At 43.2% G+C, this 119,926-nt stretch overlaps 1 protein-coding gene and 1 non-coding gene across 2 annotated transcripts; both read left to right on the top strand.

Moving 5' to 3' along the window:
- Window positions 1–22,152: 22,152 nt before the first annotated feature.
- Window positions 22,153–27,699, top strand: LOC106576027 (uncharacterized). The gene is made up of 3 exons (XR_014381044.1): window positions 22,153–22,241; window positions 22,593–22,703; window positions 27,533–27,699. It is a non-coding gene; the product is annotated as an uncharacterized LOC106576027 (transcript).
- A 13,548-nt stretch (window positions 27,700–41,247) lies between these two features.
- Window positions 41,248–85,197, top strand: mov10 (helicase MOV-10). Its single transcript, NM_001173703.1, has 23 exons — window positions 41,248–41,391; window positions 46,238–46,337; window positions 46,768–47,015; window positions 47,309–47,405; window positions 48,922–49,066; window positions 59,668–59,914; window positions 61,066–61,191; window positions 61,296–61,458; window positions 61,958–62,112; window positions 62,763–62,936; window positions 63,094–63,206; window positions 67,908–68,104; window positions 68,225–68,322; window positions 69,603–69,700; window positions 70,144–70,242; window positions 70,410–70,518; window positions 71,822–71,939; window positions 72,180–72,371; window positions 73,783–73,854; window positions 78,390–78,515; window positions 80,021–80,109; window positions 84,717–84,835; window positions 84,940–85,197. Exons 1-23 carry the CDS (start codon window positions 41,267–41,269, stop codon window positions 84,999–85,001), a joined length of 3,072 nt encoding a protein of 1,023 aa, NP_001167174.1. The 5' UTR covers window positions 41,248–41,266; the 3' UTR covers window positions 85,002–85,197.
- The last annotated feature ends 34,729 nt before the right edge of the window (window positions 85,198–119,926 follow it).

Raw genomic sequence — 119,926 nt, 5'->3', positions numbered from 1 at the left:
CCATACCACCCCCATCAACCTACGAGTGTCAGGGAACCACAGCGAGACGATCCAATTCCTGCTAGTTGAGTCTCCGCAGGTTCCCGTGGTATTGGGATTCTCTTGGCTCCAGTGACACAATCCCTCCATTGAATGGGCTACTGGTGCCATCGTGGGCTAGAGCCTGTCCTGCCACACTCATTTCCTGAAATCAGCTCTGCCTGCCCCGGGACGTCTTCCTGGGGGCTTAGAAATTGCCCCGGACCTCTCGGGCAGCCCCGTGGAGTACCAGGACCTCCGGGAGGAGTTCAGTGAGGCCCGGGCCACTTCGCTTCCGCAGCACCGACCGGTATCCAAGAAGGTCAAGCCTGAGGTGCTGGCACGCCTCTATAGTGCCACGGCTACACCACCGAAAGCCGAGACCTTTCTCGCCCGCTCCAAGCTCATTAGGCCCTCTGCTGTTTGTCCTCTGTTGCCCCGTATCCTCCATATTTTAAAACCACGTCTTACAGCCCCTTGTCTCCCTTTTCCTGTTTCACCTGTCCTTGTGCTTGTCTCCACCCCCCTCCAGGTGTCACCCAACTTCCCCATTATATCCTGGGTACTTATACCTGTGTTCTGTTGCCAGTTCGTTTTGTTTTATCAAACCTACCAGCGTTTTCCCCTCTGTTCCTGTCTCGCTATTGTTCCTGTTTCTTGTTTTTCTCAGTTGTGACCTTTTCTGCCCACCCTGAGCCTGCCTGCCGTCCTGTACCTTTGTCCCACTACTCTGGATTACCGACCTCTGCCTGACCTGACCCTGAGCCTGCCTGCCTGCCGTCCTGTACCTTTGCCCCACTGCTCTGGATTATCAACCCCAGCCTGCCTTGACCTGTCGTTTGCCTGCCCCTGTTGCTATAATAAACATTGTTACTTCAACACAGTCTGCATTTGGGTCTTACCTGAAATGTGATAGTAATGCTTTACGTTCAGGTTTCATAGCAGGGCATTTAATAGCCATTATCTCTGTGCATGTCCTGGCTGGACTGTGGCCAAGGCTAAAGGACAGGACACTATGTTCTCACTACAGGGTCTGTTAACACAGTGAGGCTTTGTGCCTACTGCTTTCTCTCCTGTTTTCACACTGTTAAACTAAGAACTGCTGAGTGGGTTAAAGAGGGAGCGATAGGCAGCTGTTCTCCCATTGATTCATGCTCCTCCTCATCCCTGGCTTTGTTAGAAAGACAATCCAATGTATTTCTTGCTCTTTCATTCGCACTCTACTCCTCCTGAAATACATTTGTGAGGATGGTGGAGCATTGCCTAAGCCCTCTTAGAGTCTGTGAGGAGCAAAGGGGGCGAGTCATATGCTCTGTCAAGCACCCCTCTATCTTAACTCCCTCCCTACTCCTGTTTTTCTCAATCTTCGGTTTAACAAAACACACCTATTTCATAGTTAAATCATGTTGTACATGATTAATTCATTATTTTTCCCCTACTCAAGTTATACATGTACAAACTATGGAAGTCGATCACCACTGTCGAAGGCACAGCATCAACAACAACATCAACATCCCAACTCTTGTTGGCGCCATGGTGTTGGTCCACTGAGAGCTACAGTCAGTCAGTGATTACATCGGCATTATTTAACAATCTCCCTATAGACTGAATGGACAAACAGCGGCTTAGTGACGTATCGAGCAGAACACAACCCCACTGCAGGGGGCTTGTTATGCAACTGATTATAGTCTACTGTACTGTAACTCACCGACAATCACTCAGTGTCCCTAGGAACTCGTCATTAATAAACATAGGCCTAGCATCATCTCACACGCCTTTTTCTCACCAATCAACATGTCGTATCTATGAATACTTGAGATTAAATGTCATATGCTTTATTGTCCATCAAAATGTCATAAAACAGAAAATTGCAAGGACAGGATCATGTAAGGACACAGTTTTTACGTATCAGACAGGGCCCTTGAGTGTCGAGCCTGGGGCCTTCAAGAAGAAGCTCTGAAAATATGTGGAGTACTATAACTTAGGGAAGAGAAAGGCGCCCTGGAGTTGTTATCAGCTTGGTTTTTGAAGCCACAACTGCAGGCAGACACTGGCAAGTTGGGGGAAACTTTAGTTTGTTGCTAGGTTAATGTATATATGTCAGACACTGCAATCCTCTATGGAAAAGAGGTGCTGTGATAAAAAGTTATAGTAATACAATATTATGTCAAATAGGTTGAGAGACAACTGAACCCTCTCAACAATTGCCGTGTAAGATGACAAAAATCTTATCAACCTCTTTGAACTTACACATCATCGACTGAAAATAACTGGTAGGGAATTATCCAGACACAGGTAGCTGTGGTGTGGAAATATCGGTTGCATTTGAGGAACCGCTGAATCATTAATGCCTTGAGCCTTATGGGCCTTCCTTCAACACATTGTGTTGCGGACAGAGAGGTTAACAAAACTTGAAGCACACAGTAGACCACACATCACTCTCAGATTCATTACCATAAAAAAGAACAACAGCAACAACCACCAAAAACCAGATGAACAGGGTTATAGAGGAAACCCCTAACACGGGAGATTCTTGACCATACCTGTTCTGTCAGAGAGTAAAATATATATTACGGGTCTACCCCAGATCTAGGAGAGCAAATTATCATGCAGAGACACTGATGTGACCTTTTGTTTGGCCACAGCTCCTCTCATCCCTGCAGCGCTATAATTAATGCAAGACTGACTGTATTTTCCTCTCACTGAGATATCGTGTTAATCCCTTGTGTCTCCCTTTTCCTGCCCAAGCGCACACTTTGTTAAAAGGTAGTTCTGAAAGTTTTGAAAAAGATTATAATGAAACTTTTTACTCTCAACTCTCACTAGAGTCACGTGCCTGATGTAATCACGTGTACAATTAATATGGGACCAAATACTACACTTTTGACAACTTCAAATGCACTATTATATGAGTGAATTTGTCCAAATACTTATGACTTCTTCCAATGGGAGGAGTAAATGCATAAAGTGCTTTCATTTCTAAAAGGTAAAACAGATATGTATGAAAATACCCTTAAATAAAAGGTGACATTCTGTACTGTCACCTCATATTATATTTTTTATTTCAAATCCAAAATGCTGAAGTATAGAGCCAAATTTAAACATTTTAGCTTCATTGTCCAAATAAACACTGAGGGGAGTGTAGTAGCAATGACACATACTCATGAAAAAAGTGTCGAACTTGAAAAGTATACTGCAGAAAACAACTTATATTCTTCTGACTCTGCGATAACAACCCAACGGACCCCATAAGAGTGCATTTTTCCCTGAAAGTAAGAACATTGCTATCAAACCCTTCCGAAGTTTACTGAAGAAGATGAAGGTCGGGTAAACAGAATGCATGCATGAAACAGTAGAGGCTTATAGGCATGATATTTGATCGCTAGACAGAGAAAACATACACCCCAAACAACCTTGAACAAAGTGGCACTTTTAGTGATACACTGAATGTCTGTATACAACCTCAAAAAACCAGACACACACTTATGTGTGAGTCTAACGTTGAACAAGCAGAGCAGAAGCTGTGAGGAATATTTTACTCTACTAAGGGATTCTGTCCACATTCAAACAAAATTATTCAATAGTCTTCGTTAAAGTTAAACACAAAACAGGCAGAGAAACATACGCTTCTTGAATTCATTTATTTACATTTTAAACCTTTTATTTAACTAGGCAAGTCAGTTAAGAACAAATTCTTATTTACAATGACGGCCTACCGCGTTCAAACCCTTACCCGGACGATGATGGGCCAATTGTGCGCCGTCCTAATGGGACTCCCAATCACAGCTGGTTGTGATACAGCCTGGGATCAAACCAGGGTCTGTAGTGACATCTCTAGCACTGAGATGCAGTGCCTTAGACCTCTGCGCTACTCGGGAGCCCAAAGGTTAAAAGTGGTTTCAAGGCCAAATTATAACTTCTGAACAGCATGTGTAACTCTAATATTCCCACTAATCCTACACTGATATCAATACATGATTAATTGGAAAGTTTGAGTCATAAGCGCATAATATCTCAAGTTATTATGTCCTCCTCACTTCTAAAACCAAAGTTGCGCCCCTGGTTTGAATCAAGACTATTTGTAAAATAAGAGTCTGATCTGAGGAGCGCTGTAAAAAATGCAGCCTCCACTCGGATTCCAAATTACAGTGTATGAAGACTGATTTCCCGTCAGACCGTTGCACTGCGTTTCATCAAGTGGAGCCGTGACGGCAGCTTTCATTCCGACGATTGATTGTACAAAAACATCACCCTATGAGTGCTATACAACAATATATCATTCACCAATCACTACTCTTGAGAGAAAGTAAAATGAATGGTTTGAAAACAAAAACAGGCCATTAATTATGATTTAAAAAGGATCCCAATGCAGAGATGAGCCTAGTTTACAGACTCATTTCTCTCCCTCTGTCTCTCTCGCAAACTCTCTGAGAGAAATGTTCCGCCTGGGCCTCGTGTAGCAGTGTATGACGTAGCTATCGCATGACTCCAATGTATGACGTTGTGTTTTTTAAAGTGACACCTCTCTCCCACTGAGGAGCGTGCCGAGACTATTTGTGGAGCGCTAATGATGTTCCCCACCTGTCTGCTGAGAAACTAAAAGTGCTAATCCGACAGACACAAAGTGTCAGAGGATAAAACAGGGGAGAAAAGAGAGAGAGAGGAGGGAAATAAAGGGAAAGAGGGGGAGTGAGAGCGAGAAGAGTAAGCTGCAAAACTTTTTGAACATTTTGAAAACAGGAAAGGAGCACACTAGGTAAGGACACACACATCACATGTCTCTCTCTCTCTCTCTCTCTCTCTCTCTCTCTCTCTCTCTCTCTCTCTCTCTCTCTCTCTCTCTCCACACACACACATTCCACAAACACACCACTAAAGATATATTCTGTGTGAAACAGATCTGTGTGTTTCATTAGCATCTAAAATAGACGCTCTCAGAATGTACATGACATCAATCGCATGTTCTTCAACACCTCTCCTGTTCTATTCACAAAATCACTCCCCTTCATTCCCAACAGAAGGTGTTAATGCATAATAACATGAGGTAATTTACACCTCCACACTAGTGGCCAACTCAGCAGGAGGGAACACAAAATCAGACCACAATAAATGCAGCCTTAGCGCAACTTGGACAATAACTTGGGGTTTTATGTCAGGCTCTTGTGATAATTTCAGGGAGGCTACATCAGGAGACTAGAGATTCATTAACATATTCCAGACTATTCCAGACTCTGTTTAATTGTCGTGACATCTAGCCCTGAGCCTGAGAAAGGTCAATGGATGAGAACAATGGCAGAACGGTCACCAGGCATAGAATCAGGTGAAGTGGAGAAATTGGCCTTTAAACAGGAGGAGGGAAAACGAGACAGAGAACGAGTAAGTAAAGAGTGCAAAGGTGGGATATAGATCATTTTCTAGAGAGAGAGTGAGACGGACGTACAGACTGACAGATTGATAAAGAAATGGGCACACAGAGGGAGGGAGGGAGATATGAGAGAGACAAAAATAAGAGACAAACAGGATGTGCGTCCACATCACAGAGGACTTGACATGGACCAACAACACCACCACTCTTGTCAAGAGGGAGAAACAGCGTCTCTACTTCCTAAGGCGGCTGAAGAAATTCGGCATGCCATCCCAGGTCCTCTCCAAATACTACCGCTGCACCATCGAGAGCGTCCCGACCTGTTGCATCACGGCCTGGTACGAGAATTGCTCTGTCAATGAGCGGGTGGTGGAGATGGCCGTGCCCCCACCCATCCAGGACATCTACTCAAAACGGTGCCTGGGGAATGCCCACAGCATCACCATTGACCCCAAACACCCTAGCCACGAGCTGCTCACTCCCTTACCGTCGGGCAGATGGTATCGGAGCATGAGGTCTGATACCAACAGGCTCAGAGACCGTTTCTATCTACAAACCATTAGTCTGCCAAACACTTGAATTGGACTGACCACCTGCACTGACTCCCCAAAAGCATTCCACAGGGATGCTGGCCCATGTTGACTCCAATGCTTCCCACAGTTGTGTCAAGTTGGCTGGATGTCCTTTGGGTGGTGGACCATTTTTGATACACACGGGAAACTGTTGAGCGTGAAAAACCCTGCAGCATTGCAGTTCTTGACACAAATCGGCACCTACTACCATACCAGTTTTAAAGTCACTTAAATATTTTGTTTTGCACATTCACCCTCTGAATAGCACACATACACAATACATGTCTCAACTGGAAAGTGCAGGTGTTCTTAATGTTTTGTATAGTCAGTATATAGACATTCATGTGTCACACACATCATAACTGCTGCTATCAGATTTTTATTATGATTGCTAAAAACTGCACAATTGAAACATTTGCTCCCCAATCCCTCTTTCCCAAAACACATGTAAATATTGAACTATAAATTCTGCCTTCCTGTATTATACTTATGCTAAAATATATGATTCTATTCTACTGAGCCATTTACTTTATGTTTGTATTCTTATCTTGTATTATTTCTTATTGTTTGTCGAGAAGGAACCTGCAAGTAAGCATTTCGTTGGATGGTTGTATACCATGTGAATCCCGTTTATACAACTAATGAACTTTTTTTACCCCTTTTTTCTCCCCAATTTGTAGTAGTTACAGTCTTGTCTCATCGCTGCAACTCCCGTACGGACTCGGGAGAGGCGAAGGTCGAGAGCCATGAAGCACAACCCAACCAAGCCGCACATCCAACCCGGAAGCCAGCCGCACCAATGTGTAGCGACCTAGCGACCTGGTCAGCGTGCACTGTGCCCAGCCCACCACAGGAGTCACTAGTGCGCAGTGAGACAAGATTATCCCTGACGGCCAAACCCTCCCTAACCCGGTCGACGCTGGGCCAATTGTGCACCGCCCCATGGGCCTCCCGGTCTCAGCCGGCTGCGACAGAGCCTGGGCTCGAACCCAGAATCTCTTGTGGCACAGCTAGCACTGCAATGCAGTGTCTTAGACCACTGCGCCACCCGGGAGGCCCGATACTATTCTTTCGATACAAAATATGCAGTTTCAACTTGTGTTGAGGTCTTTCAACTAGATTCTTCCATGCTTCAGGAGTGAAAATAAAAGGAGACTCCCTCTTCTGTATTATTCAAAGTGCATGAGTTTAAAATAAACCGTGGAGTCCGTGGGAGCTCAGATATATAAGGCTTTAAACGACATGATCAGGACACAAACATGTGCGTGTCATCGTCATTACATGTTACACAATGTATATTCTGTATTCACACATCAATCAATCAAAAACATACACCACAACAAAGCATCATACATTTTTTCAATTCCCTATTTCTACATGGATACCCCTCAAGGCTTTCCTTTAATTTCATGCACATGAACGGGAGCAAAGGCAAAAGGCAGGCCTTGCTCTTGCCCTTATCCCAGTAAGACCATGCCTTGGCTACAGGGAGAGAGACAATGTTCTGTTTAATCTGAGCGCATCCAGCCTTGCGGCTAGCCAGTCTGCTGCCTCTCGATTAGCAAGGTCGCAGAGCAACATCACCAGGACTCCACTGCAGGGGGGTTTATCGTTGCCACGCAGCCAGAGTCACAAGGCCTTTTGTTTGGGGTTGAGAGAGGTGTGGTTTTAGCCTACAGACTGAAGGAACTAAATGAGAGCCTGCGAGAAGAACAAAACTGCCTGCCTAAGGCGATACATCATGGGTTGTCGTTGGTCTTTTGGCGTGGGCAGATGGTGGTTGGTCTTGTGAATATTTGGAGCTTTACTGTATGTGGGATGATGGAGGTTGATACTGGAGTACACTAGAGCAACGGTGGTGTCACCACAGCCAAGCATCACCCTTCTCTTCCTTTTATGTTGTTTGCATAGTGGGGCATGCAGAGGCTACAGACTGCCACTTGCTTCAGACAGCTGTTAAAGATGCTGATAACAAAAACAATTTGCAGAGCCTTCCACACAATGCTTCTGACAAAGTTGACATTGACAGCTCCCACAGAGGGAGAATACATTCACAACCTCCCCAACACTGCCACCCTCAGGTCAAAAACAGGAACTGCACTTTTTAAAGAGTGCAATTGGGATTACTGAGATGTCCCAACAAAAGTATAAACTCATCATGCAACAATTTCAACGATTTTACTGAGTTACAGTTCTTGTAAGGAAATCAGTCAATTAAAATAAATACAGTGGCAAGAAAAAGTATGTGAACCCTTTGGAAATACCTGGATTTCTGCATTAATTGGTCATCAAATTTGACCTGATCTTCATCTAGGTCACAACAAATAGACAAACACAGTCTGCTTAAAACTTCAAACACACAAACAATTATACGTTTTCATGTCTTTACTGAACACACCGTGTAAACATTCACAGTGCAGGGTGGGGAAAGTATGTGAACCCTTGGATTTAATAACTGGTTGACCCTCCTTTGGCAGCAATAACCTCAACCAAACATTTTCTGTAGTTGCGGATCAGACCTGCACAACGGTCAGGAGGAATTTTGGACCATTCCTCTTTACAAAACTGTTTCAGTTCAGCAATATTCTTGGGATGTCTGGTGTGAACTGCTCTCGAGGTCATGCCACAGCATCTCAATCGGGTTGAGGTCAGGACTCTGACTGGTCCACGCCAGAAGGGGTATTTTCTTCTGTTGAAGCCATTCTGTTGTTGATTTACTTCTGAGTTTTGCGGTCATTGTCCTGTTGCATCACCCAACTTCTGTTGAGCTTCAATTGGCGGACAGATAGCCTAACATTCTCCTGCAAAATGTCTTGATAAATTTGAGAATTCACTTTTCTGTCAATGATAGCAAGCTATCCAGGCCCTGAGGCAGCCCCAAACCATGATGCTCCCTCCACCATACTTTACAGTTGGGATGAGGTTTTGATGTTGGTTTCGTGTGCTGTGCCTTTTTTTCTCCACACATAGTGTTGTGTGTTCCTTCCAAACAACTCAACTGTAGTTTCATCTGTCCACAGAATATTTTGCCAGTAGCGCTGTGGAACATACAAGTGCACTTTTGCAAACTTCAGACGTGCAGCAATGTTTTCTTTGGAAGCAGTGGCTTCTTCCGTAGTGTCCTCCCATGAACACCATTCTTGTTTCGTGTTTAACGTATCGTAGACTCGTCAACAGAGATGTTAGCATGTTCCAGAGATTTCTGTAAATCTTAAGCTGACACTAGAATTCTTCATAACCTCATTGAGCATTCTGCGCTGTGCTCTTGCAGTCATCTTTGCAGGACGGCCACTCCTAGGGAGAGTAGCAACAGTGCTGAACTTTCTCCATTTATAGACAATTTGTCTTACCTTGGACTGATAAACATAATGGCTTTTAGAGATACTTTTGTAACCCTTTCCAGCTTTATGCAAGTCAACAATTCTTAATCTTAGGTCTACTGAGATCTATTTTCTTTGAGGCATGGTTCACATCAGGCAATGCTTCTTGTGAATAGCAAACTCAAATTTTGTGAGTGTTTTTTATAGGGCAAGGCAGCTCTAACCAACATCTCCAATCTCGTCTCACTGATTGGACTCCAGGTTAGCTGACTCCTGACTTCAATTAGCTTTTGGAGAAGTCATTAGCCTATGGGTTCACATACTTTTTCCAACCTACTAATGTTTAAATGATGTATTCAATACAGACAAGAGAAATACAATAATTTGTGTGTTATTAGTTTAAGCACACTATATTTGTCTATTGTTGTGACTTAGATGAAGATCAGATCAAATTTATGCAGAAATCCAGGTAATTCCAAAGGGTTCCCATACTTTTTCTTGCCACCGTAAATTAGGCCCTAATCTATGGATTTCACATGACTGGGCAGGAGCGCAGCCATGGGTGGGCCTGGGAGTGCATAGGCTCACCCACTGGGGTGAGGCCCAGCCAATCAGAATGAGTTTTTCCCCACAAAAGGGCTTTATTACAGATCAAAATACTCCTTAGTTTCCTCAGCTGTCCGGGTGGCTGGTCTCAGACGATCACGCAGGTGAAATCGCTGGATGTAGCCAAATTCTCTAAAACGATGTTGGAGGCGGCTTATGGTAGAGAAATGAACATTAAATTCTCTGGCAACAGCTCTGGTGGACATTCCTTAAGTCAGCATGACAGTTGCAAGCCCCCTCAAAACTTGAGACATCTGTGGAATTGTGTTGTGTGACAAAACTGCCTTTTAGAGTGGCCTTTTATTGTCCCCAGCACCAGGTGCACCTGTGTAATGATAATGCTGTTTAATCAGCTTCTTGATATGCCAAAGCTGTTAAGTGGTTGGGTTATCTTGGCAAAGGAGAAATGTTCACGAACAGGGATGTAAACAAATTTGTGCACAACATTTGAGAGAAATATGCTTTAATCCGTATGGAAGAATTCTGGGATCTTTTATTTCAGCCAACACTTTACATTTGCGTTTATATTTTTGTTCAGTGTATATATATATTCAAATGGACAAATAAACAAAAGCAGCTTATTTAGGACAAACTTGTAAAATCAACCCTTTAAAAGTGTTTAACATCAGGGAGCACCAAGATCAGAATCTGCAAAGCCAATTTCCTTATTGCATGGTAACAAGTGGCCTATGCTGTTTTGCAAAGAATGAAGCTGTTAACTTTGTAAAACAATAATACCATCTTTGTTGTGTTGTTTTATAAATACTTCAAAGGGCGTAAATATTATTTGAAAGTGATAATAACATTGCTCAACACGCACATGCTGAATTTCCCAAAAGTAGCCCGAAATGGGTATTATGGAATATATTGCAATCGAGTCACAAGATGCCCTCAGTGGCTGAGAAAGACAAACCACTGAACACATTGATCCTGTGTAAAAGCCAGTGGGTAATCATGCTAATTTAACCTTGTAAGTGTGGAGGCCCATAAGGTCCACTACCCACTGGGCACACCAAGTCATTTCAACGTGGATAATTGGTTAATATTTGATTGAGACGTTGCTCAATGAGATTACAAGCTACATTCACCCACTCAAAAAGACAGCCAAAAGTGAAGTTGAATTTCCAATGTGTTATCACTAAGCTTTCAACCACCTAAAAGCACAACCACATTCTAATGGAAAAAAAATGTCAGATTTTTGGTTTAGTTGTCACCCAAATGTCTATCACTGCGCTTTCAACCATTTAAAAGCGCAGAACGGTTCAAATGGTAATAAAATGTCAGATATTTTGTTTATTTACACAACAGATTAATGCTATTAGTGTGCTTCATCTAATAGCAGAACCAAAAAACCTGGATAGCAGTTGAGATTACATTAAAAGTTAGTGCGACGACCTATGCATGCACACTTTATATAATTACATAAGAAGACATTTATAGTTACAGTAACCTCAAAATGTGGCCATGTATGTGTTACTCATTTTAAGGTTGAACTTTACATTAATTTGTAATAGCCTTACCTTTAGGCAATTTACTGTATTACAAAATACATTTTGAATTGTATTTTTATTTAACCTTTATTTAACTAGGAACAAATTCTTATTTACAATGACGGCCTAGGAACAGTGGTTTAACTGCCTTGTTCAGGGGCAGAACGACAGATTTTTACCTTGACAATGCAACCAAATATCAACATTTAAAGGAGATTTATCTTCTGCTTTAGATAATTCCATCTCTGCCACTGACTTAGTCTGGTTTTAATTCCAATTTGTCTACAAATTAATAATTGACATGTTGGATTCACATTTCCATCTCAACAAAAAATACAAGTTAAAGAATAGGTCTAAATGAAATTAAACTTTATTTAAAGTGCATTTAAAGCTTGATTTGATTTCATCCTATTCTTCAACCTCTATGGGATTGGAATAATGCATCATGGCCTTTTTCTTGCATTTCAAAGATGGTAAAAAAAAAGCATGTTTTTTTTCCTTTGTATTATTTTTTACCATATCTAATGTGTGATATTCTCCTACATTAATTTCACATTTCCACAAACTTCAAAGTGTTTCCTTTCAAATGGTATCAAGAATATGCATATCCTTGCTTCAGGTCCTGAGCTACAGGCAGTTAGATTTGGGTATGTAATTTTAGGTGACGGATCACTTAGATTGGTGGTTGAGTTGGAGACGTGAATCGAATATAGCAATTATTAATTAGTAAATTGGAATTAAAGACAGTTCCATCTGTGCCACTGACATAGTCTATCTAAAGCAGAAGATTAATCTCCTTAAAATGTTGATATTCGGTTGCGTTGACAACCAAACACAATTCAATATCATTACATTTTAAGGTTGAAACCCTAGGCCTATTGTATTGTCTATTTTAGTTTAATTCTGAATTGATACAATAGCTGTTGATGACTTTGCAAATGCTATATAGTCCTAAATGGCATCATTGATGATGAGTGATAACGTATGGTCACATTTCATTTGCTCTGCTAAACCTACCCTTCGGAATGACTTCGATATCAACAGTGAATCTATTTTGTTTTTAAGTGGAGATCTCTGAACAATCATTCTCACGATAACACATTGGTAATAGTCAGTGACAAATATCATAGCTGGGCTTGGTTAAAAACCCTGGATGGGAGACCAAAGAGTAGCTGTAGATAGATCAATTCTCCAGTAGGAGGTGCTGCCCAGACTTAAAAAAATAAATAAATCTAACGTTGTTTTAAAGGTACAAATTCAACATATTATATACAAGGTTTGTCTATGTTTAAATTTGGTTACCATGATGATATAATCCCGTTGACTTTTCACACATTTTGTTACGTTACAGCCCGAGGGTCCCTCTGACAGTGCTCCAGAGTTCCTCTGTGGAGATGGGAGAACCTTCCCTGCAGAACTCCACCAATCAGGCCTTTACGGTAGAGTGTCCAGGCGGAAGCCACTCCTCAGTAAAAGGCACATGACAGCCATCTTGGAGTTTGCCAAAAGGCACTTAAAGGACTCTCAGACCATGAGAAACAAGATTCTCTGGTGTGATGAAACAAGATTGAACTCTTTGGCTTGAAAGCCAAGCGTCACGCCTGGAGGAAACCTGTCACTATCCCTACGGTGAAGCATGGTGGTGGCAGCATCATACTGTGGGGCTGTTTTACAGCGGCAGGGACTGGGAGACTAGTCAGGATCGAGGGAAAGATGAACGAAGCAAAGTACAGAGAGATCATTGACGATAACCTGCTCCAGAGCACTCAGGATCTCAGACTGGGGTGAAGGTTCGCTTTCCATCAGGACAACGACCCTATGCACACAGCCAAGACAACGCAGGAGTGGCTTCGGGACAAGTCTCTGAATGTCCTTGAGTGGCCCAGCCAGAGCCCGGACTTGAACCCGATTGAACATCTCTGGAGAGACCTGAAAATAGCTGTGCAGTGACGCTCCTCATACAACCTGACAGAGCTTGAGAGGATCTGTAGAGAAGAATGAGAGAAACTCCCCAAATACAGGTGTGCCAAGCTTGTAGCGTCATACCCAAGAAGACTCGAGGGTGTAATCGCTGCCAAAGGTGCTTCAACAAAGTACTGAGTAAAGGGTCTGAATACTTATGTAAATGTGATATTTCAGTTGTTTGTTTTTTAATAAATGTGCAAACATTTCAAAAATCCAGTTTTTGCTTTGTCATTATGGTGTATTGCATGTAAATTGATGAGGAAAAATAACAATTTAATCAATTTTTGAATAAGGCTGTAACGTAACAAAATATGGAAACAGTCAAGGGGTCTGAATACTATCCGAATACACTGCAGGTGATTATATGATGTTGGAATGTTGAAGTTGAAATGTTGCTGGAACAGTGGAGGCAGCTTCTGTTTTCTTTGCCACTTGTGGTAAATCAATAGTTGTAAATCAATAGTTGTAAATCAATAGTTGTTTAGCAGTCCGAAAATGTCGGAAACATTACCTTACGTGACTATTCTATGGGTCACAAGCTGTTTGTTACAGAGCTTCACCAGATAGATGTTGTTCTCCGGTTTTGTAATGAAACAAATGTGTGGTTGAATTTATTCTGCCACTTTGTCTTCTTATTGTCTCGGCCTTAGACCTATATATCACGGTGTCAAGGTATATGAACTAACAGGTTATAAAGCAAACAATGCAATTATCACCACACATAGGTTGTAATATGGCTTTCTTTTCTGGATTGCCTTCCCTTGTGATTTTACCCATGCACTGCTACTGATAGAAACGTGTCTAATCCACAATAGCTGTTAATCAGCACTGCAGTAAGAGACCCTAAGCCTATTAACTTGCTGCAACAAGGCAGGAGCCCTGCTGATATACCAGTAAAGTAGATTTAAATGTTAGTGCAGGAGAAAATGTGCAGCACTACACAGGCAACTGCTGCCATTGCCTATAGGTTCTTATAGAGATGGGGAAAGCACATTTGTGAAGAGGAGAGAGGGAGGAAGCAAGAGAGGGACTGAGGGAGAGAGAGAGGAGAGAGAGAGAGGAGAGTGGAGAGAGTGTGCCAAGAGGTTTAAAAACTTGTCAAAAGTAATTAAGGAGTTGCACGGTACGAGTTACTCTAAGGCCTCTAAAAGAAAATGGAGACAAAGAGGGAGGCATCAGGCTTTAGAAAAGGGCTGCTGTACTGTAAACTGATGAGAGGTGATTGTAACTGTACTGTCATTTAAATCAACAGCAGAATAGATATCAATAATAAGGTAAACACTACCAAGGTAAGCTATACAATACTGTATGGGGTTGATTGAAAACATGCTGCGATAACCGCTTTACTGGATAATCCTTATTTTCCTCATCTGATTAATAATTTTATTCCGACACCAAAATGTATACTGGTTTGTCGGTTTAATCCTAACTGGGGGTGTTGCATTGTGTTGCCATTAACAGAGCCTCTGTAGTTGGAAGGGAAACCAAGGCCTCTCTTCCTGCATGGATTCACAACACTAATGGGGTGTCCTGATGATCCTTCAGCACACCAAGTGATCTGTCAGACAGTACCCAGCAGGGGGCTCATAGTGACTAGTGAGAGTGATATGGGGGCTTGGTGGGAGATCTCTACTGGCACCCCTAGGCTGGTTTAGTGTCATTAGCAGCACAGCCAGCATTGTTCTCGGTTTAACCTCCCTCTCTCTCAGCTGCTGTGCTGGAAGGCTATCCTGTCCTGGATTGTTAAAAAACTATATATATAATTTAACTAGTCAATTTTTCAATGACAGCCTACACCAGCCAAACCCGGACGACGCTAGGTCTATTGTGCACCGCCCTCTGGGACTCCAAATCACGGACGGTTGTGATACAGCCTCGATTCAAACCAGGGTGTCTGTAGTGACGCCTCTAGCACTGAGATGCAGTGCCTTAGAACGCTGCACCACTCGGGAGCCCCAAATGCCAGCTAAGCCCCCGGTCTGTGCTCTACGCAGGAGCTCTTAATGCTGTCTCCCAACACACACACCTCCCTCTTTCTCTCCCTCTCTCTTTCTGCCACGCTCCCATTCTTGGGGAACAGGGCTCAACCGGTGGTGGTAGGAGAAGCGGGACTGGAGTGTTTAGTGCTGTTGTCACTGCTCTTGATCGTTTGACCCTGGGGGAAAGTTCTGCCACAGGGGGAAATATGTTGTGGAAACTGAGGGGCTGGAACAGAGAGAATAGGCGAGGGATACCGCGAGCGTGAGAGCTGAGGCTCAGGCTTTGACCATTCAGCTACTGGACGACAGTGAGTATGATGTGAGCCCATATGTAAGTTAGTGTAAGTTAGTATGTGGAGAAAAAAAATGTGTGTGTGTGTATGAGTGTATGTATCTAAGAATGTGGGTGAAGTGCTAAGCCTTCTGACAAATTTCCATATCGTTGTGACATCACCTTGAGTGACATGTGCATTAAAGGGGTCCGACCTCCATTTCCTCCTTACTAAGTGGTGAAACTTACAAACAGTACTTAGACTAGGGAACATAATATGAACTGAATTAATATCTGGTGTGTGTGACCAAAAATATCATCATGGATTAACATTTTGTTATGCTATGACTCAGCCTGGGTATTCATTTGAGATTATCCATCATCGATATGTCACGAATTACAATTCGTATGATATGTTACGGATATGCAACGTTACCAATTCCAATTTGTTGTGGCTAACGCTAACGTTAGGTACAGTAGGAGGCTAACGTTAGCGAGGCTAGGGCTTAGGGGTTAAGGATAGGGTTAGGGATAGCGTTAAATTTAGGGAATGCTCGAAGCGTGGCCTAATGGCTCAGTAATTGCTTTGTTCAGTTATTATCAAAAGCACTTTGGTGAGTTTAGTTAATTGTGATATGCGCAGGGCATGGGAGGAGTTCAGATAGCTTTTCAGAAAGAAACAAACTGGGCAACGCAGGCCTATTCAACTAGAGCCTCAATTCCCAGCAACAGACAAAGGCAGGCTGGGTGAGGCTCATTATAGTGCTCTACAACATTCGCAGAGTATGACCCTGCCTCACACAGGAAGCGGCGCAGGTCCTAATCCAGGCACTTGTCATCTCCCATCTGGATTACTGCAACTCGCTGTTGGCTGGGCTCCCTGCCTGTGCCATTAAACCCCTACAACTCATCCAGAACGCCGCAGCCCGTCTGGTGTTCAACCTTCCCAAGTTCTCTCACGTCACCCCGCTCCACCGCTCTCTCCACTGGCTTCCAGTTGAAGCTCGCATCCGCTACAAGACCATGGTGCTTGCCTACGGAGCCGTGAGGGGAACGGCACCTCCGTACCTTCAGGCTCTGATCAGTCCCTACACCCAAACGAGGGCACTGCGCTCATCCACCTCTGGCCTGCTGGCCCCCCTACCTCTGAGGAAGCACAGTTCCCGCTCAGCCCAGTCAAAACTGTTCGCTGCTCTGGCACCCCTATGGTGGAACAAGCTCCCTCACGACGCCAGGACAGCGGAGTCAATCACCACCTTCCGGAGACACCTGAAACCCCACCTCTTTAAGGAATACCTAGGATAGGACAAAGTAATCCTTCTAACCCCCCCCCCCCCTAAAAGATTTAGATGTACTATTGTAAAGTGGTTGTTCCACTGGATATCATAAGGTGAATGCACCAATTTGTAAGTCGCTCTGGATAAGAGCGTCTGCTAAATGACTTAAATGTAAATGTAATAGTGAATCAGACTGACCCAGACAGACACGCACACACACGGGAGACATATGGGTGACACAAACACAAACACACACTTACATCTGCATCTGCCTGGGGCAGGTGTGTCAAGTCGGGCTGGATAGGATATGGAACAATATTCAATATTTAATCCCCTGTTATCTGCCCGTGTGACAGAGACCTACTTCCTGTCGCGAAGGTATTTCAATCAGATTAAAGATGGTATTAATCCAGAGACAGACTGACTACTCCACTCCTAATAACCAGTAGACACACACTGCATTATCCACCGCCTTACCAGCTGCTGAGTCAGTCTCTACTCTTTTTAATAGATGTTCTAATGGGCAAGACTAAAAATAACTGTTCTAAGAACATTAAAATGTTGTTTTCCTTGTAGCTGAAAAAAATGTATTAATAAATTAGTGGTTTTGATTTGTTTTTTTGGGGGAGGGCCATGAACCCAATTAATATTATACATGGAGTGTACAAAACATTAACAGCTGTTCTTTCCATGACCTAGACTTACCAGGTGAATCAAATCAAATTGTATTTGTCACATGCGCCGAATACAACAGGTGTAGACCTTACAGTGAAATGCTTACTTACAAGCCCTTAACCAACAATGCAGTTTTAAGAAAATACCTTCAAAAAAAGTAAGAGATAAGAATAACAAATAATAAAAGAGCAGTAAATAATACTAGTGGGGCTATATACAGGGGGTACCAGTACAGAGTCAATGTGCGGGGGCACCGGTGTCGAGGTAATTGAGGTAATATGTACATAATATGTACATGACTATGCATAGATAATAACAAAGAGTAGCAGCAGTGGTGTGGAGAGGGGGGGCAATGCAAATAGTCTGGGAAGCCATTCAATTAGCTCTTCAGGGGTCTTATGGCTTGGGAGTAGAAGCTGTTTTGAAGCCTCTTGGACCTAGACTTGGCGCTCCGGTACCGCTTGCCGTGTGGTAGCAGAGAGAACAGTCTATGACTAGGGTGGCTGGAGTCTGACAATTTTTAGGGCCTTCCTCTGACACCGCCTGGTATAGAGGTCCTGGATGGCAGGAAGCTTGGCCCCTGTGATGTACTGGGCCGTTGGCATTACCCTCTGTAGTGCCTTGCAGTCGGAGGCCGGGCAGTTGCCATACCAGGCAGTGGTGCAACCCGTCAGGATGCTCTCGATGGTGCAGCTGTAAAACCTTTTGAGGATCTGAGGACCCATGACAAATCTTTTCAGTCTCCTAAGGGGAAATAGGTTTTGTCGTGCCCTCTTCACGACTGTCTTGGTGTGCTTGGACCATGTTAGTTTGTTGGTGATGTGGACACCAAGGAACTTGAAGCTCTCAACCTGCTCCACTGCAGCCCCGTCGATGAGAATGGGGGCATGCTCGGTCCTCCTCTTCCTGTAGTCCACAATCATCTCCTTTGTCTTGATCACGTTGAGGGAGAGGTTGTTGTCCTTGCACCACATGGTCAGGTCTCTGATCTCCTCCCTATAGGCTATCTCATCGTTGTCAGTGATCAGGCCTACCACTGTTGTGTCATCAGCAAACTTAATGATGGTTTTGGAGTCGTGCCTGGCCGTGCAGTCATGAATGAACAGGGAGTACAGGAGGGGACTGAGCACGCACCCCTGAGGGGCCCCCGTGTTGAGGATCAGCGTGGCGAATGTGTTGTTACCTACCCTTACCACCTGGGGGCAGCCCGTCAGGAAGTCCAGGATCCAGTTACAGAGGGAGGTGTTTAGTCCCAGGGTCCTTAGTTTAGTGATGAGATTTGAGGGCACTATGGTGTTGAACGCTGAGCTGTAGTCAATGAATAGCATTCTCACATTGGTGTTCCTTTTGTCCAGGTGTGAAAGGGCAGTGTGGAGTGCAACAGAGATTGCATCATCTGTGGATCTTTTGGTGCGGTATGCAAATTAGAGTGGGTCTAGGGTTTCTGGGATAATGGTGTTGATGTGAGCCATGACCAGCTTTTCAAAGCATTTCATGGCTACAGATGTGAGTGCTACGGGTCGGTAGTCATTTAGGCAGGTTACCTTAGTGTTCTTGGGCAAAGGGACTATGGTGGTCTGCTTGAAACATTTGGTATTACAGACTCAGACAGGGAGAGGTTGAAATCTATGATCCCTTATTGATGTCACTTGCTAAATCCACTTCAAAACAGTGTAGATGAAGGGGAGGAGACAGGTTAAAGAATCATTTTTATGCCTTGAGACAATTGAGTCATGGATTGTGTATGTGTGCCATTCGGAGGGTGAATGGGCAAGACAAAAGATTTAAGTGCCTTTGAACAGGTTATGGTAGTAGGTGCCAGGCACACCGGTTTGTGTCAAGAACTGCAACGCTGCTGGGTTTTTCATGCTCAACAATTTCCTGTGTGTATCACGAACAGTCCACAACCCAAAGGACATCCAGCCAACTTAACAACTCTGGGAAGCAACTCAATATTAGGAAGGCGTTCTTAATGTTTTTTCCGACATATCCATGTTGCCGTCGTTATTCCAATTTGGCACAATGAGACAATTATATTATAAGCGCATCAAATCAGCAGTTATAATCTTAATTCTGTCTGGAAAAGTAATCACATTCATCATAAGGTACTATTTGTACTGAACCAAACTATTTGTACTGAACACCAAGTAACCATGGTCTTCCATGAAATTTCAACTGAAAAAGTGAGAGAAAACTATACATTCTGTATCTCTGTTACTAAGCAAGCATAGTATCATTGAGCATGCATGATCTCAAGTAAAGGAAACTTTGGGCGTCCATCGTGAGGTACCTGTACTTCACCTCATGATCCTCTTGCGCTGTTAGGTCAGGGAGGTCAGATGAGACCTTCCAAACACACAAGTCAGACACAGACAAATTCTCACACTGAACCTTATAACTACACTGAGCAGCGTGTGCATGTGTACACTTAAGCCACAGGTGGCATCTAAACACACTGTCCTTTGAACAGTAAATAGTAAACAGTAAAATATATTAAAGTAAGATTCTATGACAGTAAAGTTGAGAGCAGCAAAGGTGTGTGACCAATCCAGGTCCTGACTGCTGAGAGCATGAAGGAGCGTGACTGACACTCAGCGGACAGTCCTGGGCAGAGCAATCTGATAAATGGACCTAGCAACAAATGATTAGCCTGGGTGCCAGTCTGTTTCTGCTCTCTTGTCAACTCCATATCGAAATGTCATGCCAAACATGTTTAGCGTGGCAAGGAGTGGAATAGCTAAACAGACTGGTACCTAGGCTAACAATTGTCTAGCACTGGCCCTGGGCTAATCAAACCACAGTCGTTTAATGTGATCAACAACATAAAACAAAACAAACATGAGTCATAATGAATTACGGTAAATTACACAAATTGCCTTGTTTTGGTATAATACATAGCCCTAATAAACGTCAGAGAAAGGAAACTATATAGGATTTAAAAGTGGATTATATGAGGAGCCAAAAAAAGCTTTCAGGCACTGAGGGCACTTAGTGGACACTGAGGTGGGGTTTAACGAGAGAGGCTGCAGTGAAAGTCATGTTACTGGGCAGGTTACCTTAACTGCCTTGGCAGAATGCTGTTAGGAGTGACCAACGAGGGACCAAATAGTTTGTAGCAGTGGTTCCCAACAAGGGGGAATCGGACCCCTGGGGGTACTTGGCCTATCCACAGGGGGTACTTGAGAAGACTCATGAGACCCTAAGTCTACTGATAAAATGCACTACGGGGTACTTCAGGGGTACTCAGGGCAGACAAATTCAGTTGGTAGTACAGTAACTGAAAAAGGTTGGGAACCACTGGTTTATAGTATTAGAAGGTGGACCAGAGGTGAAAGCCAGGATGTAAACAAAGGGGAAACAGTTGTTAACTAGTGCTGGACTGACTGTATTGGAAAACAAACCATTTTAATCACTAAAGCTTTTTTGGATCCTGCTTAGCTAAATGCTGCCAATAATGATTTGCACATAATACAGAATTTAACATCCTGTCTGCTAGATTAAGTTATACAAATTTAACACTGCCATTTTGTGTTGCTGCTGGTTTCTGTGGGTTGCAGTTGTGGCTGAGAGACTGGAGGCTCAGGAGGCCAGAGGAAGATGCTGAACCCATGGGGACTGTTCCTCTGCCAGCTGGCAATAAACACATCTTACCATGTCATAAAAGGTAGGCCAGAGTTCAATCAAACTCTCACTGTGGGGAATAGCGGTCTCTCTTCTTCAGTCGCCTCAACATGGTTTTAGTAATTAACCACTTAAACCAAAACTGCAATGCTACCTGGCCTAAGAGAGAGAACAATGCTACTTATGGCTGAAACGCTAATGTACGTAAGTCATTGAAATGTCATTGAAGTCATTGAACTGAAAGCCATTAACCCCAAATCTGTGTCTTTTGATTGACAGCCAGCCTCTGCCTGGGTGGGTCAGACATCTTTGCGACGGTGAGCGAGAACCGCCCCGTAGGAGAGTTCATTGCGAACCTCAGCATCGTCGGGGACCCTACAGGAGTCAATAGCATCCGCTTGTGCCTCACCGGAGAGAACGCCAATTGGTTCTACCTAGAAGGGAGAACCATCAGGCTAAACTCATCCATTTTCAGAGTCCTGGATCGAGAGGTAATAAGACATCCCGCTGTTGCTGTCCTTCTGTTTTAAGTCTTATGCCAGAAAACCAGGTTTGATTGAATAGGACACATTAATATCTTTGACAGTTCATACTTAACCATAATTAATAGTGTTTTCTCTCCAAGCGCCAGGGATCTGTTTTGATGGCAGCATTAACATGTTATGAAGACGACATAATACAGGTAAGCCATCTCAACTAGGCCTACAGCATGTTATTGTTATTCACAACCTGTAAATTAGAATGTGAACTGACTCAAAACTAAGGTGAGGAAATGCCTAAACTGAATTTCTGAAACTACTGTTTTCTTCCTCTAGAGTGAATACAGGGTCATGGTTGAGATCCTGAACGAAAACGATAACAAACCAATGTTCCTTGAGAAGACTATACAACCGCGTTACATAAGTGAGGTAAAAATACATCACACTTTGTTAATATAGATAATCTTGTCTTTCAGATGCATAATGACAGGTCTTCTGTATTTCATCAATCCTCAGCTCACTGCAGTCAACTCTGTAGTCTTCACTGTCAAGGCCATCGATGCTGATGGAGACACCATCACCTACATCATCGACAGAGCCTCGGTATGGTACCATGAGTTTGAACTTAGAGAGAATCATGATGGGACAGTGTGTGATAGGATTTAGAGAGTAGGAAGAGTTCATTGACAGCAGTTAAAGTGAATTTTTACCAATAAAAACACCTAGCTCTCTAGTAGGCACTTCACAACAGTGCTGAATCCTGTTGTCATGTTCCTGTTGATTTCAAACAATGACCCAATATATCCACTTATAGCGACAACCCAACATCTACTCAAATTAATTATATTTTAAATGCTCCTAACCTTGCTGATTACACCTCTGTGTCAATCGCTCCGTAGACCATCTGTGCACTAATTTAATGAACATTAATTTGCATGTTCTCTCTCATCCCAGCCTGATGCCAGCTACTTCAGGATAGACCTGCCCAACAGTGGTAAAGTAATCCTGGACAAGCCATTGGACTATGAGACCAAAACCAAGCTGCAGCTAGTCATCTACGCTGTGGTAAGACCTGCTACTTATCAGACCTGGATTCAAATAGTATTTGTTCTTTCAAATACTTTGAGCGTTTTGATTGAGCCTGTCTTAGGTCCCAGACAGACGGGGTTGCACTTCTTGGACTATTTCAATGGGCTCGTTGAGTCAGACATGCTCAATCAAGCACAGCTGAAGTATTTGAAAGAAAACAAATACCATTTGAACCCATGTCTGCTACTAATCCCCTTTTTCATTAATCAACGAGAACACATTGAGGCCTGAGGCCAATAATTATGAAAGCCAGAGGCTATTACTGTGCCACTTCCTGCCTAGTCATATAATTATAATCTGAAGATATGTAATCTATTGCTATGCCACTGCCTGACTAGCCGTGTAATAGCATTATAATCTACTCAACTATTTATGAGTAAAGCCATCCTCAAACACTTTGTGCCGAGAAACCGATCATAAATAGTTACAATGCATCTTGCAGGCAGCATCATTCTCTAACCTAAAATCTCAAATGCTGAGGAAGGACGTGGCTGGGCTGAATACCTGTCTCCTGACCATGTCTATGGCTTCCCTTACGGAAAAACCACATGAATTTCACGTGAACTCGTGTGATCAAATGTGATTTCATGTGAAGTTAATATGACAACATGTGAAGCAACATGACATAAAACTACGTGGCAACACGTGAGTACGTGGAAGAACATGATCGCATGTGATGTTAATGTAAAATAAATGTGACAACATGGGGATGAAACATTTCTACATGCAATACCATGACACTAGACATGTGACAACATTTCAGCACATATGAAAACCCAGGTGTGAAATGTAATTTAGAACATTTTACTTTGAAAGACATAATTTACATGAATTACATTTAAGCAGTCATGGTCCCCTGCATGTTTTGTGTAATTCCCGGTTTGTTGCAGGGACATCCCCAATGACTTTTCTTAAGATGTTCTTAGAACGTTGTGTCTAGTTGCGGTGAAAATACAGTAAATCTACAACCAGTTACTGTATTTTATTAGCTAAATCCATGTGTTAATGGACAGTATGCTTATTAAGGACAGTATGCTTATTACTTAGGACTCAACCTCACTTGACCTAACTAAGATTTTAACTCACAACCTCTTGGTTGCTAGCTACCTGAAGTTCCCGCTGTGCCACCAGGTCTGTGGCTATAATGGAGACTGGCAAGAACACATTTCTGCAATTTGCCGAAAGTTGCGGTAAAAATAAATAAATATTCACAACAACTTGAAGATGTTATTTCTATAAAATGACAGTATGCTGCTGTATTCTCATTTCACTTACTGTAACATTTTGTACTGTGACCACAAATAAAAGTATTAAATGGGATTTGAACTCATAACCTCTTGGTCACTAGCAACCTGAAATGTCCTGCTACAGTGCAGCTACACCACCAGATCTGTGACTGTGAAAGAGATATGGCCACAGACTTATTGGCAAGAATGTATCTCTGTGCTTTGCTAAAAGCTGCCCAGAATCAAGTAAATAATTGTCTGATTATCACCATTAAGGTAACATCAACATCATCTACACTTGACGTAGAGTATACAATAATTATTTGAACTTGCAACCTCTTGTTTGGGAGTACATCAATGTTTCTGTAGTACCACGAGGTTCATACTTAATAAGACTACTAAGGATATGGTTAGGGTACAGTGTTGTTACCTGGAGTACAAAAAAGTCAAAAGGTACACGTCCTGACCATATACTTAGGTATTTTTGTATTATATTTGGTCAGGACGTGGCAGAGTTATGTTTGGTTATGGTATAGTGGGGTTGTGAGTGTTGGTTTAGGTTCTAGATTAGGTTTTCTATGTGTAGGTTGGGTGCTGGACTCTCAATTGAAGGCAGGTGTGTTGAGTTGCCTTTGATTGGGAGTCCTATATTAGTAGGGTGTGTTTGTCTGTGTGTTTGTGGGTAATTGTATTTTGCACTGTGTTTCGTTTCACTGCACCTGTGAAACTGTCACCGTTCTCCTTTGCGTGTTTATTTTGTTTTGTCGTTTCCATCTATAATAAATATAATGTGGAACAGTCAACCCGCTGCGTATTGGTCATCGAGTGATTTCGACATATCTTCCGATGAGGGAGAATACGAGGAACGTGACACATATAAACTCACATGGTACATTTAAGTACCTTGTAGGTATAATTGGAAATGTTTCTACCCAATATTTTGAATGTAAGGTACGATCACCACTACACTTTGATGGCTGGGGGCAATGTACTGGTGGGATTCATTAGCATATTTGGGGGCTTGGTCAAATATAATGGTTAATTGTGCCAACCATCAGTGGAATTGTTGTAGCAGTTTAAGTGTTTGATGGTTATGCAGGTACAAGTAAAGCAACTGCTTTAATACTTTCTGTTCCGCAAATGTTGGAAAAGAATGTCAGTAATCAGATGCACTGTGAGGAGGTTACTGTGCATTTTCCAGTGACTTAATGGCAACTTGTTGCTGTGAATTTGTTATTTCTTAACTGTAAACTACTTGTCAGTAAGTTATTAGAAAAGTCACAGTAACTTACTGGCAACATGTTGCCTATAACCTACAGGACACTTGCTGCCACCAGCATCCTTGCCAGTTACCTACTGTGCCATTACTGACTCTTCTATTGACAACATGTACATCACTTGCTGATTGGCAGCATACTTTAACAGCGACAGCCTATCAGAAGATTGCAGGCGCGGCTTATCGGAGGCGTGGCTTTTTTTGGGGGGGGGGCCCTCCATAAAAGGCTGGTCATCCCAGTTAATGTGCTCTGTTCATAAACATTAAGCTTGTACACGGTCAGTTCTGCAGCCTTGTTAAATGCTGACATAAGTGCATGTGATTCCAAAGCGCCATAAGATATTTCATTCACAATTGTAATTGTAATACTCACTTTCCTATCAGACTATCAGGTCAGTGAGTGTGATGGATTAGCTACAGTAAATTACTGGGAATCTTACAATAACCCACTTGTAACTAGTTAACAGTAAGTTATTGAAAATTAAACGTTAACTTAATGTTTACCAGCTGCCATTAAGCTTGTGGATATGCATAGTAACCTCAACCTCTGCCGGATATGTGTTTCCCCTGGTTGAGCTAACGTAGGCTACTGTGATTAGCATGAGGTTGTAACCAAAAAATATCCCAGGCCTGCCCATGTGTGGGTAGAAAGCTTAAATACTTGTTAATCTAACTGCACTGTCCAATTTACATTTTAGTCATTTAGCAGACACTCTTATCCAGAGTGACTTACAGTATTTGTATTTGGGCAATCTTGATATAACATTTTGAACAGATATGCAATGGTTCATTGGATCAGTCTAAAACTGTGCACATAAACTGCTGCCATCTAGTGGCCAAAATAAAAGTTGCGCCTGGGCTGTAATAATACATTACGGCTGTTCTCTTGCATTTCAAAGATGGTAAAAAAAATACAAAAATAAACTTTTTTTCCTTTGTATTATCTTTTACCAGATCTCATGTGTTATATTCTCCTACATTAAGTTTGCATTTCCACAAACTTCAAAGTGTTTCCTTTCAAATGGTATCAAGAATATGCATATCCTTACTTCAGGTCCTGAGCTACAGGCAGTTAGATTTGGGTGTCATTTTTTGTGAAAATTTAAAAAAAGGGTCAGATCCTGAAGAGGTTTTAGCAGCGCAGCTCTTGATTGTCACAAGTTCTTACAAAGATTGGAGTTCTTACAAAGATTGACATTTCACATGTGAAAACGTGTTTTAGAAGCACTTCAGTTATTCTGACTATTCTCACATCTTTGACTTCATTTACTTATTCCAGCAATTTGAGGGTTTTCTGTATAGTTGTCTGTTGGTGGGGTATATTATTGTGTATTAATGTTACTCCCGAATCACTAAGATAAATATAAATCGCTTTTCTTGACTGTATTTATAACAAGGTTGGGATTTAATTTGAAGTCCAATGTGTAGCAATACAGTCGAAATCAATTACTGACACAGACATTGTGACGTAGCAGGAAGAATGCTGTGAACCAAGGGGTTGTGAGTCAAAATCCCAGGTAAGGACATGTTGAATGATAATTACTGTATAAATAAACATCCAGAATGTAATGTTTGTCAAAGTGTGTAAAATATGTAAGTTGAAAACACCATGTTAAAAGTGCTGTGTGTAACATGACTCAGATTGTTATAATAAATATTCTGAGAATCAAACTAAGGGGTAGGCAAAGGACAGGTCGAGGGCAGGCAGAGGTTCATAATCCAAGGCAGATTCAAATCGGGGACAGAACGGCAGGCAGGCTCAGGGTCAGGAGGCAGAACCGGGAAGACTAGAAAATAAAAACTTGAGGACAGGAGAAACACTGATAAGACCTGACAAAACAAGACAAACTGGCAACAGAAAACAGGTGTAAATACACAGGGGATAATGGGGAAAAAATAGAAGACACCTGGTGGGGGGTGGAGACAAGCACAAGACAGGTGAACAGATCAGGCTGTGACAGTGTGTGTATCATAATGACTCATGATTGTTTACAGGGCCTCATCACCTGTGAAATCTCATGTGAACATTTTTTATCCACATGTAAAAGGTTATGTGATCGCGTGAAAATCCACATGAGAAACTTCATGTGAAATATCAACCCCTGTGAAGTATTCCAAAAACACATGGTTTCACATCTGCAAAACATGTAAAAATTTTAAATTTAAAATTGTGATTTTCCACATGTGAAATCATGTTTTTCTGTAAGCGTTTGCTCTCAGTCTTGCTAGGTTGAAGAGTTTTCCATTATATTGGGTATCATTACTGAAGCTTAGATAAAATAATAATACATTTCTTTCTCCAGGAAACCAACACCAAGGAGTGGTACAACACTTCCGCCTCTCTGACTGTGAATGTGGAGGACAGGGACGACCATTACCCTCAGTTCCTACCGTGCACACCCATCTCCCAGGACCACAACCACACGGTTGTCTGCACCAACCCCATCTACGTGGTCAACATCACAGAAAAGGACCAGGTGATGACTACTGCTTAGTACTTTCATTGTAGAATTCTAATTATATAGATGTGCATACTGCATGCAATATTGATTATTTTTGTATTAAACCTTACTATATTAACCAGGAAAGAAACTTGAAGTTATAAATCTCTTTTGCGAGGGCAAACTGTCAGGAGTCAAGATTTAACAATTGATTGATTAAACAATCCATGTGGATTCTAAGATGCAGTAATTCTCTGGTTTCAGGACATATTACTGAATTTCTCTCCTGGTCCAATTCATGCCGAAGATGGAGACAGAAGCCTTGATACACCTTTGCTCTACTCCATTCTCTCAGGTGTGGGCCTACCTAATAGTGTCTGCTTAATCAATAGGTCACCAGTAGGCAATTTCAAGGCCTATTGAGAGGCCAGTAGACTGCTCTAATATTTCTATTTTGAAAGGATTGCATTGCAGCCTTACACTTGAAGTCGGAAGTTTACATACACCTTAGCCAAATACATTTAAACTCAGTTTCACAATTCCTGACATTTAATCCTAGTAAAATGTCTTGGGTTAGTTAAGATCACCATTTTATTTTAAGAATGTCAAATGTCAAAATAATAGGAGAGAGAATGATTTTTCAGCTTTTATTTCTTTCATCACATTCCCAGTGGGTCAGAAGTTTACATACACTCAATTAGTATTTGGTAGCATTGTCTTTTAAATTGTTTAACTTGGGTCAAATGTTTCAGGTAGCCCTCCACAAGCTTCCCACAATAAGTTGGGTGAATTTTGGCACATTCCTCCTGACAGAGCTGGTGTAACTGAGTCAGGTTTGTAGGCCTCCTTGCTCACACACGCCTTTTTCAATTCTGCCCACAAATTTTCTATGGGATTGAGGTCAGGGCTTTGCGATGGCCACTCCAATACCTTGACTTTGTTGTCCTTAAGCCATTTTGCCACAACTTTGGAAGTATGATTGGGGTCATTGTCCATTTGGAAGACCCATTTGCGACCAAGCTTTAACTTCCTGACTGATGTCTTGAGATGTTGCTTCAATATATCCATATAATTTTCTTACCTCATGATGACATCTATTTTGTGAAGTGCACCAGTCCCTCCTGCAGCAAATCACCCCCACAACATGATGCTGCCACCCCCGTGCTTCACGGTTGGGATGGTGTTATTCGGCTTGCAAGCCTCACCCTTTTTCCTCCAAACACAACAATGGTCATTATGGCCAAACAGTTCTATTTTCGTTTCATCAGACCAGAGGACATTTCTCCAAAAAGTACGGTCTTTGTCCCCATGTGCAGTTGCAAACCCTAGTCTGACTTTTTTATGGCGGTTTTGGCGCAGTGGCTTCTTCCTCGCTGAGAGGCCTTTCAGGTTATGTTGATATAGGACTCGTTTTACTGTGGATTTAGATACTTTTGTACGTGTTTCCTCCAGCATCTTCACAAGGTCCTTGGCTGTGGTTCTGGGATTGATTTGCACTTTTCGCACCAAAGTATGTTCATCTCTAAACAGAACGCGTCTCCTTCCTGAGAGGTATGCTGACTGCATGGTCTTGGCTGATTTCTTTTGATTTTCCCATGATGTCATGCAAAGAGGCAATGAGTTTGAAGGTAGGCCTTGAAATACATCCACAGGTACACCTCCAATTGACTCAAATGATGTCAATTCGCCTATCAGAAGCTTCTAAAGCCATGATATCATTTTCTGGAATTCTCCAAGTTGTTAAAATGCACAGTCAACTTAGTGTATGTAATCTTCTGACCCACTGGAAATGTGATTAAGTGAAATAATCTGTCTGTAAACAATTGTTGGAAAAATTACTTGTGTTATGCACAAAGGAGATGTCCTAACCGACTTGCCAAAACTGTAGTTTGTTAACAAGAAATTTGTGGAGTGGTTAAAAAACAAGTTTTAATGACTCTTACCTAAGTGTATGTAAACTTCCGACTTCAACTGTATATGGCCATTCTGTGTGGCATCCCGTGTATTTACCTGTAACACATGTGCCTCAGGTGCTGACAAAAACAGGTTTCAGATTGACAACCAAACAGCAGAGATCACATTGACAAGACGGGTGGAAAACAGACATCTGACACCTATACTCCGACTACGCATCATGGTAAGAAAATCTTGATTGAAACAATGATAAAAGCACTAGTATCAGTAGCATGCCTTATCAAAAAGCCACAAAAGACAATGTTAAGTCCAATACTAAGAGCCTTTTAAAATCTAATTTGGTAACCGATTAGATCTGAAAAAGGATCTTCCTGGACTGTTTGACACTGAAAACACCATCAATTATCTACAGGCATCTCAGCTGAATGACCCAAAGAAGTATAGTGTGGCGACAGCGCTGGTCCGGGTGCTAGCAGAGAACCGGTTCCCTCCCCTCTTTAACAGAACCACGTACAAGGGCTTCATCATTGAGAGCTCCAGCCCTGCCACGCTAGTCTCCACCTATGGGAACGAGGTGCTTCTCATCCAAGCCATAGACCAGGACTTTGTAGATGTAAGCGGTGGGACAATATGTGTGTCTGACTAAATTTAGTTCGTTTAAAGGGATAATAAACAAATGTTTTTTCATCCCATCTTGGTTCTTGGTACATCCTGTCTTGCTTCACCTTCCCTCTATTTGCAGGGGGTGAATCCAAAAATGCATTATTCTCTCCAGCCCACACTAGCCACCACTGGACTGTACCACATCACCGAGGAAGGGGTTATCATCGCTAAGACTGACCGCCTACGACCCTTTGACAGGCACATCCTAGAGGTAAGGTCATAATCGGACAAATATATACTGAACAAAAATATATAACGCAACATGCAACAATTTCAAAGTTTATTAAGTTACAATTCATATAAAGAAATCAGTCAATTTAAATAAATATATTAGGGCCTAATCTATTGATTTCACATGACTGGGAATACAGCTATGCATCTGTTGGTCACAGATGCCTTTTAAAAATAGGTAGGGGCGTGGATCAGTAAACCAATCAGTATCTAGTGTTACCACCATTTGCCTCATGCAGTGCGACACATCTCCTTCGCATAAAGTTGATCAGGCTGTTGATTGGGGCCTGTGGAATGTTTCTGGATATTGGCGGGAATTGGAACACTGTCGTACACGTTGATCCAGAGCATTCCAAACATGCTCAATGGGTGACATGTCTGGTGAGTTTGCAGGCCACGGATGAACTGGGAAATGTTCAGCTTCCAGGAATCGTGTACAGATCCTTGCAACAAGGGGCCGTGTATTAACATACAAAAACATGAGGTGATGGCGGCGGATGAATGGCACGACAATGGGCCTCAGGATTTCGTCACGATATCTCTTTGCATTCAAATTGCCATATATAAAATTAAATCGTGTTCGTTGTCCATAGTTTATGACTGCCCATACCATAACCCAACCTCCACCATAGGGCACTCTGTTCACAACGTTGACATCAGCAAACCACTCACCCACACAACGCCATTGACAAATTCTCTAAAAATGGCGTTGGAGAGGGCTTATAGTCGAGAAATGAACATTCAATTCTCTGGCAACAGCTCTGGTGGACATTCCTGCAGTCAGCATGCCAATTGCACGCTCCCTCAAAACATCTGTGCCATTGTGTTACAAAACTGCACATTTTACAGTGGCCTTTTATTGCCCTGCACAAAGTGCACCTGTGTATTGATCGTGCTGTTTAATCAACTTCTTGATATGCCAGACCTGTCATGTGGATGGCAAAGGAGAAATGCTCACTAAGAGGAATATAAACAAATTTGTGCACAACATTTGAGAGAAATAAACTTTGTGGGTATGGAACATTTCTGGGATATTTTATTTCAGCTCATGAAACATGGGACCAACACTTTAAATGTTGCATTTATATATTTTTTTCAGTGTAAAAACCCAGATGAGTTTGTTAAACAGGGACAGTTGGTTTTACTAGTCGTCCCTGGCTAACTGTATAGCTAGGTTAGGCCAATAAGTGGTCCAGTAGTAATACAACTGTAGGTAACACACACACACACACACACACACACACACACACACATTAAAATTAGCTTCACTTAAGATTAGGGTTAGAAATACACAGAATCCTTTTTGGGCTCCGAATCTACACTGCCCTATCAAGCTAAAAGGCAGTAACTGCTCATAGCATGGAACTGAGAAATATTGCTTTTATTTACCTAGGTTCCACAGTAACTTAAAGTCATTTTTGCTATATTAAATACATGCTTAATCACGTGGACAAGTATCCTGCCTCTATGGTGTTGTGTTTTGTAGAAAATGGGGGTCATGTTAGCAGTAACTCATTTTAGACCAAATGAGCAGTTACTGCCTTTTTGCTTGGTAGGGCAGTACAGTTCTCTGTATTATCATTATTTATCCTATAGGTGGTCGCTATGGATGAGGAATCAGGTGAGGTTGCTAAAGCCTCAGTCGACATAGAGCTGCTACAAAGAAGCCAGCCAAGTAAGTACTGAGCATTACTGATGCATCAGGGGGGGAAGAGGCTGATGAGGATACAGGAAACCCACGTACAAAGACAGATCACACACCTCATTGCCCCCCCCCTTCAAAATTAGCCTACATTTAGGCTATGGTATTTCACCCTATTTTGGGGTAAAAACCAGAGTGTAATGCTTGTATGGATGTCAACCTCAATACATGTTCATGTCATTGTCACCAACCAACTGCATTACACTTAAACACAGCTTCAAGTATCACCACCAATTTCTATATGGCTAGCTATGTTACGATCGGCAGTTAATAGAACTCTTCTCTAACCCCTAAATGGACTATTACTAAATATTATGCAGTGAAAACAGCCAAACATACTGTATCTAAATCGGATTTTAGTAACCACATTGTGGGCCTATTAGAAAACAAAAATCATGATGGATTTGACATGCATCCACTTTGTAAAACCAGATTCTTGGAATGCGCGCAAATGACGGCGTACTTGTTCTTTCCCCACGGTCTGATTTCTTTACAGCGGAGTCCGAAATCATTGACACCCTTGATGTGTGAAAGATGAGCAAAAATGACTGTATAACATATAGAATTGAAAAACGGAGCTACAGTATATTGCATGCTCCCAAATTTTGGTAAAAATTATTTGATACTAATAAAATATATTTTGTTTAATTAACAAGTAATACAATATATATTTTTAAGGTAGGGGTCAAAATGATTGACACCCTGTTTTCAATACCTTACCTACGGATAACGGAACTGAGCCTTTTACTAAAATGTTTTATGAGTTGGAGAACACATTGGGAGGGATCGTAGACCATCCCTCCATACAGAATCATTCCAGATCCTTTATATTCTTGGTATGTGCTTATAGACTGCCCTCTTCAATTCATACCACAGGTTTCCAATGTGCTTTAAGTCCGGAGACTAAGATGGCCATTGCAAAATGTGAATTTTGTGGCTGATAAACCATTTCTTTGTGGATTTTAATGTGTGGTTGAAGTTATTGTCTTGCTGGAAGATCCACTTAGATTCTCCCAGTTCACCCCTCCTCTCCCCTTCCATACACTGTCAATCATGCTACTCCTGACAACATGGACACGCCCCTCTCTCCCCTTCTATGCACTGTCAATCACGCTACTCCTGACAACATGGACACAATATGATGAGTTAAACCAGGCAACTGGCTGCTCGAACTTCCCAGACTGTATTTTTCTCCCCATTCAAAAAACTGTAGACAGAGACTGCTTACAAAACAGACAAACTTTCTCTTCAACTGGGCTTCAGGCACAAAGTCTGGATGAATGACTAAGACTCTGCAGGGCTATGAGCATGAGCCGTTGCAAAGTGAAAATGGACCAGTTGTGTGAGCTGCTGGACTTCATCCGCTAACTCGCCTCTCCTATCCCTCCATAGTTCCATGGACACCTTTCAGAGACATGGATGTGAGGATGGCTGGCGGTATCATGGGTGGGATGCTGCTGCTGTTAGTGACCACCCTGTTCCTGCTGATCCGATGGGCCAAGAGGAGGAGGAGACAGAGACAAAACCCGGCCGGACGAGGGGCTGTCGCCCTGGGCAAACACCTCAAAGTGGTAAGGGCTGCTCCATGCACACATAACACACACACTACTGTATACACACACAGGGGCAACTAAAGCACGCACACACCATTTGCTGGCCAGTGGCGACTGAATGAATGATAAGGAATGGCAAGGATACATAGAGTATAAGCATGCAAAAACATGTAAACACACTGACTATTACAATCAAGCAACTAAGGATAGTATGCTTATACAAGCCTAATTTAAGCTAAATGTGTCATTAACCAGGTTTCCATCCAACCTTTTTATGCAAGTAAAGTACATGTCAGATAAGAAATGTCACGACAGGCCTGATGGAAGCGTTCCAATTTTCGACAAAACAAAATACGCTAGTTAAAGTGGGATTTTTTGTGTCGGTAAAATTAATTATGCGAGAAATGGCGTCGGAAACGCCTTTAAGCGCAAATATTGCTATAATAACCATCACATTCAAGTAAACTTGGAGTCACGAGATCCTCCCACTCCGACTCGGGAAATCATGCGGTTTATTAGGCTACAGGTGAAATAAATGATGATCAACTTCACAGGGGCTAGAGCGCATGTGCCAATACCATAGTAAGCACATTTGCGATTTAACGCAACCGTTTTTGTGACAAAAATTATATCCGATTTTTATCCGCAAAAAAAGTCAATTTGGTGGAAACACTGGTGGGAAAATGCACATCTTTTCTTTATAAAGGTTTTAAAATCTGTCGCCAATTGGATGGAAACCTACCTACTGTCTAATCTAAACTAATCGACCACTTATCTAAACTACAGAGTAATCAAATTGTTTTTTTTTAAACATGTCTGTAAAGCCATATCAATCACAACCTTCGAGCTCTGACTCCTAAACCAGCACAACAAGTTAAAACTCAGCATATCAGACTCTCTTTCCTTTCTCCCCTCCTCACTCTACGCTCCTGACGTCTCTTTTCACTAATGCTGTTTATGTCGAGTTTAAGGTGGTTCCAGATGGTGAGTTTTCATGAACGCATTGCTTTGACGTACGCACTAGAGTGATGTTGTGGTTGTGACAGTGAGATGGTGTAATGTGTGTTAGATGCGTACATGTGATGCACTTCCATTGCATAATTATGCAAATGAAAGTATGGCACCTGTGGTTGTACTGTGATGTTGCGGTTCTGCTTTGTTTTTTTGTTTGTAAATGTTACACATTGGTGATATGTAACAACAGTAACACATATAACATAATAGTTGTACAGCTCCAAAAGTATTGGGACAGTGGCGTTTGTTGTTTTGGCTCTGTATTCCAGCACGTTGGATTTCAAATGATACAACGACTAGAAGGTTAAATTGTAACTGTCAGCTTTCATTTTGCACCATTTTAGGGGACCAAACTATTGGGACAAATTGACTTATGAGTATTAAAGTAGTAAAGTGGTCCCATATTCATAGCACACAATGATTACAGAACTAGCACATACGCAGAAGGTACAGTTGGTCATAGTGACTCTGTTTTGGTTGCGTTTTAGATTTTTTTGTGCCCAATAGTCACTTTTATTGTAAATGCGAAATTAATGTTTGAAAACATTAAATGTGGATGCTACCATGATTATGGATTATCCTGAATGAATCGTGAATAATGATGGGTGAGAAAGTTAGACGCACAAATATCATACCCCCAAGACATGTTAATACAATAACAGTGGAGGTTAGCATTTTCTGGTGGGTATGATATGATATTTATGCCTCTGTACCTTTCTCACTCATCATGATTCATTCAGGATTATCCGTAATCATGATAGCACAGAGCCAAAACAAAAACTGTCACTGTCAATACTTTTTGGAGCTCACTGTATGTAATAGTATTGCATATGTAATTATTTTGAGTTTGATGAGGTGAAATACTGACCTGCTTATGTTTTGCATCGTAGACCGAAGACGATTTATGGTCAGTACCCAACCCCATGTGTAAGGGGAATATTATAGATTCAGTCATAGAATAGATCTAGTATCTATCTCTATGGATTTAGTATGCTAATGTTTTGTGCTTTGAATATTTCGAAACGGAGTGGCTGCGTGACCAGATTCTCTGACCAACCGTACCTTCTGCGTATGTGCTAGTTCGGCTGGCCAGAGGTGAAACAGGCTTCTCTGGCGAATTTCAATGATGTGCGGTCTATCATATCGTTTGGTGTTGCATGATCATTGAAAGACGAAATAACGGCTGTATGTTATTTATAGTTCAAATTCAGTTTTGCCCCAATGCAATGTGTAGACAGCGATATGTTATTTTGTCATGTAGCCTAAATGCATTTGGTTTCACACCACATTTAGGATAAGGATATAGCAAAAAAAACATTGTTTGCGCACTGCTCATGTTCGTGCTACTGCGTTATCCTTAGTTACAACAGACATGTCAATCATGTCTTAAATTAGCCTACAAAATATATATGCTGCTGGATTTTTATTTCAGCTGTTCAGAAATGTGTGCGTAAAGTAACACATGGACAGAATGTTGTTTAGCTGTGGGGAAGAGTCATCCTGGGGGATGGCGTATGGGTGTGGAGGGGCGGTTTGATCTGGTCGCGCAGCCTCTGCTTTTCAGAAAACACTGTCAAATGTGCTGAATTTGAAACACTGCGTGTCCATAATTGTCCAGTGTACTTCTGAAATTCTGAACAACACCAATGAGACTTTTGAACGGACAAGGACAACACTGCATCAGTTGGAACGTAACAAGTCACAAAACAACCATTTCACCTCAAAGCAACCCTCTAAATGCCCCTTCTTTCCGTGATTGACAGGTGAACTCGGGCCGGCCCATGATCCCCCTGGTCGAGGAGGTCTCCTACCAGAACGAAGGGTTCAGCATAGACTATGAGGCCTCGGGAGGTTCCGGAAGCCTCCTTGGGAGACATGGGGTCTACACCAGGAAACAGTCGCTGATCCCGCCACCGCCACGCTGCCACAGCAGCCATCCAGACTGCGGTTCCAGTACCGTAACAGGCGACATGCTACCTATACTGGTGATGCCAGAGCCCCTGGTTAAAGACCTCACTCCCTCCCTCATCTCTAATGGCAGGAAAGGTGACAGCACCATCAGCACAGGGGCTGTGACAAAAGACGAGACGGAGAGGAATAAACAGAGGGATATGGAGAAAGAGGAGGAGAGGGAATGGGAGAAGCAGTGGGAACACGCTGTTGGCACAAAAGAGAAGAGAAATTCTGAGGGGGAAAGGACGGATATGTCGAGAGATGTTTTGGGTGCTTCTAGTGAGACCGCAGATGTAAGCGAGGCCCCTGAGGACCAAACAAACCCAGAAAAGCCTCAGAGCCAGAGGATGAAAACACACCAAGTCAGAGAACCCAAAGACGGGCACAAAAGCACTTCTGAAGAGTCGTCTGAGGCAGAAAAATCAATATTAGACTATGCACTCTGATCGGTCTTTCAGACGATTATGACACAGCCTCGGAGGACGACCAGGTCCCGTTACTCCAGTATCAGGACGTCAAGGGGGGAAATGCAGCGCAAGGGCTCAGCGAAACAAACCAGCGATCAAGCAAACAGATGACCAAGTAACCCACATATGCACCATTCAGACTCACACTCTGGGCTTCAGACTCACATTGAAGATACAAAATAACTAACGATTTATTTAAAAATAAAACTGACATTATGGAGCCAAACGAACTCTGTACACAGACAAATGTATATAAATAGTTTTTTCTCTCTCCAATTCCATATGATTATGTTGGGCCTAAATGAGCTCAATGACTTTTCAGGTCTTGATTAAGTAAATGGACGTATGTAAATCTGAGAACAAAAACATGTGTTTTCTGAAAAGCTGTGTGGGACCAGCCGTGATGCGAATGAAGCCATTCTGTATTGCTTTCATTTGCAGTGTTAAAGGACTAGTATTTCAGGAATTAAAGTCAAAATCTAAGCGCATGCAATGTAACTACAGTGTTGGGGAAGCTACTCTGAAAATATAGTTTACCCAAGCCATCAATTACTTCACACTGGAAGAAGTTAAGCTACACTAAAGTTACCCTTATGAAAAATGTTGTTACTTAGCTAAAGTTAATTTGAAAAAGTAGTTCACTACATCCAAACTACTTAGGTAAAAATGATCATATCTAAATCTGAAATGTCATAGACTACATGTTTGACGGTGGCGATGGTGTTCTTGGGGTCATAGGCAGCATTTTTCCTCCTCCAAACACGGCGAGTTGAGTTGATGCCAAAGACCTCCATTTTGGTCTTATCTGACCACAACACTTTCACCCAGTTGTCCTCTGAATCATTCAGATGTTCATTGGAAAACTTCAGATGGGCATGTATATGTGCTTTCTTGAGCAGGGAGACCTTGCGGGTGCTGCAGGATTTCAGTCCTTCACGGCAGTGTGTTACCAATTGTTTTCTTGGTGACTATGGTCCCAGCTGCCTTGAGATCATTGACAAGATCCTCCCGTGTAGTTCTGGGCTGATTCCTCACCGTTCTCATGATCATTGCAACTCCACGAGGTGAGATCTTGCATGGAGCCCCAGGCCGAGGGAAATTGACAGTTCTTTTGTGTTTCTTCCATTTGCGAATAACCGCACCAACTGTTGTCACCTTCTCACCAAGCTGCTTGGCGATGGTCTTGTAGCCCATTCCAGCCTTGTGTAGGTCTACAATCTTGTCCCTGACATCCTTGGAGAGCTCTTTGGTCTTGGCCATGGTGGAGAGTTTGGAATCTGATTGATTGCTTCTGTGGACAGGTGTCTTTTATACAGGTAACAAACTGAGATTAGGAGCACTCCCTTTAAGATTGTGCTTCTAATCTCAGCTCGTTACCTGTATAAAAGACACCTGGGAGCCAGAAATCTTTCTGATTGAGGGGGTGAAATACTTATTTCCCTCATTAAAATGCAATCAATTTATAACATTTTTGACATGCGTTTTTCTGGATTTTTTTGTTATTCTGTCTCTCACTGTTCAAATAAACCTACCATTAAAATTATAGACTGATCATTTCTTTGTCAGTGGGCAAACGTACAAAATCAGCAGGGGATCAAATACTTTTTTCCTTCACTGTATTTCTGATCAATTTGATGTTTATTTAATGTCCAAAAAACATAGCGTTTCTTTCAAAACAAGGACCCCAAACTTTTGAACGGTAGTGAAAATCTTGGTTTCTTGGGATGCTTGCAGTGAAAGGAATTATTTGATGAAATATGACTTGGTTAAACTTTGTTTTTTACAATGGCTAACATGGCTATCTTGCACGGACTGCAATTTTGAGAGTGTAAATGTGGAGGAGATCATTGGCTAAGAAATTTGCAGGTAGCATTTCCTTCACAAAATATTATATAATTTAACACAGATCGATGATTGAATCCTCTATTGAAGCAATGGTTGTGTAGTGATATATCCACATCAACTTAATTTGATATCAGTTTGACAACATAGCTGGAAATGTCTACTTTGTCCTTGTCTTCCGGTAAGGACAATATTCTCATGTTTCGTCTAATTCATCTGTCCAATTTTTGGGGTCTTGTTCGTTCATGTGCACGCCTTGTATGTGCATGTCTGACATGATAGACTCTATTTTCTTTTCGAGCTAATTAACTTTTTTAACAGATTGTAGCAGTTTGTTTGTCTTGGTGTGCATTAAGAGCATTTTAGCCATCTGGATATCCTTTAGCTGTTCATTACTCTCATTTGCAAGCCATGGCTTGTTGGATTGGTGTAGCTGCGCCGCGTTACCAACTGATTGGTTCACGGTTGTACATAACTGATCCCTCACTCTCTCCCAGCTGCTTGGGGATATATTCAATCAATCACATTTACTTATATAGCCCTTTTTACATCAGCAGATGTGGCCTTGGGTTGATTTAAATGTGTAAAGGTGCGCTATTATGATCACCGGGGTGGCAGGTAGCCTAGTGTTTAGAGTGCTGGGCCAGTAACCGAAAGGTTGCTGGATCGAATCCCTGAGCTGACAAGATAAAAATATGTTGTGCTGCCCCTGAGCAAGGCAGTTAACCCACTGTTCCCCAGGTGCAAAAGATGTGGATGTTGATTAAGGCAGCCCCCCGCACCTCTCTGATTCAAAGGGGTTGGGTTAAATGAGGAAGACACATTTCAGTTGAAGGCATTCAATTGTACAACTTACTAGGTAGCTTCGTGGTTCCTTTCCCTTTAATCTAGGTCATTAACAGGTATGTCAGTTCTACATGGTTGGTCCCTGGATGGGAGAGCAGATGCTGCTGGAAGTGGTGTTGGAAGGCCAGTAGGAGGCACTCTTTCCTCTGGTCTAAAATATATCAATGCCCCAGGGCAGTGATTGGGGACATTGCCCTGTGTAGGGTGCCGTCTTTCCGATGGGACATTAAACAGGTGACATGACTCTCTGTGGTCACTAAAGATCACATGGCACTTATAAGAGTAGGGGTATTAACCCTGGTGTTCTGGTTAAATTCCCAATCTGGCCCTCATACCATCATGACCACCTAATCATACCTAGTTTCCGATTGGCTCATTCATCTCCCCTCCCCTATTCCCCAGGTCATTGCTGTAAATTGTGTTCTAAGTCAATTTACCCGGTTAAAAAAAGGGGTAACTACTATAGAACCAGGACTACTTCAACGTAACGCAACAACTTTGTCAAATAAACAAAATAGCCTAACTAGGGCTTTACAATGATGTTGGAGGTTAAAATCTTCATAGAAGTCACGGAGGGACTTGTCAACAAGTCTTTCCTCTATTGATTAAGGAAAAAGGAAGCCGCACACTGCTCTTGATAGTACCACTGATCTTTAATAAACTTACATATCGGCCCCACGGTCTTCGTCTAAGCTTTTGTGCGTTTTTTTTTAATTAGCACCGTTATGTAGACCACATCCGTTCCACGCATCAACAGAGGCAAAGGAAAAATCGACATCTAATGTGACCAAAATACAGTCTTCTGTTAAACCGTTATTGGTGAGATCTTGTTTATGAAGTCTATATGTAACAGTGTAGGTTCCGTCCCTCTCTTCGCCCCAACCCGGGCTCGAACCAGGGACCCTTGCACACATCAACTGACACCCACCGAAGCATCGTTACCCATCGCGCCACAAAAGCCGCGGCACTTACAACGCAAGGGGAAACCCTACTTCAAGTCTCAGAGCGAGTGACGTCACTGATTAAAATGTTAATAGCGCGCACCACCGCTAACTAACTAGCCATTTCACATCGGTTACATATAGTCTTTTTCTCCTCTATTGATTAAAATGCAATGTCTTTTGAATGAGTTATCCACATTGAAAATTGTTTAAATGCGGGATTTTATTTTGAAGGTTTCATCTTTACCATACGATCATTATCAACACTGGCATAGACTTTAACCTTATACAGTTATACATATCTTTGATAGGAAACTCCACGCCCACCGAGTAGTGATGTGTCCGGTTTCGTTTCTTCAGTCTGACAGGATTTCCGCAGATCCTCCATGATCACTAATGTTTTCTACACAATGAAACTCAAATAGCTATATTTTCTCAAAGTAGCCAGCTGCTCCCAATCGCATATCGCCATGAATTTAAGAACGCGTTGCCAAATTGGACTGGATTTTTATGAATTCTTGAATGAAACAAATCGAACATCAACCAAACAAAAAAGTGATCTCCGAGACATCTACAACTCAGAGTTTCGAAACAGGTAAATTTATCTTCATCGATGATTTGTTCAAACTTGGAGGAGAGACTTGTTGACAACTCCCTTCGTGCACCTTCTGTGACTTCTAGTAAGATTTTAACCCCCCAACATTTCTCGAAATGTTCACCATCATTGTAAAGCCGTAGTTTGGCTATTGTTTCTAGAATACCTTTTTTGGAACGTAAACCATAAATGAACTTAGAACGCACGGCCCCACTACATCCTGCTAGCAGCACCCTATAACTCAACATGTCAAGTCCATGTTACAGGAAGAAGTCTACTTATAAAGACGGAAAAACAGGGTTACATGTAGCCTATAGTCGGTGTATGGCGAAGTCAGAGGCGGAACTAGCAGACCAGATACTCCAGAGGACGTGGCTACTTAGCCTGGATAGTGGCGAGAAGTAACCGGCCTTGTGCATCGGACACTAGCCTCATTGTATGACAGGAAGAGACGGTGGGACAACTTTTTTCACAGGGGTGTTGGGGGGGGAACACTTAAGCCACATTAATTTCCGAAATGTAACAGGCTATTTAAATCAACTTGTCTAGTCAGATAAACTGCAGGCCTAGCCCACGCCTCTCTTCTGTCAACTTGCACTAGAAGTCAAATACTGACAATGCATACATCGGTACTCGCAAGAATAAATGTCTTAAATTATAGAAATAATGCAATTAGCTAGCTGACACCTGTAAAGCTTTCTCTTTCATAGTTGATCATCTCGACCGCACCGGGGAGAACGCAATAGCGCGTAACAGTGTAGCCTAAATATTCTTCCCTTGAAAACATGTTGAGGTTAAAAGCAGTGAAAACAAAAATTAATGTTTCTGATAAGAATGAACGTCGTCATTGATGCAAATTCTACGTGGTTAAAATAGTGAGCTGTTATGTAAATGGCCTACCACTGAATAACACACCCATATTTGCATTTGTTTGAGGTACTGAAATAAATAAACTTAGTGTATTGCTCCACTCCTTTTCCCCAGACAAAATAAATAACATTTGGTGCATCATTGTACTGCAAGAAATACTTAATTCTGCAGGAGTTAATTTCATATTAGGCTACAAGCGAGATGTTATAGGCCTGTCAGTTTCCAGATTTCAGTTAGTATTTCATTTAACCCATCTCAAGTTCAAAGTGATCATTCTAGTTCTCGTTTCTGCTCTCTCATTGGTTGGCAAAGTAAACATGTTATGTGAATTCTTCATCTTTCACAATAAACAAGTCATTCACAATACTCAAAGTAGGCATTGTAATAACGACATTAGTCTCTCATATTTAAGTAGGCATAGTAAAAACCTAACGTTTTGTTCTGAACATACAGGATACTTTAGCACAATTAAATAGTAGCCATACATTCAGTAATGGCAGTGTAGTACAATACAAGGAATACTTGTACAGTGGTGCAATAGAAACAGTGGTGTGGGTGTAGACATGTGCAAAGAGACCTTGTGACAATGACATGGAGGGATCAGATACTTTATTGTACATTAGAACAGAAATGTGCCTTCTGCTTTTCCCAACACCATGCAGTGCAGCACCCCTCCATCCTGAGGCTCTGCACTGCTGCTGACCCTGTTTCAACGTGTGTGTATTTGTTTGCGTTGGGAAAGGGAGAAGACATTTTCCATTCTCACCATTGAAAAACACATTAAACTCCTCTCCAGTCATTTGTTTATCAGCACAATGTTGATGGGACACATTTCACTTTGATTATAACCCACAAACACCCAAGATGAATTGTTAGCCTAGGCAGCACCTAATAAATTATCTAAGCCAAATCGTCCAAATTACTTGTCCTCATCAATATAATACTGGACAGAGATGCATGCCACTTTCATACATTAGGTTTATGATTATTGGTTGACATTTCGGTAGGCTAGCTAGCTAGATACAGTATCTAACGTTAAGCCTTATATAAAATGTAGCTGCCTAGCCCTCCTTAGTTATTTAGTTAACGTTCGCTAGCTAGCTAGGGTCCATGACAGGGTTAACTGGGCAAGCAGCTATGGTAATTTACCAACAATGCATGGCTGTAGCTATTGTGTCAGAATTAGCTATTGAAGTTAGCTAGCTAGTATAATTTGCTAGTTAAAAATTGAGAACTAACATAGCTAGTTAGTTACCGTTATATTACTGGCTAGCTAGAGATGTTAATGCAACGGGTCACAATCAGATTTTTTTTCTTCTGTTGCACAAAGTTAGCTTTTTGGCATAGACAGCCATTGCTAGGCCTCCAGACACTGAGTGGAACAAATATATAGCTAGCTAGCAGATTAGCTAGACAAATAACAAACATGTTACCTGAAGTAAAATGCAGCTGATCCAAGCACGACGTTGTTCTATTTCGACAAACCCCAACAACATACTATGGGACGCCGTTTGGGTCTTTGCTTGTCAAAAAGATACAATATTCGACACGTCAAATAACACAATTATATTATAGATTGTTGTGTGTGCTGCATTTGCACGTGCTAGCACCAATGTGCAACCAGCCTGAAAACAATTGCCAGTAGAAACTGCAGTCATTTTCAATATTCTTAGCAATGATTTAGGAATCCTTGTGAGTAAGTATTCACTAGGTAGCCACATGTTGTTCGCCTATTGGAATTGAACTTCAGTTCACGTAGGAAAAAAACGAGCTATCCAGCTACTTAACCCTGTTTCCCAAAGCTAACGTTATAAGCAGCCACCTAGGTTCATCTGGCTAGTGGGGGCTGATCCAACCGGGTTATGTGTTGTGAAGATAGCCACAATAGTGGAATTTGCGAGTCGCCTTCAAATTAAAAGTCCCTTGTTGAAAGAGACGCAGAAGGTTACAATTGGTGAACTCATGCCATATTTAGACTAGTTAATGTTAAACAGGGTTGGATTGGGGATCATTGAAATGGGGTATCAGTCTACTCAGTACCCAAGTACTACTTCCCCAAAGTTCTCAGACTCCCAAACATCCACGTTGCATTGTTTTCCCTCTGGAGTAGTGTTCAATACACATAGTTGGTTGACTGGTACAATACATGTGGCTCAATTCACAGTGGTTTCAGAATCCCGCAGAGCTACGATGCTAAGGTTCGCTGGGTATCACTGATACTCCATGTCATTGATCCACAATTCATAGGTAAGGCTGTACAGTGAAATAAGTTTGACCCTGGTGCAATTCTAAAGTCTAATACATTGAGTGTGATTTCAACAGATTTTTGTCAAAATAACAGACGTTTGTTGATTTTATATAACATGCTAACCTCATTTTAGCATGATCTATTCAGTTATGGCATAATTCCACTATTTGTATTCATTTGCGTCACTGTCAATAACATACTTTTATTCTGAAGGCTAACCGCAAATTCCACCATTGCGGCTAATCCTTATTGTCGCTAGCTTCACATAGATGGGTCCAACAACCGTTAATCAAATAAGAACTGTCTTATAAATTAGGGGTATTTTAGATGATGACACCTAGTTAGGTAGTTGGTTAGCTAGGAAACTATAGCTACTGAAACAGATTGTCGATGTGCTATGTTTTTGGGGAAGGCCATTGTTTGCATCCATCTAGGGTCCATAATAGCTAGCTTGCTTTTTTTTTTAATGACCAGCACTGTCCAGAGCTTGGGGAAGGGCAAAACTTTACCAGCGTCGATACGTATCGATGAATCGTTGTGACATGAAATACGAGTGATAGTGTTATAACTACGTAAAAAAAAAAATATAGGTATTAAATTATAATCTGACGTGCAGTAATATTTAGGTCCAGTTTGGTCAACAAGATTATTTGACACGTCAAATAGTCTTGTGTTGTTTGACGTGTACCTTTTTTTGACACGCAAAGACCCAAACGGCGTTCCATAATATACACAGCACTCGACTTAGCTACTTCTTCGATGATGTTTACCTAAGCCGGTGTCTATTCCATAAATTACCACAGGATAAATCGGTGATGTTAAAAAGCCTATTTACTTTATTCCATCTGACTGCGCAGTCCACTGTCTCATCAGCCCAGCCAGGGAAGTTATAAACTTGATCTCCACTATAAAAAGCATCTAGACATTATCTCGTATTTCTTTTAGACCTAACATTTCATTTTCCTTGCTGTCTGTCTCTCCGACATTTGTTTCAATATTCAGATTTGACTTCCAGCTGTCCCATTGTAGCCTAATGAAGGTGTCGGGAGGCTTCGTCTCGGGCCTAACAACACCCGTGCCAATATATCCTCCAAACACCGGCTTCTAGGGCATTATAACTTTATTTTTTTTTGACCTCTTGAGATGTGAAAACGTTTTTTTTTTTTAATTAAAAGTTTAAAGTTTTCTTGTTTTTCAGTCAACAAAGAAAACACAATTTACATTCACAGATGTGGCAGACAAATAATAGAATAAAAAATCAAATGTAACAAACAACAAATTTGCAGCAGCACTATCAGTGATCATGTTAGATATTTCCAGCTTTAGCTGAGATAATGAGAACATCATTCGTTTTATACACACACTTCCACGTGTGTGTATATAGACACATTTCCTTAATCACCACATTCACTCTGTCCAGTTTGAAATATAGTTGAGTAGTGGAGACCGAGTCTATCGAAGTTGGGTTGTCTCTTGTGGAGGTCATAATTGAGCTTTTCAAGAGGAAGAAAGTCAACAATCTGGTCAATCCACATCTTAAACGTAGGAGAGGAATCAGAAGCCCACGTTAGGAGAATACATTTGAAAACACGTTTTTTATGAAGTTGAATGTGCTCTTTATCAACACTTCTTATCAACACTTCTCAAAAGGCACAGAATAGGTGAGTTGTCTGAATGGATGGGAGGTGTTGATGAAGACTTATGCATTTTAACCTCTCTCTCTTTTAGGGATGGAGTGAGAGACCCTAACTTCAGTTCGATCCTGTATGCTCTCAAGCTGTCCAATAATGCCAAAGTCTACTCAGGAGCGGTGCACTTCAAACCAAAGGTAGGTCTACAACACTAGCCTGGTACAGACTTATATTGACATATGGCCCTAGCCTGGTAGCTTTGGGCAGGGTGTAGGTAGTGGGTTACTGTTGTGTTCCTCAAACAGCTCACCAGTTGTCCGTGCATGTGTCCAAAGTCCTGGTTCATGATCGGCCCACACCCTCTCCAGCTCAGCTTTTACAACCAGTTGCAACCTAGCAATCGATACCAACCGCATTCTGACGTGTGTGTTTCCGTATGTTACAAAGACAACATTGTCAAAGCCAAACCAAAAGAAAAAAAGAAGACCGAAATTTGTTTTCCAAATGACTCTGCTCTGATAGCAGATATAGACATGGCACTAGACTAAAGAGACGGAGGGTTAAATTTGACCCGTGTGTGTGTGTGTGTGTGTGTGTGTGTGTGTGTGTGTGTGTGTTGGTCTGCAGGTGAGGGATTTCTGTCAGGACCAGTGGCAAGGACCCCGGGGAAAGGGGCGTGGCCAGAAGCAGCAGGGGGCATCTAGCTCTTTTCCTGTTCAGAATGGAGGCAAGGTGAACGGGGTGGGGCAGAAAAATGGGGCATGTGTGAGCGGAGTGTGTGTGGCGCCCTCATCTGACCCAGCCCAGACATCACACACCCCCAGGAGAGACTGGAGACTGGCAAATTACATCCTCAGGAAGTTCAAGTCTGACAGGTGATTGGTCCAGACATGGAGCTGTTTGTCTTTACCTTTATTCTTCATTCATCAGGTCCTTATCGATCCTTGGTGGCCCAATCCCAAATGCCCTATGGACTGACAGGATGTGATGGGTATATGCAATTTGGTTAATCATCCACCTAGCCTTTCAGTGAGCAAGTGAAGCTATTATCATATTGCTCACACCTTTCAAATCCTCTCCGATCTCGGCATGTGCATAGGGTCTAGGGGTCCATTTGGGATTGGGCCTCTAATGTGACTAACCTATCTCCTGACCCCTACCCCCTCAGAGCGGAGTTGATCTCTGACCATGGCGGTGTACGCATCACTTCTGACCACCCTGTTGTAGACGGCCTGATCAAGTTCAGTCTGGAGAGTGAGACAGAGGTAAGACCAGACCTTGACCTTCAACCCTGACTCTAACTCTGACCCTAATACCCTGACTACAGCGCTCGCGTCGCGTGCTCGAGCGTTGCAAAATAAATGTAGGAATCTATGTTATTCAATTATTGCACCCACACTGCTCGCGCGCGTCAACGAGCGTTCGCGTTGCCAAGGGCTAAAATAGAAGTCATTCCTATTTCTGACGCAGATCGCGCTGCAAGTCCTGCCTCTCCCATCTCATTGGTTTATAGAAGCAGGTACCCATGTGCCATCTCCTCATTGGTTATACCTACATGGGTGATTGAAAGACGAATTGTGTTGCCGGTTGTCGTGGTAATACTATGAAAGTTTAGATGCCAATCACCATATAAGTTAAACATTGAAAAAGCCTGGAAGGAGAAGAGGTGACTAGAAACGATTCGGTTGGCCGTTTTATGTGTGGATTAATTGTCGGAGTAGAGGACCTAGTGCATTTCAGGTAAATTAACAACCTAATGTTTATATCCCAGGACAAATTAGCTAGCAACAGCAAGCTAGCTAAATGGACAAATTAGCTAGCAAGTGCAAGCAAACTAGCTAAATTGCCATAAATGTTTAATGCTTTTTAACCTGTCCCCAAATTAATTTCATTGGTTCAGAGTTTGTTTTGATATTTTAACCTGCGTGTCATGATCGCGTTTGGTGTGGGGACAAAATAAATGTATGCACGATGGCGCACGCGCGCAGCCGGTTTGTGTTCCGTGTAATGCTACGTTCATAACATCTCGTAAATTCGTCAATACCAGCATACGACTGGGAAAAATCCACTTAAACGCCCCTCCAACTGGTAATTACTAATGGGAAACTCGTCTATCATCTCTGAACTCTTCCCACATGGTGAACTCTGAAGTCACATACTAAGGAAATTACCTTGATAACAGCATTTTCGGCAGTTAAATGCAACAACAAAACATTATTTATAATCTATTCATATTGTTTTTGAACACTAATTTGTTTGCCAACACAATAACTGTACTTTTAGTTTATGGTTTATGCAGCTTGTTTGTCATATCAGCCAATCAGAACGACGAGTTCAAAGCACGTGAACGCACAGAACTCATTTCTCCCAGTTTACAAGTAGTATTTTACGAGTTTCCCACTTGTTATGAAAACAGCATTTCCCTAGCATCATTTAAATTGGGGACACAGGGGAACGCCCAGCACCCAACACCAGAGTCTTTCCCCACAAAGCCGACATTCAATTTATACAGGTGCGATTAATGGTCAGACACGGCACATGCAAATCTAAAGTGATAGCAGGTCGGGCGAAAAGATCTGGGAGAATGGGTACAAAAGGCTTCCGACACGAGGTCAGACTGCTCTGAACTCTAATTCGCATATAAGAGACGGTAGTTAGTCATCCCACATCTGTAAATCTATTTTTACTCTAAGACCAAACCAGACCTGTGACAAAATAGTAGCTGTTTTCTTTCAATGACTTTACAGGAGAAACTAACAAACTCTCCTTCTCTCCCCCCAGGTGTACGTAGTTCGTCTGTTCCTGGAGAACTCCTCCTCCAGTCCTCTCTCCTTCACCTACTACTCTGCTCTGCACCGGATGACCTGCTTCAACCTACAGGACATGCAAAAAGTCACCCGAAACAACCCTCTACAGCTGGGACCAGGCAAGACACACACAAACACACAGGCAGGGCCGGATTAAGACATTTTAGTATTGAATTCAAACAAACAATAGCCCAGGCCAATGAAGCGAAACACAGATTGTACAATATTAGGAGGCAATATATATACAGTGTCTAGATCATAAGCTACAGAAGGCTAGCAAATACAATTTCCAGTGGCACACTTACTCACCAAAGGCTTCACCTTCATCATTTGGTCATGGCCGATGTGCTTGTCTTGGCAATAGCCTATCTCAAGATGAGCTACTTTGAAACAAGTGCTGCTGTTTGATACAAATTGGTTCTATTGGTTCTACAGAAAGATTAGTCTTCTCTTTTCAGCAGTAGCCATTTGCTTTCCAAACAGTTTTTCTCACAATTGTATTTTGAAATCTGCAAAAGGCAAACCGACAGCTGCAACCAACCATAGAAATATAATCCATAGATGGCCGTTCAGATTAAAGTCAGGACTGGCATCCATTGCTAATGTACCCATGAGTTTAACAGTCAAATTGCCAGGGTAAGAGGTTACAAAACCCTTCTATGGATTATATATCTATGGCCACAACGCAACAAGCTGTAGCCTATATTTGGTCAGCATTCACAAGGCCGCAGGGCCAAACGGATTACCAGGACGTGTACTGCGAGCATGCGCTGACCAACTAGCAAGTGTATTCACGGACATTTTCAACCTCTCCCTGTCCGAGTCTGTGGTACCAACATGTTTTAAGCAGACCACCATAGTGCCTGTGCCCAATAACACTAAGGTAACGTGCTAAATGACTACCGACATGTAGCACTCATGTCTGTAGCCATAAAGTGCTTTGAAAGGCTGGTCATGGCTCACATCAACACCATCATCCCAGAAACCCTAAACCCACTCCAATTTGCATACCGCCCCAACAGATCCACAGATGACGCAGTCTCTAGTGCACTCCACACTGCCCTTTCCCACCTGGACAAAAGGAACACCAATGTGAGAATGCTATTCATTGACAACAGCTCAGCGATCAACACCATAGTGCCCTCAAAGCTCATCAATAAGCTAAGAACCCTGGGACTAAACACCTCCCTCTGAAACTGGATCCTGGACTTCCTGATGGGCCGCCCCCAGGTGATAAGGGTAAGTAACAACACATCCGCCAAGCTGATCCTCAACACGGGCCCCTCGGGTGCGTGCTCAGCCCCCTCCTGTACTCCCTGTTCACTCATGACTGCACGGCCAGGCACGACTCCAACACCATCATTAAATTTGCAGATGATCACCGACAACAACGAGACAGCCTATAGGTAGGAGGCCAGGACAACAACCTCTCCCTCAACTTGATCAAGACAAAGGAGATGATTGTGGACTACAGGAAAAAGAGGACCGAGCTCGCCCCCATTCTCATCGACAGGCTGTAGTGGAGCAGGTTGAGAGCTTCAAGTTCATTGATGTCCACGTCACCAACAAACTAACATGGTCCAAGCACACCAAGACAGTCATGAAGCGGGCACAACAAAACCTATTCCCCCTCAGGAGACTGAAAAGATTTGGCATGGGTCCTCAGATCCTCAAAAGGTTCTACAGCTGCACCATCAAGAGCATCCTGACTGGTTGCATCACTGCAAGGCACTACAGAGGGTAATGCAAACAGCCCAGTACATCACTGGGGCCAAGCTTCCTGCCATCCAAGACCTCTATACCAAGCGGTGTCAGAGGAAGGCCCTAAAAATTGTCAGACTCCAGCCACCCTAGTCATAGACTGTTCTCTCTGCTACCGCATGGCAAGCGGTACCAGAGCACCAAGTCTAGGTCCAAGAGGCTTCTAAACAGCTTCTACCCCCAAGCCATAAGACTCCTGAACATCTAGTCAAATTGCTACCCAGACTATTTGCATTACCCCCCCCCCCCCCCCCCCCTCTCCACACCACTGCCACTTTCTGTTGTTATCATCTATGCATAACTTTAATAATACTACCTACATGTACATAGTACCTCAACTAACCGGTGCCCCCGCACATTGAACCCCATTGACCCCCCCCTCTATATATTGTTATTTTTTACTGCTGCTCTTTAATTACTTGTTACTTTTATCTCTTATTCTTATCCGCATTTTTTTTTAAACTGCACTGTTGGTTAGGGGTTCGTAAGTGAGCATTTCACTGTAAGGTCTACACCTGTTGTGTTTGGCACATGTGACTAATAAAATTTGATTTTGATTTGATTTGGTGCACATGCTGCCTTCCAGACTGTAGGCATGCTGGTAACTGCCCAAATAAAGGAAATACTTGAGTAAACAAGGAATATAAAGAATATGTTAGAGCCGATTCGGACATATTTGTATAAAAGACTGAACATACCGAGCTCCATGTACATTTGTGTAAATATATTAAATATGAATTTATTTGATGAAATATTAGGTACGTACCTTTAGGATTTATATTTACATGATTGAGATATATTCATTTGTTGTTAGTGTAACTTAGTTTTTGGTCCCCCCCTCTTGCCCATTCATTGTCCTGTTGTAAGTGTGTTAGGATAAAGGCAGGAAGTTGGGCCTTCGGGGGGAGGGAGTCCTTGCTAGATGCGGGAGCGGTATAGTTTTTTGACCATACAGACAGGTCATATTATGTATTTTCCATATCAAGTAATCTATGTTTTAAGTTGATTGGATAATCATTTTCCTGTTAGATATAAGAAGAATAAACATTTTTGTTTCACCATATCCCTGGATCTCATTGAATGTTTGGCTGTTTGGAAACTTTGAGTGTGGACTGTATGCGTACCAAACAACCCCGCTTCAGGCTTGGGCAGTGGCTATGGTAAAGAGGAAAGGAAGCCACTATAATCAAGTCAAAAAACTCCATGAAGGATTGCTATCGGAAGGAAATCTCCGGTTCGGACACACGCTGGATATTGTTCTATTTGTAATTGCATTCGGACCATAAGGACAGCTCGCTTGGAAGGACTTGAACTCCTAGAATTCACCAGCTGTGAGTAACCACTGCGAATTAATGAGCTGCCCTGTTCAATGCGATCGTTTGATCATGCATATTATGGAAGCGCAAATGTGCTTATAATTGGAATGTTTGATAAACTTGGGAATGGAATTCAAAACACAGCGCTGTGAAAACAATTAAGAAGTTTAAGTTTGGGAAACACTGAGATCCTATGCACAATGTAGCCTAATCATATGTCTAATATTTGGCCTAACGTGGAAATGCAATGCATCAACGCAACGAATGCAACTTAAGGATCTAAAGATACTGCATGTTTAAACTTCATTAAAGGGACAAAACTTATAATGGGATGAAATGTTTAAAACGCATCTATAATGTCGAACCTGCACATGTTCAATTCCAAATGGGTCAATTTGCTGAAATGGATGACTGTGTTTTTAAAGCATTAAAGGAGGTCTAAAGGGGCATTACGTTTAACAATCAAACCAACAACTGTGTCATTGTAAATTGAGTGAACTAAAAGTCAATGATGGAGGATGAAATCCCAAATAAGACTCCACTGGAGAGGGCAGAGGAGCATCTAAATTCACTCTATGCATCCCGGAGAAGCAAACTTGGAGTGTGTACACGCAAAATGAATGAATGAAATAGTCTTGAAGCATTTTATGCTGTTCTCAATGACTTTAAGAATGCTCATGAATCTGTGCTAGAGCTGGTCACAGAGGAGGAACAGGAACAGGAGAGCATGAACTATTATCAACCAAGAATAAGAACTTATGAACATTTCCTGAAAGAGGTGGAAATATGGAAAAAAGCTGAAGTTGAGCCACAAACGCTCATTGAACCACACGACAGCATTTCCAATGTGTCAAAAACATCAAGTAAAACAAAGTATTCTAAGACTGCTTCCTCAGTGTCCTCTGCACGCCTAAAAGCTGAGGCAGAACGAGCAGCTCTACTAGCTCGCCAAGCATCATTACCGGACAAGCATGCATTGGAACTGGAGAAAGCTCAACTGAATGTTAGGATGGAGAAAATGGCACTGGAAATGGACATAGCAGCATATAATGCCAGACTGAAGGTCCTGGAGAGTGTTGAGTCAACTTCTCAATCCCATGCCGTGGCAGCCCACTTACTAAGCCAACAAGATGGAATGAACACTTATTTTGAGAACCAGGAACCTGAGGTCTATGAGGAATCTGAACCATCACCTGTTGAGTTTGCTGCATTAGGTGCAGTTCCAAAGACCCCACTACAAAGAGTTTTACAACAACCAACTACAAAGCCATCAAAACCTATTCAGAAAACAGTCATAAAGCACACCCTTCAGCATCCAACAGCAAGGTCTAGCAATCAACACAGAATCAACACTGCGGGTATCAGCGATAATACCAGCCATGATAACCTCTCTACTGTCATGCAAAGGCAGAATGAAATTGCTGACCTCCTTGTACTACAGCACAAACAGGCCACACTCCCTGTTAAGGAGATCCCTATGTTTGACGGTGATCCTCTAAACTTCCCTACAAACTTATGGAAAAATGGAGGTCTACGGCATGTGATATTTTAGAGAGAAGCCACCTGAGGGCCCAGTTCAGTGACCTTGTGACGTTCATGGAAAAACAGGCCAAAATACTGCAGGATCCGTTGTATGGAGATATTCAAGATCCCCTGTCCAACAAAAAGTTGTTAAAAACCAAAACAGAAGCTGACTTTAAACAGCAGTTCAAGTCCAAAAGTAGGGGAAGCAGCTTTGCCACTGCAGTAGCTGTAGTGGCAGATTGTGTCTCTGAATGTTTGTTCTTTTAGAGGTTTTTCAAAGTCAAGAAACCAGGCACCTACCCTTCTGATGCTCCCAGTATCTCATGTGTATTTTGTGCCGGTGGGCATTTATTGGTCGACTGCCAACTGGTGAAGGCACAGCCACACGAATCCAAGGTTGAATTTCTGAGATCAAAAGGCCTTTGTTTTGGCTGTTTGATGAGAGGACACTTAAGCAAAGAATGTAAAAGAAGGATGACCTGTCAGAGCTGTCAAAAAGCACCCCACTATCCTGCACATTGAAGGAAGAGAGAGATTTAGATCTCAAAAGGCAGATATGAGTGGGGTAGCAGTAAAACGGGAGGAGACTGTCAGCAGTGGTCTTGTTTCACTGGAAGCTGGTGAAGATACCGGGGCCGGTACAGATTGCACTTGCAATTGTGCCAGTTCAAGTAAAGGTGGCAAATGGAAGCAAGTCTGTGTTAACCTAATGCGTTTCTCGATTCTGGTAGCTCAGCAACATTTTGTACGGAGAGGCTCATGAGGCAGCTGAATGCTAAATGCAGTGAGACTGAAATTTGGCTACGCACAATGGGGCAGGAGAGTCCTACCAAGAGCTTTCAGATGTCTGGATTAGAGATTGGCAACGTGGAAGGCAACACATTTCTTGCATTACCAAAGGTCTACACCCAAAATAAGATCCCAGTGACGAGAGAGAACATTCCCACTCAGAAAGATCTCAAAAGGTGGTCATACCTGAAAGAGGTTCAGTTGAAGGAAATTGATGCCGACGTCGAACTCCTGATTGGCGTAAATGCTCCAAAGGTAATGGAACCCTGGCAAATCATAAATAGCCAAGGCAACGGACCGTATGCAGTGAAAACCATCTTTGGATGGGTGATGAACGGTCCTCTAAACAATTGTACCATGGTCCTCTTAACAATTGTACCATGGCAAAAGAATCTGGATGTCCTACGGTGATGGCCAATCATATCTCAATGGCCGACCTGGGGGTTCTTCTTGTAAATCAGTACAACCATGACTTCCCTGAGAGAGAGTATGAAGAGAAAAGTGAGATGTCAGCTGAGGATCGTAAGTTTATGGAGATTGTATCAAGCTCCATAACCCTCAAAGACCGTCACTACTACTTACCATTGCCCTTTCGCAACAAACATGTAGTCCTGCCGAACAATCGTGACATGGCAAAGCAGCGGGCTCTAAATATCATCAGGAAGTTCAAGAAGGATGAAGGTTACGCTGCAGAGTACAAAGGCTTCATGGAAGAGATGATAACAAAAGGTTATGCCGAGAAGGTAACACTAGAACAGCTTCTCAGAGAGAAAGGCAAGGTATGGTACATACCACACCATGGCGTTCACCATAAGCTCAAAGGAACAATCCGAGTGGTGTTTGACTGTTCATCATCCTATAAAGGCACATCTCTCAACTGTGAACTCCTTCAAGGCCCTGACCTGGCAAACACGCGTATAGGAGTCTTGCTAAGATTTCGGCAAGAGCACATTGCCATGATGGCAGACATCGAATGAATGTTCCATCAAGTACGTGTCCATGAAGATGACTTAGACTTCCTGCCATTCCTATGGTGGCCGGATGGTGATACTAACAAAAGATTGGAGGTGTACAGAATGACAGTACATCTTTTCGGTGCTATATCCTCTCCAAGTTGTGCAAATTCTGCACTGCGAAAGACTGCAGAGAACAACTGAGGGGTACGATGAAGAGGTGATTCAAACGCTCAAGTCCAACTTCTATGTTGATGACTGCCTCAAGTCAGTGGCCACAGAAGAACAAGACATGGCTTTCACAAAAAACCTCAGGGATGTGTGCTCTCAGGGTGGGTTCAAATTGACCAAGTAGGTCAGCAACAGCTGTGCTGGCTTCTCTCCCTGATGAACACAAAGCCAAGCAGATAAAAGAACTGGACCTGGACAGAGAAAAGCTGCCTGTTGAAACAGCACTTGGAATCCGATGGAACATTGAAAGTGATGCGTTTACCTTCCGAGTCATTGTCAAGAACAGACCCCTTACAAGAAGAGGTATTCTCTCAACTGTCAGCTCTGTTTATGATCCATTAGGTTTCCTCGCCCCATTCGTATTAAAGGCAAAGCAAATTCTTCAAGTGCTCTGCAAGCTAAAGTGTGGATGGGACGAAGTCATCCCTGAAGAACACTCTATTTCATGGAAGAGATGGCTCTCAGAGCTAGACCAGCTCTCCAGATTCCAGATAGACAGGTGTATGATGCCTGAGAACTTTGGTCAAGTCAAGACCGCACAGCTGCATCACTTCGGTGACGCAAGTGAGCAAGGTTATGGCACGGCAAGCTACCTTAGGTTCACAAACGGTATGGAAAAGGTCCACATCGCATTCATACTGGGAAAATCAAGGGTGACTCCACTCAAGCAGATGACGATCCCCAGACTGGAACGTGCTGCAGCAACATTGGCAGTGCGAGTGGACAGGATGTTAAGGTTGGAGCTCCAGATTGAATTTGAGGAGTCAACTTTCTGGACAGACAGCCAGTCTGTGCTAAAATACATCCGCAACGATACCAAGAGATTCCATACCTTTGTGGTTAATAGGGTTGCTATGATCCGTGACCTATCGAAAGCAAAACAGTGGAGGTATTTGAACTCCAAACACAACCCAGCCGATGATGCCTCGAGGATTACATGTTGAAATTTTCCTGAACTCAAAGAGATGGCGCAAAGGACCAGAATTCCTGGAGAAAACAGAAACACAATGGCCGAAAGTCCCCGAGGAGCTTGGCTCCATCCCTTCGGATGATCCAGAGGTGAGAAAAGATGTCATCGTAAACAGTACGTGTGGAAGAAAAGAGTCCGACTGATTTAGTACTATTCAACATGGAACAGCTTGAAGAAAGCAGCTGTCTGGATGCTGAAACTGAAGAGACTTCTTCTACAGTTAAGACAGAAAAGGAAAGTTCTCACACAAACTGATCCAGGATCAGATCAGAGTCTGACAAACTTATTGAAGGAACAAATTGACAAGTTCAAACTGACGTTTGGAAAAGGAAGTCTGTCTGTGGATGACCTAGATGAAGCAGAAAAGGCCATCATTCGATTTGAGCAACGACAGCACTTTAAACAAGAAATTGCACTAGTTGTGAAGGGAAAACAATGTGCCAAGAGAAGCGGCTCAATCTGTAAGCTTGATCCAATTGTTGACAATGGCATTCTGAGAGTAGGAGGAAGGTTAAACAAAGCTGCAATGCCTACGGAACTAAAGAATCCTATGATCCTGCCCAAAGACGCCTACATCTCCAGACTGATCTTACTCCACATCCATGAGCAGGTTGGCCACTCTGGGAGAGGTCACATGCTTTCTAGACTTCGCCAGTGATATTGGATACCCTGTGCCAACTCCTTAGCAAGGAATATCCTTAAGAGCTGTGTCTTCTGCAGGCGGATGCAAGCTAGAGCTGGAGAACAGAAGATGGCCGACCTTCCACAAGATCGGGTGTCACCTGATTTGCCGCCTTTCACCCATGTGGGCATAGATTACTTCGACCCCATAGAGGTGAAGCGAGGCCGCGTTCATGTAAAGCGGTATGGTGTGATCTTTACTTGCCTTGTGAGTCGAGTTGTCCATCTAGAAGTTGCTAGTTATCTGGATACTGATGCCTGCATCAATGCCCTGCGCAGGTTCATCTGTCGAAGGGGCCCAGTAACAAGTATCAGAACAGACAATGGCACCAACTTTGTTGGAACACACAGAGAGCTAGGAGAAGCTCTGAAAGAGCTGGATCACAAGATTCAAAATGAATTACTGAAGGAAGGAGTGACATGGTCATTCAAACCTCCCTCTGGAGCCCACCATGGGGGGGTATGGGAGAGGTTGATCCGACTGGTGAAAAATATCCTCTATTCAGTCCTTAAAGAGCAAGTACTGGATGATGAGGCTTTGCAGACAGCCTTGTGTGAAGTTGAGGCAATTATGAACGACAGACCAATTACAACTGTAACAAATGACCCTAATGATCTAGAACCCCTGACTCCGAACCATCTGCTTCATCTGAAAGCAAAGCCAGTCCTGCCACCAGGACTATTCCAGAGAAGCGACCTATACTCACGAAGGAGATGGAAGCAAGTACAATATATTACTGACCTCTTCTGGAAGAGATGGATCAGGGAGTATCTTCCACTTATGCAGGAGCGGAACAAGTGGAACAAAACTAAGAGAAACTTCATTCCTGGTGACCTTGTGGTCATTGTCGACGACACCGCCCCTAGGAACTCTTGGCTAATGGGGCGTGTGGTGGAGGCTTTGCCAGGGGCCAAAGGTCTTGTCCGGAGCGTCATGGTTAAGACTAAGACCAATATCTTACAGAGACCAATCAATAAACTCTGTCTGCTCCTTGAGGCGACGGAATGAGACACACACACACACACACACACACACACACACACACACACACACAGGGCTCCATCTTTGAATCACGTGCACCTCTGATTCGTTGATGTCGTACTCTTACATTCTTTTATGTCGTAGTCATACATTTTTGGATGTCATACTTTTGACATATTTGTATAAAAGACTGAACATACCGAGCTCCATGTACATTTGTGTAAATATATTAAATATGAATGTATTTGATGATATATTAGGTACGTACCTTTTATGATTTATATTTACATGATTGAGATACACTAACAACAAATGAATATAACTTCGTTTTTGGCCCCCCCTCTTGCCCATTCATTGTACTGTGGTAAGTGTGTTAGGATAAAGGCAGGAAGTTGGGCCTTCGGGGGGAGGGAGTCCTTGCTAGATGCGGGAGCGGTATAGTTTTTTGACCATACAGACAGGTCATATTATGTATTTTCCATATCAAGTAATCTATGTTTTAAGTTGATTGGATAATCATTTTCCTGTTAGATATAAGAAGAATAAACATTTTTGTTGCACCATATCCCTGGATCTCATTGAATGTTTGGCTGTTTGGAAACTTTGAGTGTGGACTGTATGCGTACCAAACAACCCCGCTTCAGGCTTGGGCAGTGGCTATGGTAAAGAGGAAAGGAAGCCACTATAGAATATGTTATGATGTGGGGTGCATTTTCCTGGCATGGTTTAGGTCCACCTGTAGAATCTATGCCATGGTGCATTGAACCTGCTCTGATAGCTCGTGGTGGCACAGCACCTTGTTTCCATAATTTTGGTAGATACCTGAATGTGCTTGTGATAAAACCTATTCCACAATACTTTTGTATTATTGATCCTCTGTGGCTAAATTATGTACTCTGGTGTATTTTGAACATAGCGAGTGGGCTCCTGTGACATTTTTATTTGTTTTGCCTCTTGGGCCCCTTACGGGCTTGGGGCCAGCCCTTGTCACACAAAAGGCAAGTAACATTTATTTATTATGCGGTTCATTTTAAATATTTTCATTAGTCAGTTACCTAACCAATTACCGATGTGGGCATCCTACCTCCATCTGATGATTTGCAGAGTGGGCTCCTGAGTGGGCTCCTGAGTCTTCCTGTGGTATATATTGAATATATACTAACTACAGTATATAATATACACTGTATATAGGCACGCGCACACGCAAAGTCTCCCGCAACAACCTACTACAGCTCCAACCAGGCAAGAGATGCACAGCCCAAATCGCTCCCTCAGCCTTCATTTTGGCCCCAACCCTTCAATGTTTCCAGTTCTGTAGGGTCTGGACAGGTATAAGTGGTGGAGTTTCCACCATATTGCTAACACCTTACCGATCTACAAACATTTAAATGTTTGGGCCAAAAGAAGGCTCAGGGAACCTGACGCATGCTGGTGCGCACACACTCTCTTTCTATAATATGTTACTAACGCCCTCCCTCCCTCTCTTCTCCCCCTCCCTCCCTCTCCTCCCCAGGTGCCCAGTATGAGGTGCAGCTCCTGTTCAAGTCCAGCCTCCTGGGTTTCTATCCAGCCACTCTGGTCTTTGAGTTTAAACCCTCCCTCTCCTCTCCTGCCTTCCACCTGCTGCGGTTCATCGAGGCCCAGTATGTGACAGGGTTGGCCAGGGAGCTGGCCCCAACTGCGCCCTACAAACCTAGAGCTATCATCAGCGCTACGGATTATCTGCCTTACACTGTAGAGGACGGGGAACCACCTGAGAGGTAGGTAACACACACACACCTGGTAACACACACATTAAACAAGTCAACATTCACGAGGCCACAGGGCCAGACGAATTACCAGGACGTGTACTCAAAGCATGCGTGGACCAACTGGCAAGTGTCTTCACTGACATTTTCAACCTCTCCCTGACTGAGTCTATAATACCTGCATGTTTCAAGCAGACCACCATAGTCCTTGTGCCCAAGAACGCAAAGGTAACCTGCCTAAATGACTACCGCCCATAGCACTCAAGTTGGTGGTCATGAAGTGCTTTGAAAGGATGGTCATGGCTCACATCAACACCATCATCCCGGATACCCTAGACCCACTCAAATTTGCATACCGCCCCAACAAATCCACAGATGATGCCGTCTCCATTGCACTCCACACTGCCCTTTCCCACCTGGACAAAAGGAACACCTATGAGAATGCTGTTCATCGACTACAGCTCAGCGATCAACACCAGTCACAAGTAATAGACTGTTCTCTCTGCTACCGCGTGGCAAGCAGTACCGGAGCACTAAGTCTAGGTCCAAAAGGCTCCTTAACAGCTTCTACCCCAATGCCATAAGACTGCTGAACAATTAATCAAATGTTTTTACACTGCTGCTACTTGCTGTTTATTATCTATGCATAGTCACTTTACCCCTACCTACATGTACAAATGACCTCGATTACCTCAAATAACCTGTACCCTCGCACATTGACTTGGCACTGGTACCCCCTGTTATTGTTATTTTATTGTTACTTTTTTAACTTTAGTTTATTTAGTAAATCTTTTCTTAACTCTATTTTCTTAAAATTGCTTTGTTGGTTAAGGGCTTGTAAGTAAGCATTTCACTGTAAGGTCTACACCTGTTGTATTCGGCGCATGTGACAAATACAATTTGATATGATTTGATCTGGCAGAACACACACACCTGATAAAAAACAAAACACCTTATCGACCCTGAACCATTACCTTTACAGCCTCTATGCCTTACACTGTAGAGGAGGGAGATTTACCTGAGCGGTAACATGCACTTGACAGCCATTAAACACACCTCAGCATACAGATACTTTTCAAAAATACTAACCCTGTCTCTCTCTCTCCATGGTTCACCCTGTTCTACCACTACCACTCTCCTCCTCCCCCGCCCCTCCCTGTCAGTCTCTCAGCCAACAGCCTGACAGCTGTGGTGCGTCTCCAGGACTACAAGGTTCCAGGATATTTCAGAGATCTGATCAAGTCCCTCAACGGACACGCCTCCTCCTCTACTCTTTTACTGGATGCTCAGTGAGTGCCTCCTCTTCCTCCTCTGTAATCCTAGACCACCCTGCCAGTGTACAATATGGGTGCTGTGAATGTCTCTTTCTCTCTCTCTCTCCCTCTTCCCCCAGGTCTATCCTAGAGTCAGGTCTGAGTAGAGAGAATTACTCTAAACGGTTCCAGCTGCTGCTGTATCTAGAGGAGCTACAGATGGAGGTGGACATTAAGAGATACAACAAGCCCAATACTCCCATGGTCCGAGACAAGACCAACAAGAAACTACTGGTGCTAGAGGTACACACAAACACAGATGTACACACGCCACATGGTCAGAGACAAGACCAACAAGAAACTACTGGTGCTAGAGGTACACACAAACACAGATGTACACACGCCACATGGTCAGAGACAAGACCAACAAGAAACTACTGGTGCTAGAGGTACACACAAACACAGATGTACACACGCCACATGGTCAGAGACAAGACCAACAAGAAACTACTGGTGCTAGAGGTACACACAAACACAGATGTACACACGCCACATGGTCAGAGACAAGACCAACAAGAAACTACTGGTGCTAGAGGTACACACAAACACAGATGTACACACACACACATGGTCCGAGACAAGACCAACAAGAAACTACTGGTGCTGCAGGTCCGGGGAGACACACACACACACACACACACACACACACACACACAAACAAACAAACACTAGGAACGTAGTTCATCCTCTACTAGATGGTGCAGGGTTTATCTCCAGCCCAATATGTTGTGTGCTCTTGCAGGTACCAGGTGTGTCCGAGAACCGTCCGTCTGTCCTGCGGGGCGACGCCATCCTGGTGACGAGGTCAGGTGACTCTAATAAGGGGGGCGTGGTCAAATACCGTGGTTACGTCCACCGCGTGGAGCTGGACTCCGTCAAACTAGGATTCAACAGCAAGTAAGGACATGATTGGAGGAGGCTGCTTCCTGAAAGGATCTTATAAGTCAATAGCTCGCTCTCTTCATGGTTACCATGGTTCTCTGGTTACATTCCGATTCTCTACTCTTTCTTCAAAAGTGTGCACTCGTACAGTCCCCCTCAAGCATTGGATTAGTGAAAGCATGGCTAGAGGGAGTTTCCACCTTATTCCTTATACCTGTTCATTTCTTTTAAATCCATGAGGTGGAGTATACAAGTGTACACTGATACTCTGACCTCTCACACTAAAAGAAATTGCTCTAACGTTTGTTACAGAATTTAGTCTGAATCTGCCATCATTGGAAGTTGTTTTGTAACGTCAATTGTGGTGAAAACAAATTCATCAGCGATTGGATCGTCTCTAACCAATCACAGTATCAAAGCCAAATACATACTAGGAAAACGCAGCTTCACCCACATGTGTTCTGGCACTGGCCCAACCCATCGGTTTCTGGAACCAATCAGACAGCCCAAATGTGTTTGCATTCAGGGAGGGGTCTAAAACAAACGTCCGTGGGTGTGGCATTGTGTTTGAACGGATTAAGGAGTCTGGCATGTACACTTTGGGGGAGAAGGGTCGAGAATCATAATGTAGCCTCTGTCTCTCTATCCCCCCCACCTCCCTCCAGGTTTGTGTCCTCCTTCGTGGATGGTCTGAAGTTTGATGTGGAGTTCACAGTGAGCCGTCTGACCACTAGGCTTCAGCAGAGAGCAGCAGAGCTGGCTGACAGACACAACCTGGGGAACGTCCTGTTCCCTTCTGGAGACCCAACTATCCAACCACCCAAAAAACAACCTCTCTTGTGAGCTCACACCACCCATCTGCCCGACCCACACTTCCTTTTTGACCTTTGACCACTGAGCCTTACACACTAACCCTTATCAAAAATCCCCAATACATAACCCCCCCCTCTCTCTATGTCCCTCTTTCTCTCTCTCTCCCCTTCCCCCTCTCCCTAGGTTGTATGACAGGGCTCTAGAGCAGAACCCAGAACAGTACACAGCAGTCCAGAACATCGTAGCTGGATCCTCCCGACCGGCTCCTTACCTGGTGTTTGGACCACCTGGGACAGGTAAAACACATGTGTATGTGTGCTAAGTTAATATACAGTGTCTTCGGAAAGTATTCAGACCCCTTGACTTTTTCTACATTTGATATTACAGCCTTATACTAAAATGGATTAAATAAAAATAAAACATCCTCAGCAAACTACACACAATACCCCATAATGACAAAGAGAAAACAGGTTTTTGGAATTTTTTGCAGATTTATAAAAAACAAAAATACCTTATTTACATGAGTATTCAGACCCTTTGCTATGATTTAGCTCAGGTGCATCCTGTTTCCATTGATCATCCTTGAGATGTTTCTACAACTTCATTGGAGTCCACCTGTGGTAAATTCAATTGATTGGACATGATTTGGAAAGGCACACACCTGTCTATATAAGGTCCCACAGTTGACAGTGCATGTCAGAGCAAAAACCATGCCATGAGGTCAAAGGAATTGTCCGTAGTGCTCCGAGACAGGATTGTGTCGAGGTACAGATCTGGGGAAGGGCACCAAAAAAATTCTGCAGCATTGAAGGTCCCCAAGAACACAGTGGCCTCCATCATTCTTAAATGGAAGAAGTTTGGAACCACCAAGTCTCCTAGACCTGGCCCCCTGGCCAAATTGAGCAATCAGGGGAGAAGGGCTTTGGCCAGGGAGGTGATGCTCTAGAGTTCCTGTGTGGAGATGGGAGAACCTTACAAAAAGACAACCATCTCTGCAGCACTCCACCAATCAGGCCTTTATGGTAGAGTGACCAGACGGAAGCCACTTCTCAGTAAAAGGCACATGACAGCCCACTTGGAGTTTGCCAAAAGGCACCTAAATACTCTGACCATGAGAAACAAGATTCTCTGGCCTGATGAAACCAAGATTGAACTCTTTGGCCTGAATGCCAAATGTCACATCTGGATGAAACCTGGCACCATCCCTACGGTGAAGCATGGTGGTGGCAGCATCATGATGTGGGGATTTTTTTCAGCTGCAGGGACTTAGAGACTAGTCAGGATCGAGGCAAAGTACAGAGAGATCCTTGATGAAAACCTGCTCCAGAGTGCTCAGGATATTAGACTGGTGTGAAGGTTCACCTTCCAAAAAGGACAACAACCCTAAGCACACAGCCAAGACAATGCAGGAGTGGCTTCGGGACTTGTCTCTGAATGTCCTTGAATGGCTCGGCCAGAGCCCGGACTTGAACTTGATCGAACATCTCTGGAGAGACCTGAAAATAGTTGTGCTGCAACGCTCCCCATCCAACCTGATCGAGATTGAGAGGATCTGCAGAGAAGAATAGGAGGAACTCCAAATGCAGGTGTGTCAAGCTTGTAGCGTCATAGCCAAGCAGACTCAAGGCTGTAATCACTGCCAAAGGTGCTTCAACAAAGTACTAAGTAAAGGTTTTGAATACTTATGTAAATGTGATATTTCAGTTTTTTTCTTTTTAATAAATTAGCAATTTAGATTTTTTTTTTTTGCCTTGTCATTATGGGGTATTGTGTTTTTTATTTATTTTATTTATCCGTTATTTTACCAGGTAAGTTGACAGCAACGACCTGGGAAATAGTTACAGGGGAGAGGAGGGGGATGAATGAGGCAATTGTAAACTGTGTGTAGATTGATGAGGAAAAAACTATTTAATCAATTTTAGATTAATGCTGTAATGTAACAAAATGTGAAAGTCAAGGGGTCTGAATACTTTCCGAAGGCACTGTATGTGTGTGTGTTTGTTTGTGTCAATGTGTGTATTAATGTGTGTGTGTGTGTGTGTGTGTGTGTGTGTGTGTGTGTGTGTGTGTGTGTGTGTGTGTGTGTGTGTGTGTGTGTGTGTCGTGTGTGTTAACCAACTCCGTTGAAGTTTTATTAGTCGTATGTTCATTGTCCAACAAAATGATTACTTGCAGGTTCCTTCTAGAAAATGCAAAAGAATAAGAAATAATAAAATATAAGAATATGAACATAAAGTAAATGTCTGTAGAATAGAATAATACATTTTAGCATAAGGATAATACAGGAAGGCACAATTTATAGTCCAATATTTACATGTATATTGGGGAAGGGGAGGATGGGGGGCAAGTATACAAATAGAGCAGTATAATACGAGTCTGGTTGTGGCATGTGTGTGTGTAGAATGAATGTATATATGTGTGTGCATGAGTGTGTGCTAAGGTGTGGAGTATCCGAACAGGTGGTCAGTCCAGTTCAAGTGTTCAGCAGTCTGATGGCTGTTGACGGTAAGGAAGAGAACAGCTCGTGGCTGGGGTGTGTGTGGGGTCGATGATGCTGCGTGCCTTCCTCAAGTACCGTGTTGAGTAGATGTTCTTGATGGGTGGGAGCACGGTCCCAGTGATGTACTGGGCCGTCTTCACCACCCGCTGGCGGGCCTTGTGGATGGAGCAATTCTTGTACCAGGCCATGATGCAACCGGTCTGCCTCCTTAGGAATTAGAGACGCTGTTGCGCCCTCTTGACAAGAGTGGTGGTGCTGTCCATGACAAGACCTCTGTGAACTTAAAACATGTGACTCTCTCTACTGCAGTCCAATTGATGTGGATCGTGGAATGTTCCCTCTGCTTCCTGAAGTCAACAATCAATTTCTTTGTTTTGCTGACAGAGGGAGAGGTTGTTGTCATGACATCACCATGACAGTTCACATACCTCCTCCTATAGGCTGACTCGTCGTTGTTTTTGGATATCAACCGTGGTGTCGTCAGCAAACTTGATGATAGTTGGTGTCGTGCAAAGCCACGCAGTCGTGGGTGAACAGGGAGTACAGTAGAGGACTGAGGGCACACCCATGGGCAGGGCCCCTGGGTTCAGAGTCAGTGTGGAGGAGGTTTTGTTGCCAATCCTCACAGCCTGTGGTCTGTCCGTCAGGAAGTCCAGGATCCAGTTGCAGAAATTGGTGTCCAGGGCTCTGAGCTTGGTGTCGAGCTTGGAGGGAACAATAGTGTTGAATGCTGAACTGTATTCAATGAACAGCATTCTCACAAAGATGTTCCACTTGTCCAGATAGATGTGTTACGTCCATGTGAATAGCGATGGAAATGGCATGTTCCGTGGACGCCCTCCAGCTGGTCAGCACACACTCTGGGGATACGACTAGAGATGCCATCTGGGCCGGCAGCTTTGTGAGGATTCGCTGTCTAATAGTTTTCCTCGCGTCAGCCTCAGAGACAGAAAGCACCCGGTCGTCCAGAGCAGCGAGAGTCTTCATGGATGGCTCAGTGTTGTCTGCCTCGAAGCGAGCATAGAATGTGTTAAGCTCGTGTGGGAGGGAGGCTTCGATGCATACCGCCTAGCTGGATTTTCCTTTGTAGTCTGTAGTCCTTGCCACATGCGACGCGAGTCTGCGTTGTCGGAAATCAATTCAAGTTTGAGTCTGTATTGTCTTTTTGTATCAATGGATTTGCAGAGCTCGTACCTGCTTGCCTTGTACGCGTCGCACGCCACCTCATCAGGGTTCATTCTACTGACATTCAATGCTGCAGTACAAGCTCTCAGCATTGTACAGATATCGCCATTCATCCAGGCTTTTTGGTTGGGGTAAAGTAATAATTAACGCAAAAATAGCCATAAAAAAGCAAAGTCGAGCAGGAACCGGCAAAACGTGCGCCCTCCTCAGCATCGACATCTTTTATACTGAACAAAAATATAAACGTAACACATAGTGTTTGTCCCATGATTCATGAGCTGAAATTAAAGATCCTAAAAATGTTCCATATGTACAAAAAGCATATTTCTCTCAAATGTTGTGCACAAATTTGTTTATATCCCTGTTAGTGAGCATTTCTCCTTTGCCAAGATAATCAATCCACCTGACAGGTGTAGCATATCAAGAAGCTGATTGAACAACATGATCATTATACAGGTGCACCTTGTGCTGGGGACAATAAAAGGCCACTTTAAAATATGCAGTTTTGTCACACAGTACAAAGCCACAGATGTCTCAAGTTTTGAGGGAGTATACAATTGGCATGACTGACTGCAGGAATGTACACCAGAGCTGTTGCCAGAGAATTGAATGTTCATTTCTTTACCATAAGCCACCTCCAAAGTCGTTTTAGAGAATTTGGCAGTACGTCCAACTGGCCTCACAACCGCAGATCACGTGTAACCACGCCAGCCCAGGGCCTCCACATCCAGCTTCTTCAGCTGCAGGATCATCTGAGGAGGTGGGCAGGGAGGTGTTGAGGAGTATTTCTCTGTATTAAAGCCCTTTTGTGGGGAAAAACTCATTCTGATTGGCTGGGCCTGGTTCCCCAGTTGGTGGGCCTATGCCCTCCCAGGCCCACACATGCCCCTGCCCAGTCATGTGAAATCCATAGATTAGGACCTAAGGAATTTATTTCAATTGACTGATTTCCTTCAATGAACTGTAACTCAGTAAAATCTTTGAAATGGTTTCATGTTGCATTTTATATTTTTGTTCAGTATATTTTATTTTTGCCTTGTGGTTAGTGTCTGCCCTGAGATTGAAAGGTTGGGTGTTTGATCCCCGGCCGAGTCATACCAAAGACTGTAAAAATGGGACCCGATGCGTCTCTGCTTGGCACTCAGCATTAAGGATAGATTAAGGAGATAGCTAGTCTATCGCAGCGGCTTGCTTCCCGTCCAGGGGGTGTAATTGTACATCAAGCTGCCTCACGCTACAGAAACAGTTGGTCTCATGCCTTATGAGCAGTTCCGACTTACTTACTAATGCTGAGTGTGTTTGTTCCCCCCAGGTAAGACTGTGACAGTGGTTGAAGCCATCAAACAGGTGCTGAAGACACAGAGTCACGCCCACATCCTGGCGTGCGCTCCGTCCAATAGCGCGGCAGACCTGCTGGCTCTGAAGCTTCTAGAACACCTGGAACACAGGAAGCTGTTCCGGATGTACGCCACATCCCGTAACCCTGAAGATGTGCCCAATGATATACGGGTGTGTGTGAGTGAGTGTGTACGTCAGTGTGAGGTTTGTATTCTGTGTGTGTAACACCTCTCTCGTGTGTGTGTGTGTGTGTGTGTGTGTGTGTGTGTGTGTGTGTGTGTTTCTCTTCAGGACTGCTGTAACCTGGGTCAGGATTGCTTTGTATTTCCCTGTAAAGAGGAACTGATGAAGTACAGCATCATGGTCACCACCCTAATCACTGCCGGACGGTAAGGATAGCCGCTAGTCGCTAACACTGGAGATCCCCATAGGAAAATGCTACACTAGGGTAACGCAAGATCATAATCACCACTCTGCTCCATGCCGGACAGTAAGGATCGTCACTAGCCGCTAACACTTGAGTTCCCCATAGACCAGTGGTAACCAACCTTTTCTGAGTCAAGATCACTTTCGCAGTCAAAAAGCAAGCTGAGGTCTACTGTTCAGATGTTATTTTTAAACATGACTTAAATGTAAGCATATGCAACATTAACCTAATAAAAACAGTTCTGTAGGAATGAGCCTAATACATTATCACAGCATATTGGCTATATGCGTGGCCTGCCAATATTGTTCTTCTCAGACCATATTATAATTAAAAACTCGAGCTTTGATAACAAAATAGATCAGTTGTTGTATCACTTGCGAGGTCCACCTGAGCATAAATTGAAATGATTCGCTTTTTTATTTTACTGGACTGATGGTACCTGCGTCTGATGGTCAGTTTCAGCGGAGGAAAGGAGAGAGCAGCAGACTGTCTGCCTCTCACGGTCCCGTACCGGTGAGACTGACCAGAGAGAGGGGACACAGTCTTCCACCTGATGGCACCGTAAATATTTCTGCCTCGTACAAATTCATGTTCCTATGACCAGAAAAAGGGAAATATTCCTTGATATTAAAATGGACACAAGCTGCTAATTATACAAATGCAGGCCTATCGCTACATCTTAGCTAATAATTAATTGCAGCTGCAGCACGAGTGGAAGTAGGGACAAGCGCATTTACTTTTTTGTAACTGTTGAATAAAAACAGTTGGCAGTGCTGTATAAAACCTTAAACAGTAAGTCACTCAGAAAACTGAAGCTCTTTTCTGTAATATCAAATCTCACGTAGGCTGGTACCAGATTTTGCTGTGGGGTCGTGGAAGTTGTACTAGGCACAGTGATTTGAGCTACCCGACTGGCCAGCACAGTAGACACACATGATTTAGCCATAGCTCCTGGTCCGCCCGGTAGGCGGAATTTGTCCCTTCAGGCAAATTAAATGGTTCAACATGGGAACACTTTGCATGGCTTCTGAATCAAGTGCACCTACTGCCAAAAGCGCAAGGACCGCAAGCCTTTATAGTTGACTTTTCTACAGAAAGGTTTGTTGATCGACTAGGAGTGCCTTGAAGATACCATATCTATGGCCACTGCCATAGAGTGATGCTAATACTAGGAATCCCCATAGTGAGACACTAATGCTAAGCTAACTTTTGTCCTCTCTGTCTCTCGTGCGTGTTCTCCAGGTTGGTGACAGGTGGTCTTCCTCCAGGTCATTTCAGTCACGTGTTTGTTGACGAGGCGGGACACGCTGTTGAAACGGAGACCATCATACCACTGGCTGGTGAGAGAGGGATGGATGGGGTGGGGATTAATACTGATTGGCTGAAAGCCGTGGTATATCAGACCGTATAACACAGGTATTACAAAACATTTATTTTTACTGCTGTAATTATGTTGGTAACCAGTTTATAATAGCAATAAGGCACCCCCGGGGTTTGTGTTATATGGCCAATATACCACGAATAAGGGCTGTGTCCAGGCACTTGGCGTTGTGTTGTGCTTAAGATAAGCCCTTAGCCGTGGCATATTGGCCAAAAACCCCACCCCTTATTGCTTAAATGTATCATGGGTAAATTGTGACTGACTGATCTACAAATAATAATGATTAGTTATTTACGATGGAAGGTGATTTGTAGATCAGGCATACAGCGTGTCCCGCCTCGTCAACCTGCACTGTCGGCTGCAATGTCAAACAAGCCCAATAATTTAACTGTGTGTGTGTAGGGCTGCTCCAACCAGAGACGGGCCAGGTGGTTCTAGCTGGAGACCCTAAACAGCTGGGACCCATCCTCAGGTCTCCTCTGGCTCTGAAACACGGCATGGGTCAGTTCCTCTTCTTTTCACTCCTTCTTCCTCTACTTCCTCCTCCTCCTCAATTTTTTGTCCTCTTCTTCCTCTCCCTACTCCTTGAAAATCCTTTGACATAGAAGAGCAGATTGTAGAAGCCGCTACGATTCTGAGGACTCTCTCTCTCCCTCTCTATCTCTTAGGTGTGTCTCTGTTGGAGAGGCTGATGAAGGATGTGTCTCTGTATCAGAAGGAGGAGGAGAGTGGAGTGTTCAACAACTGCTACGTCACCAAACTACTGAGAAACTACAGGTATGTAAGCTCTCCTGATCAGGCTGGTTTAATGAGGCCAGCACAAGCACTTTGGGAGAAAAGGACAAGCGTTGGAACTAGGGATGCAAATTTCGGTCAATTTTGCTGCCGACTAACCGACCCAGATTAACCGGTCAACAAACAGTTAAATTCTTTCCAAACAGTAAAATGATGTGACCAACAGAAAATGCTATGCATGCATACAAGAAACTGACATTTTTCATAAAGAGCTTAATGGAAACATGCAATAATATAGTCTTACAGTCAAAAAGCTATAACCTATTATTGAACATGCAACTCTTGTCATGAAGCAGCTAATAAAACATCATTTTCAAGCATTTTGCCAAAATGGAATTCGGGGGAAAACACCATTCTAAACAGCACACCTAATGCGAGCGGTTCCATATGTGACAGAGATGAAAATCTCCTTTAGAAACATATCTAATAGCAACAAGTAGGATGTGTTGCTAATATGTGTAGGATTGTGCCTTTTGGCTTCTGGACAATGAAAGAAAGTTCATATGAAAACGAATAGAGTACCACAGTATGAGTCATAATACCCATGAAACCTAGCAGTCAAACAAGGAAATGGTTCCAATAGTTTTTCCAACATTCATTTTTCCCATAGGGGATTTTAGAAACACTTAAAATAAGGGCTGTGTTTCGTGTAGGCTTACCCTGGCGTGACGTTTTGATAACCGTGTAAATCTCTCTAGGACAAGGTGACTGCTCAATATATTTGCCTATTTACCCCTCCCCCCAAAATGAAACGGTAGTTATCTGCTAATGTGGCTATCATAAGGAACTACCAATGCCATGATGATCTGGACAAGAATGCCAAATCGAGGCAAAGGTAAGACTCTCTCGACTAACTATCTAATGTTATAGCCTATGCACTCGAATGGGAAGCAAGTGTTAATAACGAGTTGAGATTGAGAAATAACTTCATTTTTTTTTATAATCGTGGCCGTCAACACAGTTTTTAACATGCGAATGCTTTGAGAATTGTTATTTGTTGCGCAAAGGAACGTTTCACTCCAGTACAAGCAGTTTGAGGAGCTGCTGTCACGCTGTCTGACGGGTGATCGGCTATTCCGCTCCTCAAACTAGGTTTTGTATGCTGTGTGCGTGATAAATAACATGCATGACGACTAACGAAAATACACACACGGTAATTTAATAACACAAAATGATGCTAATTAACCTATAGACTGATAAGCATGACCAGTAAAATATATTTTTTGTTAACCGTTAGCATCCCTAATTGAAACTGTTTCCTTTCATTATCTCCCTCCCTCTGCAGGTCTCATCCCTCTATCCTGAAGGTGCCTAACGAGTTGTTCTATGAGGAGGAGCTGCAGGTGTTTGCTAACGAGATGATCCGGAACTCCTACTGCACCTGGGAACACCTGCCTCAGAAGGTACACACACACTGTATACACACTACACAGACAAACACACGTTCTCTGAGGTCTCAGCGTAAATCCTAACACCATTTAAACCACAAGGAGCACCATTGAGGACCACTTTGGAAATTTGTGTTTTAATTCATGCTTACATGTGTCATTCTCTAGGATGAAATGCTTATCTTGTGGGCCAAAAAAAGACTTGATTCAATTCATTTAATCTTAATAGCCTGCTAAACATTGGTTTACCTCCAGAATTTCCCGGTGGTGTTCCATGGTGTAGCTGGTCGTGATGAGCGGGAGGCTACCAGTCCGTCTTTCTTTAACGTGGCGGAGATCGAGGTGCTGATGGATTACCTCAAGAAGCTGCTGCAGGGGCAGGGCAAGAGGGGCCTCGCCACAATCTCACCCAAAGACATCGGTATCATCGCCCCCTATAGAAAACAGGTGGGACTACACCCTACAGGATATAATATACTGAACAAAAATATAAACACAAAATGCAACAATTTCGAAGATTTTACTGAGTTACGGTTCATAAAAGGAAATCAGTCAATTTAAATAAATTCATTAGGCCCTAATCTATGGATTTCACATGACTGTGAATACATATATGCATCTGTTGGTCACAGATACCTTAAAAATAAGGTAGGGGTGTGGGTCTGAAAAATAGTCAGTATCTGGTGTGACCACCATTTGCCTCATGCAGAGCGACACATCACCCTCGCATAGAGATGATCAGGCTGTTGATTGTGGAATGTTGTCCCACTCCACAATGGCTGTGCGAAGTTGCTGGATATTGGCGGGAATTGGAACACTCGGTCATACACGTCTATCCAGAGCATCCCAAACATGCTCAATGACCAGACATGTCTGGTGAGTATGAAGGCCATGGAAGAACTGGGACATTTTCAGCTTCCGGGAATTGTGTACTGATCCTTGCAACATGGGGTCGTGCATTATCATGCTGAAACACGAGGTGATGGCGGTGGATGAATGGCACGACAATGGGCCTCAGGATCTCTTCACGGTATTTCTGTGCATTGAAATTGCCAATTGTGTTCGTTGTCCGTAGCTTATTAATGCCCATACCATGGGGCACTCTGTTCACAATGTTGACATCAGCAAACCGCTCGCCCACATGATGCAAAGGTGTGCACAAAATTCGCGAAAATACTATTTTTGTGCGTATGGAAGATTTCCGCAATCTTTTATTTCAGCTCATGAAAGATGGGACCATGACTTTACATGTTGCGTTTTATATTTTTGTTCAGTATATATAACTCTAACCATATATAATATATACAACCCTAACCCTATAGAGGGCCTGGCACACCCTATAAGATAAAATATATACAGTATAACCCGTAAAGCTATAATAGGAGTTGTAGAAATGTGAGTTGTAGATCTGCCATTCCCACTGAAACCCAGTCTAAGAAGCAGTAGATCAGTACTTTGTGCTATTTTATGCTTCCTGTTCTTAAGTTTTTTGTTTTTGTGTCTCGTACTTCCAGTTTTGAACACCAGCTCAAAAGCTGAAAATACAATATTTTTGGTTATGGAAAATATATTTCACAGCGGATTAGATGGTACAATGATTCTCTGCTCAATGACTGCTTATTTTGTGACATAAATTGAAATTACGCATACTATTAGAATTTTAGCAACCAGGAAATGGCGAAGTAATTTCTTCATAGTGCACCTTTTACCATACAGGACCACTGGGCTGCATCTTTCCAATGTGTTTTGAGTGGAATTGAGGAAATAATGATGGAGGTAACAAGGACTTGACGGCTACAGAGGCAGCAGTTGTAAAGCCCTGCCGTAGCTCATATAGAATGTTTGTTTCTGTGTGAAGGTGGAGAAGATCCGTAAAGCCTTGAAGACGCTGGAGAAAGACTTCAAATCGACCAGCATCAAAGACCTGAAGGTATGGAGAGACATTGATTTAGTAATCTCTCTTTCTGTCTGTCTCGAGCTCTTTCTCTCTCTCTGTCTCTCTCTCTGGGAAATTCCACGGTAAGAGTGATGCTGAGACTCACTTTAAACTATATGCCAAACAAAAACCAATGATTGCAAAGTTAAACAAACCACATTTACTTGAAAAACAGTGCAGATGCTAAGTTTGGTAAAAGAATGACGGCACCAACAGCCAAACCGTCATTCTGTTTTTCAAGTAAATGTGTTTCTGTAAAATGTTCTGTGGAAATTGTTAAAATGTAGTCCTTGTGCAAAAATATGTATGGTTTGTTTACCTTTGCAATCATTGTTTTTTTGTTTGATATACATTTTGATATGCACAGAAAACTCTGTGGAATTGTCCCAATCTCTTTCTCTCTCTGTCTCTCTCTTCTCACTACTGAATCTCTGTCACTCTGTTATCTTTAACCCTTTACAATTGTGGTAATAGGCCTATATCGATAGGGCAAAATTGAAATGGTTCAAACAGAATAAATATGAGCAGTATATGCATACCCCCCTGCAGGTTTCTGATCACTACTTTGTTTCCTTTTCTGTCCCCCTCTCCGCCAACCCTACCCACTCAGCCCCTGCCCAGATGCTCATGCGCTGTCGCTCTCTCTCTCTCCCCCACTACGCTCTCCTCTTCTCCCTTCTGCTAAATCTCCCTCCTGTTTCCTGATTCTGCCTCTTCGACCCTACTCTCCTCTTTCCGCTTCCTATGACACTGTCCTCTTTCCTCCCGTCCGGCTCGACCCTCTCCTCCTGCTCCATGGCTGAGTTACTCATTGCATGCTTACAGAACAGGAGGAAAACTAAACTTCCAGAGGACCTATCATCCTTTCACTCCCTCCTCTATACCTTCTCTTCCTCTGTATCAGCGGCTAAAGCCACTTTCTAAAACTGAATTTCAAGCTTTTGCCTATAACCCTAGGAAACTCTTTTCCACCTCCTTAATCCCCCCCCCCCCCCCCCTGTGGACCACTTTGTCAACCACTTTGAAAATACGTTTTACGACATCTACCCAGTCTAGTGAGGTACAGCAGCCCGACAACCTGCCCAGTCGACCCCATCTCTGGAGACCTTCTCACTTCCCTCATCAACTCATCCCTTAACAATTGGCTGCGTCCCACCTGACTCTTTCGCTATCTCTATCAGAACGATCTTCCTGACCCTAACCAGTCAGGCTTCAAGACAGGTCACTCAACCGAGGTTGCGCTCTTCTGGCACGGAGGCTCGCCTCATTGCCAAAGCGGACTCTCTGCTTGGTTCTCATCCTTCTAGATCTGCTGCCTTTGACACCATGAACCATCAGATTCTGCTCTCCACCCTCTCAGGTCTGGGCGTCTCTGCACACCCTTGGATTGCATCCTACCTGGCAGGCCGCTCCTACCAGGTGACGTGGAGAGAATCTGTCTGTACCACGTACTATCACTACTGGTGTCCCCCAGAGCTCAGTTCTAGGCCCTCTTCTCTCTATACACCAAGTCACTGTTCTCTCCTATCATTGCTATGCGGATGACACTCATATCCCCCCCCTCCTTCTGACACCTGGCAGATACAGTATCTCAGCTTGAATGTCTGCCCAATACCTCAAGCTCCACCTCGACAAGACTGAGTTGCTCCTCTTCCCGAGGAAAGGCCTGCCCACTCCAAGACCTCTAAATCATGGTTGACAACTCCAGTGTCCCCCTCCTAGAGTGCAAAGAACCTTGGCGTGACCCTGGACTATTTCCTGTTGTTCTCTGCAAACATCACAGCAGTGACTCGCTCCTCCAGGTTCATGCTCTACAACACCCGTAGAGTATGACCCCACCTCACACAGGACACGACGCAGGTCCTAATCCAAGCTCTTGTCATCTCCTGTCTGGACTACTGCAACTCAGTCTTGGCTGGGCTCCCCGCTTGTGCCATCAAACCTTCCCAAGTTCACCCCGCTCCTCCGCACACTCCACTGGCTTCCAGTCGAAGCTCGCGTCCACTACAAGACCATGATACTTGCCTACAGAGCAGCAAGAGGAACTGCCCCTCCCTACCTTCAGGCTATGCTCAAACCCTACACCCCTGGTCTCTTGCCTCTAACCCCTACAGGAGGGCCGCTCCCGCTCAGCCCAGTCCAAGCTCTTCTCTGTTCTGGCACCCCAATGGTGGAACCAGTTTCCCCTTGAAGCTAGGACAGCAGTCCCTGCCCATCTTCTGAAACCCTACCTCTTCAAAGAGTATCTTAAATAATCCCACAGCACCCTCCCGCCTCCCCCTAACACTCGCACTTTACTTTTTTTCCCCCTTTACAAGCTCTGACTTTGCTGACAGTTACTTTATTGAGGAAAAATGTACTTACTATGACTGATATGTGGTTGTCCCACATAGCATCTTAAAATGAATGCACTGTAAGTCGCTCTGGATAAAAGCGTCTGCTAAATGACTAAAGTGTACATGTAAAATATAGCAATTGAAAGGGAACACTTTGGAGATTATGGGGAAATTATAAGACCAAAGGTGAGGACAACCGGAGACAAGACTGAATCCAAAAATTACACTGTTGATTTTATGTGCAATTTACATTTAATGTATTTTTCGCAGCATTTGTCTAACAAATTCAGAGAAATAATCTGGATACATTCAGTAACATAATAAGAATATGTGAGAAGGGTTTGAATAAGACGTTTACCTGGTGTCTTCAAGTGGCTACACGTCTCCAAAGTGTGGACAGTTACTAAATCATTTCGATGCACTTTTATGATTCAAGGAAAGAGACTTCAACTATTAGGTGCTTTTTTTTTAGCTTTCCTAGCTGTGCCGTTGAGGTACTTAAGACGGCACACGAGTATTTGTTTGTTTGGAACACAACCCTGCATCCCCACCATCACACAAATACTGTTGGTTACGCATTCCAAAAACGCTCCATTTATAAATCGCAATCTGGGTCAGGTGGTCATCATTTGAAAGCTTATTCTATTGCCAACATGACTAGCTAATTTATAAAATACCGTCTTACAGTGCTAGGCTTTCACAAGTTCAGAGGAACAGATATAAAAAAAATTCTGCACTTAGAATGGATTCATGAGAGCATTCAGGCATGTGTTCCGCTGCCAATTCACTTCACAACAGGACAAATGACGTCATGTCATCCTTGTAACTGTAAATCAAACATAGCGATCCTAAAGGTTGATACTGTAGATGACATGAGTTTTATAAGTATGGAAAGGTGAAGTGCACATTTGAACTCAGGGGTGTGTGGTTTGCTTGTTTGACATCAAAGTGGTGTTCATTATCATCCTCAATGTCTCATCTTTCAGAACACATCAAGTACCGTAAATTCCGGACTATAAGCCGCAACTTTTTTTTACCAGGCTTTGAACCTCGTGGCTTATACAATGACGCGGCAAATATATGGATTTTTCACACTTAAAAAAAAAAAAATGGCCCAAAAAAAACACATTCTGTGACGTGCTCAGTTTTTTGGCGGCATGAAGCTTTCATTAGACCAATGAGGTTACGGTCAAACAACTTTTTTGTTTACTGTTTAGATTAAATCGAGCGCTCTCAAACTTCCCATCATTCTGATTACGGTAGTCATTTTGTCACCCTCATCATGGCAAAGACACGGAGAAATGCATATGATGCAGCTTTCAAGTTGAAGGCGATTGATCTGGCTGTTGGAAAAGGAAATAGAGCTGCTGCACGGGAGCTTGGTCTTAATGAGTCGATGATAAGACGTTGGTAACAGCAGCGTGAGGAATTGACTGAGTGCAAAAAGACAACTAAAGCTTACTGCTAATTTTTTATTTCTTTTTACAAGCCGTGTTTCATTAATGCCAATTTATTTTTGTTACAAGCCGTGTTTCGTTAAAGCCTGTGTAAAGTTCATTTGTTTCAATGCACCGGTAGGCACCTGCGGCTTATAGACGTGCGGCTTATTTATGTTCAAAATAATATATATTTTTATATTCAGGTGCGCTTAATAGTTCGGAAATTACGGTACTCTTGAATTACAGCATTCCTCTTTCTCAGACAACAAAAAAGTTGCGTTAGGGATTGGGGCATTTGGTTGTTGTGCTTGGTGCTCACATTTAGAGCGTCTGTCAGTTGAATCCCATAGAGCGCTGTAAAGCAGAGACCCTGAGGTCTGACATAATGTATTGCATGTTACTGTACAGCCACTGTTCCAATAAAGCACTTATCAGTGACCAAGTCTGCCATTTTCAACCTGTATACGGGTTGCGAGTGTGAAGGGCTACAGATATTTGCGGTGGCTAATTAACAGTAAATATGTAAATTGTTTCACCCCACAGTTAGCCAGGATGTTTAGCTCACAGCTAGTTAAAGTGGTTTACAGTTTGGTAACAATCTCCCCTACACTCTTCTGCTAGCTACGGTAGTGCTGCCATGTCAATAACATGCTGTTTACGATTAGCTATTGAGATGCACCTTCCGTGCGTATTGTGAGGCATGTGTGTGCGCGGCTGTGTACGGAGCTAAACTATGTGTGCGTGTGTCTGTTAGGTGGGGTCAGTGGAGGAGTTCCAGGGTCAGGAGAGGAGGGTGATCCTGGTCTCGACGGTCCGCAGCAGCGCCAACTACATCAAGACCGACCAATACTTCAGCCTTGGTTTCGTCAAAAATGAGAAGGTACATACATATACACACTTAATATACAATTTAAGAGGACTTCTAGCAAGAAAAAACAACAGGAACGCAGTAGGTGATTTGTCAATTGAGTAATATGTATTTCAATAAACCCAACACAAACACTTTTCTCGACAAAAATATGCTTCAGCAAAAATAAATAAAATCAATCTACAAGTAATATAATTCAACGCATAGTTTTCACAAACACAAATATTCCATAAACATTTTCAATCAGACAGTACCCTTAAAGAATCCTCAATTGAATCAATAAAAAAGCGGTCAGGATGGGCCTGGATATATTTAACCATTCTCAAATTCATAGACAAAGCTATGGATGCCATTATATCAAAATGACAGTTTGAACTGTGTTTTGAGGCTATACAGTGTTTGTTTATATTTGCATCGTTTACAAACATTGGAGTAAAACAAGCTTATATTTTGGTTTCTGGTGGAGTACGCAATTGAACTAAGCTCATGAGGCATTTCAAAATGATATTCTTCAAGAATCAATGGGTAGATATCATTCATAAGTCCGAAAATGGATGTTGCAACTTTTTATATGAATGGACAAAGCCATTGATCATGTGACGCCATTCATTTCACAGCTCGTAAAAATGTACTTTAAACATGCGCTTCAGCACTCGGCGGTCCAGTTCTGTGAGCTTGTGTGGCCCACCCCTTCGTGACTGAGCCGTTGTTACTTCTAGACGTTTCCACTTCACAATAACACCACTTACAGTTGACCGAGGCAGCTCTAGCAGGGCAGAAATTTGACGAACTGACTTGTTGGAAAGGTGGCATCCTATGAAGGTGCCACATTGAAAGTCACGGAGCTCTTCAGTATGGGCCATTCTACTGCCAATGTTTGTCTATGGAGATTGAATGGCTGTGGCCTTGATTTTACACACCTGTCAGCAACAGGTGTGGCTGAACTAGCCGAGTCCACACATTTCTTTCACACATACTTTTGTGTGTCTAATACATTTTCGGCGCACTTCTTAAAGTGGTAGTGCTCATTTTAGGCCACATCTATCGTTCATACAAAATTGAATTATTTAAACATAGGGCAGAGAATTATTTCATATCATTTCTCGATGGTGATTTTTCATAATATCACTTGATTTGTGCACTGTTATATGTGGCAGTGTCACAGTATACTGTACTGCACACACAGCACACACACACACATGTCAACACCAGTGGTTCCCAAATTTGGAGTTTGGACCCTATATGGGATCCCTTGAGAAAATCTGTAATCTTATCAAACAAGTAACGTTTCTCGCTTCAAATTGGTATAGAACACAACCTTTTAGTATCAACTAAGGGCCTTTTACACTATTACAATGCACTTTCGTGTCATTATTATGTGTTGGACAGCCTGCAGGACCTAAAATTGACTGAATATGAACACAGTGTTCACTAAGAATATACTTTTGTGCATAAACAGTTTGATCTACACACACACCACAGTGACAGTGCTGACCACCTGCTCTCTATGTGTCCAGAGGTTCAACGTGGCGGTGACCAGAGCCAAAGCCCTGCTGATCGTGGTGGGAAACCCCTTAGTGCTGCGAGGAGACCCCACCTGGGGCAGGTACGTACTGACCCTTAATTCTGCGAGGAGACCCCACCTGGGGCAGGTACGTACTGACCCTTAATTCTGCGAGGAGACCCCACCTGGGGCAGGTACGTACTGACCCTTAATTCTGCGAGGAGACCCCACCAGGGGCAGGTACGTACTGACCCTTAATTCTGCGAGGAGACCCCACCTGGGGCAGGTACGTACTGACCCTTAATTCTGCGAGGAGACCCCACCAGGGGCAGGTACGTACTGACCCTTAATTCTGCGAGGAGACCCCACCTGGGGCAGGTACGTACTGACCCTTAATTCTGCGAGGAGACCCCACCTGGGGCAGGTACGTACTGACCCTTAATTCTGCGAGGAGACCCCACCAGGGGCAGGTACGTACTGACCCTTAATTCTGCGAGGAGACCCCACCTGGGGCAGGTACGTACTGACCCTTAATTCTGCGAGGAGACCCCACCAGGGGCAGGTACGTACTGACCCTTAATTCTGCGAGGAGACCCCACCTGGGGCAGGTACGTACTGACCCTTAATTCTGCGAGGAGACCCCACCTGGGGCAGGTACGTACTGACCCTTAATTCTGCGAGGAGACCCCACCAGGGGCAGGTACGTACTGACCCTTAATTCTGCGAGGAGACCCCACCTGGGGCAGGTACGTACTGACCCTTAATTCTGCGAGGAGACCCCACCTGGGGCAGGTACGTACTGACCCTTAATTCTGCGAGGAGACCCCACCTGGGGCAGGTACGTACTGACCCTTAATTCTGCGAGGAGACCCCACCAGGGGCAGGTACGTACTGACCCTTAATTCTGCGAGGAGACCCCACCAGGGGCAGGTACGTACTGACCCTTAATTCTGCGAGGAGACCCCACCAGGGGCAGGTACGTACTGACCCTTAATTCTGCGAGGAGACCCCACCTGGGGCAGGTACGTACTGACCCTTAATTCTGCGAGGAGACCCCACCAGGGGCAGGTACGTACTGACCCTTAATTCTGCGAGGAGACCCCACCAGGGGCAGGTACGTACTGACCCTTAATTCTGCGAGGAGACCCCACCTGGGGCAGGTACGTACTGACCCTTAATTCTGCGAGGAGACCCCACCTGGGGCAGGTACGTACTGACCCTTAATTCTGCGAGGAGACCCCACCTGGGGCAGGTACGTACTGACCCTTAATTCTGCGAGGAGACCCCACCTGGGGCAGGTACGTACTGACCCTTAATTCTGCGAGGAGACCCCACCTGGGGCAGGTACGTACTGACCCTTAATTCTGCGAGGAGACCCCACCTGGGGCAGGTACGTACTGACCCTTAATTCTGCGAGGAGACCCCACCTGGGGCAGGTACGTACTGACCCTTAATTCTGCGAGGAGACCCCACCTGGGGCAGGTACGTACTGACCCTTAATTCTGCGAGGAGACCCCACCTGGGGCAGGTACGTACTGACCCTTAATTCTGCGAGGAGACCCCACCTGGGGCAGGTACGTACTGACCCTTAATTCTGCGAGGAGACCCCACCTGGGGCAGGTACGTACTGACCCTTAATTCTGCGAGGAGACCCCACCTGGGGCAGGTACGTACTGACCCTAACCCGAGTGGCGCAGAGGTCTAAGGCACTGCATCTCAGTGCTAGAGGCGTCACTATAGACCCTGGCTTGATCCCGGGCTGTATCACAACCGGCCGTGATCGGGAGTCCCATAGGGCGGCGCTCAATTGGCCCAGCGTCGTCCTGGTTAGGGGAGGGTTTGGCTGGGGTAGGCCGTCATTGTAAAATAAGAATTTTGTTCTTAACTGACTTGCCTAGTTAAATGAAGGTTAAATAAAATTAACCCTTAGGGTTGAGAGGAGACCCCACATGGGGAAGGTAGGTACCAGTGGAGGCTCTTCAGAGGAAGAAGTGGAGGACAATATTCTTCAGTGAATTTCTAAATAAAAATAGTGAAACTAAAAAGCTATCCTTTTTAGATAAGACTATACTAAATATATTAATGTCACCAAATAATTGAATACAACACACTGTTGTGCAATGACGGTCCTGTTGCTTGGGTGGCGCAGTGTTCTAACGCACTGCATCTCAGTGCAAGAGGCGTCACTACAGTCCCTGGTTCAAATCCAGGCTGTATCACATCCGGTTGTGATTGGGAGTCCCATTGGGCGGCACACAATTGGCCCAATGTTGTCTGGATTTGGCCGGGGTAGGCAGTCATTGTAAATAAGAATTACCAAGAGTGCACAAAGCGGTCACCAAGGCAAAGGGTGGCTACTTTGAAGAACCTCAAATATAAAATACAGTTGAAGTCGGAAGTTTACATACACTTAGGTTGGAGTGATTAAAACTCGTTTTTCAACCACTCCACAAATGTCTTGTTAACAAACTATAGTTTTGGCAAGTCGGTTAGGACATCTACTTTGTGCATGACACAAGTAATTTTTCCAACAATTGTTTAGACAGATTAATTCACTGTGTCACAATTCCAGTGGGTCAGAAGTTTACACGCACTAAGTTGACTGTGCCTTTAAACAGCTTGGAAAATTCCAGAAAATGATGTCATGGCTTTAGAAGCTTCTGATAGGCTAATTGACATCATTTGAGTCAATTGGAGGTGTACATGTGGATGTATTTCAAGGCCTACCTTCAAACTCAGTGTCTCTTTGCTTGACATCATGGGGAAATCAAAAGAAATCAGCCAAGACCTCAGAAAACAATTTGTAGACCTCCACAAGTCTGGTTCATCCTTGGGAGCAATTTCCAAATGCCTGAAGGTACCAATTTCATCTGTAAACACAATAGTACGCAAGTATAAACACCATGGGACCACACAGCCGTCATACCGCTCAGGAAGAAGACACGTTCTGTCTCCTAGAGATGAACGTACTTTGGTGCGAAAAGTGCAAATCAATCCCAGAACAACAGCAAAGGACCTTGTGAAGATGCTGGAGGAAACAGGTACAAAAGTATCTATATCCACAGTAAAACAAGTCCTATATCGACATAACCTGAAAGGTCGCTCAGCAAGGAAGAAGCCACTGCTCCAAAACCGCCATAAAAAAAGCCAGACTACGGTTTGCAACTGCACATGGGGACAAAGATTGTACTTTTTTGAGAAGTGTCCTCTGGTCTGATGAAACAAAAATAGAACTGTTTGGACTTAATGACCATCGTTATGTTTGGAGGAAAAAGGGGGATGCTTGCAAGCTGAAGAACACCATCCCAACCGTGAAGTACGGGGGTGGTAGCATCATGTTGTGGGGGTTGCTTTGCTGCAGGAGGGACTGGTGCACTTCACAAAATAGATGGCATCATGAGGATGGAAAATTATGTGGATATATTGAAGCAACATCTCAAGACATCAGTCAGGAAGTTAAAGCTTGGTCACAAATGGGTCTTCCAAATGGACAATGACCCTAAGCTTACTTCCAAAGTTGTGGCAAAATGGCTTAAGGACAACAAAGTCAAGGTATTGGAGTGGCCATCACAAAGCCCTGACCTCAATCCTATAGAAAATTTGTGGGCAATACTGAAAAAGCGTGTGCGAGCAAGGAGGCCTACAAACCTGACTCCGTTACACCAGCTCTGTCAGGAGGAATGGGCCAAAATTCACCCAACTTATTGTGGGAAGCTTGTGGAAGGCTACCCGAAATGTTTGACCCAAGTGAAACAATTTAAAGGCAATGCTCCCAAATACTAATTGAGTGAATGTAAACTTCTGACCCACTGGGAATGTGATGAAAGAAATAAAAGCTGAAATAAATCATTCTCTCTATTTTGACATTTCACATTCTTAAAATAAAGTGGTGATCCTAACTGACCTAAGACAGGGAATTTTTACTAGGATTTTTACAGGAATTGTGAAAAACTGTGTAAACTTCTGACTTCAACTGTATATTTTGTTTGGTTTAACACTTTTATGGTTATTACATGATTCCATATGTGGTATTTCATAGTTTTGATGTCTTCACTATTATTCTACAATGTATAAATATAGATAAACCTGGAATGAGTAGGTGTCAACTTTTGACTGGTACTGTATATATAAACTGATCAGCTGTCCGTCCTGTCTCCCTGTACGGACATTGCATTTTATTGCCATTGCAGTCCTCATGCATCCTTGCAGCATGCCTAAGGCACGTTCACGCAGATGAGCAGGGACCCTGGGCATCTTTCTTTGGTGTTTTTCAGAGTCAGTAGAAAGGTCTCTTTTAGTGTCCTAAGTTTTCATAACTGTGACCTTAATTGTCGACTGTAAGCTGTTAGTGTCTTAATGACCGTTCCACAGGTGCTTGTTCATTAATTGTTTATGGTTCATTGAACAAGCATGGGAAATGTGTTTAAACCCTTTACAATGAAGATCTGTGGAGTTTTTGGGATTTTTACAAACTATTTTTAAAAGACAGGGTCCTGAAAAGGGGACTTTTCTTTTTTTTTTTTGCTGAGTTTATATAGTACCAGTCAACACATTGGACACACCTACTCATTCCAGGGTTTATTTATATATATATAATTGTATTAAACACTTTCAAGCGTCATCCTGACTTTTTTGTACTTTTAAACTGTTGTAAACTGTAGGAATGAATCACCTAAGGAACCCTAACCCCTCTCTCTCTCCCCCTCCAGGTTCCTCCAGTTCTGTTCCCAGGCGGGGGGGAAGACAGGGTTTGACTCCTCCCAGGCTGAGGGAGAGGAGGAGGTGGTGGAACGCCTAGCTGCCCTCTGCTTACAGGCTGATCCCCACGGTAACACACACACAGACAAATGCACGTACACTTCAAACTGTTAAAAAATATAAAAGAAATGTTTAATTTTGGAGGTTAACTGTTTGACTCTCGCACACATCCAGTGGAGACAGAGGAGAGTGAGGTTCAGCAGCAGATCGAACCAGAGTGGAGGAACGAGCAGTGAGAGACACACACACATCGTACAGGAGACCCAACGACAGTACTGATCAGGAATCAATTCTTCCTACGAACAGGGGAAGACATCCCTAGTACAGAGGTTTTCAAAGTGTGAGGCACGCTTCCGCCAGAGTTTCATGTAAGGAAATCCAAATCAAACTGTATTCAGTTCTCTAATAATGAATAAATACATTTTTAAAAAAGAGGTGTCCCAGCTTTTGGGGCGCGGTTGTCTTGATGTTCTCTGAATGGAGGCCCACTGTCTCAGACTTTGAAAACGCCTGCCCTAGTACTACTGCACTAAGTAACATTTGGTACCAGGCCAATGTTATTGTATTATTTCAAAACAAAACAGTTTTCTACTCCATACCAGGTGAACTTCCTATGAGATCTATCAGGACCAGTCCTCTAGGATAGTGAATGAATTTATGAAATCACATTGTACCATCCATCTATGCTGGTGTTAGTTTTATTAGTATGAGTCTGTTGTATGTAGTCTCACAGACGCACACTGAGGCCAGGATTAAATCCCATCGCCCTTTGTTGGCTATGCAGCTTTTAATGGCAATGTTCCCGCGTTCGCGGCTCAATCAGAAATGACCTTTAAAGGCCTACTCCAGTCTCTATTTATATACTTGGGATATCGCTTTTCAACAGGAAACATAAAAATAAAAAAATCACCGGTGGATGTCTTTTTAAAGTGATTTTGGCAATTAAGCTTGACATTTTAAAGGGATAGTGCATGATTTTTGCTATCCTTTTTTCTACTTACTCAGAGTCCGATGAACTCATGGATACCATTTGTATGTCTCTGCGTGCAGTTTGAAGGAAGTATAAGGTAGTTTCCCGAGCGATTGCTAACTTGTGTTAATGCAATGGACGCTAGTTAGCAACTTCCTTCAAACTACAGAGAGTTCATCTCGTGGATGGCTGTATGTCTGTTGAGGTTCTGGCCTTCAAAATCTGTGCTGCTGCTCCTCTACTGTTCGCTAGAGATTCAGTTCCCGATAAATTCATCAAACTATTTCTCTGCCGGTGTGTCTGACCTTGATGTAATCTAAGAAACTGGAATAAATCATTATGTCTGATCTATTGTCAAGATTTTAACCACAGAGATCCTATTAAATTACTAATAGGTAATTATGCTTTTAACTTGTTAAAATGTTTCTCTCTCCTTCCGTGGTGCGTTCAGTATGGCAAAATGTTGCTCTATTCATGACATTTCTATCTGAAATGTTCCACTGCTAGAAGCTATTTATTACCACATTACCATATCTCTTCAATTAGAGGGAATCGGCAAGCCAATACCATTTAAAAATACTTTAACATTTTCAATTTGTCAAGAGGATTAATAATCATCAAACAGGGAGGGGCTACCTGAACTTGTCGAATAAGACACACTTGTTTCCATTTTCATAACATTTTGCTATGTTCTGCCGTAATGAATATGACCCAGTTGATCTTGGAAAGAAGTAAAGCCTGATGGGTATTTCTGAGTCCAGGATCCACATGTATCAAGCATCTCAGGGTAGGAGTGCTGATATGGGATCAGGTTCCCTCGGTCCATGTAATTTTACTCATTATGATGTAAAAGGCAAAACTGATCCTAAATCAGCCCTTCTATTCTGAGACACTTGAGACATACGGCCCTCTGGACTAGGTTTAAAGTGCTCCGTAGTCCTGGACTAGGTTTATTAATCCAGCAGTAGGCTTAATGTGAGTCTGGGAAACCAGAATAGATTACAATCCAACTTTGTTGTCCATTGGATAGAATGGTAATTTTGTCTTCTGCCTTTCCCAACACCCCCAGATACACAAACACATGTTGAGAGGCAAAGGGTTATCTGCAGTGCAGCACCCCTGAATGGAGAGCAATTGTGGGGGGTTAAGTGCCTTGCTCAAGGGCAGAACGGCAGGAAATGTATCTGCTAGGGTTAGTGTGAGGCTAGGGAACCAGCCTATAGAGTAGTGTAGAGGAATGGTGTAATGTGATAATGGTCTGGGGCTGTTTTTCATGGTTCGGGTTGGCCCCTTGGTTCCAGTGAAGGGAAATCTTAATGCTACAACACACAATGACATTCTAGACGATTCTGTGCTTCCAACATTGTGGCAACATTTTGGGGACGGCCCTTTCCTGTTTCAGCATGGCAATCCTCTCGTGCACAAAGTGAAGTCCATACCGAAATGAAATGGTTTGTCGAGATCGGTGTGGAAGAACTTGACTGGCCTGCACAGAGCCCTGTCTCAACTCCATCAAACACCTTTGGGATGAATTGGAACGTCGACTGCGAGCCAGGCGTAATCGCCCAACATCAGTGCCCAACCTCACTAGTAATCTTGTGGCTGAATGGAAGCAAGTCCCCGCAGCAATGTTCCAACATGTAGTGGAAAGCCTTCTAAGAAGAGTGAAGGCTGTTATAGCAGCAAAGGGGGACCAACTCCATATTAATGCCCATGATTCTGGAATGAGATGTTAGATGAGCAGGTGTCCACATTCTTTTGGTTATGTATGTTGGATTTTGCATCTGTTGAACAAAGGAAAATTATCAATACAATTTACTCCTGCATATCCATCATGTGTTACGTATGTTATATTCTAACATATAAAACCAATATGAATTTGATCAATAATTGACAAAAATATAATTCCAAATACCTTGTGAGATCAAGGACTTGCTAATTCAATAATTGAGGGGAAATACTGTGGTGTAAAGATGTCCGGTAGTTACAGTAAAACTGATATCCATAGTTTCTATGTTGGAAGGAACCCACTCGGGATTAGACCTCATTTCAATGTCTAGTTTTGATTAACATTATGTTGAGTTTTCAACTAATGTGAATTCAACGTGAAATCAACAACAAATGTCACCATGTTATTGTATTTAGGTTAAATGGTGGGTGACTTTTTGCAAATCCAATCAGTTTTCCACATTGATTTAATGTCATGACATTACATTTTTGATTTTTGATGTTGAAATGACGTGGAAACAATGTTGATTTCAACAAATGTTTTCCCCAGTTGGAAGTGCTGGTATGTAAAGGTAACTGCCAAAATAATGAAAACACTTGAGTAAATAAGGGATAGAAAGTGTATTGAAAGCAGGTGCTTCTACACAGGTGTGGTTCCTGAGTTAATTAAGAAATTAACATCTCATCATGCTTAGGGTCATTCTAGGCAGGCAATTATTTTGGCTACCATGGCTATGCACCCATTGAATGATAATTCCCCCATCCACAAGTGGTCACTGAATGGTTTGATGAGCATGAAAATCAAATCAAAGTTTATTTGTCACGTGCGCCGAATACAACAGGTTTAGTAGACCTTACAGTGAAATGCTTACTTACAGGCTCTAACCAATAGTGCAAAAAAGGTGTTAGGTGAACAATAGGTAAGTAAAGAAATAAAAACAACAGTTAAAAGACAGGCTATATGCAGTAGCTAGGAAAATGATATATACCATGGCTGTCTAGTCACCAAATCTCAACCCAATTGAAGACTGGAGCAGCTCCTGGGACAGCGTTTTTCACCACCATCAACAAAACACCAAAATATGGAGTTTCTCTTGGTAGAATGGTGTCACATCCCTTCAATAGAGTTCCAGACACCTGTAGAGGTGATGCCAAGGTGCATTGAAGCAATTATGGCTTGTGGTGGCCCAACGCCCTATTAAGACACTTTGTTGGTGTTAAGACAGTCATTGATACAGTAACACAGGTTTAACGCTATCAATATCACTTAGTATTTTCACCTATTTAAATTGTAATTTATTCATCTAAATCCAGGGTAAAAATATGTACTGTACCAGTCAAAAGTTTGGACACAACTACTTATTAAAGGGTTTATCTTTATTTTTACAATTTTCTACAGGGTTAAAGTAACAGGCACATCTCAACATCAACTGTTCAGAGGAGACTGCGTGAATCAGACCTTCATGATCGAATTGCTGTAAAGAAACCACTACTAAAAGGACACCAATAAGAAGAAGAGACTTGCTTGGGCCAAGAAACACGAGCAATGCACATTAGACCGGTGGAAATTTGTCCTTTGTCCTTTGTTGTGATTTGTGATTTTTGGTTCCAACCGCTGTGTCTTTGTGAGACGCAGAGTAGGTGAACGGATGATCTCCTAATGTGTGGTTCCCACCGTGAAGCATGGAGGTGGTGTGGGGGTGCTTTGCTAGTGACACTGTCAGCGATTTATTTAGAATTCAAGGCACACTTAACCAGCATAGCTACCACAACATTCTGCAGCGATACGCCATCCCATCTGGTTTGCGCTTAGAGGGACTATCATTGGTTTTTCAACAGGACAATGACCCAACACACCTCCAGGCTGTGTATGGGCTATTTGATGAAGAAGGAGAGTGATGGAGTGCTGCATTAGATGACCTGGCCTCCACAATTAATTTAATTTAATTAACCTTTATTTAACTAGGAAAGTCGGATAAGAACAAATTCTTATTTACAATGACGGCCTACCCCGGCCAAACCCTAACCCAGACGACGCTGGGCCAATTGTGCGCTGTCCTATGGGACTCCCAATAACGGCCGGTTGTGATACAGCCTGGAATCGAACCAGGGTCTGTAGTGACGCCTCTAGCACTCTAGCACCACTGTGCCACTAACAATCACCCAACCTCAACCCAATTGAGATGGTTTGGGATGAGTTGGAACACAAAGTGAAGGAAAAGCAGCCAGAAAGTGCTCCGCATATGTGGGGACTTCCAAGACTGTTTTAAAACATTCCAGGTGAAGCTGGTTGAGAGAATGCCAAGAGTGTGCAAAGCTGTCATCAAGGCAAAGGCTGGCTACTTCAAAGAATCTCAAATATAAAATAGATTTTTATTTGTTTAACACTTTTTTGGTTACTACATGATCCCATGTGTTATTTCATAGTTTTGATGTCTTCACTATTATTCTACAAGGTAGAACATTTTAAAAAATTAAGAAAAACCCTTGAATGAGTAGGTGTGTCCAAACTTTTGACTAGTACTGTATATATTGCAATCCCCGTCACTTTTTTAAATGATTTGTGTAAATGTGTATATATATTTTTTTACTGACAAATAAAATCAATCAAGCAATCCAAACTGTGCAGAGGCCAACTGATGAATGGAAAGAGACATCTGTTACAAAACACCAAAAAGAATGACATTCCGAGATTGTCAAACCAAGCCTTCGATGCTGTGGTGCTGAAAACGCAAACTATGATATTGAAGCGCCCGAAGTCGGTATGTTTTGTTCATTGGTTGTGTGGTGCGTTGGCACAGAAACCTGTTGGTGGAAAATGTGTTGCATATATTTTATATAATTATAAACATGGCATCAACATTTTGAACATCTGATTACCCCTAGCAGATCAATGTCTGCAACCGGCTCTGATCGTGAAGTAATGAAAGACAGAGAGAGTGAGCTTGTCTGTGGTCGTCAGCAAACCCTCAACCTTCTGGCCCATAGCCCTGCGTGGCATCAACTGTGCCACAAAATAACGCTGAAGTTTCAAAGTTGATATGCACGTTTTTTTTTAAACACAGGGTCGCTACAGTTGTTATTTGTGGTCTAAACATTATTTTGAGATAATTCTATGAGGGGGGAGGGTATTCAATTTATTTTACAGTACAAGGGGAGGATCATGTGAAAATATTTGTAAAGTTGGGGTGGGGGGGGGGGGGGGGGGTGCATTTCTTTATATTACACCTTGAGTTGGACCATAGGAATCACAATAATTAGTAGTCTGAGGTGGATCAGTGTACGGTTTGTTCAATCAATATCCGAACGTAAACAATGAAGACAGATAATCATTTCACTTCATGAAATCATTTGCCTATGTTAATCCGCAAGATTGAATTAAAAGGGACATTTCACCCTGGCTCCGTCACGGCATATAGTCAATACTTTATTAACAACATTACGTTTTTGTCATAAACGTCGCCATTATGAAAACCACAAGCTAGAACAAGCGCATTTGTGCGTTTTCCTTTCACTGGAAGAATTGTGACATTTTGACTCCCTGTGGATTTGGCTGCTCATAGTGTTCTTCTTTGGGGTTTAATAGAGGTTGGCCTCCAATATGTTGCATTACCGGCCCCAACTGGACTGTAATATAAATCCATTATACTTTGTGATACAAAATTATATTTTTTTATTATAATAATAATATTAAATATATATTTAAAAAACACCCTTCCAACTAATCCTATACTCAATAAAAACCCACTACCTCATTCCACTACTTTGACCATATCTGCTCCTGCACCATATCACCACAACATATATTTTCTGTGATTTTACATTCCATTTCTGCAGAACAGTTGATAACCATTGCTATGAACGCTGACAAGCCAACCTTACTGAAGCATATACTGTACCACTTGGCTTATCCCTCTGTGCTGGCACAAATCCACTACTCACAGGGATCCTCTCAGGATCCCTCAACCTTGACCCACTACTCTGAATCTGCCCACCTCCACCTGCCTCTCTCGCACCGGACACTTCCGATCCCCAGCAGCATGGGCACCCCTACAGTTGACACACACAACTTTATCCACCGAAACTACACAATCCTCTGTCCCATGCCCTCCTGCACACTTCCTACATCTTGAAATCTCCCTCTTACACACTGTTGCGACATGACCATAAACGATGCACCTGAAACACCGCAGTAGATTCAGCACAAAAGCTCTAAACAGGATAACTGAGATATTCTAACATGACTTTGTCAGGTAAATACTCGAAAACAAAAAGGACTGATAGTGACTCCTCGGTTTCACCAAACTCACCACCGGGTCTGCGACGCACTAAACAGCGGGTGTCACAAACATCAGGACTCTTCAACATAACTTGCTCTACCAACACACTTAACGCTACTCCAGAAATCACTCCTTTCAATGTCCTATTCTTAAGCGCAATGCAAGAAACAGATCTTGACCCAAGTTGCGTAACAGGGAGCGCCTGCTCCCTCTAGGCCAAAGAACCACAAACAAATATCACAAGTCCACTACAGGTTACCTTCACCCAACTCTTTTACCACCCACCCTGAAACTACATATGTATCCACCAAAATGCAAGGATCCACTTTCTCCAAAAAGGTCACTCCTACTGGACCAGATTTTTCTTTATCATGACCATTGATGTCAGGCTTGACACCTTCCACCTCACTTAACTCACCCTCATTCACTTCCATTTCACCTCCAGAACTCGGTCTGGTGCACAGCACACTCGGTATAGCTACACCTCCATCTCATAATCGTCCACCTTCCTGCTCATAGTGAACCACAAAGTCCAGCATTCATAGCGAATGCAGATACCGCCCTGCTAGGTAGATGAGGCGTGCCCATAAACTTGGATAATTATTTACTTTGAACAACCAACATGCAGTAATCTCAGAACTTCTCTAGGCAAAATGTTAAAAAAAATATATACTGCTCCAAAAAATAAACGGAACACAAACAACACAATGTAACTCCAAGTCAATCACACTTCTGTGAAATCAAACTGTCCACTTAGGAAGTAACACTGATTGACAATAAATTTCACATGCTGTTGTGCAAATGGAATAGACAACAGGTGGAAATTATAGGCAATTAGCAAGACACCCCCAATAAAGGAGTGGTTCTGCAGGTGGTGACCACAGACCACTTCTCAGTTCCTATGCTTCCTGGCTGATGTTTTGGTCACTTTTGAATGCTGGCGGTGCTTTCACTCTAGTGGTAGCATGAGACGGAGTCTACAACCCACACAAGTGGCTCAGGTAGTGCAGCTCATCCAGGATGGCACATCAATGCGAGCTGTGGCAAGAAGGTTTGCTGTGTCTGTCAGTGTAGTGTCCAGAGCATGGAGGCGCTACCAGGAGACAGGCCAGTACATCAGGAGACGGGGAGGAGGCCGTAGGAGGGCAACAACCCAGCAGCAGGACCGCTACCTCCGCCTTTGTGCAAGGAGGAGCAGGAGGAGCACTGCCAGAGCCCTGCAAAATGACCTCCAGCAGGCCACAAATGTGCATGTGTCTGCTCAAACGGTCAGAAACAGACTCCATGAGGGTGGTATGAGGGCCCGACGTCCACAGGTGGGGGTTGTGCTTACAGCCCAACACCGTGCAGGACGTTTGACATTTGCCAGAGAACACCAAGATTGGCAAATTCACCACTGGCGCCCTGTGCTCTTCACAGATGAAAGCAGGTTCACACTGAGCACGTGACAGACGTGACAGAGTCTGGAGACGCCGTGGAGTACGTTCTGCTGCCTGCAACATCCTCCAGCATGACCGGTTTGGCGGTGGGTCGGTCATGGTGTGGGGTGGCATTTCTTTGGGGGGCCGCACAGCCCTCCATGTGCTCGTCAGAGGTAGCCTGACTGCCATTAGGTACCGAGATGAGATCCTCAGACCCCTTGTGAGACCATATGCTGATGCAGTTGGCCCTGGGTTCCTCCTAATGCAAGACAATGCTAGACCTCATGTGGCTGGAGTGTGTCAGCAGTTCCTGCAAGAGGAAGGCATTGATGCTATGGACTGGCCTGCCCGTTCCCCAGACCTGAATCCAATTGAGCACATCTGGGACATCATGTCTCGTTCCATCCACCAACGCCACGTTGCACCACAGACTGTCCAGGAGTTGGCGGATGCTTTAGTCCAGGTCTGGGAGGAGATCCCTCAGGAGACCATCCGCCACCTCATCAGGAGCATGCCCAGGCGTTGTAGGGAGGTCATACAGGCACGTGGAGGCCACACACACTACTGAGCCTCATTTTGACTTGTTTTAAGGACATTACATCAAAGTTGGATCAGCCTGTAGTGTGGTTTTCCACTTTAATTTTGAGTGTGACTCCAAATCCAGACCTCCATGGGTTGATAAATTGGATTTCCATTGATTCTTTTTGTGTGATTTTGTTGTCAGCACATTCAACTATGTAAAGAAAAAAGTATTTAATAAGATTATTTCATTCATTCAGATCTAGGATGTGTTATTTTAGTGTTCCCTTTATTTTTTTGAGCAGTGCATGTTTTAAACATTTGTCATCATGCCCATGTGGTGTTCTGTGTCTGGCTATGCTAATTACAAACAAGCCCAAAAATTAGTTATTTTTCACCTTTCTACCAACCTGAAATTTTCCCCGATGCTGCCGGTGGCTTGCGGCTATCAAGAATCATGCTTACGGTGACCAAAGTTTATCAGAGGGATTTTCAGGCTGAACTGATTTGTAATCAATTTCGATGACAGCTGATATGTGATACCATCATTTTTTTACCCTTCACAACAAAACGGAAGATTTTCAATTAGAGGTAATGTAACGTTAGCTAGCATGCTAGCATAGCTGGACTAGGTAAATTAGCTACCTAACGTTACAATCATGTATTTAACTCTGAAAGCCATCAGCTAAATCATATAGCTAGCTATTTATTGGATACACACTGTCAATCAATTTCGACTATGCCATGCAGTGGCGGTTCTAGCTTGTATGGCTCCCCGGACCCCAGGAAGAGTAGCTAATGGGGATCCATAATGCACTAACTGTCATTTTTATTCAGACATTTGGAACAACACATAAATATTCATAACATTTAAAACTATATAAATATAAAAATATATACAAAAATAAATATAAAAAAAGAAGTAACAAAGACGAATAGAAACAAATGTGTTGATTTGGCACTCGAGCATCAATACATTATCCATCCCCAAACACAGTCAACCAAAAGTCAAGACTAAACCAATTCACCTTGGTGGTGTGCAGACTGGTTTTATATTATTCTTAACGATTTTGCACAAAACTGAAAAAAATGTAACAACATGTCTGTGAAACTATATATTCACAGTATTATGAATGAATTGTGGTTTATTTGGTAGCATTTCATAGTGTGACTTATTTTACTAATTGCATTACAAAGTTAGAGGTGCGCTATAGATAGATAGATTCCCCCGCATCCCCCTACCTCGGGCTTCCGGTGGGGAGACCGGAGGTCAACCTACCCCCCCATCTCGTACTTTTGAGTGGTAGACCTTCCCAGGCAGTAACCTGCCTAGCTCACAAACTAGAATCAGGTCTCCCACTCCGACAAGGTTCAATAACCCACAGTCCCACACGGTGACGTGATATCATTGACGCGACGTGTATATGAGCGATAGAAAACCGCTCGCGCAAATGTCACCATTCCAATTTTTTGGGGTGCGGGTGCCCGGTGCCGCCCCCGGGCAAGATGCCGCCCTGAGCGGCTGCCCATGTCCCCTATACCTAAATCCTCCTCTGATGCTATGGTAGTCACTGCTAGACTGTTACATTCAGCAGAGTAAACGTTTGTTTGTTCTATCTTTTACTAATTTTAGCTAACGTTAGCAAATAAGAGTAGCTCAAACTGGTAGCCATCTATTTCATGCTTGTCTGGAAAACACTCAGTTACTAAAAATAGCATTGACGATATAGCTAACTCACTCTCTGTTTGTGTGTTGGTAGCAATGATTAATGTGTATAAATTGTCTATGGTTGATTAGTTGGTTCTCAGCTGCCAATTTAGTGACGCTAGCTAACTGCAAGCTGACAATATTGAAATGTCAATGTTAGGTGTGCTTATCTAGCCAGTCAGATCAACACAATTAGTGGGATGGTTAAATTTTGTATTTTTGTGTGTTTTGTTGTATGGGGTACATAATCTGATTCCACCAGCGTGTGCCTTCAACCCCTAGCTCTGCACAAGGTGAAGGTAAATTGGCAAAACTATTTACAAGCTGACTGCTAAGATCTTTACTCATTTGTCTACTAACCAATCGGATCAGTTCCCGAAAATATCTGATGTGATTGGTCAAAAGACCAATTAGTGTAAAAAAGATCAGAATTGGGCTGCCTGTATAAACACAGCCAGTGCATAAGACCAAAGAATTACCATAAAAATCAATCTTCGAAAGTTGTCTACCTTAATGGAATCACATTATATGTTTACATAAGCTGTACAGGGCTCTGTAGCATCAAACAGATGTTAGACATTAAGATATATCCTATGTTTATTTGTCCAAATCTAAAATACAGGGGAGTGTACACTATTTAATGCTCACTCAAAAAGAGAACTGGGTATTCAATAAGAATATTATATGGTAAAATATATATTTTTAAATACAGTATAGTACAGTTCAGTGTGTCCGAGTGTGTCTCAGGTCTAGTAAAGTGTAGAGAACTGTAGCTACAGATTGTTACACCAGATATTGTGATTTAACCAAATATTTTTGGTATCTATTACTGGGAGTTTCAGGAAAGGTACTGTTTGGTGTAGCACAGATCATTTTCAACCAACTTTAGCGATAAAGTCTTCGTCCTAAATTTGTGGAACCAGGAGTCTCATAAAACGTCATTGTCCAGTTGCAGAGGGTCTGTTTGAATTTAGAAAATCATTTTTTTGCTCGAAGTAATCCGAGAATCGAAACAGAAATCCAGCCCCCTCTGACCACAGTTTGTCGCATTGAACCACCAGACTGTTTGCACATTTGGGCGAAAGTGTCTGGGAACGAGATTAAATCAAACACAACTGACAACACACATCAACTTCATAGAACAGTGAACACATTCATCTCTCACAAAAAAAAAACTTTTATGAGTAGGGCAGACTAAAACAACAGACACACACAAGCGCATAAGTTTTGTTAGACTTCAGTGTGGCTTTTGACCTTATCAACCATAGTTTGTTGCTAGAAAAGCGTATGTGTTTATGGCTTTACACCCCCTGCTATATTGTGGATAAAGAGTTACCTGTCTAACAGGTAACTAAGATTTTTCAATCTTTACTAATGACATGCCACTGGCTTTGAGTAAAACCAGTGTGTCCATGTATGTGGATGACTCAACACTATGCACGTCGTCTACCACAGCAACTGAAATGACTGCAAACTTAACAAAGAGCTGTAGTTTCAGAATGGGTGGCAAGAAATAAGTTAGTCCTAAGTATTTCAAAAACTAAAAGCATTGTATTTGGGACATCATTCACTAAACCCTAAACCTAAATTAAATATTCTAATGAATAACCCTGGATTGTAAACTGTCAGGGTCAAAACATGTTGATACAACAGTTGCTAGGATGGGGAGAAGTCTGTCCATAAAAAAAGTGCTGCTCTAACTTCTTAACAGCACTATCAACAAGGCAGGTCACACCTGGACTACTGTTCAGTCTTGTGGTCATGTGCCACAAAGTGGGGCTTAGGAAAATTGCAATTGGCTCAGAACAGGGCAGCACGGCTGGCTCTTGGATGTACACAGAGAGATAACATTAACAATATGCATGTCGATCTCTCCTGGCTCAAAGTGGAGGAGCGATTGACTTCATCACTACTACTATTTGTGAGAGGTATTGACATGTTGAATGCACCGAGCTGTCTGTCTAAACTACTGGCACACAGCTCGGACACCCATGCATACCCCACAAGACATGCCACCAGAGGTCTCTTCAGAGTCCCCAAGTCCAGAACAGACTATGGGAGGCACACAGTACTACATAGAGCCATGACTACATGGAACTCTATTCCACATCAAGTAGCTCATGCAAGCAGTAAAATTTGATTTTAAAAAACAGTTAAAAATACACCTTATGAAACAGTGAAGAGTGTGAAGCAACACAAACATAGGCACAGACACATGCATACAAACACACGATAACATACACACTATACACACACATACACATGGATTTTGTGTTGTAGATATGTGGTAGTAGAGTAGGGGCCTGAGGCCACACACTTAATATGTTGGGAAATCTGTTGTGAATGTATTGTAATGTTTTTAAAAATGTATAACTGCCTTAATTTTGATGGACCCCAGGAAGAGTAGCTAATGGGGATTCATAATAAATACAAATACACACGGACACACTCACATATATGGAGGTTAAGATGTGTGTCCTGGTGAAAGAAGAGGAAGGTCATGTTTTTCAGGACGTTCTTCCTCAGAGGGAGCAGCATCAGAAGCAGCAGGTTAGAGCTCTCGTACACTAACCCCTTCAGAGGGTACGACAGTCTGCCTCCTCACTTCCTACACACACAAATAAACAAATAAATCTAATAAGATTCTCAGTGCAGACTTTAAGCGTTTCTATGTGGAAATTATGACGATGTGTGTGTTCATCCATTCCTGTGTGTGTGTTATCTATAGGAAGTGGTCTAGCTGCTGCAGCAGCTCCATGTCTATGGATGTTCTTCTCTACTGAACATGTGTAGGATATGAGGGATCGTAAGGAAGAATGAAGATTCTACACAAAGCGAGTCAAATACAAAGTCATTTTAGTTAATCACACATTACACAGTGTCCCTGTCCCTCTTGAAAAACTGAGGGAAATATGTCATACTCTAGTACAGGATTATTAAACTCTTACCCTACGAGGTCCAGAGCCTGCTGGTTTTCTGTTCTACCTGATAATTCATTGCACCCACCTGGTGTCCCAGGTCTAAATTTTTTTTACATTTACATTTTAGTCATTTAGCAGACGCTCTTATCCAGAGCGACTTACAAATTGGTGCATTCACCTATAATATCCAGTGGAACAACCACTTTACAATAGTGCATCTAAATCTTTTAAGGGGGGGGTTAGAAGGATTACTTTATCCTATCCCAGGTATTCCTAAATCAGTCCCTGATTAGAGGGGAACAATGAAAAAATGCAGTGGAACTGGCTTTTAGGTCCAGAGTGTAGTTTGAAGGCTCTAATATATACAAAGCCCTATCATGCAAGGCAGGGGATGACAGAAGTGTTGTGCCTGCCTATTTGTGCAGTGTCACTGTCAACACTGCCAGCTTCAATCTCACCCAGTGGTGCCGGTGTAGTAGTGGCCAGACGCAGTATGCCCACCTAAATAAAGTGCATTCAGAAAGTATTAAGACCCCTTGACTTTTTCCACATTTTATTACATTACATTACATCCTTTTTCTAAAATTGATTAAATTGTTTTTTTTCCCCCTCATCAATCTACACACAATACCCCAATAATGACAAAGCAAAAACTGGTTCAAAACTGGTTTTGAAAAACCGCTTCTATCTCAGGCCATCAGACTGTTAAATAGCCATCACTAGCACCTTAGAGGCTGACTTGATATCACTGAACACTTTAATAATGTTTACATATCTTGCATTACTCATCTCATATGTATATACTGTATTCTATTCTACTGTATTTTAGTCTATGCCGCTCCGACTTGCTCAAATCATGTCCAATCAATTGAATTTACCACAGGTGGACTCCAAGTTGTAGAAACATCTGAAGGATGATCAATGGAAACAGGATGCACCTGAGCTCAATTTCGAGTCTCATAGCAAAGGGTCTGAATACTTATGTAAATAAGGTATTTCTGTTTTAGATTTTTTGTCAATTTGCACCAAAAAATTGTTTTCACTTTGTCATTATGGTATTGTGTGTAGATTGATGAGTAAAAAAGAATATTTAATCCATTTTGGAATAAGTAACAGTAACAAAATGTGTATAGTAACAAAATGTGGAAAAAGTCAAGGGGTCTGAATACTTTCCGAATGCGCTGTATTTCTCTACAGATATACTCACCTATTCTCACTAATTTACTATTGAGAATAACTAAATGATTGAACGAGCTATCTTAATTCCTTTCATCTCTGCCATTATTAGGTGGTGCTAATTTCTTGACAAAAAAAACGAATTCCAAACAAATAGCCATAATTTTTCTGTCAAACTGAATCTATGGCATTATTGATGATGCTAAAGACATAAGCTTATACTTTTCTAAATAAAACTAATTGTTTAAACAATGTTTGGTGTGGTTTCACATAAAACGATTTTCTACATAATATGCCTTGGCTGGTATTCAACCCCATTCCCTTGTTCACCTGCTGAGCTACCGTTCAGGTGACACTATATGAACAAATCCCAGGTGTTTGAAAGCAATTTGGAATCGAAGAAAGCCCCGGAACCACAGCAGAATTCAGGGGGATCTTGCATTTTGCTAAATACAGTTTGAAAAACCACGTGATGAAACAAAGCCTCTGATGTCATTGATCGCGTGATAATGTTACTTTGAAACAAGCTTCGGTACATTGTTTTGGATCAGTAGTGCTTTGAAAACTACGTCGGAACTCCGGTATCAATCATCCCATCACTCGGTCTATCCATAGGTGTGTATCCTGACTGTGGGAAATTTCCCCCCAAATTATTGCCTGCAATATTCAACAACAGATTACATTAGTGTTACTCAAATCTTGCAGATGTTGGTGGACTGTATATTCTTCAGATTACGTTTTACTTTATGTGTTTGCTCCCGTGTGCTGGTAAGGGCACAGATGAGACAGGTAGGATTCCAGTTGAGGTGGTTTAATAACGCTGAAGATGCACAGGCATGGAACAGCACCGCACACTGTATGTAGTCGATGGGCTATAAGGCACTTAGTGGTCTGGCATCTTGCTTCAGCCAAAGTGTGTGTGTGTGGGTCTGCAAATAAAGAGAGAAATAAAGATACAATAGTGAATGACAGAATACAAAACACATATCCTATAAACAATATGCATGGCTATAACATGACTGTGACGACTTAATGATGTACAGGACCATACAGCGCAATAAAACGTGAATGTGACTGCACTAATTTAAGATTAAAGTGGTGCCGCTGCACTAGTGATAGGCATTCCAGCTCTTTTCAGTGAGCCGGCTCGTTCGGCTCAGCTCACCAAAAAGTGCCGGCTCTTTTGGCCCCCAAACGACTCTTTAAAAAATATATGTTTTGTATTTTTTAAAGTCAGACATTTAGCGATAGTTTCACTATGATTGGTGTTAAACAATTCTAATTAAATTATTAAATGATATCATACTCTACCTTAACCACAATGTATTTAAAAATGCATTGGTTTGTTATGAAAAATAATGCTATTAAACATTTGAAGTATAACTTTTTAATGTATATAAACAAAGTGCATATAAATCTAACCATTGAAAACGAATACAATCTGAACAGCATAATATAATATTGCACCTTATCAAAGAAAAATAAATAACAATTTGGAAAACTGCAGCATCCCACAAATTGAAATAAATGTAAAAAAGAAGGATGCTATTACACATGTGCATTTAAAGTATACATTTTTTAATGTATATAAACAAAGTGCATATAAATGTAACAATTCAAAACGAATATAATCTGAACAATATAATAATAGAATATTGCTCCATATCAAAGAAAAATAAATAATGTGCAAAACTGCAGCATCCCACTTAAAACATTAAACTGGTCCCTCTTTTCTCTCTCTTTATTGTCATGTTATAACCAGCAGCACACAGCAATGCTGACCATATTTAGCTTTTATGAGAGATTTTCATTCAGAAATGCAAGCTGCCTCACTTTTGTGGGGCTGATGGGGTTTCTTCTCTCAGTAATTATTTGTCCCGTTTTCGAGAAGACCCTCTCAGAGGGAACGGATGTGACCACTATGCAGAGTCTCCCTGTCATGACTTTAGTAAGCTGTGGGTAGACAGAGGCCTTGTTCTTTCACCAGCTCCAGGGGCTCCTCCAAATAGGATCGGACCTCCATTATGGCATCTGCTGAGGGATTCCTTCGTGCTGCATCCCCAGTTGTTCTCTCATCAAACAGCATCCAAACAGCAGACGTTTGTGGCACTACTGCTGGTGCTTCTGCTCCATCTGCTCCATCTTCTTCCTGGTGCCTGAGCCAGCTGACTGCTGGGGCTGTCCCTCCCTGCTGCTGAGGTTATTATTTGAAGAGCCTCATCAATCGCTCTGACATCACTGAAGGCTAACTTCTTAAACCTGGGGTCAAGTGCAGCGGTTTCTGATAGCACGTGATTATATTCCATTCTGTGGAACTTTCTGTTCATTGATGAACATAAGGTGTCCATCAACGCTGTCACATGTCCTGTGGTTACATTTGCTTCTCTCTGGCGGCTGGCTGTGATTCGCTGCAGATCCTTACACAGGAGTATCATTTTTGAGGCTGTCACATAGCTGAATAGAGAGAACAGTAACTTATTAGTTCAGGTTAATGTTTTGTCTACTGATACTACATTCTCATCTACTGCTCATATACATACAGTGGGGTAAAAAGTATTTGATCCCCTACTGATTTTGCTAACTGACAAAGAAAGGATCAGTCTATAATTTTAATGGTAGGTTTATTTGAACAGTGAGAGACAGAATAACAACAAAAATATCCAGACAAATGCATGTCAAAAATGTTATAAATTGATTTGCATTTTAATGGAGGGAAATAAGTATTTGACCCCCTCTCAATCAGAAAGATTTCTGGCTCCCAGGTGTCTTTTATACAGGTAACGAGCTGAGATTAGGAGCACACTCTAAAAGGGAGTGCTCCTAATCTCAGCTTGTTACCTGTATAAAAGACACCTGTCCACAGAAGCAATCAATCAATCAGATTCCAAACTCTCCACCATGGCCAAGACCAAAGAGCTCTCCAAGGATGTCAGGGACAAGATTGTAGACCTACACAAGGCTGGAATGGGCTACAAGACCATCGCCAAGCAGCTTGGTGAGAAGGTGACAACATTTGGTGCGATCTTTCGCAAATGGAAGAAACACAAAATAACTGTCAATATCCCTCGGCCTGGGGCTCCATGCAAGATCTCACCTCGTGGAGTTGCAATGATCATGAGAACGGTGAGGAATCAGCCCAGAACTACACGGGAGGATCTTGTCAATGATCTCAAGGCAGCTGGGACCATAGTCACCAAGAAAACAATTGGTAACACACTACGCCGTGAAGGACTGAAATCCTGCAGCGCCCGCAAGGTCCCCCTGCTCAAGAATACATATACAGGCCTGTCTGAAGTCTGCCAATGAACATCTGAATGACTCAGAGGACAACTGGTGAAAGTGTTGTGGTCAGATGAGACCAAAATGGAGCTCTTCGACATCAACTCAACTCACTGTGTTTGGAGGAGGAGGAATGCTGCTTATGACCCCAAGAACACCATCTCCACCATCAAACATGGAGGTGGAAACATTATGCTTTGGGGGTGTTTTTCTGCTAAGGGGATAGGACAACTTCCCTCAGCCAGGGCATTGAAAATGGGTCGTGGATGGGTATTCCAGCATGACAATGACCCAAAACACACGGCCAAGGCAACAAAGGAGTGGCTCAAGAAGAAGCACATTAAGGTCCTGGAGTGGCCTAGCCAGTCTCCAGACCTTAATCCCATAGGAAATCTGTGGAGGGAGCTGAAGGTTCGAGTTGCCAAACGTCAGCCTCGAAACCTTAATGACTTGGAGAAGATCTGCAAAGAGGAGTGGGACAAAATCCCTCCTGAGATGTGTGCAGACCTGGTGGCCAACTACAAGAAACATCTGACATCTGTGATTGCCAACAAGGGTTTTGCCACCAAGTACTAAGTCATGTTTTGCAGAGGGGTCAAATACTTATTTCCCTCATTAAAATGCAAATAATTTTATAACATTTCTGACATGCGTTTTTCTGGATTGGTTTGTTGTTATTCTGTCTTTCACTGTTCAAATAAACCTACTATTAAAATTATAGACTGATCATTTCTTTGTAAGTGGGCAAACGTACAAAATCAGCAGGGGATCAAATACTTTTTTCCCCCACTGTATATAATACTGGATTAAATAATGATGTAGTAATAACTGCTTACTGTACCTCTCTCCACTGATCTCCACAGTGACCTGCTCAAAGGGTTCCAGGACTCTGCACACCTCATTCACCACCTCCCATTCCTCTTGGGCCAGAGCATCAACAGGTGCATTGTGACAATGGCCAGGGTAGAGATGATGGCATCCTTTGACTCAAGAAGCCGCTTCAACATATACAATGTTGAATTCCACCTTGTAGTGCAGTCTTGTTTAGGCCTCAGCTCAGGCATCCCCATCTGGCATTGTGTAGACTAGTTTTTCAGCACTTACTGTGCTCCTGTGGTGGAAGTATTCCACAGCTGCTTTCACTTTGTCCACAGTGGGCTTCATCACCTTCAGAGCATCTCTTACAATCAGGTGATTTTAAAAGGGTTTTCCTGCTTGGAATTGTGTACATTGGATTTAGACTATTGCTATAATTTCTAAAACCTCTGTCCTCTATGTTCGAAAATGGCTGGAAATCAGTGGCAATCATTTTAGCCAATGCAATATCAATTTGGCCTTGTTTTGCTACAGACATTGGCATAAACTGGTCCATAGAAGACTGCGTTTCTGTGGGTCACGGAGTAGGCCTACTTGACTGAGTGGATACATCTCCACATGTGGAGGTGCAGGCTCCACCACTATCACTAGCAGGCCCGCTAGTTTCTCGAAGCTCCGCTACAGCTAGCTTCACAGTTGGGTGCACAGTTCGCATATGCCGGTCTAGGTTTTGCGTAGAACCGGCTTTATATGAGATTTTGTTTTGGCAAATTCTACACTGTGCTCTAACATTGTCTACATTATTAAAATGCATCCAACTGCTACTGTGCTTCCGACTCATTTTCCAGCTGTTGCTTTCATAGCTGCCCTTCCTCTGTCTTCTCGGCTGCTAAGTGTGTGACTGAGTTGGCTCGGCCCGGGGGGTGCTGAAGATGGCGGCGAGTGCAGATGAGATTTCAGCTTGCTCCGAGTAACCTTAACGTTTATCCCACTCAAACTTACTTAAATGTAACGGAACTTGGCTTATAGTAAACACAATAGAGAACAACGCTTAGTTGACCGCTAATTTGATCTGAAACTTTGAGAAATGGAAGAAAAAACTGTGCGAAAGAGCAAAGGGAGGAGAAGGCAGTTGCAAGCTGAGCACTCATACGTTGGAGAAAAACCGACACCTGACTCCTCAGGAGAAGAAATGGAGGATTCTGGACATTCGGTTGATTCTGAAAATCCAGTCAATAGTCCCGCACCCAAAAAGACCCAGAAGGAATTGTCTTTGCGCAAACTACAGGTCAACATAAATCGATGCTGTCTCTGCAAAGATAAACGAAAGAGACGATGGTCTGGAGAAAATGATACGCTAAAACACGTAAAAAAATAGTTGACCTCGAGACCTCTCTGAATCATGCATACAAGAGTATCGAAGCGCTTAAACTTGCAAACACTGCTACTTCTGAGAAATGCACTGCACAGGAGAAGACCATCGCAGACATGCAAGAGCTCTTATCGGAAGCAGAGCAATACCGGAGAAGGTGGGGGCTACGGCTTTATGGTGTCCCCGAGGACCAGGATGAGAATGTGAAGCGCTTAGTAAGAGACATCTGTAACCGTGTGGCACCGGACTTCCCCGATGGATATATGGCTGTGGATGTCGCTCATCGTATTGGGAATAAGCAAGATGCCATCGTCAGGCACTCGATCATCATCCAGTTTGCTTTTTGCACAGCGAGAGATGCAGTTTGGAAGAAAGCAAAGGAAAGTGCCTTTCTGAAAGAGAGAAAATTTAGATTCGGTGAGGACTTGACTGCAGCAGACAAGGCAGCAAAGGCAAAATTGTGGCCTCTTATACAACAGGCCCGAAATCAAGGAAAGGGTGGATACTACAGGGGAATTAGAGCCTTTTTCGCCGACGGAAAATAAATACGACCGGGGTGATTTGTTCTGTCGGTGGGTTTACAAAGTAACTCCTTCCCCACTGCAAACTGAGCGTTCTAGTTTTGAATTATGGTGTTACTGTTTACAAGTTAAGACTTCTGTTAATACATATATGAAGCAACATTTTATAGAGAGGGTAGAGTTGAGATTGCATAGGATTTTTCTTTCTATTCTATAGATATGGACTTGAAGTTTATGTCAATCAATGCCAGGGGGATACGAAACCTGTTGAAGAGAAAAAGCTTTTTTTGTTTTGTAAGGACTGCAACGCAGATCTTGTATTCGTTCAAGAAACACATTCATGCAAAGAGGACTATAATTATTGGAAAAATCAGTGGGGCAATGTCATTTCTTTGGCCCACGGGACTAATCATTCGTACATTTTTGTTTACTCAAATGGACTCCAATGGACATTGGCTAGTAGCGGTCATCAACCACATGGACAGATTATTTGTGTTGTGTAATGTATATGGATACTGTTCAAGTCCTCCAAATAACTTACTTCTAGAGGAAATTGAAGAAATTCTTAAAAGTCTTCTGAGAAAATATCCATCCAGTCAGATTATAGTTGATGGAGATTTTAATATGGTTTATTCTAATGAGACTGATAGATTGCCCCATAGGCCTAACATTGGTGTGAACAAATTGGTGAATTACTACCAAAGCCTGGATTTAATTGACATATGGAGAGTTAAAAACCCTGGAGAGAAACAATACACATGGAGTAATAGAGATCGTTCCTTACAATGAAGAATTGATTTGTGGGTGATATCCTCTAGTCTTGAGCCCAACACTGTAGAGGTCAAAATACAGCCTGCAGTCCTGACGGATCATAAAGTCATATGGTTGACTGTAAGAATTATGCAGTAATGATGGTAAGAAATACTCTGGTGGTTATTGGAAATTACATAACTCATTGTTATTGCATGATGATTTAAAAAATGTGATTAAGAATCTAATTTCTGTTTACTGGAGTTTAGCTACATCTAATGCAGAATATGGGAAATATTGGGAACTGCTGAAATTTAAAATCCACTCAGCCTGTATTACTTATGGAAAACGGCTTGCTTTAAGGAGATGTGAGGTAGCTGAACTCTCTAAGACAATTGCGGATGTCACAGAGATTGAGCATCTTGATCTTAATGAGAAAGCTAAATTGAATGATTTACAGAATCAACTAGATACATTGTATGAGGAAAAGACTAGAGGAGCTTTCATAAGATCCAGAAAACAATGGCTTGAAAAAGGCGAAAAGAACAGTAGATACTTTTTTAATTTGGAAAAGAGGAGAGGGGAACTCAACACACTTCGGAAACTTAAGATTAATGGGCTTACCACTGAGGATAGAGAGTTGTTATCAGACTTTAACACTACATTTTATGAGAATCTTTACTCCTTAGATAACAATTTGAGTGACTCTAAGGATCTCCTTGATTCTATAGAGAATGTTAATTCGGTTAGTGAAGTCTTGTTGTCAAGATTTATCCATTATGGACATCCAGTACGGGGTTGCTCAGTTAAAAAATAACAAATCTCCAGGTTGTGATGGATTAACCTCTGAATTTTACAAAACCTTCTCTGAAGAAATAGCACAATTTTTACTTGAAACCTTTAAGGAGGCTATAAAGGGAGAACTAACTGCATCTCTGAAGCAAGGGGTTTGTCACGCCCTGACCATAGAGAGCCCTTGGTTCTCTATGGTGTTTAGGTCAGAGCGTGACTAGGGGGGTGTTCTAGTCATTGTATTTGTATGTTGGTGAGCTGTATGGTTCCCAATTAGAGGCAGCTGGTAATCGTTGCCTCTAATTAGGGATCATATTTAGGTAGCCTGTTTCCCACCTGTGTTTTGTGGGATATTGTTTTGAGTGAGTGCATGTAGCACTATGGTACTTCACGGTCGTTGTTTGTTTCTTGGTTTGTTTAAGTTTCACTAAAATAAAGATGTGGAACTCCAATCACGCTGCGCCTTGGTCCGTCTCTCCCAACAGCCATGACAGAATATCCCACCACACAAGGACCAAGCAGCGTGTTCATGAGATAAAGGAGTTTTGGACATGGGAGGAGATCATGGGAGGACACGAGACCCTTCCTTGGCGGAAGTCGCAGAGGACGCAGGAAGGACAGCGACAACGCCGGGGACTGCGGCCACAGAAACCCCAAGATTTTTTTTGGGGGGGGCACATGGGGCGGACGGCTGAGTAGCGGAGAGTGCCAGAGCCCGAATGGGAGTCTCTGGAGGAGTTCAATGAGGGATACAGGAGAGAGGTTTTGGCTAGGAGTATGCTGCAGCACAGGCGTGCTGAAGAGCGTGACACCAGTCTGGTGCCATCTGTGCCAGCTCCTCGCACTCGCCCTGAAGAGCCAGAGACCGTCAGGGAGGCGAAGTGCGTGTCAACAGTCTGGTGCCACCTGTGCCGGCTCCACGCACTAGGCCTCCAGTGCGCCTCCCCAGTCTGGTATGTCCTGTGCCAGCTCCCCGCACTCGCCCTGAAGTGCATGTCAACAGTCCGGTGCCACCTGTGCTGGCTCCACGCACCAGGCCTCCAGTGCGCCTCCCCAGTCCGGTACATCATGTGCCAGCTCCCCGCACTCGCCCTGAAGTGCGTATCACCAGTCCGGTGCCACCTGTGCCGGCTCCACGCACCAAGCCTCCAGTGCTCCTCCCCAGTCTGGTACGTCCTGTGCCAGCTCCCCGCATTCGCCCTGAAGTGCGTGTCAACAGTCTGGTGCCACCTGTGCTGGCTCCACGCACCAGGCCTCCAGTGCGCCTCCCCAGTCTGGTACGTCCTGTGCCAGCTCCCCGCACTCGCCCTGAGTGCATGTCAACAGTCCGGTGCCACCTGTGCTGGCTCCACGCACCAGGCCTCCAGTGCGCCTCCCCAGTTGGGTACGTCCTGTGCCAGCTCCTCGTACTCACCCAGAAGTGCGTGTCACCAGTCCGGTGTCACCTGTACTGGCTCCATGCACTAAGACTCCAGCGACGGTCTACAGCCCGGAGCTTCCAGCGACGGTCTACAGCCCGGAGCTTCCAGCGACGGTTCACGGCCCGGAGCTTCCAGCGACGGTCAACGGCCCGGAGCTTCCAGCGACGGTCAACGGCCCGGAGCTTCCAGCGACGGTCAACGGCCCGGAGCTTCCAGCGACAGTCCACTGTCTGGAGCTTCCAATGATGGTCCACGGCCCGGAGCTTCCTGCGCCAGTGCCAGGGCAGGAGCCTTTCTCTGCGCCGGTGCCCAGTCCAGGCACGATGTCCAGTCCCGCTCCATGGCAGGAGCCTTTCTCTGCGCCGGGGCCCAGTCCAGGCACGGCGTCCAGTCCCGTTCCATGGCCGGAGCCTTCCTCTGCGCCGGTGCCCAGTCCAGGCATGGCGTCCAGGCACGGCGTCCAGTCCCACTCCATGGCAGGAGCCTTTCTCTGTGCCGGGGCCCAGTCCAGGCACGGCGTCCAGTCCCGTTCCATGGCCGGAGCCTTCCTCTGCGCCGGTGCCCAGTCCAGGCACGGCGTCCAGGCACGGCATCCAGTCCCGCTCCAGGGCCGGAGTATTCCTCTGCGCCAGTGCAGAGGGGGGGTACTGTCACGCCCTGAACATAGAGAGCCCTTGGTGTTTAGGTCAGAGTGTGACTAGGGGGGTGTTCTAGTCATTGTATTTCTATGTTGGTGAGTTGTATGGTTCCCAATTAGAGGCAGCTGGTAATCGTTGCCTCTAATTGTGGATCATATTTAGGTAGCCTGTTTCCCACCTGTGTTTTGTGGGATATTGTTTTGAGTGAGTGCATGTAGCACTATGGTACTTCATGGTCGTTGTTTGTTTCTTGGTTTGTTTAAGTTTCACTAAAATAAAGATGTGGAACTCCAATTACGCTGCACCTTGGTCCGTCTCTCCCAACAGGATCTCTTAAATATTGATAATTGCCGTCCAATCACACTCCTAAATAATGACTACAAAATTATAGCCTTAGTCTTTGCAAAAAGGTTAAAGTCTGGCTTGAATGATCTGATTGATGAATGTCAATCAGGGTTTATGAAAGGGCGCCATATATCTGATAATCTGAGGCTGGTGTTAGACTTGGTTGAGTATTGTGATCTATTGGATGACTTCCCTGTTATCCTATTTTGGGATTTTCAGAAAGCATTTGATACAGTAAGTCACAATTTTATCTTTGATTGTCTTAAGCATTTGAAATTTGGTCGTTTTTTTGTTGATGCTATTAGAACTCTGTATAATGGTGGCAATAGCTGTATCAAACTCTGGTTTAACATTTACAAAAGAATACGACAAGGTTGTCCAATTTCACCTTTTTTATTTTTGTTAGTATCTTAAATGTTATGCTCTTTAGTTCATAAAAGTTCATTTGAAGGCATTACATTCCAGGCCAGAGAGATCAAGATATCCCAACTGGCGGATGATAACTCACCTTTTTTTTTTTAAATGTGTCACAAGCTAGATTAGCATTGGATATTGTGAAGCAGTTCTCCAAAATCTCGTGTTTGGCATTAAATCTTTCCAAATGTGAGATGTTTGTTTTGAAAGGAGCTGTCAATCCAGCAGATTGTAACATCTCTGAAAAAGATACTGTAAACTACCTCGGTGTAAAGATCACCAAAAATCTTAAGGCTGTGAATGATCTTAATTTGAACCCTGTAACTGAATCTGTCTTTATCCTCATGGTTAGTGAGGGATTTAAGTCTTCAAGGAAGGGTGCTTTTATCCAAAGCTGATGGGCTCTTTTTTTCATCTATTGACATTCCCAAATCCACTTGCTGTACCTTAGATAGGCTTTTGTACAACTTCATATGGAAAAACAAGCCATATAAGATAAAAAGAGATGTTATCACCAACAAGGTTTGTGATGGCGATCTAAATGTCTTAGACTTCACTCTCTTCAATCAGATAAAGGTCAACTGGATTAAAAAGGTACAGAAAAATCCTCATAGTTTCTGGAATATTATACCTCATTTTGTTTTTCAGAAGTTCGGAGGGCTTAATTTTTTACTACAATGTCCATATATTGTGGGTAAACTTCCTGTGAAACTGCCGGCTTTTCACAAGCAGGCTTTAATTTTCTGGGCTTTGTTGTATAAACACAACTTTTCACCTCATAAATGTTTTCTGCCACTAGCACAGTCAGCGTAGTCAGCTCAGCTTTCCCCATTGAGAACGTGTCTGTGCCTCGATCTAGGTTGGGCAAAATTAAAAATGGCAGTGTTCGCTTTAGCAATCTCACTAGTATAAAGACCTCCTCCATTCCTGCCATTATTGAAAGATATTGTGATACCTCACATCTCAAAATTGGGTTACTTAATGTTAGATCCCTCACTTCCAAGGCAGTTATAGTCAATGAACTAATCACTGATAATAATCTTGATGTGATTGGCCTGACTGAAACATGGCTTAAGCCTGATGAATTTACTGTGTTAAATGAGGCCTCACCCCCTGGTTACACTAGTGACCATACCCCCCGTGCATCCGGCAAAGGCGGAGGTGTTGCTAACATTTACGATAGCAAATTTCAATTTACAAAAAAAAAAACAATGACGTTTTCGTCTTTTGAGCTTCTAGTCATGAAATCTATGCAGCCTACTCACTCACTTTTTATAGCTACTGTTTACAGGCCTCCTGGGCCATATGCAGTGTTCCTCACTGAGTTCCCTGAATTCCTATCGGATCTTGTAGTCATAGCAGATAATATTCTAATTTTTGGTGACTTTAACATTCACATGGAAAAGTACACAGACCCACTCCAAAAGGCTTTCGGAGCCATCATCGACTCAGTGGGTTTTGTCCAACATGTCTCTGGACCTACTCACTGCCACAGTCATACTCTGGACCTAGTTTTGTCCCATGGAATAAATGTTGTGGATCTTAATGTTTTTCCTCATAATCCTGGACTATCGGACCACCATTTTATTACGTTTGCAATTGCAACAAATAATCTGCTCAGACCCCAACCAAGGAGCATTAAAAGTCGTGCTATAAATTCTCAGACAACCCAAGGATTCCTTGATGCCCTTCCAGACTGCCTCTGCCTACCCAAGGACGTCAGAGGACAAAAATCAGTTAACCACCTAACCGAGGAACTCAATTTAACCTTGCGCAATACCCTAGATGCAGTTGCACCCCTAAAAATTAAAAACATCTGTCATAAGAAACTAGCTCCCTGGTATACAGAAAATACACGAGCTCCGAAGCAAGCTTCCAGAAAATTGGAACGGAAATGGCGCCACACCAAACTGGAAGTCTTCCGACTAGCTTGGAAAGACAGTACCGTGCAGTATCGAAGAGCCCTCACTGCTGCTCGATCATCCTATTTTTCCAACTTAATTGAGGAAAATAAGAACAATCTGAAATTTCTTTTTGATACTGTCGCAAAGCTAACTAAAAAGCAGCCTTCGCAAATGGAGGATGGCTTTCACTTCAGCAGTAATACATTTATGAACTTCTTTGAGGAAAAGATCATGATCATTAGAAAGCAAATTACAGACTCCTCTTTAAATCTGGGTATTCCTCCAAAGCTCCATTGTCCTGAGTCTACACAACTCTGCCAGGACCTAGGATCAAGGGAGATACTAAAGTGTTTTAGTACTATATCTCTTGACACAATGATGAAAATAATCATGGCCTCCAAACCCTCAAGCTGCATACTGGACCCTATTCCAACTAAACTACTGAAAGAGCTGCTTCCTGTGCTTGGCCCTCCTATGTTGAACATAATAAACGGCTCTCTATCCACCGGATGTGTACCAAGCTCACTAAAAGTGGCAGTAATAAAGCCTCTCTTGAAAAAGCCGAATCTTGATCCAGAAATTATAAAAAACTATCGGCCTATATCGAATCTTCCATTCCTCTCAAAAATTGTAGAAAAAGCTGTTGCACAGCAACTCACTGCCTTCCTGAAGACAAACAATGTATACGAAACGCTTCAGTCTGGTTTTAGACCCCATCATAGCACTGAGACTGCACTTGTGAAGGTGGTAAATGACCTTTTAATGACGTCAGACCGAGGCTCTGCATCTGTCCTCGTGCTCCTAGATCTTAGTGCCGCTTTTGATACCATCGATCACCACATTCTTTTGGAGAGATTGGAAACCCAAATTGGTCTACATGGACAAGTTCTGGCCTGGTTTAGATCTTATCTGTCGGAAAGATATCAGTTTGTCTCTGTGAATGGTTTGTCCTCTGACAAATCAATTGTAAATTTCGGTGTTCCTCAAGGTTCCGTTTTAGGACCACTATTGTTTTCACTATATATTTTACCTCTTGGGGATGTCATTCGAAAACATAATGTTAAATTTCACTGCTATGTGGACGACACACAGCTGTACATTTCAATGAAACATGGTGAAGCCCCAAAATTGCCCTCGCTAGAAGCCTGTGTTTCAGACATAAAGAAGTTGATGGCTGCAAACTTTCTACTTTTAAAATCGGACAAAACAGAGATGCTTGTTCTAGGTCCCAAGAAACAAAGAGATCTTCTGTTGAATCTGACAATTAATCTGGATGGTTGTACAGTCGTCTCAAATAAAACTGTGAAGGACCTCGGCGTTACTCTGGACCCTGATCTCTCTTTTGAAGAACATATCAAGACTGTTTCAAGGACAGCTTTTTTCCATCTACGTAACATTGCAAAAATCAGAAATTTTCTGTCCAAAAATGACGCAGAAAAATTAATCCATGCTTTTGTTACTTCTAGGCTGGACTACTGCAATGCTCTACTTTCCGGCTACCCGGATAAAGCACTAAATAAACTTCAGTTAGTGCTAAATACGGCTGCTAGAATCCTGACTAGAACCAAACAATTTGATCATATTACTCCAGTGCTAGCCTCCCTACACTGGCTTCCTGTTAAGGCAAGGGCTGATTTCAAGGTTTTACTGCTAACCTACAAAGCATTACATGGGCTTGCTCCTACCTATCTTTCCGATTTGGTCCTGCCGTACATACCTACACGTACGCTACGGTCACAAGACGCAGGCCTCCTAATTGTCCCTAGAATTTCTAAGCAAACGGCTGGAGGTAGGGCTTTCTCCTATAGAGCTCCATTTTTATGGAATGGTCTGCCTACCAATGTGAGAGACGCAGACTCAGTCTCAACCTTTAAGTCTTTACTGAAGACTTATCTCTTCAGTAGGTCCTATGATTAAGTATAGTCTGGCCCAGGAGTGTGAAGGTGAACGGAAAGGCTGGAGCAACGAACCGCCCTTGCTGTCTCTGCCTTGCCGGTTCCCCTCTTTCCACTGGGATTCTCTGCCTCTAACCCTTTTACAGGGGCTGAGTCACTGGCTTACTGGTGTTCTTCCATGCCGTCCATGGGAGGGGTGCGTCACTTGAGTGGGTTGAGTCACTGACGTGGTCTTCCTGTCTGGGTTGGCGCCCCCCCTTGGGTTGTGCCATGGCGGAGATCTTTGTGGGCTATACTCGGCCTTGTCTTAGGACGGTAAGTTGGTGGTTGGAGACATCCCTCTAGTGGTGTGGGGGCTGTGCTTTGGCAAAGTGGGTGGCGTTATATCCTGCCTGTTTGGCCCTGTCCGGGGGTATCATCGGATGGGGCCACAGTGTCTTCTGATCCCTCCTGTCTCAGCCTCCAGTATTTATGCTGCAGTAGTTTATGTGTCGGGGGGCTAGGGTCAGTCTGTTACATCTGGAGTATTTCTCTTGTCTTATCCGGTGTCCTGTGTGAATTTAAATATGCTCTCTCTAATTCTCTCTTTCTCTCTTTCTGTCTTTCTCTCGGAGGACCTGAGCCCTAGGACCATGCCTCAGGACTACCTGGTATGATGACTCCTTGCTGTCCCCAGTCCACCTGGCCGTGCTGCTGCTCCAGTTTCAACTGTTCTGCCTGCGGCTATGGAACCCTGACCTGTTCACCGGACGTGCTTGTTGCACCCTTGACAACTATTATGATTATTATTATTTGACCATGCTGGTCATTTATGAACATTTTAACATTTTAACATCTTGACCATGTTCTGTTATAATATCCACCCTGCACAGCCAGAAGAGGACTGGCCACCCCTCATAGCCTGGTTCCTCTCTAGGTTTCTTCCTAGGTTTTTGGCCTTTTCTAGGGAGTTTTTCCTAGGGAGTTTTTCCTAGCCACCGTGCTTCTTTCACATGTTTTGCTTGCTGTTTGGGGTTTTAGGCTGGGTTTCTGTACAGCACTTTGAGATATCAGCTGATGTACGAAGGGCTATATAAAAATAAATGTGATTTGATTTGATTTGATATGGAACAATGGGTCAATATTACACAGAAACAAGATGTTATTTAATCATAAATGGTTCTCGAAAAACATTGTACTTGTCAGCCAATTAGTTAATATTAGTGGGAATCTATTTACACGGAGAGAATTTATGGAAAGATACAACTTTGAAGTTTCAAGCAAGGATTATGTCACTGTTATTAAAGCTATACCTAGTGGGATAAAAACTTTACTTCAGAATAATGCATATTTTGGAATATCTCCGATTGTAAGAGATATCCAGGTGAATGGCATTGGTCTACTAGATACAAATTCAACAATCGTTCATTAAGGGATATTTTCTACAGGAAGTCTATTCCCTCTGCGATATTTTGTTGGGCTTCATCGTTTGATGTAAACTGGCGCCGTGCTTGGCTCACTCCACACAAATTTATGGTGACCAATAAAGCAAAGGAGATCTCCTTTAAGATTATCCATAGATTCTATCCGTGTAATAGCTTGATTTCTAAGTATATACCTGATGTTACCACTGAATGCAGTTTTTGTGAACCAGAAACTGAATCTTTTGAACACTTATTCTGTCATTGTTTATATAGTGAAGTGTTCTGGACTGATGTAAAACTATATCTTGGCCTCAAATTGCATACAACCATTGAAATGTCTAAGTTTGACATATTATTTTACTACACAGATTCCACAATTGAACGTGAGTATGTCATAAATCTCTTTATTTTATTAGGAGCATTTTTCATACACAAATCAAAATTTATGAAGAAAAAGCCCCTTTTCTTAATTTTTTATCTGATTTGGAAAACTATTAAGAGTCTTTAAAACGTATACAAAACAAAATGTCCAAAAAATGTATTCGCTATATGTCTGTATTTGAATTGATATAATATGGATTCTTTTTTTTCTTCTTTATATATATATATATATATATATATATATATATATATATATATATATATATATATATATATATATATATATATAGAAAAATATATAAAAAAGGTTGACATTATCCTATACAAATACAGGGTTAAAATGTCCGAAATGATTTGACAACCAAAGCAGAGCTAGCCACCTCACAATACTAGCTAGCTCGCAGTAGAAACGACTAATTAGCATAACCATAAATATGACATTATCGTTGCAAAGTGCATCTTCAGACAAATACCTGAAAGATTTTAAATATTTACTAACATATCAACAAGGACACACACTGGCCTTGGCTAACACTATGAAATCTAACTAGTGGGAATGGCTGCAAGGATGGCTGGAACTTTCTCTCACTTTACTTCTCTTGTGCTGATCGCCCAGCATGCTCTGCTCCACTTCACCATTGGGCGGAGCTACAGCTCTGATATGATGAACTAACATTACTGATATGATTAACTACAAAGTCTTCACAGCCTTTTGTACAGCCGCCCCTGAATTCACTATATTAATTCACTCCTAAGAAAGGCTCAATAGTTAACTTGACTATCTTGACTTACTTAACTCTTACTTACATATCTTACTCAAACTTAACAGGCATGAGACCAGATGTCTAGGGGTGTCTAGCCGCCCCATCAACAGATGGCCTGGCTAGGTATAACCACTAATAACAAATAAACTCTAGTCCAGTACTTAAACAATGTAAAGTATTCTCTGTACTAGTAGAGTAGAGGAGCTGCTGTCCGTAACAGCCGGGCAGGAACACTTAGTCCATCAGGGGCACACTGTGGTGAGAATATCCTCCTGGGAGAGGGGTAAATGTCATTGATGGAACGCTGCATTGTTCCAACAGCAGGAAACAGTCCAAACTACTAGGGTGTCACCTGGCAGGAAACTAGGGGGAACACCTGACTGCTTAGCTAATAGGGCACCAGGGACACCGGCTGGGAGGGGAGCAGGCGGGCCCCTGGCCTGGCCTGACCTGCTCGGGCGGACCGGGCGTAGGGCGGCAGCGGCCACACGGCCCGGCGGGCAGCCGGGGCGACCGTCTAAGACTCGAAGGAGAGAGAACTCTGGGATCCATTGGCAGGCGCTGGCTTGTCCCATAGAGCAGGGCCAGGTAGTAGCTCTATGGCCGACAGCATAAAGGGCGGAGACTGCCCAACCGGATCAGGCAGAGACCAGACGAGGTCCCTGCCTGATCTTAGGGTCGGGAGCCTCATCTGAGCTGATAATTGGAGGCTCCCGCACAGGGTCGGAGAGGACCTTGCTGGCAAGGACTGGATGGGACCTCAGGGCGGAGGCTGAAGCGGCCCTTGTGGAGGAAGCCATGGTGGGCTCCCTCTCAAGACCAGGTGGGGGCTCCCCAACAGAGCTGGGCTGGTCTCTTTGTGCTGAGGTAAGTGGGAACTGCATTGCATGGGCAGCCGGTGTCTGGAAGACAAGGCCAAGTGGAGGGCCCATGGCTGGAGGTGAACTGGGCTCCTCATCAGGAGCAGGTGGGGGGCTTGTCGTTTGCTTCTGTTGAAGCCCCCCTCACTGAAACAGGGATGACTCAATGTAAAGCCAGGTGATGGCCCCTAGGCTGCAGCTGGTGCCAGAGATACTGCGACTGGGGCTGAGGATCCCTGGGCTGCGGCTGATGGCAGCCAGAGAGATGCTGGCTGATGATCTGCATCAACGGCAGTCTGTAGGCCTGTGGCTGCAACACAATGGCTCTCTGTTGCAGGAGCTGGTGACCTAAAGATAGGGCCAGGTTGTACCTTCAGGTCCAGCCGGGCTGCCCAGGTAGGAAGCAGTGGGTCTACGATGACTGAAGCAGGCTGGGCCCCCGTGGGTGGAGAACGCTGCTCCTCATGTCTGCCAGACAGTGAGTCTGACTTGAAAGGGGTAGGCTGAGCTCCTATAGCAGGAACAGACAGGAGACTGGAGCACGGGGTAGACTTGGCCCCATAGTCAGTTGCATACAGGAACCTGAGGGAAGAATCGGTTAGCTTTGTAGGGATCAGCAGTAACCCTGGGGACGGGGCAGACTGGGCCCCATCTGTGGTAGCTGGTCTAGGCCTCAAGACAGAGGTAGGCAGAGCCCCTGTGGCTGGATAGGGCTGTAGCACCATGTTGGTCTGGAGCACCACGTCACTGGGAACACAGGAAGCCACCTACAGAACACAGGAAGCCACCTGCTGGCTGATGCTCTGTAGCCGGAGCAGCTGAAGAGTCCACCTTGTTGATTAACTTCGGCTCTGTAGCAGGAGCGGGTGGCAACACTGGAACTGCGGCTGGCTGCAGGTTACTGTTGGCTGATGGGTCCTTTTGTGGCGGCAGACTGAAACATCAAACATCTGGTCAGGAACAGGCTGAAAACCCATGCTGAGGGCAAATTAAGAACCAATGGCAGGGACGGGTAGACACCCTGGCACCGTAAGCGGGCTGGTACTTCACACTGGGAGGGTTAAGGAGCTGACACTGGTGGAGGAGTAGTCTCCTGACAGGTGGAGTGAGCGTCGGGACTGAGGGAACTCAAACCTTTCATTTGATTTGATTCATAGCTCCTGGGGGAGGGTGTTGGTAGCCGCACTGTAGGCTTGGAGCGTCACTCTGATGACACAGCAGTAGTGACTTATCACTTGCTGGAGGCCACATTGGGGTGTTAGGCCACTCACTGTTGTCATACTGTCCATCGCAAGCCGTATCTTCTTTGTTGGGTGATGGCTTTGTATGCTCAACCAGCTCTGACGCGGACCGTGGTGGTGCCAGCAGACATCTATCTGCTGGAAGGGTACCTCTGGGTGAGGGCTCTGTAGGGGCTGGCTTAGTGGGAGAGAGACTAGCTATAGACTGGGATGTGAGCTGTGGCAGCTCTTCTTGTTGCTCACGTAGCTGAGTGAGCCAGACTTGTATGGCCCGCTGGGACTGCCGCAGCTGGGCTCTCACTTGATCGATGTACTCTCTCACTAGCTTGTGCTCTGTAGGTGGCTTCCTGTGTTCCCAGTGACTGTTGTAGACCATGGACAGACCTCTATGTTGCTCCTTACTCTGCTTACTGTGGCTCATCCTTCTGCTCCCATGGGTCAGATGAGGGTTTAGGACAGACCTCTACTCTCTGAATGTCTCCCACTCATCTGGAGTTGTGTCCCATCTGGCCTGGCTGGATAGGAAGGGACTGGGTGGAGTGAGGGGTGTCATCTTGGCAGCTTCCTCCATGCGAGGCCGAAGGTCATCTTCTTGCCAATGGACATACTGTGCTAGTATAACTTGGATAAGGTGAGGCTTGGAACCTTTGATGATCAGACCAGGTCCAGGCTTCACCGGCAACATGCTGCATCTAGAACTGGGAGTAAACACCTTTATCCGGCTTGAACGGACCCCTATGTAAATGAGGACTTGGTGGACTGTATATTCCTTCGGTTAGATTTTACTTTACGTGTTTGCTCCCGTGTGCTGGTAAGGGCACAGATGAGACAGGTAGGATTCCAGTTGAGGTGGTTTAATTACGCTGAAGATGCACAGGCATGGAACAGCAATGCACAATGTTCGTAGTATGGATAGCACCATCATCTTCATTGCACAATGAATTTGAATACCTCTAAACAGTGAAATACAATGTAATACTGATATAATAATGTACCATACATACACCTATACAATTACAGGGCATATAACGAGGCACTGGGGGACATTATCCAAAACAAATACAGGGTTAAATGTCCAAAAGTATATGATAACTAAAACCGAGCTAGCCAGCTCACAATAACTACTAGTAGCTTGCAGTAGAAATTATAATTATCATAACCATAAATATCACATTATTGTCGCAGAGTGCATCTTCGTACATAAAACACCTGAAAGATATGAAATATGTACTTACATATCAACAACACTGACCTTGGCTAAAACAATGAAATCTAACTGGTGGGAAAACATAATGTCTGGAACTTTCTCTCACCTGACGGGATGACCAGGGATGTTCTCTTGATAGGTGTGTGAATTGAACCATTTTCTGATCTTCTCTGAGCTGGAGATCACTCCCCCAATAATCTATCCTTACTGGCATCAAAATTGACAGTGGTGTAAAAATACTTTAAAGTAATCCTTAAGTAATTTTTTGGGGTATTTGTACTTTATATTTGTGACTACTTTTACTTCACTACATTCCTAAAGAAAATAATGTACTTTTTACTCCATACATTTTCCCTGAACCCAAAAAGTACTCGTTACATTTTTTATGTATAGCAGGACAGGAAAATGGTTCAATTCACACACCTATCAAGAGAA

Source organism: Salmo salar, chromosome 17 (assembly GCF_965601325.2).
Source record: "Salmo salar chromosome 17, fSalSal1, whole genome shotgun sequence".
NCBI classification, from domain to species: Eukaryota; Metazoa; Chordata; class Actinopteri; order Salmoniformes; family Salmonidae; genus Salmo; species Salmo salar.
Note: the sequence above shows the minus strand (reverse complement) of the source record. Positions and strands in the feature narration are given on the sequence as shown.

What these genes read in the sequence shown, in the direction of transcription:
- mov10 (NM_001173703.1), top strand. Translation starts at nt 41,267, where the DNA reads ATGAATTTAAGAACGCGTTGCCAAATTGGACTGGATTTTTATGAATTC. An exon ending in GACGGGGAACCACCTGAGAG is followed by an intron (nt 59,915 to 61,065) that starts GTAGGTAACACA and finishes CCTCCCTGTCAG; the next exon opens with TCTCTCAGCCAACAGCCTGA. An exon ending in ACTCTTTTACTGGATGCTCA is followed by an intron (nt 61,192 to 61,295) that starts GTGAGTGCCTCC and finishes CTCTTCCCCCAG; the next exon opens with GTCTATCCTAGAGTCAGGTC.